At 42.7% G+C, this 144,179-nt stretch overlaps 4 protein-coding genes and 2 non-coding genes across 6 annotated transcripts; 4 read left to right on the top strand and 2 right to left on the bottom strand.

Annotated features, from left to right (window-relative positions):
• Positions 1 to 3,834: 3,834 nt before the first annotated feature.
• LOC132578219 (CX3C chemokine receptor 1-like) lies at positions 3,835 to 5,105 on the bottom strand. Its single transcript, XM_060248114.1, has one exon. The coding sequence runs from the start codon at positions 5,097 to 5,099 to the stop codon at positions 4,044 to 4,046; it is 1,056 nt and encodes a 351-aa protein (XP_060104097.1). The 5' UTR covers positions 5,100 to 5,105; the 3' UTR covers positions 3,835 to 4,043.
• Positions 5,106 to 35,460: 30,355 nt separating this feature from the next.
• SLC25A38 (solute carrier family 25 member 38) lies at positions 35,461 to 43,288 on the top strand. Its single transcript, XM_060247529.1, has 7 exons — positions 35,461 to 35,623; positions 36,958 to 37,079; positions 37,255 to 37,339; positions 37,847 to 38,026; positions 38,126 to 38,294; positions 39,469 to 39,635; positions 40,776 to 43,288. Exons 1-7 carry the CDS (start codon positions 35,537 to 35,539, stop codon positions 40,896 to 40,898), a joined length of 933 nt encoding a protein of 310 aa, XP_060103512.1. The 5' UTR covers positions 35,461 to 35,536; the 3' UTR covers positions 40,899 to 43,288.
• A 6,528-nt stretch (positions 43,289 to 49,816) lies between these two features.
• Positions 49,817 to 59,111, top strand: RPSA (ribosomal protein SA). Its single transcript, XM_060247528.1, has 7 exons — positions 49,817 to 50,025; positions 52,483 to 52,650; positions 55,599 to 55,717; positions 55,963 to 56,208; positions 57,587 to 57,715; positions 58,552 to 58,720; positions 58,949 to 59,111. The coding sequence occupies exons 2-7, from the start codon at positions 52,518 to 52,520 to the stop codon at positions 59,041 to 59,043; spliced, it is 891 nt and encodes a 296-aa protein (XP_060103511.1). The 5' UTR covers positions 49,817 to 50,025; positions 52,483 to 52,517; the 3' UTR covers positions 59,044 to 59,111.
• Positions 54,718 to 54,873, top strand: LOC132578695 (small nucleolar RNA SNORA62/SNORA6 family). Its single transcript, XR_009555904.1, has one exon. It is a non-coding gene; the product is annotated as a small nucleolar RNA SNORA62/SNORA6 family (small nucleolar RNA).
• Positions 56,363 to 56,522, top strand: LOC132578696 (small nucleolar RNA SNORA62/SNORA6 family). Its single transcript, XR_009555905.1, has one exon. It is a non-coding gene; the product is annotated as a small nucleolar RNA SNORA62/SNORA6 family (small nucleolar RNA).
• Positions 59,112 to 61,925: 2,814 nt separating the features above from the next.
• On the bottom strand, positions 61,926 to 124,619 carry TMC2 (transmembrane channel like 2). The gene is made up of 20 exons (XM_060247720.1): positions 124,577 to 124,619; positions 124,207 to 124,254; positions 121,553 to 121,886; positions 114,366 to 114,518; positions 113,086 to 113,176; positions 110,500 to 110,581; positions 108,281 to 108,387; positions 102,671 to 102,769; positions 94,138 to 94,283; positions 87,724 to 87,871; positions 83,590 to 83,778; positions 82,088 to 82,267; positions 80,118 to 80,270; positions 72,637 to 72,765; positions 70,754 to 70,821; positions 68,118 to 68,357; positions 64,852 to 64,977; positions 64,433 to 64,511; positions 63,196 to 63,316; positions 61,926 to 62,342 (listed from the first exon to the last, which is right to left on the bottom strand). The coding sequence occupies exons 1-20, from the start codon at positions 124,617 to 124,619 to the stop codon at positions 62,158 to 62,160; spliced, it is 2,721 nt and encodes a 906-aa protein (XP_060103703.1). The 3' UTR covers positions 61,926 to 62,157.
• Between the last annotated feature and the right edge of the window lie 19,560 nt (positions 124,620 to 144,179).

Below are 144,179 nucleotides of genomic sequence, written 5' to 3'. Positions count from 1 at the left end.
AGACATCCAATACTATCACACTCTTTTCTTGCAGCATGCGTGATCAGATGGTGATTTCCATTGAACATGCGCCCAACTGTTTGGAGTTGGGAAATCAAACGTTGCTTCAGAGGCAGGGGGGAAGGGGGAAAATTTCCAGAATTAACGTTGCCAATTCAAACCAAGGAACTGCCAGGAATTACTTTCCTAGAAATTGGCTGTGACAATGATATCTGGAAATCCTCCACATTGAAAAAAAAAGATTTTTTTCCTATTCTGAATAGTGGGATAACATTTCCCGCCCCCCCTCCGATCCTGTGTTGATTGGAGAAGCAGAAGCGTCACCTCAGATTCCCGGATGATCTGGCAATGCGCATGTCTGCTGGGTTTAAAAAAAAAAAAAAAAAGGTGGGAGGGGCGGTAAACATTCCAAGGGGCAGTATCACGCGTGAGCTGTCCAAACAGGAAAAAGCCAATCTTGTGCTGCTTTTTTGAAAAAGGGCTGGACTTTCTGCGGTGTCAAATTAATGCGGCACTGATCCGCAGCAAGTTGGAATGACCCTGGATGATGCTCGATTGCCAGATGTGTGGATGAACATATTTAATCTGTCAGTGAGACGGAGCTGTGTCGCCACTAATGGTACGTGTGACCACACCTGTGGTGTAGAAAAATAATCAGGGATAAATGGAAGGTAAATGGCCTTGAGTTGAACTCTGGGGGGAAAAAACAGGTCTCGGTCCTTGTGGGAATCACTGATAGAAAACCAAAGCCTTGCTCCATTGTTATGATTTTGGCTATCCAACTGTCCATAACAGGCAATAGGGCTATACATCATCCTCTTGATACAGTCAGTCAGCATTTTGTGGGACTGGGGCAATGTGCTTTCCACCTTCAGTATGCACAGTTGAAAACTCAGATTTTTCAGGGTTTGTGTTCGGATGTGCTGAAGCTGGAAAAATACACTGTGCACTAGTCAAACAAAATAGCAACTACATGTATTGGGAGCATCACGTGTAGCACATTTTCCCATTACGTGAGGTTGGAACATTACAATCATGACAGAACAGAGCTACTGTAATGGGAATGCTGCAATATTGCCAGGCAGAGTGTTAATCATTTCTTGGATTTAGTAAAACAGCCAAACCGTTTTCTTCAGTGAACAAACCCCATCTATCCGGATAGGGGATGTGGAACCATTTTGAGAATAGGAATTTAGTTAGCAACGTTTGAGGTTCCCAAGTCCTTCAAGGAGCAGCCTGCAAAACCTTCAAGGGCTACATGCTATTTGCTTTTGGCAGAGGAGGAAATTATTCTGATTTTTTATGTATACACACTCACACACATACAGGGCCTTTTTGTGCAGGAATGCACAGGAGCGCAGTTCCAGCTGGCTTGGCATCAGTGGTGTGGTCTAAAATGCAAATGAGTTCCTGCTGGACTTTTCCTTTTAAAAGCCCTGTGTGAAACAATGGTGATGGCAGGGGGTGTGGCCTAATATGCAAATGAGTTTCTCCTGACCTTTTTCTACAAAACAAGCCATATCCATATATATATATATATATATATATATATATATATATATATATATATATATATATATATATATATATATATATATATATATATATATATATATATATATATATATGTAGTTTTTATGGGCACTTTCTACCCCGAAGGAAAAATTTCATAGCAGCTATTTCTGGAACTTTGTATTTATTGTTTGGGGAAGCGAAAAACCACAAGACGATAGTCTGCTGAGCCAGCAATGCTTAACTTGCTTTATTTTCTGGCAACACTAGTAGACTCCAGCCAAAGAGGAAAGATCAGAATGCTGATGAAGACCTGCTTGCAAAACACCTTCTACAAGCTTAGGCTGGGTGGGTCTCTGCAATCTCAGAGCTAATGGTTGTGTTTATAAATAACCATGAGTTTATGGCACTGGATACTGTGTACATTAAAGGAGTATCAAGATCTGTGTCTTAATTTTAACCTAGATTGGTCATTTTCACGCAGTAATTAATTAAAACCCAAAAATTCTGAAACAAGGCTTCAGAATAGTGAACCTTAGTGGAAATAGTGGAAAAGACACAATTAACTTCATAAAACTCACACAAATAATATAATAGTTGCTGACACAGATTAAACAGTACTAATCCCTATAATTAACACTGTTCTGGACCATATATAAAGAATATGGTGATGTGTAACTATTTGTCTATATAATATGAACTCTTAGCTTCCATTTTGATGTATCTAAGGAAGTGTGCATACCTTTTAATAACACTCAAAGATGTTCTTAAAGTGGGACAAAATAGGATTGCCAATGATTGCTTTGGTAGGAGCCCTCTTACTGGCCACCGTTACTGCACTTGTGAACTGGAAAGAGGGATGCAATAATCTGGCACTGAACTCAACAATAGTTAACATTTAAATGTACCTGTGGAAGTGTGCATGTGCACGAAAGTTCATACCTTGAATAAATCTTTGTTGGTCTTAAAGGTGCCATTAGACTCAAACTTGGTTCTGCTGCTTCAAACCAACACAGCTGCCCACCTGGATCTAAACTCATGTTTGCACTAGCACATAATTAATTTCTATGTTGCATGCGTGTGTGTAGGGGTAAACTGTTCATCTTTCTAAAGTCTTACCTAAACACATTTTTAGATACAACGGAAGACAACCATTCATGGACCTACTACCCACAAGGGAACTTCCACATCCAAGGTAGGCAGTAAACGTCTGAATACTGGTAAGTAGGAAGCAACATCTATGCCCTGGTTAGCCATTGTGTGAAAACAGTAGCTGCTCGCCGCTGTCCACCCCCAATTCTCCCCCTTCCCTTCTCAGACTTGCACAGAAGCACAGGGGTATTACAAGTCACACTGAGATCCCATAACCTCCCCCTTTCTTTGCCCTTTTGTGCTAAGCCATTCTATCACACTGAAGAAGCATGGCTCAGCAGAGAGACAGGGGAAAGCCCTTTAAAGGGCTGGGGTGGTGGCGGCATGCAGTGCTGAGCTGCCCTACACCATTTACTGGTTGTTGGGGGAGAGGTTTCCTCATTTTTTGTATGTAATTGCTTCAGGTTCCCAGTTAGTATATCTTCCTCTGTCAAGCCAAAATAGAGCAGGGCTCACAAGAGCTAGTTGAATTGCCATCTTTGAGCTGGGAAATTCCTGGAGATTTGGGGGTGGAGACTGGGGAGGGTGGAGGTTGTGGAAGAGAGGGACTTCAGCAGGGTATAATGCCATAAAATCCACCCTCCAGAGCATGTTCTCAGGCAAATGATTTCTGTAGTATGAAGGTCAGTTGTAATTCTAGGATGTTAGGGAATTTGTTTGAAATTCTATTTCTTTATCTCAAACAGTGTGATGGATCACTCTCAGAGAGTGAGAAAAGTGGAAGAGAAAGGAGGCGGTGCCTACTTCTGTTCTGTTTATGCAGTTTACTGTTCACATTTTGGATTGTATTGCTGTTTTATTATTTGCTCTACAATTCATTATTTTCTGATTATTTCCTGCAGTTCAATTTTAGTTGTACTGTTGGTTGCTATTTCATATATGAATCTGGTAAACAGTAAAGCAGAATATACATTTTGTAAAATAAACCCTTTACAGAATGGTAGGAACTGGTGGGCAGGGAGTTACTACAGCTCTGTGCTGAACTCTCCTTCTTCTTCCTCCCGACATTTGTACTGTCTCAAGCTCTCTCTACAGTTAGAGAATCAAGCACAACATCCACCCTCCCCCAACTTCGCAATGAGAATAAAACTGGAGTACAAGTGCCAAACTGCTTTAAACAAGATTACTTTTATTAGTTATGTTAGTGATTTGTACAGCTGTACAAATAAGTAATGCAGCAATGTATAAAATTCTATTTTCCAGCGTATTAAAGTAAGCCAAATGCATTTCTGTCTTTGAAGAGAATAAGTGACATGCTACAGGCTATGTACAAATGCTGCTGCTTTGTCAGACTTAGAAAAGCAATAGATTTGGCATGTATGTGCCAAGTTATAGCCGACCACTCAAGACATCAAATATTCTCCAGCAGTCAACAATAGTCAGAGCAAGACAGAGCCATCTTGGTCACTGGTGTTCTGGGTCTGGTTGCTGGTCGGGACATTCTCTGTAAGGGAAGAAGGCACTCTGCCATGGTAATGGCTGCAAGGCCCACAAAAACAAATGAATGAGAGGCTTTTGAGAACCAGGTGGCAGAGGTACTTTCTAAATTTTTCACCGGCGAAAGCATAGATGATTGGATTAAGACAGCAGTGACTGAAAGCCAGGGTTTCCGTTGCATGCATAGCATAATACAAAAGCTTCAAGACGTCGCAGCTCTGAAGGACACTGAAAAGTTTTAACGTTTGCAGAAAAATTGATACTTGGTGTGGGGTCCAGAATAGGAAAAAAACAAGCACCACCTGTAAGATTAGCCTCACGGCTCTTTTTTTCCTGTGGTTTTTGCAGTTGTACAAGGTTTTGATGATCTGGAAGTAGCAGATGCTTATGATGCCCATTGGGAGAAGAAACCCAACAATGTTTATTTCCAGATTGCAGAAAATCGGCCAGGTATCCTCAAGATTTTGGGGATACTGAGAAGCACATCTATTATCTGACTTTTCTATGAATGCAAAGTGAGGAGCTGCGCACAAGACTGCCAGCACCCAGATGACCAGGCTAGTGAGAAATCCATGCCTGGCTGTCCTGCCTTTCATGAAAATGGTTGCATGGACAATCGCCAGATACCTGTCAATGCTTATGATGGTAATAAAAAACATGCCTCCAAAGAAGCCAATAAAATAGAAAGAGGAGACTATTTGGCAGGAAAAGCTCCCAAGGATCCATCCGTGTACAATGGAATAACCCCAAAATGGAAGAGAAATCACAAAGAGAAGATCAGAGATGGCTAAATTCAACAGAAATATGTCTGTAATGCTCTTTCGGCGCCCACCTTTCACAATGGTAAAAATCACTAGGAGATTTCCCACCAGCCCAATAATAAACACGAGGCTATAAAGTATTGGTATGTAGACTTTCCCAAATATGTAGATGTCCATTTGGTCACACTGAACAGCAGATTCATCATAGGCAAACTCTGTGGTCATCTCCTCAGCCATAGTGAATGCTTGTTTGAAAAAAGGAAAGGAAATATGGTCAGCCACACAGCAGGACAATACAGTCTTAGAATGCAAAATGGTGAGTGCTACATTAAAAAATAATTGAACAACAAATTCCTCTGAACAGTTTTAGGTAAACCGAATACAGCAGAGATATTCACTCAGTGGCTCAGGAGCCTCATGCAGATTTTTTACCTGCTACCCATGCCATGAGAACAGGTCCAGGTTTCAGGAAAGTGAGCAAAGGCCTTGCCCAATGGTTCTTGTGGTTGACAATTGTTTCCTACCTTGAAACACCTGTCCCTGGAGTGGTCAAGTTGTAAGCCTCCCTAAGGTGCATGCCTCATGCCAGGCATGGAACTAGATGTGATTCTTTTGACAGTGATTGTGAATGTGGCTCTCTGTGAGCCACAGAGTGAGTATCACTGGAATAGAGTGATTTTCTTAACCCAATTTCTGATAGGGGCTAACAAGCAAAAGATAGTGAATAGAAACTGAGGACACAGTTTGAATGCAAAGTTTAGATTCAGGGGAATTTAGAATTAACTGTGGCTGGATTGTACCCCAGATTTTAAACCCTTCCAATATTTCTTCTTATTGCAATACTTTTTTAGAAATGTGAACTCTAGAACTAATGTGTGTGTGGGGGGGGGGAGCGACAGTGGCTCAGTGGTAGAGCATCTGCTTGGGAAGCAGAAGGTCCCAGGTTCAATCCCCGGCATCTCCAAAAAAGGGTCCAGGCAAATAGGTGTGAAAAATCTCAGCTTGAGACCCTGGAGAGCCGCTGCCAGTCTGAGAAGACAATACTGACTTTGATGGACCAAAGGTCTGATTCAGTATAAGGCAGCTTCATATGTTCATATCATGTGTGTGTGTGTATGTATATACATTAAACATATTTGTGGAGAAAAATCTTTTCCTCCACTCCTCAGTTACTTCCATCCCCATTTTCACACAGATCTTTCATCCTGATCCAGAGGTTCATGGATGCACTGATGTTCACATGGAGCTCCTGTGCGTATGGCCTTTGTCTCTCATCTCACATCGACAAGTGAGCAGCACAACCTCTGCATTCACAGAGACTTCTTTGTGCATACTGAACTCTGGGTCTTCAGTCAACTGCTAGTTTATAGCCTGATGTATGCTATTCCATTTGCATGTTCTAATCTAGGAGACAAAAGAGCTGAACTGCTCATTCTGTGTGGTAATCTCTCTGCTATCTGCTATTGTTTCACCAAAAACAAATAAACAAGTAACTCTAGATTCCATGCACATAAATTGTTGAGCAATGGAATTCTTAGCCCCCCCAGCACTTAACCCTTCCTGCACTAAAAAGACTAAGAGCCAAACTTAGATGCTCTTGTTGCAGACCTTGATTGGCAATGGAAGGAGGAGGAGGAAGAGGAAGAAGTGTTTATACCCCATCCTTCACTACCCAAAGGAGTCTCAGAGTTGCTTACAATCTCCTTTCCCTTCCCCTCCCCACAACAGACATCCTGTGAGGTAAGTGGGGCTGAGACACAGCTCTGACAGAAACTGCTATTGAGAGGAACCGCTCTGCGAGAGAGCTTGTGACTGACTCAAGGTCACATCAGCAGGTGAATATGGAGGAGTGGGGAACCAAATCTAGTTCTCCCAGATAAGAGTCCATCCACTTAAGCACTACACCAAACTGGCTCTCAGACTGAACAAAGCTAGCCTGAACATTTAGGGCAGGGGTGTCAAATATGCAGCCCGGGGACCGAATCAGGCCCCTGAGCTACTGGCTGTCATCTGCTTCCTTCTCTCTCTCTCTCTTGCTTCCTTCTGTCTAACAGCTTGCTTTGCAAGGCTTGCTTAATCACACAGGAGCTACAGAGCAAAGCCTCTATTTTCTCCATTGGCTGAGGCGCCTCCCTTGAGGAGGGGGGAGGCAGAGCTTGCTTTGCCAGACTCTCTCAATCACACAGAAGAGTTATGAGCCAAGCCTCTCTTCTCTTCCTTCTGTTGACTGAGGCTCCTCCCCCTTCTGGTCCCCTGAGGAAGAAAGGAGCTTCCAGAGCTTCCTTTGCCTAGTTCCTTTGCCTAGTTCCCTGAATCCCATGGGAGAAATACAAAGAAAGCACCTTTAAGACTAATGGGTGCTAATATTTCAAGCATATTTTATTTTAAGTTTTAAAAAAATCTTTAATTGTGTTTGTCTGTGTCCTTTATAAAGTTTGTATATCTACTACCTAATCTTAAATAGGTACACACATGGCACGGCCCAACACGGCACGGCCCGACAAGGTCTGATTTATGTCCGATCCGGCCCTCATAGCAAATGAGTTTGACACCCCTGATTTGGGGGGGGGGGATTTCTCTTCCCAATTCAGCAAGCTCTCACTGATAGATGTTTGGAAAGATAACTCTGAATTTTTGAAGACTTGCACCAAAATAAATCTTGCAAAGTTAAGCAGATCTCTGGGTTGAAACACTACTATAGGAAAAATTAATTTTGAGTTGGAAATGTTGGAAGGGATCTCCAGGGTCATCTAGCCCGATCCCCTACACAATGCGGGAAATCTACAACTCCCTCCCTCCCACACCCCCAATGACCCCAGCTTCATGCCCAGAAGATGCAAAAACAAAAAACAAAACTCCAGGATCCCTGGCCAAATTGGGCTGAAGAAAATTTCTTCCTGACCTTAAAGTGTCAATTGGCATTTCCAGGAGTCATTTTGTAGAAAAATAGGTGGTGGAACTCATCCGGGGATTGTTATGCAGCTGCACATACTATTCAATAGACAAGGAGGTGGAACTCTCAAAAGGAGGAGGTGGAACTCTCAGAAAGGTGCAGGAGCTGTGCTCCTGTGAGCTCCCACTGAATCTGAGGCATTTTCCTGGGCATGTAGGAAAGGGCTTTGAGAACGAAGTACTAATGCGACCCTTTCTGCCTTTCCTCTCATGATATGCCTATGTTTACAGAATCAGCATTGCTGTCAAAAAGTCATCTGGTCTTTAATTAAAATCAAAGGAGACAAATTAATTGGTTTTGATAGTCATATGTGTTTTATGCAACTGGGCTGATATAAGATAGCCATATCCAAAACACACCTGGGTTGCATGAGACTATCTAATCTTTCTGAAAGCACTTTGCTGACAATCTCAGAAACTGTATATCTTTTAATCTTAAAATAGATATGATAAGGGATGATATGTATGTCTCAGTTTCTAAATTCATTGATACATACAGGTACTTTTGTATAGTTATTTTTTCATATTTATTTCAAGAATGGTTTGCTGTTAAATAAAAATCTTAAAAGAGAAACATGAGTGATGGCTGGGATGCAAGTTTTTCATTTGAAACCTGGAATAGCCTTCTCAATATAACTCTGTAGTTTAGTTGTTAATGTGTTGGTTTGGAAGAGCAAAGGAGACCCTTCCTTTCCATGTGTCTATTCTAAAAGGAATGTTTCCCATTACATTCCACCTGAAACAAATTCATTTTACAGAAGAGGGCTAAAAGTCCTGACCCTTTTAGGCTCAGCTAAATCAAGAATCCACTTGTTTCCATGAAATATAGATCAGCTGTCTCAGTCAGTAACATATCTTGCTTGTCTTCATCTTTCTTTTAGCATTCAATTCCAAGACATCATTTAGAGTCTACTTCTTCTAATATCTGTGGTGTTTTCAGTCTGCATTGCTCAGCACCCACATCTGGGTTAATTATAGAAGCATTTTCCCAGCATACATTCTAAGTAGGGGGGAAATCAAATTTCCTTCTTCAAATCTGTACAAAACTTTACTTCAGAGGACAGATAAACATGCAATTGCTGTCTCCCAGGTGCTTTGAAATCTGTTAACTCTTAATTCTTCATACATAATCCTAATGAAAGCCTGTTTCTTATTGAAATATTATTGAAAGGCACTGTTTAATCTACAAAGGTCACAGGGGAAAAAAATCCTGAAAAGCTTTGGGCATATTTTCATATCATGTAATTTTGTACAAAATATTGAGCACATGAAGCTGCCTTTTATATTGAGTCAGAGAGCCTTGGTCAATCAAAGTCAGTATGGTCTACTCTATTCTGTTCAGCTGCAGCTTCCTGCTTTGTGAGTCTTCAAAGTAGAGATGCCTGGGACTGAAATGGGGACTTTCTGTGCAGACCAGCCTCTCCATTCCAAAACGGCCAGATCTTCTGTGGTAATACCGTTAGAATGGGTCCATTTTTCCAGATTGTTAAGAAAAAAACAGGTATTGATATTCCTTTGTAACAGACTTGAGTAAAGTCTGTTAAGTATTTCTTGCCTTTTATAAATATCAAGGGCACACTATTTCTTTCTTACACATTAGGGATCTTGCTATATGTTTTTAATGTATACAAAAAAAAATTCTAGAAGAAACATCCACCAATAAAGATTGTTCATCCTTACCTTGAAATTATTTTTGATGAAGATTTTGAACTTGTTTTTCCGCCTCTGAGGAGGTTACATCAGTATCTGGACCAGTCCTTTCCAGCTCAGGAAATTTAATTTGAAGGCAGAATCTCAACCTTAGACAGAGAGAAGAGTTAAAAGCTTGCTAGAAATTTTCAACATGACTGATGTTATTATCAGGGCATCTATATTATGCTTTCCCTCAGGGACCCTTTAGTAGAACTCTTAGATACCATGCTTTCTTATTGATAAACTTGTTATCTGTACTGAACACTTTGCTTGGGAGCAATACTCCCTCTAAGCTGCAGAGTCTTGTGAGCAAAAATTCTACTTTATGAGCTGCTGACATTAAAATTGTGAGCTACTGCACAAATTAGTTTGATTTGGGGCCATTTTTTCTGAACGAAGACAAAAATGTGTGAGCTGAAGGCTAACAAACTGTGAACTAGCTCACACTAACTCAGCTTAGAGGGAACACTGCTTGGGAGTAAACCCCCCCCCCCCAAATTAATTATTATTGGTTGTGGAAGAAATGCCTAGAGTCACTCCCTCCTAATGAAGTTAGAAAATAAACTTTTTTAAACATTAAAATTTGTTAAAATAGAAGAACCAAAAATACAGGAGGTACAAAACATAGCAATTTGGTACATTGACAATAAAATATTCCTTTCATATAGTTCACGAAAGCACAAAGCAGTCATGATTTTACTTCTAGTTATTCTATTGCCAGATCCATTCTCTCTTTATCTCCTGACCATAATGAGTCCAGCATATTACTTTTTGGGGGTGGTGGGGGTGGTAAACCATTAATTTCACTAAGATGTGAATCTCTTTTATTTTAAATAGCCAATCTTGAAAAAAGTCTTTCTCTTCTGGCAAAATACAAATGATGGAGGGATTTTAAAAAAAAATTTACCCAAGGAGGGAGTTCCAGAGTTTTGGCTCCATCGACTCAGAAGGGCCTTCCTTGGGTTCCTGCATAGGAAAGAAGTCTGCCTTATCTACTCCACAAAACCAGCACTTACTACTCAGACAAGTAGTACACTGGAATCATAGAATCAGAGAAACCAACTTTATGACTCAATGATTCTATGGTTTTAGTGTAGAAAGTCAGTTTGGGGACAGAGTTAAACCAGGATTAAAGCTCTAGTGCGAAATTGGTCGTATAGATCTTTGCCAGCCTTAATGGAATGAAATGCCATCTATAAATAATTGCTATAAATAAATGCCATAAAATAGAGAATAATCTTTAAAATAAAGCTTGCCATGGGAACAATGCATAAACTCACAAACTGCCCAATGGAAAATCAGCTCCCTTCTCATGACTGGTGAGCAGAATGTGGGGCTGTGATGGATGAAGGCCAGATGGGTCAGGATATTTTAATGGCAGATGATCAGCTTTGCAGTGACTGGGGAAAACCTCACCTCACCAGGCTAGATAAGCTTGGTTGTTCAGCAGGCAATGTTGGCATCATTTTGATATGATATGGATTTGGCTGAGCTGATTCCAGAGGAGTTTTTGCTCCAGAATCTGAGGTCTGGACTTGTTGAGTGGAGGACACCTTCCACTTTACCCATATACCTAGAAGGTGGTGGTGTGCTAATTGAAGTAGGGTGGCCAGGTCTACGTTGGAAAATACCTGGAGGCTTTGGGGGTGAATCTGAGATAGGGCAGGGTTTGGGGAGGGGAGGGGCCTCACCATGGTACAGTGCCATAGAGCCCACCCTTCAAAGCTGCCATTTTCTCCAGGGGAGTTGATCTCTGTCAGCTGGAGACCAGTTGTAAAAGTGGGAGATCTCCAGGCCCCACCTGGAGGCTGACAATCCTAATTTACTGAAGGAAGGGTAGTGTGAGGGATTTCTCTGATATGGATAGGGCTCCTAACTGCCCCCCCCCCCCCCCGCAAATGTCTTCTCTGAGCAGGGCTGTGTCTCTGTCACTCACACGATGGTGTTTGCAGGAGTGGGGAGTACGCTATCCTGATAGGTGCTAAGCAGAAGTGTCACAGAGCCAAACCGATGTCTGCTTAAGCATCTTGAGTTAGAAAATTACTTTGCAAAATTTGACCATGCACACTTCTCTCACTTCCTTCAGTTTATTTGCAACCCCCCCCCCCCATGCTTTGGTACAAGACTATAAAGAAAATCTTGATGTCATCACATTCAGGGTCAGTTCTAGATGGAGGAGAAAGTAGCTTTGTGGGCCCATTGGCGAACTGTGCCTGCTCCCTCACGGCAACCATTATTGCTTGCCACCACCAATCACTCACCCACATCCCTCCTCCATGTGTCACCCAGCCCTGATTCAGTGAGCGAGCAAGCAGGCCTAGAGGGAGAAAGCCCCTTAGGGAGAAAGTGGCTGGCTGGTGCCACTTCCCCAGTCCCACTTGCTCGGAGGCGGGAGTTAGGAGATGGTGGCAACAGAGAGCAGCCTTCCATGTCAATGCAGAGAGGGAGGAGTGCCCTTCAGGGTAATGATTCAGCAGGCAGGGGCAGCAATAGACTGGTCTCTCTGGATGAGACAGGTAGTGGCATCTAGCAAGCCAGTAGGTTGCCAGCTGGTTGGACAGTGGTGGTGATGGATGGGGAAGAGTTGCATGATGTCAGGGGACCATCAGGGCTAGAGCTACCAAATCTGGCTTGGGAAATTCCTGGGGATTTGGGGGTGGGGCCTAGTGAGAGCAGAGTTTGGCGGGGGGGGGGGCGGATCTCAGTGGCGATGTGATGCTATAAAATCTGCCCCCTGAAGCTGTCATTATCTCCAGGGGAACTGATATCTGCAGTCTGGAGATCCTTTGTAATGCCTGGAGATCGCCAAGCCTAGTATCTGGAGAGACCCAGTCCTTCATGGGTGCCCAGTGCTTGCCATTTGCTTAAAAGAGGGTATAGATTCTTCCTGGGGGAGCCAATGCTATTGATAACTTGCTGACCATCATGCTGGGCCTTTTGAGAACTGCTGACCCTTGCCTGATCATATGAACAATCACATCCGGATTTCTTTTGCCAGTGATTTGTACTGTTGCATGCTTGCATTAGTCAAACACCTCATTAAACAAAATCTCTTATACATCATCACAGTAGAATCACTCTTTTACAATGTTTTTATTTATATTCAGGTACCCATTGGTAAAGTGGCTGGGGGTGGTAGTGGTAAGGTAATGAACTGAAGGAATTCAAAACTGATGCAAAACTAGGCAAGCAAAACAGTCTCTTCAAAGAAATTAGATCGATGGAAAGTTCTTAACTCACCAGCTCCAGTGGAAACCAGACCAAGTAATTTGGAGGGTAAATCCTTGGACAAGGACAATTTCAGACTCAAAACATGTAAAATGGTTTTATTCCAGAGAGTATTTGGCAGTGGGCAGACTGTTTTAGCAGATCCGACTGTTTTTCTCTTGTGCTTTCCTGTTTTGTTGATGGACTGTTACACTGTTTTTGCAACAGGTTCTGCTTTGTTAGCCACCTTGAGTCCAAGAAGATAAAATGGCATATAAATGTTTTAAATAAACACATGAACTCGCCTTATAATGAACCATGCCATTGCTCCATCACTACTGTGTACTCAGACTGGCAGAGGCTCTCCAGGTTTCAAGCTGGAGTCCTTCATATCACTTACCATCTGACCTTTACTGGAGATATCAGGGATTGAACCTGGGACCTTCTGCATCCCAAGTAGATACTCTACCACTGAGCCAAGACCTCTCCTCCAAATTATGATTTGAAATAACCAGGACTTGGGTAAGTTGCTGTAGATATTTCACAATGGGAAGAAGAGGGCATTAAATGTACAGTGGCTGTTGTCTATGGCAACTGGGCTTTTAGTATAATGTATGGCTGTAGCCTCAGCCATCAGAAGTTTCAGAGAAAATGATATGACATCTTCATGGAACATCATTCATGTTCTTTGAAAACTCTTCTATAAAGCATGGAAACCGCAACATTCTCATTCTATTTTTTTTCACTCTAGGCTGGTTTCACGCCAGGCCTGAACCAGCCATTGGCTGCTCTAAGATATTGAATCTTAGAAATATTATTTTCCCACCTCAGCCATACCCTTTACTTTGTGAAGCTTCTGCCTGTGACCAAAGCAAGTATGATTTCTGCCTGACACTGACAGGATGTGGCTTTTCACCCTGACTCCTCATGTGGCAACAAGGGGCAATTTCAAACAGCAGCAATGCTGCAAAAAAGGAAAAAAAAAGAAAAAAAAAGACCTGCGTGTGTTGACCCTGTGGGGCCCTTGGGGTTTTAGAGGTTGCATGAAGACACAGAGATGCTCATGTAGCTTTTATCTCGAGCGTTTCCTCTGTCTCCATTCCCACACGGCAAGCAGCACTTCTGCTTTTGGCCTATGTGTAATCTCACCACAAGGTGCAGTTGGTATTGCTATGTAATTTTTTTCCTGCTAAATTATCTCTTAGGCTCATGGGAGGGGAAGTGGACAATTGTGAGGTTGGATAAGCAAGAAAACCCACAAAACCTGACTCTAAAAGAATTTCTTTGAAATTAACTTGTTAGAGTGCACAGAACTACACAGCATCATATTTATTTAGGCTCAAGGCAGAGTTTTTCTTCCATAATATTCCTTTTCTTCACATTCCTCCACAGGAAGCTGAGACGACGAAGAAGAAGAAGACGGCAGAGTTATACCCTGCCCTTCTTTCTGAATCAGATACTCAGAGTGGCTTACAATCTCCTATATCTTCTCCCCCCAACAACAGACACCCTGTGAGGTGGGTGGGGCTGAAAGAGCTCCCACAGCAGCTGCCTTTTCAAGGACATCTCCTGTGATAGCTACGGCTAACCCAAGGCCATTCCATCAGGTGCAAGTAGAGGAGTGGGGAAACAAACCCAGTTCTCCTAGATAAGAGTCTACACACTTAACCACTACACCAAACTGGCTCTGTTATATTCTAAGAGAATATAATTTGCTCAAGGCCATTTATTACTATGGCTGTGTTGAAGACCGGGTCTTATTAAGAACTGCAACTCTCTCTCCAGGTATTAGCCAACTATGGAATAGGAAATTCCTATACATTTTTGGGGGTGGAACCTGGGGAGGAGAAGGACCTCAGTGGGGCATAATATCATATAACAGAAGAGTGCTGGACCCATAACCTGTTGGGATTAATTGCTATAGTTAGTCCAGTTCCCACTTGTTAGCAGAGTGCTTAAACAAAGCTACAGAATGCAGGAACATCACTTTACCAGGTTACGCAAGTTTACAAAGCTACACAGAGCCATGTTGCAAGTTTAAAAGAGGAATACTCCTCTCTTTACTTGAGAAGTACACTTTTGAAATGAAAGAGTAGGGACAGAATAGACTACTTACCAGCTGAGGATGGAAGTGGATGGCAAGAGAGCCATCTGCATCATGGGGTCAAGAGAAGACAACATGCTGTCCCTCTTGGTGTGTGCAAAGAGAGAGTGAGCAGAAGGAAGTTGTTCCCTGAGGACGCAGTCTACACCTCTATAATACAGTGGGTTCAATGCATGAAGATGATGTGGTTGTAGTGAACATAGCTCTCTTTATTCAGTATAGCACAGTAACGGCTGAACTTTAAGACTGCTTTACTGTGTCAATGGGGCCAACTATATACAGTCCAAGGTTCCTGCACTAGGACACCATTGAATCATTTAAACCAGCAGGGGTCATGTTGGAGCAGGGCGGCAGGGATTTGGATCCTACTGCCCATAGTTCCTGAGTCCCCAAGCTCCAACCTAAAGGCTCCAGTGAGTCATGCAGGAACGTGGTTTATAGCAACATTAGTCCACATACACAACAACCTCAAAGGGCATAGTGGCAGATGAGTAAACACAGGAAGGAAAGGTCAGTGTGACTATCTAGCTAACTACTCTGTTGCCAAGAGATCTGGAGGCTGAGACAGGAAAATACCTGGAGACTTTGGGGCTGGATCTAGGTGAGGGCAGGGTTTGGGGAGGGAAGGGCTTAAGCAAGGTACAATGCCATAGACTCCACCCTTCAAAGCAGCCATTTTATCCAGGGGAGCTCATCTCTGCCAGCTGGAGATCAGTTGTAAAAGTGGGAGATCTCCAGGCCCCACCTGGAGGCTGGCAACCCTACTATCCCAGCATATTTAAAACAAATCAGTGACGTTATCAAGCCCAAAGAGAGGGAATCAAAAAAGTCAAACAATGTAATTTAAGGATCGTGCTCCCTCCAACTAGGTTTCCCAACTGAATATTTGGGGTAGTGCCTGCAGAGGGTGGGATTTGGGGAGGGGAAAGACCTCAGCAGGGATATGGTGCCATATAGTTCACCCTACAAAGCTGTCAAAGCTATTCTGTGTAGTTTGGAGATCAGTTATAATGCTGGGAGACCTTCAGGATCCCCCTGGAGACTGGCAGCCCTGCCTCCAGTGTTCTAAGACAAAACTGCCTCAGATCTATCTGCATTTAAACACAGGCATACCTGTTCACATATAATGTGGGGTAATGATGAGTATTTATTCAGCAAAAACAACACACTGGCAAGAGGAGCTAATCCTTGCCAGCTCCCCACCACCCAATCTTCTTGTAATGTTTCATTTAGTCAGCACTTTCCCCCCAGCCTGGTTTACTTCTGCTATTGGAGCTGGACTATGTGAAAATTGTTAAAATGACAGACTACAGTGAAGTAAAGGAACAGTAAGGGTTTTGCTATACTTCCTAATTAATTTCATTTAATTAAAACAAACAATCCCACCCACTTTTGATATAAATACATGTGGGTGTTCCTGCAGTATCTAGTTTGGCCCTTAGCATTAAGACCTATAAAGATGAAGTAGAGTGGATCCCCAGCTTGTTGGGGATAAAGTGTAAATGACTGGGGAAGGCAATCGTAAACCACCCTGTAAAAAAGTCTGCCATGAAAACATGTGAAAGCAATGGGTGTTTTTACACTGGCAGTTTGCGACTCTCTGTCTCCGCATTGTAAACTCACCTTTTACATTACATAAGGTTCTCATAATTGTTTTGCATCGTTGCTTCCCAAGGCATTTACATTTGTTTCAGTGAGATGGGTTTTGACACCGCCACAAAAGCATTTTTCTCAAGACTAGTTTTGGTCTGGTCTTTTCTCTACAGGCATTTCAAACTTGTATTGTAGAAGTTTTCCTGCATTTTAAAAGACTCCTCCAAAAGCCACCACAAGGTGCAGTACTTTGCATGAGAACTTACAGCACTTGAAATTTTTACATATCATTGCTTGCCTCATCTAGTGATTTAAATATGTATTATTTTTGCAGTGTTGACATGATTTCCAAGCAATCGTATACATTTAACTAAGCACTGGTATTCCAGCTGCCCTCTGATCAGAGGCACCCCACCCCCCTAAATCGAAACGCTTGAATGTAAAAGGAAAATAATTAAAGCGGAACAGTGGCAGGTGATTTGAAGACTCTAAAACTCTGAATCAAACTGAATGTAAAAACACCCAACGTCACCCCAGAGTCAGAAACGACTGGTGCTTGCACAGGGGATTACCTTTACCTTTAGAGTGGGTCAGCTTTGGTACCACTATTGAGAATGACCAGTTTCCTTCTCACAAATCTATGAAAGGCACAGTGCTATTGTCAGGAAAGAAGGTGGCAAACTCCTAATCCTCTTCTCAGAGCTAAACTACATGTGATGGCAGTCACGGGGTCAACCTGTGGCCAATAGTGCCTTTTTGGGAGAGGAATTAGCTATTTTAAAATCATGTCAAAGGTTGGGCCTGTGGTGTGGCATCTACAGGTGATCTTGTCCCCCCCACAATGCCTTTAAAGTGCCAAAACAACTGTTTGGGTATGGAGTGTGTTTTGGCACTTTGAAAGGTATTGGCGGGGGTGGGGGGGACAAGACTGCCTATTGCCAGGTCAGCTATTCAAAAAATGGTGATCTACAAATTCTCTGTAGATCAGATTAAAATGAAGTTTTAATAGAGATAGTTTGTTTCACCTCTGGAATTATTTTCCTAGTGTCTTTCCTTGGGTTTGAGGTGATGGTGGAACATAATGTTACAGCTGGAGCAGTTAGATATAAAAAGAGGAATGAAAAGGTAGGGTTCCCCTTTTTGATCACTGTATTACACTTCCACCAAATAGTGACTTATTTGTACCTTTCTACAGTGTTTCTAGCTATAGTTTTGTGGTGTTTTTGAAGGACAGAATTCTTGTAGCTTTAAGATATTTAAAAAACTCGATGACCTTGCAGCCAAGAATATAAGTTTTTGTCATAACTGTCTGTGGGTACTGTAAGCCAAAATGCCCTCAAAAGAGGTTGGGGAATTGACAGGTGGGTACCTTTGGCTTAAAAGGACCTAGAATCTATGTATACAGGATTCCACTTCCAGAAATTATTACTAAATTTACCAAGGACACTAATTGAGTAAAACAATTAAAATTTATTACAGAAATTATAGAAAAACATACAAGATAATGGATACAACACACATACAGTCCTAATAAAAATAGAGAGAAATGCACAGAGGTAACATAAAGATGGACAATCAGGGTGATAATTACCGATCGTAGTCTTCAAGGAAGGCTCCAATGGTGACAAACGAGGACTAGGGGGAAGGGGACCCTCAACTGGCCAAGAATTGGGGATGTATCTAAACAGTGGAAATGGGGTACTACTAGATGCACACCTGTGGGGAGTTGGGACCGTGGTTATAAGGACTACCTTGAGCCCTCAGGGGGTAGGAGGTACAGGGGCAGATGACAGGTGGTCAGCTGGTACATGACCTCAGAAAAGGGGGAGGCTCCGCAGTGACCATAAGGGCTGCACTTGTGCGGTAGTCAATGGTCAGCTTATTGGGGGCACCTGATTGGATGCCCATACCTGGCCAATGAGCAGACCTGGCCCAGGTTACCTGATTGGACTTCCAGGTAACAAAGGACCAAAGGGGGAGGCTCCAGGATGACCATTAAGGGAAAGAATGGGTGAAACTATTGGGGTGGAAGAAATTAACATGCTAGCAAACTTATCTAAAAGGTGACAATAGATGGCCAAATTGCTACCTAAGGTGACACCTGATCTATACAAAGACACTTGGCTCTAGATGAAGATGTTCTTCCTCTTCTTCACTCCTCTACTGGCACCATCCTTTGTCTTGGGTTCCGTTGGACAAAGGCTTAGGCAGTCTGACAGGATCCACGCCTAAGATAAGCTTGATTGCCTTATGCATGGGTGACATCTGTTGAGTACGTGAGCCTCCTGCTTCGCTGTCATGGAGTCCTGGCACTGCAGGAAGATAGTTGCTGGTGATGTTAGCCTCCCCATACGGATTCTATGGTCAAGGCTGGAAACCGCTTGCCTGAACAGTTCCTGGTGGTGCAACTTCTTCCGCTGCAACAGCTGAGATGGTGATCGCATGGAGCGACTGGAAACCCATCTGTTCTCCTGGTTAGCACTCTTTCCGAGATACCGAGTGCTGCTGCAACATTGCAGCTGTTAGTACTCACATAAGTCCCTTACATTCTGGTAGACAAAACCCACGCTTTCCGGCAGATGTGCGCGAGCTGAATCTCCAGGTCTCCTGGCAACCAAACTGGTGACTACGATGTTCTGAAATTAGGGATCTTTTTCTCACAGTACATTTGATAAGGATTTTCCTGCATGTTTGGTTCAGCCGTTTAACACAAAACTGAAATAATGGGGAAAGGTTATTCCATGCCAAACCATGACAAAGTGGCGTGGGATGACCTTATTTTAATGTTGCCAGCTTGTAGATGTAGCGCAGGAGTAGAATGAGCTGTTTTTTGTGGTCAGTTGGCAATTCTATTCAATATTTAAAAAGAGCAGAGTCCTATAGCACCTTAAAGGTGAACAAAATTTGTGGCAGGGTATGAACTTTCGTGAGTCACTGCTCATTTCTTCAGATATCTGAAGAAGTGAGCAGTGACTCCATCTTTAAAGTGCTGCTAGACTTTTGCTCTTTTCTACTGCTACAGACAGTCTAACATGGCTACTCATCTTGAGGTTTTCAATACTGACATCTTCTCCACCGCAGAACTTCCGGAGATGGGTGTGCTGGGAGGGAAGGGCACTAGCACAGTGTTGCTTTGTAAGTATGAGAGAAACACACTAATAAGGTACTTTCAATACACTTTGCAGCTGGATTTTACTGTGTGAAATAGCAAAATCCACTTACAAACTGTCGTTGAAGTGGATTATTTAACTCATACCCTGCCACAAATTTTGTTTGTCTTTAAGGTGCTATTGGACACTGTTCTTTTAAAATATTGAATAGAATTGTGAAAATGCTACTCCTGGGAGACAAGGGACGCTGAGGACTGACATGGAGAGTTTCTGTGGTGGGAAGAGGAAATTGGTGAAAAGTACCCAGTAAGTCTGGATCTAGCCCACTTCTTGAAAAATCAGACAAATGATGACAACATAAAAGGGGAAATTCATATGCCATTTGAATATGCACAGGGTCCGATCAGGAGAAAGAGATTGAGCTGTTAATAATAATAATATATTAATAATATGGTATTAATTTATGCCATATTATATTAGATTGTGAAAATGTGAGCTAAAAAGGTAAGACTAAGAAGTTTCTAGTTGCTTACAACACAGAACATATTGGCTTTTCTTCTTCTGGTAGGAAAGATAATCCTTGCCTTGTACTAGAATTTTACTTAAAAATATTGGCAACAGCCTTTTAGCTCTCTCACTCAGATTGGTTTACAATGCTATAAATGTCTTGGTTGCAAAACGGGAATTGAAATTTGCTAATAGATAAGAAATGGAAAACTATCACATGGTAGATTTAAGAGCTATTATTGACAATGAAGTAAAATGGCTTGGAGAACTTTCAGCAATGTTAGTATTGATAGTCAGGTGTAGCTGAAGTTAACAGACAAGCTGCGTGCAGAGAGCACAAGATTTAGATGGATACTACCTGAAGGTCTTGGCTTTGAACAACATGGAAAAAGGATTACAATAAAGAGTGAACAAGAGATGCATAGCTTTTTGGAAGAGAATAAAGAGTCTGCATCATAATGGAGTACAAGTTACTATCTTGGAATATAAATGGACTAAATTCACCACAAAAAAAGAAGAACAACATTTCATTGGATTAAAAAACAAAAACGTAACATAATTTGTCTGCAGGAAGTTCATATACAACAAAAAGATCGTAAATTTTTGTGCAATAGAAATTTGGAACTGGAATTTTTTTTCACTAGCAGAACAAAAGAAAAGAGGGGTAGTCTTTTATATTAAAGAACAACTAGAACCTAAACTAATATTTAAAGATAAAGAAAGAAGATATATTGCAGTAGAAGTGACAATTGAGGCGAAAAAAACGTTACTAGGATTATATGCGCCCAATGGAGCGAAAGACAAGTTTTTCAAAGATATTAATCGGCAATTAGATGAAATGGCGTATGATCAGATTTTGATGATGGGCGATTTCAATGGGACAATACAAAATAATATAGACAGGTCAAGCCAAAAGAAGAATGACAAAGAGGGAAAACTACCAAATTCTTTCTTTGAGTTGGTCAAACAAGAAAATTTGGAAGATATCTGGAGAAAATTCAACCCTGAAGTAAGAGACTATACCTTCTTCTCAGCGAGACACAACTCTTTTTCTAGAATAGATATGCTATGGGGTTCCAAGAGTTTGGGCCTCATAACTAAAAAAGTAGAGATTCTACCAAAGGTTTGTGCAGACCATAATCCAATATGCTGGTCTACAAAATTGCAAAAGAAAACAAGAAGATGGAGAATTAATGAGGACTTGCTACAAGATAAAGATATCGTGACATTTTTAGAAAAGGAAACTGCAGCTTTTTTCCAAATAAATGAAACTGATGATATGGAATTTCAAACAGTATGGGACACTTACAAAGCAGTAATGAGAGGACTATTAATCACATTGAACAATAAAGATAAGAGGGCTAAAGAAGAACGGTTGTTAGCATTACAAAATGAGATAGTCAGGTTACCTTAACATTGGGAGACTAGATATTGATTTAAAGTAGTGGTGGTGAAAAGTGCAATTAGGTCAACACTCTTATGGCAACTTCATAGGGTTTTCAAGGAAAGAGATGTTCAGAAGTGGTTTGTCATTGTCTGCCTCTGCATAACAACCCTGGACTTCCTCAGGGGTCTCCCATCCAATTACTAATTAGGGTTTCCTATCTACAGGTGGTACCTGGAGATATCCTGCTATTACAATGGCTCTTTAGACAATCAAGATTAATTCCTTTAAAAAAAAATGGCTGCTTTGGAGGGTAGACTCCGTGGCATAATACCCTGCTGAAATCCTTCTCCAAACCCTGCCCTCCCCATGCTCCACCCCCAAAATCTCCAGGTATTTCCCAGCCCAGAGCTGGAAACTCTAAGAAGACTGCAGATTTATACCCCACCCTTCTCTCTGAATCAGAGACTCAGAGCGGCTTACAATCTCCTATATCTCCTCCTCCTTACATCCTGTGAGGTGGGTGGGGCTGAGAAGGCTCTCACAGCAGCTGCCCTTTCAAAGACAACTCCTGCCATAGCTATGGCTAACCCAAGGCCATTCCAGCAGGTGCAAGTGCAGAAGTGGGGAATCAAACCAGGTTTTCCCAGATAAGAGTCTGCACACTTAACCACTACACCAAACTGGCTCTCTAAGCAGGGTTGACCCTGCTCATCTTCTAAGATCTGACATGATCAGGTTAGCCTGGTCAAGGTAGATTTAAAGTAGGGAAAATAATATAATATACATTTTATAGGTTATAATAAACTGAGAGTCATTGACATTAAACATAAAGAAAATTTATTATATTTAAAGTATAGAAAATAAATGCATGTTATGTTTAAATGTAAACAACTCTCAGTTGCTGAAGTTACCCTTAAGTTTCTAGATAGCAGAATAAAGTTATTATAATAATTTATGAAATTACAGTTTGCATTTTAGAAAACACTGAAAAATGTTATCGCCTGAGCAAATTGGAAGGAGGAAGAGCCTTAAAATCCGAGGATTAATTGTATTTGAAGAATTCAAATCCAACTTTAAAAGTTTGTGGCTACATAACAGTGACAAATGTAACAATATGCATAAGTCCAGATTTTAGTTGTATTTTTGTGTTAAACAATGGCAATTCATATTATGTAATGTAAAAACTATAATGGAGGTGATGAGAATAGAATACAAACAGAAGTCTTGTATGTCAGGCTATACTAAAGATATTGTTAATAAGGATGGAAATACTGATAACTCTTTTCATGGGAACTAACATCAGTGTTTTATCACTGGAATAAAGAGATCTCTCCTTTTCAGGAATGTCTTTTTAGGGTGTGGCATATGTCAATGAAATATACATTATTTGTGGATGCAGGAAGGTTGACTTTAGCTTGTTCAGATATTGGCATATAAACTGAGTGCAAGTAGAAGGGAGCTAGTTCTGGCCTTGTGGTCATGTCCCTGGACATCTGCACATTCAACCAAACATCTGCAGTGAGCTCAGCACAAAAACCAATGTACCCAAGTCAGTTTTACATATATGATCAGGGCCCTACTATATTCTTCACTTGTATATACGATAGGCTCATAGCAGGCTCCCTGCAGACTTTGAATGTTCATGTGGACAGCCTGGATGAAAGGGCAAGCAGGCACTACCCCACTCAACACAGCTTGTAGTTTACATGTTTCAGTGTTACAAATTACGTTACAGTAACTGTATGTACATGTAAGAAAGAAACAATGCACATTAATTTTACAAATGAAACTGGAAACCAGTACCTGGATTACTGTAGACCTTAAATCACACCTTGAGGTGTATGTGTGCTGAACAAACATGAGAATTGCTCAATGCATGCCTGAAGAAAAACTAAGTATACAGTGTTCACAGACTTGTGATGGTTGGAAACAACACATTCCATGAGACTATCAGATTGCATACATTGTCTTCTCTTTTTGTGTGTATAATTTTGTTATGACTGAGGACTGATTTTGCTGAGTTAAATTCAAGAAGCTGATGCAAAGTGGTTTTAAAAAATATATTGTGCTAGTGACTGGAAAATTATGCATGCCAGACAAGAGAAGTTAAGAGCAGAGCCAGAGCAGGGAAAAAATCTTGAGAGAAATCTGGCAAACTGTGGGAATAGGAAAACAATACAATGTGTGAGCTAACTATGTCTAAAAAGGTAGTCCCCGGTGCAAGCACCAGTCGTTTTCAACTCTGGGGTGACGTTGCATCATGACATTTTCACGGCAGACTTTTTATGGGGTGGTTTGCCATTGCCTTCCCCAGTCATCTGCACTTCCCCCCCCCCAGCAAACTGGGTACTCATTTCACCGACCTGGGAAGGATGGAAGGCTGAGTCAACCTGGAGTCAGCTACCTGAACCAGCTTCTGCTGGGATCGAACTCCGGTCATTAGCAGAGGGCTCCAACTGCAGTACTGCAGCTTTACCACTCTGCACCACGGGTAATCATGTTTACAACAATACTATCAAAAAAATAATTTTCTAAAATGAAAATGTTAAAATATCATGTTGGATCTCACAGTACCATTTACGGAACGAGCTCTTTACCTTTCCTCAGCATCTCTGCTGGTACACCCCAACATTCCTCGGCAAAGAGTTGAGGGGAACTCAGTGGAAGAGTTTACTATGATCCTTCCCACTAAAATCATGGGTACTTTAAAGTGCTTACTTGTAGCTGAGTCTTTAATAGAAAAGCAGCACTTTACTATTTCACTGCTGTTTCTTGCAAACACAAGCACATTTTTATAGAATCTATGCATTTGACAGATGCAAAGAGGGATTCACAATTGCCCTCTTTCACACTGTAGAAAACTAAGATACGAAGAAGTATCCAATTAAACAGAGGTACACCCTTCTAAGCCCTTTGATTCAAAGAACTTTGTATTGGATTGAACTGTAGGAAACTTGTTCTGTAGTATTCAGAATATTTCTAACATTCTCCCTTAACCATTTGTACCAATCTGGTTTTTTTTTTTTTACAATACTGTATTAACACTGCCACTGATTTAAACTCTCTCTGCAGAACTGTTATGCTGGTCCAGCAATAAGCCAATTGGGTCTTCCAGAACCAGCATCTCCTATTATTTGTTATTTTATCTGAATAAACTCTAAAATGGAAGGTGGCTTTTGGATTATGAAAATGCAGTGGCCTCCCAGGTTTTAGTCTGACTGAATTATTGACATGGAGTTAAAATGCCATTTGCCTGTTGAGTTAAACTCTGGTAAGGACCACTGCTCCACTGTTTTCCAATAATAATATTGAACAATTACATATTCTCAAATTAGTGCTTCAGCTCCGTCAATAACTATTTTTATAGTAGTACCACTGCAATTTCTGTGGCTAACCATTCTACTCTGTAATGGAGATAAGCTCTTCCACTGTATATCTTAACATTTTTCCATATTTACTTTCATGACTGTGCGTTGGAACCAAGGAAATAGGAGGAGGTAGCAATGAATGAAAAAAAATGGAACCATTTTGTGCCCTCCTTTTTACAATGTGGACTTTAAAATTTGCAGGTTCTTCATCTTACCTTAATGATCCTACCTGGCTCTGTTCAAATTGGTCATAAATACTTATTTCTTCTTCTGCTTCAGACTACAAACATGATAGTTCCCGTAGGTGCTGCAGCCATTTCAACATCACAAGTTTAGTAAGGGAAATGAATTGCTTCCTCTCAGAAGATCTTGCAGAGACTGACCAGCATTACTTGGTGATGTTATTCCACTCTACATGCACATCGAGTTTTGCTGTTGTTCCATTGGCCTAAGAAGATGAAGTGGAGTTATCAAATGAGTGTCTCTCAAGCTCTCAAAAGAGTGTTGTGGGAAACGTTGAGTGCATCCTTGCATATAAATGTGAATGGAACAAATCAGGTTTTTTTCCTCCTACAATGGTTTAAGGCATACAGATTAGAAGCCCTGCTTAGAGAAATGCATGTGTAAGTCACCTGAGAAATTTTATTTTTGTTAAAATCCTTCCTTCCAATTCTACAGACATTTCTCTAGATTTGCCTAAAATTCCATCTCCATTCCCCTCTCCCAACCTGGGAAAACCACAGTTTTTCTCCACAGTTGTGGACCATTCTCTCCTTTTTATTTGCACAACAACCCTGTGAGGTAGGTTCAGTTGAAAGTATGGGACTGGTCCAAAATCACCCAGTCAGCTTCCACAGCAAGATGGGGAGCTGAACAGTGGTTTTCACAGACCCTGCTCTGAAACGCTAACCACTGCACCACACAGGCCTTCATAGAGTAGGTGCTGTTGAACGTAGCAGCCAGGCCTAGTTGAGTCATACAAGTCAAGCAGTATTAAGTCACTCCGAGGTTGATGCCAGGACTAGTTGTCAGTCCCCAGGTGGGACCTGGAGATCCCCCAGAATTACAACTGATAACAGATATCTGCCTCCCTGGAAAAAAATTACTGCTTTGAAGGGTGCATTCTGTGGCATTATATCCAGCTGCAGCCTCTCCTCTCCCCAAACCCTGCCCTCCTTAGACTCCACCACAAAATCTCTAGAAATTTCCCAGCCTGGAGCTAGCAACCCTTGTCAGGCTTGTCCCCAAGAATCCCTTCCCTCAACACCCAAAATAGATTCTGAAAGGGCTGTGCCCCCTTCCCCTGCCTTTTACTGACAGAACTAGGGTGGCCAGGTCTTGTGTGCATGGTATAATTATGTAACATAATCGGACCGGGCACGTTATGCGGGGATGCTCTAGTATTTTTGTAAAAAACTCTATGGCACCATAGTTTTCTACCAAGCATCTCCACACGACATACTCAATGCGATTACATCACTTAAAGGTGACATAATTGTGCTGGGAATGTTAGGTGCCAGTGGAGCTCCATGGGGGCAAGGCTCCCCCTGCCAGCCAATCTAATGCTGGTGGATTGGAGGTCCTGAAATCGGGGGAACCCCCGTCCTCAGTGGGAGGTTGGGAACCTTAGAACCAAGCTTGGAATGCTATGGCTGCCTAGCAACGACTGCTGAGAGAATCAATATGTTAAAGGTACAGGTGCTCCTTTCCTCATTTTCAGCTTTTTAAATCTGCCAAGTATATTTTTGTTAAGATGTCACATTTTTTTGCAAACTTAGGGCCCTTTTCAGCTTTGTAGAAAAATCTGTCTTGCCCATTCACAACTCTAGTCACTGGATTTAAGTATCCAAAGATATCCTAACTTCACTAATTGAATATAAGAGATTTGCTGTATTTGGGCAGTTCTGCTCCCAGCTGAAAGAGGTTCCCAAGGAACCATTCAAGGGTTTCTTTAGTTTTTTTTGAGGAACAATCTACTATAGGAAAATCTCTGTTAGAAACACCCTGATTTGAACTGGGCTTCGTCAGATGCTCATATAGTATATATGTATGTGTTCATCTGTCACCTGTTTACCTCCTTTATCATTGGTGAGAGACAGAAAACTTTAACATCTTTCTGCATCCCTTCTCCTCCTACCCTGCTTTTTCCAAATGGCCCTTCAACAGATATGGTTGTTTTTGCTTTGAAGGCTACCTGCTGTCATCTACAACAAGAAAGAGTAAGGCCCACCCTGATAGAACCCATCAGCAGGGCCACGATTGAATGGAGCTGATGCCCTTGAGCCAGGCGTCCTACTGGCACCCTTGGATGGCCTCAGAAGGTTCCCCTGGTGCTTCCATCTAGTGGGATTAATGGGTATCCACTGATTTATGATTTGTGGTTTTTTGGTGTGTTTATAGGATTTGGGGAAATGAGTTTGTGTGAAGTAGATGACTAGGTACTGATTGGTTGGGTGGAAATTGGTCTCTTTAATTGATGGGTAGCTCTACAGATGTACAATATTATAAAACTTATAGCCATGCAGATGTATAACATTATTAAAAAAAACCTTCCGGGGTTTTGGCAGCTTGAGATTGAAAGCGGAGCAGTTCTATAAAAAATTATATGAAGAGAAGCAAGTTCAGAAACCAGAGTTAGAAGAATATATTAGTCAAAATAATCTTAATAAATTTACAGATGAACAACAAAAAAATTTAAATGAGCCAATAACAATAAGGGAACTTGGAGAAGCAATAACATCTCAAAAGAGTGGCAAAACTCCTGGACCAGATGGTTTACCTGCAGAATTTTTTAAAGTTTATGAAGATTCTTTGCTTTTACCATTCAAACATCTCATTGAAAAGATCCAGGATGAGGGTCAGATACCAGCTTCATGGCAAGAAGCCACAATATCTTTGATTCCAAAAGAGAATAATGACTTGAAGGATATTAAAAATTATCGACCAATTTCCCTTTTAAATGTGGATTACAAAATTTTTGCTGCAATATTGGCGCAACGTCTGAAGAAAGTGTTACACTATACAATACACTATGACCAAGTGGGATTTCTTCCGAAAAGATACTTAAAAGATAATGTCAGAACAATTTGTAATGTTTTGGAATATTATGAGAAACATCCACAGAAGCGATTGGCCTTAATTTGTCTAGATGCTGAGAAAGCATTTGATAATGTACGTTGGTACTTTATGTCAGAACAACTGAAAGGTATGGAGTGCGGTGAAAACTTTTTGAGAGTAGTAGAAGCAATATACTCAACACAAAATGCAAGGGTGACAGTGAATGGCGAACTAACAGAGGTTATTAAAATTCAAAAAGGTACAAGACAAGGCTGCCCACTGTCACCTCTACTTTTTATTCTATCCTTAGAGATGTTGAACAACCAAATAAGGGAAGATCCAAACATAAAGAGAGCTGCGATAAAAGATGAACAATATAAATTGAGAGCCTTTGCTGATGATTTAGTTTTTATATTAGAACAACCAATGGACTCAATTGACTATCTTACAAATGAGATTCAACAATTTGGCCATCATGCAGGATTAAAGATTAATTATTATAAAACAAAATTTTTGACAAAGAATATGACGGAACAAATTCGATCCTTCCAGCAGAAATCAGGATTTCTTTATGAAAAAAGAATTAAATATTTAGCTGTGGTTATTTCAAACAGATCCAGCAATCTAAAAGCAGACAAGTATGATAAACTATCAAAGAAGTTAAAAAAGACTTGGAAAAATGGCATGATTTAAACTTTGCTTTAATGGGAAGATAGCCCTAATAAAGATGAATATTTTGCCAAGATTATTATTTTTATTCCAAACCATTCCAATATTTTTAAACAATGCATTCTTTCAAGAACTGAATAGCATGGTCACCAAATACGTTTGGCAAGGCAAAAAACCTAGAATCAAACTAAAGACATTGCAAGATTCTAAGTTAAGAACAGGCATGCGCCTACCAGATTGGCAGCTATATTACAAAGCATCTGTGCTTTTATGGGTAAGAGACTGGATACTTTTGAATGATAAGAGACTAATGCAACTAGAAGGATATGATTTGACTATGGGATGGCATGCATATTTGCGGTATCAAAGACTTGAAGGCCACTCCTACTTTAAGAATCGTTGGTCTCAAAAATCTTTGTACTAGAGAGATGAGACATTTGTTGGCACATTTTAACACAGCATCTAGGATCCTTTTGGCACAGAGATGGAAAACTCAGGAAACTCCCATGAAGATGGAGCTGGTGGGAAAAGTTTTGGACACAGCTGAGTTGGACTTTTTTGCTTTTTTTGGACTTTTTTGCTTTTTTCTTCTAAAGAAGAAGCAAGAAAATATTGGATGAAATTTTATGCCTGGTTAGATAATCAAGATTCTTAAGATTCTCTGATGTGAACTTATTTTCTTGTCCCCCCCCCCCATATTTTATACTATAAAACTTATCTTTATTGGAAGTGTTAAAACTATTAACAACTTTAACAAAAGGTTTATACTATAACATTTGGAAATAGATTCTCTGCAGTTGAGACAAAATAATAGGGAACAGCTTATGTAAAAATATGGTAGAATTAAGGGTTTTTTAAAAAAATATTCCTATGCAAAATAATACCGGAATGTATTGTGCTTTTTTATTTTTTCCTATCCCCTATTCCTTTTCTTATCTAAAACTAATAAAACTTTTTGAAAACTAAAAGAAACTTCCAGTAGCACATGGGGTCAGTACTATGGCTATGAGAGTTGTGTATGTGGGGAACAAAGAGGGGAGATATAATGAAAGCTGCCTTTTGTCCAATCTCTGGCCTTTCCCAAGAGGCTCAGATAACAGCCGCTGCCAAGTCCGCATTTTTTCATCTTAGGCGGGCAAGGCAGCTGGCCCCCTTCCTGGAGTGCGACAACCTAGCAACAGTGATCCATGCTACGGTCACCTCGAGGTTGGACTACTGCAATGCCCTCTACATGGGGCTGCCCCTGTCCCGGACTCGGAAACTGCAGCTAGTGCAGAATGCCGCGGCCCGGCTGTTATTGGGTCTCCCAAAGTGGGGACACATTCGGCCGGGTCTTCGGACTTTGCACTGGCTTTCAGTGATATACCGAGTCCGGTACAAGGTGCTGGTTATTACCTTTAAAGCCCTATATGGCCTGGGACCTGCCTACCTGAAGGACCATCTCTCCCCACATGTTCCCCAGAGAGCACTGAGGTCAGGAACACAAAATCTCCTCACTATCCCCGGGCCAAAAGAAGCCCGCTTGAAATCTGTAACGTACTGAGACAGGAGACGTTGGTAGGGCAACATGCTTTAATGGAGACACGTTACAAGAGAGAGAACACGCAGGCCGGGTCCTGCTTATATACAACCCCGGGGACCTCCTTCCAGACAGGCCAGTCCAATACTGGCCTGTTGAACTTCCCGCCACAGCTGGTGATTGGCTGGGAGTTTGTGCCCTGCGCAGAGCAGCCCGGGGACGGCCCAGTTGCTCCACGCAGGGGCGCGTAGGCTGGTTTTATGTTATGGCGTTGTATCGTTATCTCGATACACTACAAAATCCACCAGAGAAAGGGCTTTCTCTGTTATGGCCCCCACATGGTGGAATCAGCTGCCGGAGGAGGTGAGGGCCCTGCGGGACCTGGTTCAGTTCTGCAGGGCCTGTAAGACGACCCTCTTCCGGCTAGCTTACACCTAGCTAGGATGAAAACTTGATGTAACTTGGCCAGCCATCTGTTTTATATGTAATTGAAATGTTATTGGTTTTTAAGGTTTTAATTGCTTAAATATTTAATTGTTTTTATACTTAAAATTATTTAATTTTCATGTTTGATCAATTTTGGAAGCTGCCCTGAGCCACTTGTGGGAAGGGCGGGATATAAATCTCGAATAAATAAATAAATAAAAAGAGTTGTGGATACAGCGACTCTTATTTTCCCTTATTATTATTCTTCTTCATTACATTTGATGAATCACCCTATCCTGGCTAGTGCCAGGCTTAGGGCAATGTACAACATTATATATATATATATATATATATAAAATCAGTTACATAAAAAATTTACAAACCCTGATGGCATCTTTAAAGTGCTGTTATTCAGTCATTACATCACATCAGAGGTGGGGGAAATTTCCCACCTTTAATTTTGAAGTTGCTCTCTGCTGTGTCTGAGCAGAATAAGGTCACACTGCCTGATTTACTAGGGGAGGAGTAAACAACACCAAATGGATACACAGTCCTTCATCCACCCTAAACAAGGGGCTCAGGGTATTGGGTGGGAGTTTGGCTATAATGGTCTGTGAATCATTTTGCTTTTTCAGGTTCCCACTGCAGACTGTATCTAGTTTTGATTACTGGGTTGAGTTCCAGGGATAGGTTCTTTCTGGTGTACTATTCACCAAGGTGTATATCAAGTGCCCTGGCTGAGATGGCAGAAGTGGTCTCGGCTCTGAGGACTATCTGGATGATAACCCTGGATGACTTCCACAGCCATCCCTTCATCTGGTTAAGTGGAAAAATTGAAATTCTTCTCATGGTCTCACATTATTATCTGCTGGAATCAATTGTTTCTGGTTATTCCCTCTGCTCCATTGATTAAGATGGTCCACTCTCAAATCCAGTTGGTTTCTAGAATACTCTGTGGAATTTTGGGAGTATCATCTAAAAGGCATGGAACACTAGATTGGTAGAGGCCTTAGACAAAATCATTCTTTGGTACCCTCTTTTTCCTTGAGGAGACTTCTGGCTCCATGGTTCAGAAATGAATTGGAGGTATGACAAGGGCTAAAAAAGGGCTAAAAAAGGACTACAGCAATATTGGTGGGAAGACTCATGCCAAATCAGCCACAGCAGACCAGAGAACCCTTTTGCAAGATTTAAGACATGGTGGTGAAAGTGACAAAAATCCCCACCTCATTTTCTACTACTATTGCATTGACAGAATCTTGCACAGCAAGATTCATTATCAAAGGCAGGCATTATTTTGGGCAGGAGCTCACAGGAGTGGAGTTCTGGAACGTCTAAATTTTATTGTGCTCTTTCTATCTTACTCCCACCCCACTCCGAATACTTGCTTCTGTGCTCCGCTGTTCAACTCCCCCCCATGAGAATTTTGTTGAATTCCTAAGATTTGACAAACTTTTTAATATTTTTCCCCACAAAAAATGGAAAAATAACCCCAACATATAAAGCAGACAGCTGGAAATCTTCATCATGCCATTGTGGCCACATAGGATAAAGTAATTTAAAAAGTATGATGGGAGTAAGGCTTTATGATGACAATTCTAATTCAAGAAGTATTTTAAAGTAGATACTGCGCTGATATAATTCAGTACACCTTCCGGTGAGGTCAGGGGCATGTGGCATATGCAAATGAGTTGTGCTAATGAGCTTTGGCACCTCTTTTTCTATGAAATGACTCCTGATCAAAGGTACAGATGAACTGTGGATAACTTCACTGGTCTTCAGATACTCTGCTTCTGTGGGATGTCCCCTCACATCATCTTGCAATTGTTTTGACAAGTATAGAATGTGCTGGATATAGAGGGGACTTTAACTGTCCCTGATTTCAATTAATGTGAAAACTCTTCAAGTCATTTCTGCTTCCATAGATGTCCCCCTAAATAGATTTTCCTGAAAATCTATTACTGTGACTTTCAACCAGCAAAAAATGTTTCTGTTGATTAATCATCTGTCTCCCAATTACAGTATAAGTAATCAATTAAATGGACATCACATTTTCAAATAAAAAACTGGGGGTGCAAGGCTTAAGCATATCTCTAAGTCCCATTTTTCCCCCTCAATGGAGCCTCCTCCCAGAAAAGTGTTAATAAGATTGAAGCCATAGGTGCTGGTTTGTTTTTTTGAAAGCTTTGAAGGAAAGACATTGTTTCTCTTAAACGAATAGAGGACCTCCCATTCACTGTCTGAATACAGTCTTAACTATTTCTTTTTGCAGCACTGAAATAATCAGCAGTTCAATCATTCTGTACAATGAACTAAAATGGATTTTAAAATCCATTTCAACTTCTCTCAGGGGTACAAAACATCTGCATTTCAATATATGAAACTGTGCTTTCAATTTCACTTCTTTATTGCTGCGGGGAAATATCTGTTGCAAACTGGAAAGTTTTCAATTTCACTTCCTTATTGCTGGGAGGAAATATTTGTTGCAAACTGGAAAGCAAAATGTCTCCTATCTTCATTTCCTCCCCCCCCCCTTCCCCCACCTGGGCTTCTTTTACATGCAGTCTGGTACACAGAAGCAAGAGTTTGTATCTGAGCAGCCTGGTGGTTTATTTTTCAAATCTAGCTCTTCATGCACACTTCATACACAATTATTATGTGGTCAAGCTATTATAACAACAACCATGCACACAGATTTGCTGGCAACCCTACCACATCCTCATTGAGCAAAACACCTCAAATTTCCAAGATTTTTTAGAACTAGAGTTGGCAATTGGAAAGGGGCCTCATCTTTAGAGCCTTGTTAATTTTGCATTATGATAAGTTTCACAACTTGTTTGTATGCACACAATGTGTTGTAATTGTAAAAATTTTATTATGGGTTAGGGGCCTCAAAAGCTGAAAATGGTGCAGGCATCTCTAAGAAGGTCTGTTTGCTAATGCTCCTATTGTCTTTATGCTATAGGTTCTGAGTGAAAAATAAAACTAAACAAAACACAAAAAGAGACATTACATAGGAGATTTTCCCCCACCCAGCATTCCCCAACATTTCCAGTTTTCCCACCAAAGAAAATCCTTGTGCGCTTCTTACTGGACTCTTCCAAAGAGCTCTTGATATAATTTGTATGTGTGTGTATGTTCTTAATTCCTTTGCCCCTTTGCAAAATGTCTTCTTGTTCTCTGTTTGCTTCTAACTCTGATTCCATTTTTCACTGCTTTAACAGAAAGATCAAAATATTACTGTAATGTACAGAGTGACGAGACGTGTTGAAGGCAACATGCTTTATTAGCGAGTACATCACAAAAGCAAGGCAACGCGGGCTGGGCCCGATTATATACATACCCCAGAACAACCCTCAGTCTGGCCAGGTCCAATCCTGGCCAGTTAAACTTCCTGCCACAGATCTTGATTGGCGGAGCCTATTTGCGGAGCTACATCCGGGGACCAGTGGACTTCCACTGGTCACCTTCGTAGCGTCTGCTGTGTTGTAATTTCAGGACAGAAATGCAAGACACAACAATTACATTGCACTGCCATCTAGCTACAGAAAGAGAAAACAACTATAAGTTATGTTTAAGTCTCTGTTATCAGGATCAAATGGGGGACAGCAGAACCAGTTTAGCTGGTCAGGGTCCCCACTGGAGACAAAGGTTTAAAGGGGCTTTAAAGGGGAAAAAATGAACTAACAAAAAGGAAAAGGAATACTTTCGGGACCGTGTCTAATATATCTTTGTTGTCCTTTTTTCCTTTCCTCTCAAGCTCTGGATACACAGCAGAGAGAAATGAAGGAGGAACAGCCAGGTACCCTGCATGAACTTTTAAACACTTTTTGAGAATTTTGTTTCCACAAATTTCCGTACACCCACGTTCCCCCAGAACAAAGCGTGACTAGGACCTCAAATGTGATTCTTTAAATTCAAAATTATCTTTTCCAAATTGATTTCAGTTCCTTCATATGCCACCTGCTGGAAAGCTTTTGAGCCAGCCAAGAAGCTGGACTAGGTTTCCCGCTGCAAGGACACTGGCCTGCCGCAGCTGCTGCGGAAAGTGTTAATTTTTTTCTGGCTGGGAGGCAGGCAGAAGGAGGAGCTCAGGTTGAAGTGAGGCAGAGGCGGCTATCCTCAGGCCTATGGCCATACCACCCTGAACACGCCCGATCTTGTCTGATCTCAGAAACTAAGCAGGATTGGGCCTGGTTAGTACTGGGAATACCGGGTGCTGGGGTCGCTGTGGCGTTCCATCCTTCGCCTGCTCTTTTGCTCCTTCCATCCTGGCAGCATCCGGCAGAGTGGCTCAGCTGAAGGGAAGGAAAACTTTGGACATCCCGTGCATCCCCTAACGCTGGAGAACCACAGGAGGGCGCCGGCAAGTTTTGGAGGCACTCCTCTGGAAGCTGCACTAGGTTTCCCGCTGCAAGCCGGTGTAGAGTGTGAATTTTTTTCCTGCCGGGAGGCAGGCAGAAGGAGGGGCTCAGGTTGAAGTGAGGCACAGGCGACGGTCCCAGGGCCTAAGGCCATACCACCCTGCTTTAGTTCTTGGGAGACCGCCTGGGAATTCCGGATGCTGTAGACTTTTTGCCCCGCTGGAGTCACTGTGGCGTCCCATCCTTCGCCTGCTCTTTTGCTCCTTTCTCCCAACATCAGGCACAGCATCAGAGATGAAAAGCATTCCCCAAGCAAAGCGATGCTAAATAGACCGCTGAGCCTCCTCTACGATTAACATTAGAAATGCAAAGAGATTTTGCTGTTTGATATAGGACATTTATGGATTGGCATGATTTGCAAATACGGAGGCGAAAGCAGCATATCGGTTGTATGGGTTTTTTTAAAAATAAAATATATATATATCCTTAATCCCTTCTAAAAACCAACGATACTCGTATTCAGTCTTGCCAGTTCTTTGTTAGCGACATGCGCATTAGCGACCGGTCGCTCTATCACCGAGGCAACGGAAGAGTTAAAATGATTCCGGCCTTCCGGTCGCTGGGTCTCTCGGTCTTCTTGATTGGCCGGGGCTTGGAGGCGAGCCTCTGACGTCTTTCGAGCTGGGCCCGAATGATAAGTGCGTGTGTTGGCGATAAGGATGCGCTCGCAGGTGGAGCTGCGCGGTTGGGTTGGAAGCCCGGCGAAGAGTCCGGGGTCGCCTAGGCGAGGGGGCGAGGCTGCTCTGGTCAGTGAGGGCGCGGGCTCCTATTCCCTTTTTCCGCGCAGTAAGGGGAGGGAAACAGTTCTGTGTGTCTGTCCCTGAGCCGCCCGGGTAGGTGTGCCTAAGCCGAAAGGACTGCTGAACGGCTTCTCTTCCTGGAGAGAGCCCGAGGATAAGTATTGGGTTAGCGTTTGCTTGGACTCGATCAGGAGACGATCAGGTTGCAAGGCTAAGGCCTGGTCATCCCTTGCAACAGCATGAGGCAAGCAGAGAGCTGGGGTAGGGGATCCGGGGCTTTCAGACTGCAGGTGAGCAACCCACGTGTTTTGAACAATGATGTTGCAAGCTTGCAGATACACAACGAGAACAAGTGAAAAGCCAACAGAACGTTTCTACTTTCTGGGTTTTTTTTTTAAATGAGTAGGAACGTTCTACCTGCACCCCAGTCTGTTTTCCTGCTTTATTACCACGTGTTTGTCCTGCGTCTGTAGTCTGTACCTAATCCAAGCCCAAAGAAACTACAGTGGAAAACTTGCCCCTTCACTTGGATAGAGTGTGGGGCAAGGATGGATCTGTGTTATTCTTCCGTTGCTTAATTTCTGCAGTGAAGGGTATTTGTTGTCTTGGTCTGCAACTTAGGAACTGGGCAAGTTGTTATAATTGGAAATGTGGCTAGAAATGTCATAGCCAAAGATAATTACTTTGAAGCCCTCTTAATTTTAACAAGGGGGGAAATTGCTTAAATATCTCTTATTGAAATAGATTGGACTTGAAGTTTCTTAAACATTGACTGATTTGTAAAATGTTTAAACTAAACAGAGAATTTATTTTGTGCAGCATTAATCTATCTACTTAAAATCCTGTAAATGTTTGTTGTTTTCAAATTTGCATTTATTAGTTATCGAAGTAAAGCTGTCTCAGTCATCAAGGTTTTAGTGTGCAAAAGATGAGAAAAAACATGCAGATGTTTGTTGGGTGTATAACAAGTGCTGTTTTTCATGGAGTTTTGTATGAGAATGTTTCAGTAATTTACTGGTGTGGTGGATTCTGGAGGATATTCAGTGACATTAGCCAGTGCAGTAACTTAATGTAGTCCACAAAGCACTGAATGCATGCTTCCATAAAGCTTCGGAGATCCTGATGACATTCTCTGATGGAGGCATTGTAGAGCGTAAGAATCAGCTGCTCTTAGAGCATCATTCACTCGACCATGCTGTAGATGTAGTAGAAGCAGGACCTGAGTTGTGTATGCTTCACATTGATGGGATGCTTGTGAAGAGTAGAATGTATGGTTATTTAGACAGCTGTGTTGGGTTAGCCTGGGATTTTCTCAACACCTCTGTGTTTTCCATTTCAAGATGCACCCTGTGCTGAAAGCCTTTGTTTGTGGTTCTATCAGCGGGACCTGCTCCACCTTGCTATTCCAGCCTCTAGACCTGCTTAAAACCCGGTTACAGACCCTGCAACCAACTGTCAATGGGTAGGTACCTGAAGTTTCCACTGATGCTTAATAGGCATGGGTATTAAGAGGCTGCATTGCAGTGAGGAGGGAGAAAAGAAAATTGTGGAAATAGGACAGACAGATGTGTTTTTAAAAGTGTTCTGAGATCCAGAAGCTGAAGAAAGGCTCTCTAACCTTCTGATTTTTCTGACAGGTCAGGTCACATTGGGATGGTCACTCTGCTCTTTAAGGTTGTTCGCACGGAAAGCTTACTGGGGCTGTGGAAAGGTGTTTCTCCTGTAAGTGATTTGTGTTTCTCTTACACTGGACTCACTGAAATAAATGTATTTTGTCTGCACTGCAAATAAAACAATAACTACTATTCCGACAGTGTGATCCTATGCTGAGTTACACTCTTCCATGTTCTTTGAAGTCAGTGGACAGAGAAGGGTACAGCTCAGTTTAGGAATGCACTGTTAGTGGCTGCCACATAAATCAAATGGCTACCAGTTCAATGACAAGCATGTAGAATAGTATGGCAAGAAAAAAGAGTTTGGACAAAGTGTAGTAGGAGGCATTTGATTTGTATAGTGCCTACTATTATTAGAAGTTGGTATGTTCTTCCAATTTTAATTTTTCCTCTAAATGGTCCTTGGAACCATGGTGGAAAGTTTCTTTGATTTATAGGATTCCCTCTCCCCCATTTCTGCTCAGCAACTATGTGAACTGAACCTTTTTTAAAAATTGTAGCGTTTTCCACTGTGCTCAGTCTTTTTCATATTCTCTCTCTGGTAATATTTTCACAGTCATTTGCAAGATGCATTCCAGGAGTGGGGATCTACTTTAGCACTTTATATATGATAAAGCAGCAGTTTCTGCTGGATCGTTCCCCTACAGCTTTGGAATCGGTTCTGCTGGGTGCCACCTCACGTAGTGTTGCTGTCATTTGCATGTTGCCTGTCACTGTAGTGAAAACACGATACGAGGTAATATTTTGTGCCAGTTGTTAATTGGGTGAATTATTTCATAAAGCTTAAGGCTTGCTTGTCTGCGGTGTAAGCTGACTAGGTTGGTTTGGTTTGCAGAGTGGAAGGTATGGCTATGAGAGCGTGCATGGAGCCCTGAGAAATATCTACCGATCAGAAGGGGTCCACGGCTTGTTCAGTGGCCTGACGGCAACACTCCTGCGAGATGCACCCTTCTCTGGCATCTATCTGATGTTCTACTTGCAGACCAAGAAGATCATACCTTATGGTAAGTTTGGCTGTAACAATTGTGCAGTGGGATGATATTCCTATAGAACGCCTGTTCTTGTAACTTAGAAAGGTACCTGGGGCTTTTCCCAAAAGGATCAACATGATGGAAAAGGCCCAAATGTATATCTAAAACATATAAGCTGCATTTAGGGAGATAGATTAGGTGTTTGCTGAAAATTTGCTGAGCTCTTTTTATTTGTGGTGAGGTACATTCTTTTGAACTTTCCCCCCAGAATTTCCATACTTCTAAAAAACCGGTTCTCTTTTCAGCTTTTACAACAAAAATTTCTAGGCATGGTTATTTGGTAGCTGAAATTTCATCTTTTGTTGATGTGTCTTTGGTTTTTGAGTCTAAATCTTTTGCCTGTTATTCATACTGAACTATTTCTGTTTCAGTCTCTTGGCTTTCCTACTGATTAGGATATTCTGGAAACTTTCATTTTGTTCTTAAGTGTTTTTACTTAGAAATAAGTCTCATTGATTTTTCTCTGTGTGTAAAGGGCTACAGGTGTATTTACAGCTTTATTCTTTAGTAGAAAAGCTCCAAATGCAAACTCAAATGATGTTGAGTAATCTTTTTAGTTTGATATCTTTTAGTCAGTTTATTACTTGGCACTGAGCACCCCAGAGAGCAGCAAATGGAACATATACCCTGAGTCAGCAAGTAGCATGTCATTGGCAGCTTGCTTTAGAGAACGTCTTATCAAACTGATACACTGTAATATGTACTGTATCAAAATACAGAATCCTCTTGATGCAAGTTAAAACGCCTTTGAAATGCCAGTTTAGAACACTACATATCAAGGAAGCCATGTAAGAAAGCAGCAAGGCAGGAGGTGAAAAGTTGGAGGAATAGGATGTGATGGGCTTGGTTGGTTAAAGGGAAATTTAAGCTTTTGAATACTTGAAGTTGCCTTGATGAGGAAGCACTGTAATGTTTTTTCTTTCTCACTAAGTATTGGATAGGGGATTTAAGATGAGGCTGGGAAATAGAACAGGCTACATGAAGAAATTAGAATCTCCTTTTATGTAAGTCTCGTCTAAGAAAGTCTGGATAAGCATCTCCGCTATTAAGGTTTTAGGTAGAATTAATTTTGTTGGTACTTGAAGATTCGCCCTGTGCCTATGATGATAATGAGAATACTCCCCCCACTTTGCTTGCTCTCTCCCAGACCACTTGGATCCTGCACTCACACCTTTAGTGAACTTTGGCTGTGGAACCTTTGCTGGCATTCTGGCATCACTGGCTACACAGCCTGCTGATGTCATCAAAACCCATATGCAGCTGTCATCTGAAAAACACCACCGGACAGGAGAAGTAATTTCCTTAATTTTCAGGGTAAGGCTGAGTTTCCAGTATTGTGTGCTGGGGATTTTCTATTGAGACTGGGTCTGGGTGGGATGATTCCTTCCTTGCAACCATAACAGCTTTCTCTGTTGTGCCCCCTTCCCCAGTGGTGTGTTTCCCTTTATTCCAAAACTGACAATTCAGTCCAAAGCAGAATTTTATCTTTTGGATTAGAAAAAACCATGCTTGGTTCTGATCTGGTATAGGACATTCTGCTGTAGAATTTTGAGTGTTTCTTTGTATGCATGTGTATCTGTCCCCTGGGCTATAGGAGGAGGTACAACTCCTTCTGAAGAGAATGTGCCACAGCAGAATATAAACTGGGCAATTGTCACAATTCATGAGACAGCTAACTTGCAGGATCAAGATGCACGTAGTTGCTGCCACTTGCCATTTTAATTGCTCTGGTCACAGATTGCGAAAGCATGAGGCGGAAGTAGGGATACTGCTCTAGAATCAGCAGGTTCAGGCAGCACATGGGTTGTAAACTATATCTTTGTCCTTTGGACACAAGATTAAAAATAGGGAGCTCTCTTTCAAAAAGCTGGCCAAATATTCTTTCAGATTAGCATTTCTCCTTAGAAGCTCAGACACTCCTTGACTGGCTGGTCCTTAATCTCAGAAATAAGGCAAAGCTGGAGAATGGGGAGTAGTGTTGAAAGAGCAGCAGGTCAGAGAGACAGTAGCAATCCTTGAGAAAAGAACAGCTGTATATTTAAGGGGGGGGTTGTCAAAAAAGAAATTTATTTACTTACTTACTTTGAATTTATATCCTGCCCTCTCCGCATGTCTATTTATACATGTTATTCTGTTGTTCCTTCAAGCTGCTCAGAACATCATATATGGGTGTTCTTTTCCATTTTATCCCCACAAGAATCCTGTAAATTGGATTAGGCAGAGAGAGAGAGTGACTGGCTCATAGTCTCCCAGTCAGCTTCAAAACTAAATGGGAATTTGAACTTGGATCTCCCAAGTTTTAGTACAACCTATGCCACACACTGTTTACACAAGCGCTACTTTCATGTGTAGAAGGGGCAGACTGTCACTGCAGCCCTAACGTGTTCTCCAGCAGCTCAACAGTATGAACATTTGGGTGTAACAATAGCACTGATTTCTTCCTCCTTGTTACAGGATTACGGGTTGGCTGGTTTCTTCCGTGGTGCTGTCCCAAGAGCTTTGCGGCGCACACTAATGGCAGCAATGGCATGGACCGTGTATGAACAGATGATGTCAAAAATGGGCTTGAAATCTTGAATGACCTGTACTTTTGTTCTTCCGCTGCTCACTGTGATCTGATGGTGAGATGGGAACTCCAAACAACTTGTGCTCGTTGTGGGGAAACACTGCAGAGTTAAAAGGCCAAGAAAGCTTCTCTCATAGAAATGGGAGTGGAGGGAAACACTGCTTTGGTGAAAGCATTCCAGGGAGCCTTGTGTCATACCTGGGGTGTGAGAAGAGTGTTAGACTTTGATGTTGTGCGTGAGCTACACTCGGCTTCAGGAAAGTTCTTTTCAGCCGTTTAGGCTGAGAATCTTTGGAAAAGAACATGCTGAAGACTCTTGGGAGAGAGATGGTTGCAGCAGGGACTTCTAGACCTAAAATGTTGTTACTGTTCTTGGCAGCAGGTCCGGTCTCCTAGATTCTCTCTCCCTCTATTCAGCATGTGAAAAATGTATCTCACGTTTTGACAAATGTATGTAAAGGGCGGGGTGGGGGCGGTATTTTTGCAAGGTTTACAATGAATCCATCTCTTTTCTCAGGTGTAATTCCTGTTCTGTTGAGAGTTAATGAACACTTGCTGAAAGCAGCTGTGGGAAACAATGACTTTACCATTCCTTAAAGGATAGATTTACAGTATAATCCTAAATGGAGTTACATCCATCTAAACTCATTGCCCTGAAGGGATTTAAAAGGGTATAAGTCTGCTGAGGATTGTCTTGTTGGTTATCTGAACAATGTAGTCTTTAAGTTTCATTTACGTGTCCTCTGCTTCTGTTTCAACCAATGAACACCACTTGACCCACTTCAAGTATTCTGATTAAGTAGTCCTAAACTTAAAAGATTACTTTGGCCAGTTCTCTGTGTGCATAAAGCACAAAGGCAAAAATAGAGCTATTCAGGAAAAGTCTTTTAAGAGTCACACGCTAGCACTAATCTCTTTAAGCAAAAGCACTGTAATGTCACTTATGAAATTACACTTCCTGAACGCTGCTGCCCTAGTCTTGCTAGTATTTGGCTTTCCCCTAGTGGCGTACTGCCCAGCTGTGTTACTGTACACTCCGGTTCAAGATTAGTCGTGGTGTCTCTGCTTCCGTGTTAGTTAGCTTTTCCACCCGCACTCTTTTCTGAAAATTGTTATTCTGAAAGTTAAGTGAAGGCAAAAGCTCCCTCTGAAATGTTTGCATTGAAATCTGCAGCCTTGTGTGCAGAAACTCTATATGTTAAAAGGCTTCATTGTCATCTTCAAAGTTTTGAATCCTGGAACCCTAGCTGGAAAACATCCATTTCTCTTTGGATTTGGGTGAAACTCCGTTTCACATGTGAGCACTTTGAAAAACTGTCTTTGGCCACTTAATTTTATAAAGTGAATGTGTTTAATTCTTTACTAAAAACACTGAATTTTCATTTTTTTTAAAAAAACCTAGCAAACATTTCCCTGTGACTTTATTTTCCTGTAAGTTTGGCCCCATTTTCTCTTGATTGGTGGTTCCTCTACATCTGGAAAGAAAGCTTGATCATCTTGGACATAATACCATAGTGTTGATAATACTACTTTAGAATTAAAACAGTTTAATGTGACGTGTTTATTTGAAAGAGGCATGTCACCTGCTGAGCTGGGCAGCCTTGTAAATCATTGAAGCCTGTCTTTTGAGGGCTAGCCTAGCCTTTGCAAATGTATGCGTGCAGATCAAACCCTTAAGGCTCATGGACATATTTGGGATTTCTTTTTACAGCAATGCATTTATCATTGCCGTAAAAATAATGATAATTTATCATTATCATTCATGAATTTCAAGTCCATGTGGAATTTCTGACATCATACAGGTGCTACTCAACTCTTCATGGGTTGCAGAGATATATTTATTAAATATTTGTATGCTCACTTCTCCCAAAAGAGTGGGGGTGAGAGACTGCTTCAGTCAAGCAACTGCTGTGAGCTGGGACACTTCTTTTTACTTGTCGATCTCTTGCTTCAAGATGCATGTTTTCTGAGTATCTCTACTGAACTGCTTCCTAGAATCTTAGTTATTGCACATTTGATTTCAGTCTCTATGCCAAAAGCAAGGACAGTTTTGCACAGATTGGGCACTCAAATTTGTGTAACATAATCAGTACTGAAGGTTTCCACTTGAAGGTGATATCTCACAATAGCTTGTTGATACCCACATTCGAGGCAGATTTATATATTCATTATTAAATTATCCCTCCTAATTGAATTTCCCTACTCATGATTTCTAAATTAAGTGTGTTGACTTCCAGTATTAATATTATTTTGATAGGCAGAACTGTAACTGTTTAGTTGGAGTTCATTAAATTGCACTTACAACCTGCTGGTAGTACGAACAAAAGGTCATGACTTTATCCTGTTGAATGTGACTTCTTTTTCTGTGTGAGAGTTGAATAAATATACTTGCCCTTAGCAATATCGTCTTCCTGTCATGCTGATGTATTTCTGTCAGTTGTTAGATTGTACTGATAATGGCTGTTACAGATTTGAACAAGCATGTGGGTAACACTTTTTTAATTGTACAGTAAAGCAAACTGTAATCCTAAGTAGTGCAGACTTTAAAGCACTCTTCTCTGTGGAATTCACTGCCACAGTATATAATGATGGCCATAAGCACAGATGGCTTTAAAAGAGAACTTTCATGGAAGGTAGGTCCATCAGCAGCTACTAGCCATGGGAACCTCTGATCAGAGGCAGTAAACAGCTGTCTACCAGTGCTAGAAGGCAACATCAGGGAAGGCCTCTATGCTCTGATGTACTTTCATAATAACTAATAGGCCACTGGATGAGACAAGATGCTGGACTAGTAGGTTGATCAGGCAGGATTTTTGTTTATTTGTAGGGCTCCCAGTCCCCAGTTGGGGGAAAGGGATCCCCTGGTTTGGAGGCTCTACCCCTGCTTCAAGGTCATCAGAAAGCAGGGGGCAGGAGGGAAATGTCTGCTGGGCACTCTATTATATCCTATGGAGACCGGTTCCATGGGTATTGGGGATTCTGGGTTTTTTTAGTTAGAGGCACCAAATTTTCAGCATAGCATCTGGTGCATCTCCTCAAAATACCCCCAAGTTTCAAAAATGAGAGCTGTGTTGGGATCCAATTCTGTGAGCCCCAAAAGAAGACAACTGCAGATTTATACCCCACCCTTCTCTCTTAATCATAGTCTCAGAGCGGCTCACAATCTCCTTTACCTTCCTCCCCCACAACAGACACCCTGTGAGGTGGGTGGGGCTGAGAGGGCTCTCACAGCAGCTGCCCTTTCAAGGACAACTCCTGTGATAACTATGGCTAACCCAAGGCCATTCCAGCAGGTTCAAGTGGAGTGGGGAATCAAACCTGGTTCTCCCAGATAAGAGTCCGCACACTTAACCACTACACCAAGCTGCGAGAAAAGAAGGTGCCCTTATCCTTTATTATTTCTAAATGGAGGGAAAGGCATTTAAAAGGAGCATGGTCCCTTTAAATATGGCCAGAACTCCCTTTGGAGTTCAGTCGTGTTTGTCACACCCTTGCTCCTGGCTCCACCCCCAAAGTTTCGCGGGTGCACCCCCGAAGTCCTCAGACATTTCTTGAGTCAGACCTGGCAACCCTATTTATTTGTGACAGCATCCAAAAGACTTCAGACACTTCTGGAATGAAGCCGTTTGTTCAAAATATCATACGTCTGGCCTCTTTGACACTGTATAAACTCTGATTGCCTTGATGGCAGTTTTGAACCTGGGATGCCATTGTGAGAAATGTAGGTTTGAAATCTGTATGGCAGGAAGCTAGCATGCTAACTATCATGAGATGTTACTTAGGTTTAAAGCCTGAAGATTGTGAATGGATCCATGAGAAGTAAATGTGGCTAAGATAGCATTTTCAAAACATGGTCAGTTCTGTAAAGCAAGCATTTGAAATGGAAATGGTTGAGTTTAAGGACTTCTACCTTAACATAGGGAGCACCCAACCAGGGAGAAATTGACCAATGGTTTTTTAAGATTAAAATGACAAATGAGCTTTTAGGCAAGCCTTGCTGGTCGCCTTGGTAGATGACCTCCAGCGACATCTGGACCGAGGCGGCGTGGCGGTGCTGATGTTATTAGATCTGTCGGCCGCATTCGATACGGTCGATCATCAGCTACTGACCTGCCGCCTCGCCAACATAGGGGTTGGGAGGCTAGCCCTACAATGGCTTTCCTCCTTCCTCAAGGGTCGGGGACAAAGGGTGGCAATCGGGGGTGAGCTGTCCCAGAGGCACACACTTAATTGTGCGGTGCCGCAGGGAGCAGTTCTCTCCCCGATGCTATTTAATATCTATATGCGCCCCCTTGCCCAGAGGTATGGGCTTGGGTGTCACCAATATGCAGACGACACCCAGCTCTATCTGCTAATGGATGGCCGGCCTGACTGCGTTCCAGGGAATTTGGACCTGGCATTGCAGGCCGTGGCAACTTGGTTTAGGCTGAGTGGGCTGAAGCTGAACCCGACGAAGACAGAGGTCCTTTGTGTGGGTTGCGGCGCCCTGGGGAGGGAAATACCTCTCCCAGTTTTTGACGGTGTGCCTCTGAAAGTGGCGCACCGGGTCAATTGCTTGGGAGTCCTACTGGAGCCTTCATTATCAATGTAGGCCCAGATAGCAGCCACTGCCAAGTCGGCGTTTTTCTACCTGAAGCGGGCAAAGCAGTTGGCTCCCTTCCTGGAGCGCCGGGACCTAGCAACAGTCACCTCAAGATTGGATTACTGTAATGCCCTCTACATGGGGCTGCCTCTGTGCCGAACCTGAAGGTTGCAGCTGGTGCAGAACGCGGTGGCTAGGCTGATATTATGGCTCCCGAAGTGGGAGCACATACAGCCGGGGCTATGCGAACTGCACTGGTTGCCAGTTACCTACCGGGTTTGTTACAAAGTGCTGGTTATTACCTTTAAAGCCCTATATGGCCGAGGACCTGCCTACCTGAGGGACTGTCTCTCCCCATACGAACCCCAGAGAGCACTGAGGTCAGCAGGGAAGAACCAGCTGACTATCCCTGGACCAAAGGAGGCCAACTTCAAAACACCCGTATACAGGCCTTCTCCATCGCAGCTCCACACCTATGGAACCAGCTCCCGGAAGAAGTGCGAGCCCTGCGGTGCCTTGACCACAGGGCTTGCAAGACCACCCTTTTCAGGATGACCTTTGCTGGTTGAGAGACCGCTGTTGGGTGACTTTCGCTATTATCTTCTATAAATGGAATTAGCACCTGGAAATCTGTATAGTACTTGGTTAACTGGAATGTTTTAAAGCTAATGCAATTTTAAACTCTTTATAATTTTATGAAAATGTTGTTAGCCGCCCTGAGCCCGCTTCGGCGGGGAGGGCGGGATATAAATAAAATTTTATTATTATTATTATTATTATTATTATTATTATTATTATTATTATTATTATTATTATTACTTTCCTTAAAATTAAGGAAAAGATGGGGTTTGAGGGCAAACTGCAAGAGATAAAGATGGCATCCTGAAGGTATTGTAGGAGGCAATGCTTGGTAACATGTTCTTACACTGCTCTCATTTATTTCAAAAGGGTAAGATAATATTAGGCATGTCCTTGAGGATAGAGTGGTCTTTGCAGCACAGATGGTCTTTGCCTTCTCTAAAATCCTGTCTTCGGTGGAATATGAAGAGTACGACAATATGTGCATCAGAAAAAAGTTGGGTGGCATCACATTTTTATCAGCTCTCAACAGTTGCACAAACAAACAGTTAAAAAAAATCTTGTTGCTAGCAAGTCTGTAAAATGAGTCCTATATTGCAGCTGTGGAAAATCCAGTATTCTTGTTCTTTATAGACTAGAATGCCTGAAACAGCTCACCCAGTGTGTGTTTTCTTTTTTTTAATTTGCCACATGCTTACTTAGGGAAGGAAAACATAATAATAATATTTTTTATTTATATTCCGCCCTCCCCGCCGAAGCAGGCTCAGGGCAGCTTACAACATATAAAAATTACAATTTGCAATATAAAAACATCAGTACAATACAGCACATAGTTCATTAAATAAAACCATCATAATTAAAACCATCATTTACAATTAAAATTAACATTTGCGGTGCTACATATTAGATACTTTCCTCAGTAGGTTTGGTAGCTGGATATAGTAGATTATGTCTACAGCAGGTCTACATTAAGTCTACATTTAAGCAAAGGCCATTTGAAAAAAAGTAGCCTTGCAGGCCCTACGAAATTGGTCAAGACTCTGCAGGGCCCACACTTCATCCGGTAGTTGGTTCCACCAGTGTGGAGCTACGATTGAAAAGGCCCGTTCACGTGTGCTCTTCAATTTGGCCTCCTTCAGCTCAGGGATTGTCAACCAGTTCTTTACCCTTGATCTCAGTACTCACTGGGGCACATATGGGGAGAGACGGTCCCTAAGGTAGGCAGGCCCTCGACCATCTAGGGCTTTAAAGGTAATGACCAGCACTTTGTAATGAACCCGGTATACAACTGGCAGCCAGTTAAGCTCATGCAGCCCCGGCCATATGTGCTCCCACTTCGGGAGCCCTAATAACAGCCTAGCCGCTGCATTCTGCACCAGCTGCAGCTTCCGGGCTCAGCACAAAGGCAGCCCCATGTAGAGGGCATTATAGTAATCCAGTCTTGAGGTGACCGTTGCGTGGATCACTGTTGCTAAGTCATGACATTCCAGGAAGGGGGCCAGCTACCTCGCCCGTCTAAGGTGGAAAAACGCAGATTTGGCAGTGGCCGCTATGTTGGACCAGGCCAATGGCCCATCCAGTCCAACACTCAGTGTCACACAGTGGCCAAACAAACCAACCAGGTGCCATCAGGAGGTCCATCAGTGGAGTCAGGACACTAGAAGTCCTCCCATTGTTCCCTCCACCCCGCCCAAGCACCAAGAATAAAAACATCACTGCCCCAGACAGAGAGTTCCAATGATAAACTGTGGCTAATAGCCACTGATGGACCTCTGCTCCATATGAACATAAGAGAAGCTATGTTGGATCAGGCCAATGGCCCATCCAGTCCAACACTCTGTGTCACACAGTGGCCAAAATTTTATATATATATACACACACTGTGGCTAATAGCCACTGATGGACCTCTGCTCCATATTTTTATCTAACCCCCTCTTGAAGATATGCTTATCCAATCCCCTCTTGAAGATGTCTACGCTTGCAGCTGCCAATGCCAACGCCCCCCCACCCCCATGGCAGTGAATTCCATGTGTTAATCACCCTTTGGGTGAAAAAGTACTTTTTTCCATTCTAACCCAACTGCTCAGCAATTTCATGGAGTGCCCAAGAGTTCTTGTATTGTGAGAAAGGGAGAAAAGCACTACTTTCTCTGCCTTCTCTATCCAATGCATAATCTTGTAAACCTCCAGTCCATGTTTCTTCAAGATAAAGAGCCCCAAGTTTTTAACCTTTCTTCATAGGGAAAGTGTTCTAACCATTTAATCATTCTAGTTGCCCTTTTTCTACTGAGCTGTGGCATCGAGAAGAACACCGATTCATTACCTGGCATCTCCAGCTAAAGGACCAGGGGGCAGATGATGGCTGTAGCTGCTGGAAATTCAGGTGCTTCAAGTCCAGGATCTTCCTACCATTGAAAGGTACTCCTCTCCCAAGGTTAGTCGCTGGAAATTCAGGTGTGTCAAGCCATGCCCCCTTCCCTTTCCACTCTCATCTTGGAGAGGAGCACCCTTGGATGCTAGGAAGATCCTAGGCTTGAAGCACCAGAATTTCTAGCTGCTATAGCCACTGGAAATTCAGGCGTGTCAAGCCATGCCCCCCTCCCCTTTCCCCTCTAGGCTTGGAGAGGAGCACCCTTAAATGCTAGGAAGATCCCAGAAATTCAGGCGCTTCAAGCCGAGGATCTCCCTAGCATCCAAGGGTGCTCCTCTCCAAGATGAGAGTGGAAAGGGAAGGGGGCATGGCTTGACACACCTGAATTTCCAGCGACTATAGCTGGATTCCCGACTTGAAGCTCCTGAATTTCAGGCGCTTCAAGCCATGCCCCCCTCCCCTTTCCTCTCTAGTCTTGGATGCTAGGAAGATTCTCGGTTTGAAGCGCCTGAATTTCCAGCAGCTATAGCCGCTGGAAATTCAGGCGCGTCAAGCCATGGCCCCCCTACCTTTTCCCCTCTAAGCTTGGAGAATAACGCTCTTGGATGCTAGGAAGATCCGAGGCTTGAAGCGCCTGAATTTCCAGCGTCTATAGTTTGGAGAGATGTTTGGAGAGCAGCACTCTTGGATGCTAGGAAGATCAGAGGCGTGAAGCGCCTGACTTTCCAGTGGCTATAGCTGGAAATTCAGGCCTGTCAAGTCAAGGCCCCCCTACCCTTTCCCCTCTAAGCTTGGAGAGAAGCACTCTTGGATGCTAGGCAGATCGGAAGCTTGGATCCACAATTTCTGTGGTGCGAACTCTGCCCATGGACATGATATATGATTTGATGTTAAGCCTAGGGGCATCCAAACCAAAAATCAATAGGATCCATGCTTTGGAATCATGTTTTTCAACTTTTGTGGTGCCATGAATTTGTGGAGGCATATCTGTGTTCGTGCTTATAGTCCAAGACAGGGTCTACAGCATGATGGTGGTTTTATATCATTGCAATAAAAAAAAATCATATGAATTCATGAGGTTCCGTAGTTTGAAAGCAAGTTTTCGCCCTAGTGCGTCGCCACGAATCCGTGAAGGCGTGATTTCTGTGGTGCTACCTATCGTCTAAGAAGTGTTCTACTGCGTGATGGAGATTTGATTTTGTGTCAAAGTAAAAATATATGAATTCATTAGGGTCCGCTTAGATCTGACTTTTACCCAGACCCGTTTTTCTCCAATCGCGTTGACGTTCCCGCCTTCAGCTACCAAGATGCGGGCTCCCCGTCGCCATGATTTCTAGCAACAAAATCGGAGGGCTCACCATAGAGAGCGCATGGTAGAGCGACTCCTCCCGTCGCATCATAGTGGGCGTTCAAACGGAAACGAGAACCCGGAAAAATGTCTCTTTCGTCCATTTTCTAATGGTCCACCCGGCGGTACGGGCGTCACTAAGATGCAGGCAAAGCTTTCTCCGATTGGTCGTTGGGAAGGCTATATATAGACGTCATCCAGAGTCGCGGGCCTCTTTCTCTCCGATTCCTGAGAGGCCTCCATACGGCGTTGCTACCTTGTGAGTTCCGCGCACGCGGCTCTGCAAGGGGAAGGGGCGCTTTCGGGGAGAAAAAGCGCGGCTCTCTTGTTCTGTGATGGGGCCGGGGGGGGGGCCTTCGGTCTACCTGCCTTTCTGTTTCACCGGGGATTAAAACGTGCCTGAATGTGGATCCTTATGGATGGGGTGTTGGAAATCAGACCGAAAGTTGGTAGTGCAGTCGCATTCTCTTGCCCTTCATTTCCATTGCCCACTTAAATCCATGTTTTGATAAACTGCATGCTAGTGATGGTAAATCAGTTTGCTCAGCCAGCATCTTTACCCAGGTAGATCCTGCCGCAGTGCCTGTGAACAAAATGCACGTTAAAACGTAATTCTTAAATACCAGAATTGGTTTTTCTTTACCGGTTTTGCTGTGTAGTGACTATTAAAAGGCAGCCCAGGTAATTCATTAGTCTTTATTTAGAAGGTAATGCATACTTTGAAGCAGGGGTCATTTTGTAGAAAAATAGGTGGTGGAGCTCATCCAGGGATTGTTATGCAGCTGTACCTATTATTCAATGGGCAAGGTAGATAGGTGGGGGGGGGGAAGAGGAGGGAGAACCCTCAGAAAGGTCCTGGAGCTGTGCTCCTGCGAGCTCCCACTGAATTCAAGGCCTGCTTTGAAGTTGGCAATATACTCCCATTGTCTCCCCCACCCCATGGCAGTCAGCAAGCTTGAATGTGCCAGTTGCTATCATGGCAATGAAATGGAGAATGGGTCTAGTGTAATTTAGAAGGCTTTGAAGAAGGTCACATGTGAAGAAGGTCACATTCTATTTCAGCATAGGATAAACGTGTACTGTATGCATCCTGTGAAAAAAGGGGAAAAAACAAAACCCTGGATGAGAAAGGTAACCAAAATGGTTGGAACAAAGAAAAAGAAAGTAAAATATAACTATGCATGTAGTGCACTTGTAGAAAGTATACTTCCATAATATGTTCAGTGGTGCTAAAATAGTATTTAAAAGCAACAGTCCTGTGGTTAAGTATGTAAGTATTTAATCCCAGTAAAAAGACAAATGTCTGTTTTCAGAAATACAGGTTTAAAAGTACATATTGTTTCTAGGTGCATCAACCAATATATAGGAAACATGTTTTGGCACTTGGTGTTCCTTAGTGGTATAAGTCAAACTGAGCATTCCATTAATTTAACAAAAACATATGTAAAACTGATCATACAAAGAATGGACCTGAAATGAAGGGGGGAGGGAAGAGAAATAATTATCTGTTTGTCTGTTATGAAAATTAATTGAAATGTTTGAATTACATGGAACTAGGATAGCTACCTTACCTGCACTAAGATGTTTACCCGTGGAGTAAGTGGTGTCAAATTTTTTTGTGATACATCATGCCAAAACACATTTGGTATTGGTTCTTTCATATGGAGACAATATGTACTTTTAAACCTGTATTTGTGTAAGTGTCCATTTGTCTTTATATTGGGATTAGGAATTTATATGCTGAACCACAGGATTGTTTTTAAATTATATTTTAGCACTTCTGAATGTATTATTAAATTATATACAATATTTTCTACGTGTGCCCTACATGTTTAGTTATATTTTACTTCTTTTTTAATTGTTCCAACCTTTTTGGTTTCCTAATGCTGGCGGAAGCTGGGTTCAGGTAGCCAGCTCAAGGTTGACAGCCTTCTATTCTTCCAAGGTTGGTAAAATGAGTATCCAGCTTGCTGGGGGGAAAGTGTCGATGACTGGGGAAGGCAATGGCAAACCACCCCGTAAAAAGTCTGCCGTGAAAAACGTGAAAGCAACATCACCCCAGAGTCGGAAACAACTGGTGCTTGCACAGGGGACTACCTTTAAACCTATACTAAGGCTCTGTTTAAGATACACTGCTGGGTGGAAATATTTTTCACAAGCCAGTTTGTAGTTAAGATGAGGCTTTCCAGTTTATGCATCTAAAATACTACAGTAACTTCAAAAGACTGAGCCTTAGCAGTGATACAGTTGGCATTATTTGCGCTCTACCTCTCCATATAAAATATTTGCAAAGTGGCTTGTCACAATGAGTTCTGAACACAGTGCAACTATATTTAAAAAAAGGGAGAAATGCAGCTTAGCAGTTAAAACAATGTGTAGCAATGTCAGATATATGCTTTATGCAGTTTTAGAACTTACTCTAATTAAAGAGGTTGAGATATCCTGCATAGTTTTGTGTTCAGATATAGCCAAGGCTTTTGGTAGGAGCTCCTCTTTTTGTTTACTACTATGTGGACACCATAAAGATCTATAGTGTGCTCAATACTGTATGCTTTTGAATGGTATGAAGTTTTCAATCTCTGCAGTTTAAATTCTTGTCCTACATAATGGTTTACAATGGTATGTTTGGTTTGGCAATGACAGTAGTTCCTATTTTTATAGATGGCAGTTTATGGGTGGTAGGCAAATGTTGCTAACTTATATCACTCTATTCTAGGTTTCCTGTCGTTGCTTTTAAAGGAAACTTTCACAATGTCCGGAGGCCTTGATGTCCTGCAAATGAAGGAGGAAGATGTCCTCAAATTTCTTGCTGCAGGAACCCACTTGGGAGGCACCAATCTAGACTTCCAGATGGAACAGTACATCTATAAAAGGAAGAGTGATGGTAAGTGTATTGTAATAGGATAGAGGAGAATCTTTTAATTGTGGTCAGTTGTAACAATGTCAGTTGCTTCTGACCCCGGCATTGTTGAGAGTTTTACTGTTTTATGTTTGTAAATTGGTTTAATCCACCTTTTGCTTTTAGTTTAATTCTTACTTGTTTTATTCTATTGTTTTGATTTGCTAATTTTATTGCGTTGTTTTTAAATTTAAATGGTAGTTTTAGTGCTCAGTTCATGTTGTGATCCGCCCTGAGCCCATTATGGGAAAGGGCGGAATATAAGTCTACTAAATAAATAAATAATAAATACATTCTTTGTTAAAACTAGAAATAGAATGCTGAGTGGTGTAGTCAAGAGCGGCAGACTCTAATCTGGAGAACAGGATTTAATTTCCCCACTCCTCCACATGAAGCCTGCTTGGTGACCTTGGGCCAGATCTCAGCCTCACCTACCTCACAATGTGCTTGTTGTGGTGAGAATAATAATAATACTTTTTATTTATATCCCGCCCTCCCCGCCAGGGCAGGCTCAGGGCGGCTCACAACATACGAGTATAAAATACAATAAAACCATACATAGTAAATCACAATTTCAATAATAAAATCATCATTAAACCATTAACAACTATATTAAAATTAACATTGTGGTGCTATAACTTAGGTCTTAATAAAATTCAGTGGCTAAAACATGTCCAGCGAACCTTTCTTGGCTCGGTATTAGGTGAAGGCTAGTTTGAAGAGGTAGGTCTTACAGGCCCTGCGGAACTGATCTAAACATCGCAGGGCCCGTACCTCCTCTGGGAGTTGATTCCACAGCAGTGGGGCTGCAATGGAGAAGGCTCGATCCCGGGTGGTCTTCATTCTGGCCTCCCTTGGCCCAGGGATATTCAGCTGGTTCTTTCCAGCTGACCTCAGTGCTCTCTGGGGTTCATATGGGGAAAGACGGTCCCTCAAGTAGGCAGGTCCTCGGCCATATAGGGCTTTAAAGGTAATAACCAGCACTTTGTAACGGACTCGGTACACCACCGGCAGCCAGTGCAGCCCGCGCAGACCCGGCTGTATGTGCTGCCATCTCGGGAGCCCCAACAGCAGCCTAGCCGCTGCGTTCTGCACCAACTGCAGTCGCCGAGTTCGGCACAAGGGCAGCCCCATGTAGAGGGCGTTACACTAATCCAGTCTTGAGGTGACCGTAGCATGGATCACCGTTGCTAGGTCCCGACGCTCCAGGAAGGGGGCCAGCTGCTTCGCCCGTCGAAGATGAAAGAACGCGGACTTGGCAGTGGCCGCTATCTGTGCCTCCATTGATAATGAAGGCTCCAGAAGAACCCCCAGGCTCTTGACCCTATGGGCTGCTTTCAGCAGCACACCGTCAAAAGCCGTAGGAAGGGAAGGTGATTGTAAGCCACTTTTGAAACTCTAAGAAAAGCAGGGTATAAAACAACTTTTCCTCTATGCTGATGTGATAACACTGTTGACAGTTCTAGCTTTTGAGTTAGGAAGTCTTCAGTCCTGGTGAAGAATCTCAAACGCTTTAATAATGTGGGCATGCTTCAGCTGAAACCAGAATGATTTCAATGGAAAATAAAGCACATTCTTACTGTAATCAGTAAAATGTTAGCAGGCTTAGTTATATAGAGGTGATTCCTGTCTAAGTTGAGTAAGCTTTTCTCTCTTGCATAACTTGCTGTGCCTATTGATATCCTGACTCTTAGGGTTAGTTGGACCCCTGGGAACAGAGTGGGGAGCTTGAAGTGGAGATGTACTGTGGGAGAGGCAGTGACCTGTGATTCCCTCTTCCACAGATGAGAGTGCTTTGTGCAAGTGAGAAAGGAGGCTGGGATGTAAGGCACTGAACACAACCAATCCAATCCAAAAATAGTGAAAAGTTACAGTGATACTCAGAATTTCTGTTTTCCCATTTCCAAGGCAATCATCAGTATTTTCTTCAAGGGGAATTTTTCTAACATTTTGACACTTTTCGCTGTTATATGTAAAACATGTAGCACTGAATGCTGGGGTTGAGAGTTGATGGGATATGAGTGGGTTGGTGTACTCTGTGTTATTGTCTGATTTGCACACTGTTAAAGCTCAGAGGTGAGGCCAGTTTCTGGCCAGTGAACTCTTGAGTGTCGGAAGTGTGCTATAGCAAATGCTGGCAGGATTTTCGCTAACGCCAGGAGAGTTCTGCTCTATGACTGGAGTTTGATAGTACTCACTGCCACATGCCAACTGTAACAAAACTACGAGAACTTGGACATCTGGAGAATGTAGACCCTCCCCTTTTGAATTGATTGATCACTTTGAATGTGAAACGGGGACAAGCCCCTCCTGCACAGTGGCCTCATAAGTATCCGTGCAACCCCATTCACTGATTTGTTGGTACTGTCTGAAATAGCTAGCGAAGGAGGAGGAGATCATCTAAGTTAAATAGACTTTCCTTCTGTCTTCACATTTCATTGTCCTTGTTTTTCGTGTTACATTAATAGAAACAGAAGTGTGCAAGGAAGTGACACTTTTGCATGTGCTTCCTCATCCCTCCTAATCTTTTGGATCCATCTATTGTCCTCATTCATCCTTTTGTGTAATATTAACAAGTGTGTCGGGAAGAGGCAGGTGGGGTGGTCAACAGTAACCCTCAAGTGGCTTTTGCACTTCAGTCACCCATCCTTAACTTGTTTTAATTATCCATCCTTAATTTAAGATTTTGAAATATTTAAGGCAGTTTATATTTTATAAATTTTATGTTTCTTTGCACAATCTAATTCAGATGTTACTATTAGATAATGGGTAATAGGATCACGTTATTAGTAGCAAAAAGTTTTCCAGCAGTAATTAAACGTAAAAGGGGGAAATATAGGATTGTTTCAAGTCTGATACTGCTTGTGGTCAGTTGGCCATTAAAGCAATATCATTTAAGTTTTCAACTTAGAATCTTATGATCTGATGTTTAGGCATTTATATCATCAATCTGAAGAGAACCTGGGAAAAACTGCTTTTGGCTGCCCGTGCCATTGTTGCGATTGAGAATCCTGCTGATGTGAGCGTTATCTCCTCCAGGAATACTGGACAGGTATGGGCACAGTTGTTTGAATGATACCCAGCCAGAGTTGTCAAGAAAAATGCCCACTGTTTTTTGCTATAATGCTTGTAAAAGTCTGTAAACTGAACTTAAAGTAGGAGCTGAATGTGTTGATGCCTAGAAGTGATGTACTGACTCAAGGTCCTAGCTGAAAATACAATATAAATTGTCTTAACATTCTTTCTGCAGAGCTGCTATTTCATCATTTCTTTTTTTTTTTGCTTCCCCGCTTTTAGCGTGCTGTTCTGAAGTTTGCTGCTGCAACTGGTGCCACACCTATAGCTGGCCGTTTCACTCCTGGTACTTTCACCAATCAGATCCAGGCTGCCTTCCGTGAGCCACGCCTTTTGGTGGTCACTGATCCAAGGGCTGATCATCAGCCTCTGACAGAGGCATCTTACGTCAACATTCCCACCATTGCCTTGTGTAACACCGATTCTCCCCTGCGCTATGTGGACATTGCTATCCCATGCAACAACAAGGTAGCTTATGTTCCGTAAAACTTGCCCTCTTTTCTCTTTGAAAGGCATCTTCTAGACGTAATTTCAGGTCATCCAATCTGCAAGAGATAGCCAAATAATTACCTCGCTTTGATAGTTCACGAGGCTGGGTGTGTGTGGGTGGGCGTAGGGATGATTTGCACACTGTTAGAACTCAGAGATGAGGTCAGCTTCTGGCCTGTGATCTGCTGAGTGTAGGAAGTGTGCTACATCAATGTCGGCAAGACATTTCGCTAGCACCATAAGGGCACTTGCGGCCCAGTGAATGGCGTTTGATAGTGATTCTTGCCACAGCTATTTGGGAAACAGAAAAAGAGAGATTGGTTGCTGGGGTTGAATCAGGAATGCCTATTGTATGTTGATGTACATAAACCTCTGCTGCTAAACATAATACTTAACTGAAGCATTTTACTTCATAGGGGTTTTTTTGTGCTGTAATACTACTGTATTTTATTTATTTATTTATTTCATTTAATTTCTAACCTGATCTCCCAAAATTGGACAACAATTCATAACTGTACAATAAAACCTTCTAAAATACAATGTAAGTTAATAAATAGCCATAAAATTAACAGAACAGTAAATTTATAATTTAAGATGGCCGCCCTGACCCACTTGTGGGAAGGGCGGGATACAAATTATAAATAAATAAATAAAAAGAAATACTCAAATGGAGGGGCAATATAAAACATCTGGAGAAGGGAAGTGAGGGGGGGAAGCCAAAACTTGCTAAGTGCCCGATACTGCCCTTCAACATAAGTCTGATGGGGCAACTCTGTTTTGCAGGTCCTGCAGAATTGTATAAGATCCCACAGGGCCCTGATCTCTCCTGGATGAGTGTTCCCCCAAGCCTGCAGCCAGGGCTGAGAAAGCCCTGCCCCTGGTTAAGGACAGTCGGATGCTCTTTCTGCTGGGGGCCACCAGCAGAATTTGGTCACTTGAGTAAAGTGCACTACCGGGGATGTACCAGGAAAGGTGGTCCCAAAGGTATACTGGTCCATGACTGTTAAAGGCCTTAATGGTCAAGACTTGAATTTGATGTGGTTCTCAATCTAGAGCCAGTGCAACTGATAGAGCACCAGTTGGATATGTGTGCTGAAAGGTGTCCTTGTGAGGACCCTTGCAGCTGCATTCTGAATCAGTTGCATTTTCCCTATCATCCTCTAGGGAAGCCATGTGTAAAGCAAGTTACAGAAATCTAGCCTATTATAAAGGATATATGTATCATGAGTAGATATCCTTTGTCAAAACTTGTGTTTATTGACTGTCAATAGCTTTGCTTATTAGCTGTCATCCTGTCTCCATTATCTTTTCAGATTAGTGTTTGATCCTAAAAGTTCTGTGCCACTGTGTCTTTCAGGGGGCTCACTCAGTTGGTCTGATGTGGTGGATGTTGGCTCGGGAGGTCCTGCGCATGCGTGGCACTATTTCCCGTGAACACCCGTGGGAGGTTATGCCTGATCTCTATTTCTACCGGGACCCTGAAGAGGTAAAAACTGTTGGATTGATAAAGAATTGTTGTGTTCTTAGGATAACAAAGTTTGCAGAGCACTTGAGGATATGTTAATACAAAATAAAACATAGCTTGCTTACATCAGAGTCCAAGAGCAGATGCCATTCCTGTATTGAAATCAGTGGTTATACATTGGTGGTCTATCTTGGTTGGAGGCATGCTTAAAATAGAAAACCGGGATAGTGTTCCCAAGAGGCAACAGCTGTGGCAGCAGCAAAACTCTCTGAAGGATGAGAACTCATTAGATTGACTACTCTTCCATTACTCTGATGCTAGTGCAGAGGGAAAAAGTGACTTGTGCGGATAGCACCCCAGTTTTATTTTAATTTATTAGGTGGCTTGCTTTTATTTCTTTTTACTGAACTATTTGATAAAGCATTGAATGCTAGAGAGCCAGTTTGGTGTAGTGGTTAAGTGCGCGGACTCTTACCTGGGAGAACCAGGTTTGATTCACTGCTCCTCCATGTGCAGCTGCTGGAATGGCCTTGAATCAGCCATAGCTCTCACAGAGGGCAGCTTCTTTGAGAACTCTTTCAGCCTCACCTACCTCACAGGGTGTTTGTTGTGGGGGAGGAAGGTAAAGAAGATCGTGAGCTGCTCTGAGACTGAGATTCAGAGTGTAGGGCAGGGTATAAATCCAATATGTTCTGTCTTCTAACACTGCTAGAAAGGTAGCATCTGAATAATGCTGAAATTATCACCACAGATAGCAACATTCACTGTGTCATGTGATAGGCACGTGCACAAACTGCTGTCACTTCCCAAATGCAAAGTTGGTGGTGTTTCAATGTACATGCTCTCTTCTCTTTCAGATTGAAAAGGAAGAGCAGGCTGCAGCTGAGAAAGCTGTTACAAAGGAGGAATTCCAAGGTGAATGGACCGCTCCTGCACCTGAGTTCACTGCTCCTCCGCAACCTGAGGTGGCTGATTGGTCTGAGGGGGTACAGGTGCCCTCTGTGCCAATACAGCCATTCCCAGCTGGTAAGTACCTGAGAATTGGAACTGTAAACATCGTGAAACAGGAAAGGCTACAGTTTAGATGACTGCTTCCTTTGAGCTGTTTTCCAAGATGTGAGGTTTCAGGGCATATTGTGGACAGCTTGCCATGATAAATCTCTTACAACAAGTATTGATCTGAAGCTGGGCTGGGGGCAGGGTGTGGTCTTATTTTTAAAATTCCTGATGGTCATTTTATGTTTGCTTTTTCAGAGGATTGGAGTGCCCAGCCAGCCACTGAGGATTGGTCCGCAGCTCCTACCGCTCAGGCAACTGAGTGGGTGGGGACTACCACAGAGTGGTCATAATATAATCAGCAGGAACAGTTCATAAATACAGCTAAAAGACAAAAATAAAGCTCTTTCTTATGATGAAATATGGCTTCCTTTTTTTGTAGTGATGTATACTGCCATTCAGGTTTCCGCTTGTCTCCCCCCCCCCCCCAATTTTTTTTTAAAAAGGTAGCTGACAAGAGACTCAGAAAAGAATCCTAGAAAGTGATTTTTACTCTTAATTTATTATTTATTACTTTCCATTTATATCCCGCCCTCTCCGCAAGTGGACTCAGGGCGGCTTACAACATCATAAAAACAATCCAATAAAACATATAAAACCTTAATTTACATATATCAACTTTAAAACCATTCTATATCGCTATTTCAGTCCAGTATAGGTGGTATTGGCTTCTCGACTATGATCGCCAGCATTCTGTAGGATGTCTGGTGGCAGCCCTTTTTCAATCAAACCGCAAAAGCCTGTTTAAACAATTCGGTCTTACAGGCCCTGCGAAACGCAGACAAATCCCGCAGGGCCCTTATAGCTTCTGGGAGGGTGTTCCAAAGTTCTAGTGCTGCCACCGAAAAAGCCCTGGATCTTGTTATACATAGCCTGGCTTCTTTTGGGCCAGGGGCAGGCAACAGATTTTTTGTCCCTGATCACAGTGCTCTCTGGGGGATATATGGGGAAAGGCAGTCCCGTAGATAGGCAGGTCCCTGACCATAGAGGGCTTTAAAGGTTAATACTAACACCTTGAAGCGAGCTCGGAACACAACAGGCAACCAGTGCAGCTCTCTCAGCACTGGCTGAATGTGCTCCCGTCACGGCAGCCCCATTAACAGCCGTGCCGCAGCGTTTGCACTAGTTGTAGTCTCCGGGTTAGCGTCAAGGGTAGCCCCATGTAGAGAGCATTACAGTGATCTATTCTTGAGGTGACCGTAGCATGGATTACCGTCGCTAAGTCGTTGCGCTCCAGGTAAGGGGCCAGCTGCCACGCTTGCCGAAGATTAAAAAAGGCAGATCTAACAGTGGCTGCCACCTGAGCCTCCATTGTAAGGGAGGACTCAAGAAGCACGCCTAAGCTCTTGACCTTAGGGACCGGTATTGAGTAAAATATAAATGCCGAGCAGATTCGTTGTCGGGGCACAATGTCTTGTGTGCAATTAATTTAATAGATCCAACCTTTTATATACAAATATTGCCTGAACCTGACCAGCATCAGCAACTGAGATGTGCTGTCTGATCTTCTCTGGGTTACTTTGAGAGCCAGTTTGGTGTAGTGGTTAAGTGTGCGGACTCTTATCTGGGAGAACCGGGTTTGATTCCCCACTCCTCCACTTGCACCTGCTGGCATGGCCTTGGGTCAGCCATAGCTCTGGCAGAGGTTGTCCTTGAAAGGGCAGCTGCTGTGAGACCCCTCTCCAGCCCCACCCACCTCACAGGGTGTCTGTTGTGGGGGAGGAAGGTAAAGGAGATTGTGAGCGGCTCTGAGACTCTCTGGAGTGGAGGGCGGGATATAAATCCAGTATCTTCTTCTGCTGACTTTAGTGGGGGAAAACCATACCTGCCCATGCTTACTCAGATCTGGCCAGTTGGAGCTGTGGTTCAAGCAGTGGTTAAATTATAGTGATAACATGGAGAAATGCCAGGTTAGGACTGGATAGATAAATACATGCCATAGTCATATGCAAACCACACAGGTACAGAAAATGAGTTGAGAGTTCTTAGCAATGGATAGCATACGGTGGCAAATGTTAGATCACCAACAGTTCTTCCAGATTATTTCTGGAGAGTAATAGACAAGGTTAAAGAGGTTCCATTTGAATATGCTGTTTTCCCCATTTCTTGCAATAATCACAGAACAAAGTTGGAGTCCTGAGGCACACAAAACCTTATATGCAGAATTAAATTTTGTTGGTCTTAAAGGTGCCAATGGACTCAAATGTTCTGCTTCAGACCAACACTGCTACCTGCCTGAATCAATATCAAAATATTTATCTTTCCTGATCCCTTTGAAATAAGTGGTTGGAATGGGATAACTTTTGAGCCGCCTGATTGTGTAACAGTCATTTAGACCAAGTTAATTAGTCCGCTCAGTCAAAAAATGCTAAATTTAAGCCAAAGGACCATATATAAAAAGTTTATTCTAGGGGAGGGATTTCCCTTATTTGGTGAAATTTAAAGTTGTTAAATTTGCCTTCTAAGAAGAAATACTTCATTATGTTATTTTTTTAATCTTTTCCTTTCCCTGTAACAGCCTACAAGCCATACATTGAAACATTTTATAAATGCTTTGTAACTACCTAGATAGATATGGCTAAGTCATGTGCATTTTAAAAATCTTGCCTGACAATAATTGTTCTGAAAAATTTTGTAGACAATGAGTCCAGGGAGTGATAAGTTAGTTACAAAGTAAAATATAACTGGGGCAGCCAAAAAGGATATGGCAATTAAGTCAACTTGACCCTTACAAGAAGTACAAAGTAGAAACTTTTAAAAGTTTATTTCTTCAAGCTAGTTAGTATTTCTCTATCACAGATTAAAGGTGATCAGACAACACTGACGCATAAAAGGCCATTTAGTGTTTATACATAACATGAGATTTGAACTAAGAATTTTGTTTCATATCAGCTCACTCTTAGCCACAATGGCCTCTGATGGTGAAATTTATTTGTAAATCTTCCTTTTAACTAAAGAAACTACCTTTTGGGATCCTCACAAAAGGCACCTTAACATTTCCATGAAGTGTAAGTGAATTTAAATTAATTAACTTGAAAGCTACAAAGTGGACTGAAAGCATCTTTAATTGGTTAGCACTAGTCTTGGATTTCTTTTGGATATTGATTGCATTGTGTCAGTCAGGAATAGGTTATGTCAATATTCTGGGCTACACACACAGGCCAAAAGAGCTGCCTTTCTGTTTGTTCAAGAGTGTTTATTTCTAGGAAGAAAAAAATGGAGAAACTGAATGGGAGAATGATCTCGAAAGGTAAGTTCTTATCACAAATGTAAGGGAGATGTGTGAAACTTTCCGAAATGCCCTTATTATAATGTGATGAGTGTTTGCATATTTTCAATTAGTACCCAAATCCTCTTTTCAGTGTTTATTACTCAGTGTTCTCACTTCCCATTCCAAGGTCTGGTCCCTATGGATGGAGTCCAGATTTTGGTTGGTTAGTATGAGGCTCTCCAGGTCTTGGAGTAGGTGGCTGAATTGGTGTTGCATGAAGTGAGGGTACCGGCAGGCCTCCTTTTCGAGCGTCAGGATTGTTACTGATTATGCTTGCCTCTGCTGCAGGATTATTCTTATTGTTAGGCTCTGGGTTGCTACCTTAAAGAGAATAATTAAAACAAATTAACTTCCAAGATTTACAGCAAAATGGTCAAGAATGCACACATGGAACCCCTGGTCCCCCCCTGCTAAAAGGAAAGTGTAAGCAACATGCTTGCTTCTATCCTGGAAGAGGGGGAGAAAGGTAGAGTTGGGGTATCCTCACTGTTTCCTATCCCTTGCAGGTTTGCTACCATGCCTCTTGTATTGCAATGGGTAGGAATGTAATGCGGCTAGCCTCTGCTTCTTTGCCCCCCAGTAGGTGAAGCCCCAGAGAACAAAGTAGCTCATGCAAATAGGAATGATGTATTAAAACAATTGGCAAGCTGTGCCAAAGTTTGAGACAATACAGTGAATGGCAGAAACAATGCTAAGTATAGAAGCTTCAGTCATAATATTGGATGGTAGAAATGCCGTGAGATTATTCTGGAAGGGCTACATCCCTGTCAAATACACATCTAATGAGACAGATGTGACGTTGTACTGGCCTTCCTGCCATGTAAGGACCTGGAAACTGAAATCAGGCACAGGATGCTGGATTATCAGATTGGAAGGTTTCTAACTGTTTCTAAATGTCAGAAATAACTTCTGTTTAGATTCACATCAATTACAGTGCTGAAAGAATGGGTGCTTCAGGTGCTCATCTTGATAAAGGATGTGCAGTTATAGCTTACTGAGCAGCTTGCCATTTTTTCTTTGATTTTGGGGGCTGGATTTGGACAAGAGTAGGTTCTTGTTGAACTGGTAGCCCACCCTATATTTGTTGGCTGAAGGAGAAATAATCCTAACTTGTTCCCATACCATAGCCGTATTGAACAATGTTCATTGAAAGCACCCTGTTGGCCTTGTTTACCTTCTGTTGTTTTGGACTCATCAGTTGTCTTTGCACTTGGAACAAACAAGTCTTCTAGATCTTGTATGACAGGATTGGTGGAAGCTTTGTTAGTTTTCTTATTTTTTGCTTCCTCACGTTGCTGTGGAGATAAAACAGTAGGCATGTAATTTGTTTAAAATATGTAGATTTCTGTTTTGAAAAAAGTCATACATTGAAGATTAATTTTAATTAATGAATATCTACTTTGGATGCTTTTTCAAAATCAGGAAACAATCTGAAATGTGGCTGTATTAGAACTTAATGTTTGCTATTTTTAGTGTTTTGTTTGGACTTTATAAAATTGTGTCATTATGACGCTTGGTTTTGTAAATACCTAACAAAAAGTAGCCAGAAAGTGATGGACAAATAAATCTGCCAGTCAATTTGAAAGTACTAATTGAGTGCCTGTGAAACATCTTGCAAAGCTTGCCAGTTGTTGGACCCGTTGGATGCAGTTTGTAGAAATGGCCATTTGTCAATCTTCAACTTCAATCACTTCGCAGAAATTGTGGTTACAAAAAAAGATGCTATATCTTGATAAGAACATAAAGAGAAGCCATGTTGGATCAGGCCAGTGGCCCATCCAGTCCAACACTGTGTGTCACATAGTGGCCAAAAAACCCAGGTGCCATCAGAAGGTCCATCAGTGGGGCCAGAACACTAGAAGCCCTCCCAAATTCATTTAATATGAATACCTTTGTACAAATCAGTTCATGAAAGTCCAAGCCCCTCCCCCCCCCCCAATAAGATGTCAGATACACTCACTTGTATTTGGGCTCCTGAATTTTTATTTTCTATTTCCAGTAAGGAATGCATACCACTCAAATATGCCAAACATGGAATTAATTTCATATGCTTCAGCTGTAATTCTGTACACTTAAAGTGATACCAGCTCAGGTAATTAGTCTCTCACATAAATTGTTTTGGTGGTAAAAGTTAATATTTGTGTATAAGAGTTTGTGATATTAAAATATGCCATCTGCAGAGAAAGTTATATAAACTTCAAGCAAGAGCAAATAGGAATTGCTTAAACTCCTCTGAGCAGGAGTCTGAAAAGGCAGCATATTCTAAATAAATATTGCAAGCATTTGTAATTATAACCTGAATCAGTACTTGTGTTTTTCAGTTAAAACACTTTACATGTAATACTTATAGCGAAAAATACAAAACTCTGAGTTGTTCGTTTGAAAGCCAGTATGATAAAACACAAACATACCATTTGCATTTTCTTCTTCAGTTCTGCATTTGCTTGTTGATACGCTTCAGCCACTGCATTCAGGTAATATATGGCAAGACTAGAACATTAAACATTGGTCAGTTTTTAAAAAAAATCTCTGATGCTTTTCAGCGGCTTAAAGTGAGTAATACTCAGTTATTTTAAGTGCATTGCTTGATTTAAGAGCCTTGCACTGCAATCTGCCAAAGACATTTTCAGTAATTTCCGGCTATAATTTTGGAAGATTTATGACAACCAATTTATGAAGGATCTTTTACATAAAAGTTACATATAGCATACTCAGGATTAGCCTTAAATCACAGTTAGTTTGAAGTGGCAACTTGGAAAGCTGTACCTATATTTTGCTAAAGCCTTCTAAATGTTTAACACCTCAGCCTTGTTGTATTGGCAGAACTTACATCATAAGCAGAATTGCAGGTATAATCAGTCCTGGGTTTGCCACATAGCCAAAAAGCTTGGCCACAAAGGGTGGGAAATCATATTTGATGGTCTCTTGGATGACATCATACATTTTCTTTTTTCCACTACAAAAAGAGGAACGAGTCACTAATTCAATAAGCATACTGTTGAATAATTTTATAGATTTTACTGCAGAGTGTTGCTTATGTTCAGAAAGAAGCTTTTTGGAGGTACTCACCTGTGTACTTCCTTGATGTACCCGAAGGCCCAAAATTCTAATAACAGACCTTTTGTCTTGGAGTTCTTATATTGTATTTCAACACGAAACTATTGTAATGCACTGTGTGAGAGTCTCCCCTTAAAGATAATTTAGATACTCTAGTTCAGGGGTGTTAAACATGCAGCCTGGGGGCTGAATTGAGTCCATGGAGGGCTCCTATCAGGCCCCCAAGCAACTGGCTGTCATCTGCTTCCTTCTCCCTCTCTCTTGCTTCCTTCTCCATCACAGCTTGCTTTGCCAGGTTTGCTCAGTTGCACAGGAGCTACAGAGGAGGGGGGGGCAGGCCTTGCTTTGCCAAGGTCTCAATCACACAGCAGACCTGCTGAGCTAAGCCTCTTTTCCTTTTATTGGCTGACATTCCTCCCCCTCCTTATCCCTGGGGAAGGAAGGAAAGAGCCAGAGCTTCCTTTCCCTGGATCCCATGGGAGAAATATAAAGAAAGCAGTTTTAAGACCAATAAGTGCTAATGTTTTAAGCATGTTTATTTTTAAGTTTTTTAAAAAAATCTTTGTGTTTGTGTCCTTTATAAAGTTTGTATCTCTGCTACCTAATCTACAATAGGAACACACATGGCCTGGCCCAACATGGCCTGGCCCAACATGGCCTGGCCTAACAAGGTCTCATTTATGTCAGATCTAGCCCTCATAACAAATGAGTTTTGACACCCTTGCTCTAGTTCGTACAGAATGCTGTAGCTAAACATGAAATGAAACATGCATGTCCATTCTTCAGATACTCCATTGGTTAGCAATCTGTTATTTAGGGTTCAGTTCAAGACTCTGCAAAGTCCACAGTGGCCTTGAACCCACATGCCCCACCATAACTTTGCAAAGGCTTCTGACGATGTCCCCCTGCAAATGGGTAAAATCAGCAACTGCCCATCCATTCACATTTTCTGTGGCTGGGAAAACTGCCCCCCCCCCACACATTTCTATTACTTCATGGAATATGCACAACAGAGCTGTTCAGCAGGGCATTTTTACAGAGAGATTGGAATGATAGCATAACGACAGCACAGGAGATTGATTCAGTAAAGGATAGTGTTGAGGTCTATTGTGTTTATTGTACATAACACCACCTTTTTTTTACTGCAATGGCCTCAGCCTTTGTAATTTCTACATTATGGTATATCGTGCCTTAGGCAGCGTTTAGTTTTCCAGTTCTGTAATCCCAGCCCTACTGCATTGTGTGTTGGGGGGCTTTGCTGTCTGATTAAATTGCTTTCACATTTTGTAATCTGCCCCTGGGTGAGAAAGGCCAGCTATAAATGAAATTAATGAGAACACATCTGCACATACCAATATAAACCACTTAAGGGCAAGGGAACAGTTGGTTACAGCCACTAATCTGGGTTTTTTTTAGCAGGAACAGACAGGAATACAGTTTCAGCTGGTTTGGTGTCGGGGTGTGGCCTGATATGCAAATGAATCCCTGCTGGGATTTTTCTGCAAAAAAACCTCATGCCAAACAATAGTGATGCCAGGGGTGTGGTCTAATATGCAAATGAGTTTCTGCTGGGCTTTTTCCTACAAATAAATCCCTGCTAATAACTCACCCCGACCTAAGGTAAGAGTTCCGTTGCTGTCCTTTGTCTCCCAAAAGCCAGAGCCCTCTGGGATGCAGTTTTAAAGGGAAAGATAACTGCATGTAAATGGGTGGGCTGTTTCTCTTTTCTCAAAATTATGTGAGGAGATTGCTCCTGACAACGCTCATGACCAGAAGAAAGATCCAAGACTATGAAGCTAAAGGAACAGTTTGTTCTGAACTGGCTCCACACTGAGTCAGAGTCAGCAGTACAGCCAGAAACAGTTCCTAAATCAAATTATGGCTTATTGACATGATAATCCAGGCCACAGAACAATTTGTGCAAGGGTGATTCAGGCTGTCGGGAAGAAATGCTTGTTAATACAGTGATTGCTGAGCATATTCTGAACAAGTCAGTAGTTATTATCCCTCTGCCTTCCAAAGTTACGATGGCTGTAGCTACTGAACTGGAAGAAATGAAAACATTGCTCCAGAAAGCAGGACTTTGCTTTTTCTAAGCTGGGCTGACATTCTGCAGTAACCTCACCTAGGCAGTATTGATTGATCTGTTCAGTTTTTACCTTCCAGGTTAAATGTATGTTCCTCTTCTGGTTTCTTGGGGATGCTTGGTGAGTTCATTATCTAGTGAAAATATCCCAAGACAGATGTGTGCTTTGAGGTGTAAAATCTGTCTAGGCAAGAGGTTTTCTTACCAGCATAGTTAAACATATGAAGTAATGTCAAGGGCAAAAGCAGTGCCTGGAGATGGCCTATATATAGTCTAGATATATAGGTGCTGATTAAGGCTATTGGAAGAGAATATGCTAAGCTTTGACAAGGAAAATAGGTTCTAAAGCTATTCTCTAATGAGAGTTGTCTTAGCTTCAGCCCCTTTCTGAGGTGTTTATAACTCATGGCCATTTGAATATGTCTTATAACATTGTTTTGATGTTAATGAGTTCTCCCTCTCGCTTGCCCATGCCACAATGGGCACCAAAATGGGCTATTCCTGGTGTGAATTGCAGGTGGACAGAACTTCCTTTCCCTTCACAATGCTCATGATTAGGGGTCATTTTGTAAAAAAATAGGTGGTGCAGCTCATCCAGGGATTGTTATGCAGTTGCACATACTATTCAGTGGACAAGGAGGTGGAACTCTCAGAAAGGTTCAGGAGCTGTGCTCCTGTGAGCTCCCACTGAATCTGAGGCCTGCTCATGACCAGATAGTGAGATAGGAGGGAGGCGGTAACTATCATTTTGTTTGTTACTCAGGAGAAAGCTGCATAGAACTCAGCAGGGCTAAGTTCTGAGCAAACACACATCGGCTTGAACTTCTAGAGATGCAGTAGATTGTATCAGGCAGTGCACTACCCAATTAAGGAGATCAGTCACAAGCAAAGTAGACATTTGTTACCTTTTCTAAAAACACATGCCTTTCTTTCTCCTCACCCCTCCCCACTACCTGAATGGCCCGCAGTCAAAAGAAGGAGGAAGGGACATAATGGTGTAAGCCACAGGCAGCAGGCTTAGGAATAAGATCAGTAGCAGGAGTCCCATATAGAAATTGTTGGACTTGGAGGCCTTGAACACTCGCTCGTGGGGAACGTTGCTGCTCATAACAGCCCAGCTCTGGAAATACATGGATGTCAGTAAACGGAGCACATTGATACCAACTAGTCCTGGCGCATAAAAGGATCCCATCCTGCAACCAAAACAGCAAGGAAGAGGGAGGGGACAAAGAAATAGACCGCATTTTATTAAAGACTGAAACAGTATGTTTCAAAAGCAGCAAATCTGGGAAAATATTAAGGATGGACTCAGTTTTTCCACTGGGAAGATAAGACTGAATGAGCATGTGGTGCTATTAATAATGTGACCTTTGGTTAAAATAAAGTTTTCAGGTTTGCCAGCTCAGACAGTGCTTGGTACAGAATTTTTGGAGCCTGTGGGAAGTAGAGTCAGTTTGATTTAGTGGTTAAGTGCGCAGACTGTTATCTGGAAGAACTGGGTTTGATTCCTTATCCTTCCACTTGCAGCTGCTGGAATGGCCTTGGGTCAGCCATAGCTCTCACAGAGCTGTCCTTGAAACAGCAGCTTCTGTGAGAGCTCTCTCAACCCCACCTACCGCACAAGGTATCTGTTGAGGAGGAATGTAAAGGCCACTCTGAGATTCAGAGCGAAGGACAGTATAAATCCAATATCTATCTCTAGAAGCATGTTTGATGATTGGTAGTAAATGGTATTCCATAGTACAAGGCAAAAGTTTTAGTCTTGTTTATCGTAGGAAATCAATCATATGATATCTTTATCTTGCATGGCCACGGCAGAAGCCATGAAGCCCAATGTCAAAGCTAGCATCTAGAAACACAACTTGGAGAGCTGGCTAGTTGAATGTGATACTGCTTATGGTAAGTGTATATAATTTTTAATACATCAGATTCTGCTTATGAAAGAAATATATTCACATACACAAAATAGCATGTTGGATGTAATTGAAAGATCTTGAGTTGCTCTCTTCTACCCTGTTCTCCTAATCTTTTTACCTTGTGCTCTCGCTGCGTTGAGTTCTTCCTGGTAGGATCAAACTAGCAGGCATATCCTTCTACTCCCTTCTCTACCTTTGTGAAAGGTAGTCCATGGAAGGAAGAGAAAGTTTCTTATAAAGCTGGACCCACTGCATCGGTGAATTTTGCAAAGGCCATCTTTCCCTTATAAGCTTTGCCCACCTCTTTATATCCTGCACCCTTAGTGTCCTCTCTACCACTATAGTGTTTGCCAAAAATAATTCATGGGGTTGAAAGAAATGTCAGCCTGATTTATGTGAAATGCATTTTGCATACAGAGTTTGGATTTTTCATACAGTGTGTATGTGGCACTGCTAGTTTATCTGCTCATTAGTTGAAGCTGTATTATTCATCTAATAGGTCTTTTTATGATTATGAATTCCTCCTCCGCAGATTGCTTTCCTTAAAAGAAAAGAATGGGAATATTTTAGATAAACTGAGACTAGAAACTATAATTCTGTTCTACCTTGTTTGGCCATAATACAGCAGTCATAGTATCTAGTCTCTGTTATCTGAAGTATTCCCATTGTTTTCTTTGTCCCATTCTTTTCTTCTGCTGCTGGAATGTGCCTCTCTTGTCCCAGACCAAAATTCCTTGCAGCAATGGAAGGCTCCCATCAGCAGACTGTTATTAGTGGAAAAGAGTTGGGTTCCAACCCACAAGCTACGCAGGTCACATTCTTTAATTCTGTTGTTCACAAACTATGTTCAGGGGTTCCTCAGAGATAAAAGCAAAGACAACAGATGAAACTTCCTGAATGACAGCTTGTCAACCACTATGGAACTTCATTTCTGTCATGGAGCTGCAGAGGAATGCTAGGTATTATAATGCACAAATGGGGGGGGGGACTTCTTTTTTGGGGGGTGGGGTTAGTAGTGTGTCTCTGTGTGTATGTTCCTGCACCTGGAAGTCATAGCAACTTCTGGTGACTGTCCCCTACTGGGAGCCTGGAGAATATTCAGAGTTGGTTGAAAAAAGCCTGCCCCTGTCTTCCCGACCACTCGTATTCTAAGGAGGTCTCCCATCCAAGTACTTGCCAGAGTTGACCCTGCTTAGCTTCCAAGATCAGGCTTGCATGGGCTATCCAGGTCAGGGCACAAATGGGGGACCCTTGAGGTCTTGGAGAAGAGGGAACATCCTTTGCTGGTCTCTGTGGCACTATATATATAAAAATAGGTAGATACTATAGGTAGATACCCAGCTTGCATGGGTTCATAGCTAAATCAAGTTGGCCTGACAAGCAGCACCTAAGCTAAGGGGGGAGGCCCTGATTAGTGCTTTGATGGGAGACCACCAGGGAAGTCCAGGCAGGCAACAGCAAACCACCTCTGTTCATCTCTTGCTTGAAAACCCTGCGGGGTTGCTATAAGTTGGCTGCTGCTTGATAGCGCCTTCTACCACCGCTATGGCACATCGATACATTGATAAATGAACATGCCACATTAAAAAAAATTCTGCTCAAACCTTGATGCCAAACGTGTGCGATTTAGAACTTTCCCAACAAAATAGCTGTTAGACAAAAATATATCTTACCAAATCATTCCTTGATTAAAGACCAAACCAAGCACATTCCCGCTAATGTCAAACTCTGCGTAAGAAGGCTATGGGGAGGAAAGAGAACATGGTTGAAAACTGGCTCTTGTGAATGAGTGCAAAGAATTCAGGGAAGAATTGAGCGCAATCCTCAGTTCATATATCACAGCAAATTCATTTCTGTTCACTCTCTTCATTTTGGATACTTTGAATGAGACTGCGCTGAGGTTATAGTGATAGGTGAACACAAAACTTAAAAGTTTACTATACTGCTCAATAGTATTTGTGTAGATTGTTGAGATAACTAGTTTTAGAAGTGGCACACAAATGGTATCTAAGATCTGCTTTGTGATACTTTTTCATTCTTGAGTGATTTATGGAACGTTACAGTACCAAACTACTGTGAACTATTCTCCCACTGGGATATATTCTTGAATCTGATTACCAGAATGCTCAGTGACAGTGGCAAGAGTGTCTTGCAGCCCTTCATTAAAGGACACATGAGGTGTACTGGTTGGATCACTGCATGCAGTGGGGGGAGGGGGGAGGACGGAGGACAGATGTATCTTGGCTGCAGGAGCAACGGCTGCCTGAGCAACAACTGCATGTTGAAGGTGAGGCAAAGGGGCTCTAGTGCCTAAAATCCACACCACACTGATAAAAACTGATCTCATTTCAGGTTAAAGTGGGTGAAACCTGGCTACTATTTGAATGGGATTCCACCCCAGAATACTAATTTTGGTCTCAGAGAATGGAGGTTCAGAATGGTCCCACTGGTACTCAACATGCCCGTGCATTTGTGGCCTTTCTCCATTGGACTGGTGGCTTGGATTAGGGTGGGGGAGATAATCGTCCACACGTGTGCATAGTCAGCAGAGCCAGGGAAAGGGTGATGTGTGATTGCAACTGCTGCAGATGATGCCCAAAGGAGGAATGGTGAGCAGAAGTAGGCATGACCGCCTGGCATTCCTGCCTGCCTTGGTTGTTTTGCATCCCTCCATCAGGGGGCACTGTGAAGAGGAGTGCTGGATCACTTTGCGCAAGGAGGGAATGGTTACATCAGGGCTGCATGGGCAGCTGTGTGTTGCTGTGACACAAAGTAGGCTGTCTCTGTGCCTGTGGCCATACCCAGAAGACATAGCATCAAAGCTTAAGCAGGGTTGGGCCTGATTAGAACTTGGATGGGAGACTGCCTGGGAATACTGGGCATTATAGGCTTTTTGCCCCCTTATTATTTTTTCCCACCCTGGCCTTCTGACCTGTCCCCTTGATGTCTCCAGAGAGCCAGTTTGGTGTAGTGGTTAAGTGCACAGACTCTAATCTGGGAGAACCAGGTTTGATTCCCCACTCCTCTGCTTGTACCTGCTGGAATAGCCTTACCTTGCAAAGCCATAGCTCTTGTAGGAGTTGTCCTTGAAAGGGCAGCTGCTGCAAGAGCTCTCTCAGCCTCACCCACCTCACAGGGTGTCTGTTGTGGGGGGAGGAGGTAAGCGAGATTGTGACCACTCTGAGGGAAGGGCAGTGATATCTTCTCCAGCCAGAGTGCTGGCATTTGGCCCTGGTGTGGACTTCCTGGGCTGAGGTGTACAAGCGGGCTCAAGCTCTGGCACCTGTTTTGTCAATCTGCCCTCTTCACTGCTATCTGTCCCAGTGCTTTGAACAGTTTCTGGTGTGGGCCATGGCTGGCTGATTATCCCCACTGGTGCTCAGCATATATAACTATAATAATCCCAAACTTCTTCACCCTTCTGTAGTCAGGGTAACCTTTCTTATATTGCAGAGGCACATTTCAATGGGGGAAAAAGCCAAACAGAATTAAAATGTGGCTTCAAGTATTTGTTAAAAGAAAAATATAGTTGTTCAAGTAGAAATTATTTACTTACAAATCCAGCCTCTAGGTCCCAGCACCAGCAATAATTTACAAATCTGACAAAGCAAGCCCGGACAAAATCTCCCACTAGTATAGTCACATATGTCACAAGTATATCGGACACTGTGAGCCTCACAAACTCCTGCAATAGGAACAACAATTGAGAAGTGTTAGCTGTGGTGTCACTTATGCCGTGTTTTCTGAGAGCATCCTCAGTATGTTTTGTTTTATGATATGACAAACACGGAAATAAATGTTTAGGAATCATAGCTGTACCACTAAAGCAAAGTTGTCTGGCTTTTTTTGAGTCTGCTGTAGAATGACTATTGCTGGGACTTTGGACACAAGAGTGGGTATCTTGCCACTGAAACTAACCTCACTTTTTTGAGGGGTGAAGCCATATTATTACCTTTTGCCTTTCGTGGAAATTAAAGCACATCTGAATGGCTCCTTAAATTCTCAGTGGTTATTTGGGAGAATATTTAAAAGAAAGTTTTTGGGGCCACCTCATTAGTGGTACATCTTTGTTCCTTACATACTACAACTTGCTTTTTAAATTATCCATTTCTGTTGTAAAACAAAAATACCAAAAGCAGTGTCTCAGAATGCAAACTGTAACATGGCCTTCAATAGAGTGCAGTGCAGAAATATTTTTGATTGAGGATGATATTGCCATCTTGGTACCTGCCAGTTGCCCATAAGGCATAAAAGTCAAGGAAGCTGTAAAAAGTAAAGAGGCTTGTTTTAAAAAGTGGAAAGTCTGTCCCAATTAATTGAACAGGAGGGGCAAAAGAAATGTAAGTCAATAATTAGGCATGCAGAGTTTGAGGAGTGGGTTGCTAAAAGCAGAAAGACAAACAATAAACTTTTAAAGAAAATATGTGGAGCAGGAAACCAGCCAAAGAAGCAGTGGGGGCTTTGGATGACAAAGGAATAAAAAGAAGCTAAAGGAAGATGGGGAGATAGTAGAGAAGCTCAATGGATTCCCTCCCCCCCCTTCCCGGGTTCATTGTGGAAAACGTGGGACCCGTATCCATGCCACAGGCCCCTATTTTCAGGAAGGGAATCTGAAGAACTGTACCAAGTTGAGGTGACTACTAAAGATGAAGTTCTAGACCTATAAGGGAAATTAAAGACTAGTAAATCTCCTCTCTCAAAATATTAGAATTTGAGGGCATCCAATGAAGCTGATGGGCAGTAGGTTCAGGATGGACAAAAGGAAATATTACTATACACAGATAGTGATGAAAATGTGGATACACCCAATCATTCTTAAGGAATTTAGATGTGAGATAGTTGATCTACTAACCCATATATGTAACATCACCAAATTTAGCCACCAGAGGACTGGAGAGTAGCCAATGTGATCCCTGTTTTTTAATTAGGGGGACCAGTTGGCCTAACGTTTGTCCCAGGCAAATTAGTAGAAACTGAAATCAAAGAGAGATTTGTTAGGAACATAGAAGAACATAGCCTGCTGAGGGAAAATCAGCAGAGCTTCTGCAAAGGGAAGTCCTGCCTCACTAACTGTTTGCAGTTCTTTGAGAAAGTGAGGAAGCATGTACTCAGTAGTGATCCAGTAGACATTATATACCTGGATTTTCAACAAAGTAAAGCTTTTGACAAAGTAACTCACCAAAGACTCCTGAGTAAACTTAGCAGTCATTGGATAAGAGGATGGGTTTTCTTATGGATTAAAAACTGGTTAAATGACAGGAAGCAAAAAGTAGGAATCAATGGACAGTTCTCACAATGGAGGGAAGCAAGAAGTCGGGTCCTACAAGGACTGGCATTGGGGCTGGTACTATCTAATTTATTCATAAATGAGAAGTGTCTAAGGGTGAGTAGTGTAGTGACCAAGTTTGCAGATGACACAAAATTCAGGATGGTGAAAACCAAGGCTGACTGTGAAGAGCTTAAAGAGGACCTCGACAAACTGGAAGAGTGGGCAACAATGTGGCAAATGAAGTTCAGTGTTGATAAGTGTAGGGTGGTGCACATTGGGAAAAAAAATCCCAACTTCAAGTATAGGCTAAGGGGGTCTGAACTTGTTGAGACTGAGCAGGGAAAAGATCTTGGGGTCATAGTGGATAGCTCAATGAAAGTGCCAACCCAGTGTGCTGCAGCAGTGAAAAAGGTAAACTCTGTTAGGGATTATTAGGAAAGGGACTATGACCCCAAGATAAGAACATAAGAGAAGCCATGCTGGATGAGGCCGATGGCCCATCCAGTCCAACACTCTGTGCCAAAAACCAGGTGCCATCAGGAGGTTCATTAGCGGAGCCAGGACACTAGAAGTCCTCACACTGTTGCCCCTCCCAAGCACCAAAAATACAAAGCATCACTTGCCCCAGACAGAGAGTTCCAAAAATATGCTGTGGCTAATAACCACTGATGGACCTCTGCTTCATATGTTTATCCATTCCCCTCTTGAAGCTGGCTATGCTTGTAGCCGCCACCTCCTGTGACAGTGAATTCCACGTGTTAATCACCCTTTGGGTGAAGAAGTACTGCCTTTTGTCTGCTCTAACCTGACTGCTCAGCAATTTCATTGAGTGCCCACGAGTTCTTGTATTGTAAGAAAGGGAGAAAAGTACTTCTTTCTCTACCTTCTGTATCCCGTACATAATCTTGTAAACCTCTATCATGTCATCCCTGAGTCAACGTTTCTCCAAGATCTTTTCCCCCCTCAGTCTCAGCAACTTCAGACTCCATTAGCCTATACTTGAAGGTGTGGGATTTTTTCTCCCAATTTGCATCAGCTTACACTTACCAAGACTGAATTTCATTTGCCATATTTTTGCCTGCTAAAACGGCTGATATTGTAATGCCCCTATATAGATCTATGGTGCAGACTCATTTGAAATACCGTGTACAGTTCTGGTCACTGCATCTAAAAGGACATTGCAGAGTTGGAATAAGCTCAAAGGAGAGCAATCAAGATGATTAGGGGGGTTGGAGAAACAGGCCTATGAGGAAAGTCTGAAAAGTCTGGGGCTTTTCATTTTGAAAAGATGACAAAGAAGGGGCATGATAGAGGTTTATAAAATATGCATGAGGTGGATAGAACTGACAAAGAGAAATTATTCTCCCTCTCCCAAAATATTAGAATTTGAGGGCATCCAATGAAGCTGATGGGCAGTAGGTTCAGGATGGACAAAAGGAAATACTACTTTACACAGAGAGTGATGAAAATGTGGAATTTGCTGCCAGAGGATGTAGTGATGGCTCCAGGAATAAACAGCTTTAAACAGGGATTAGATGGTTTCATGGAGGATAGGTCTATCAGTGGCTACTAGCCATGGTGACTGAGGGGAGCCTCCACATTCAGAGGCATTAAGCCTCTGAATCCCAGAGCCAGGAGGCAACATCAGGAGAAGGCCTTGGCCTCTATACCCTGTTGCTGGCTGTCTAGAGGAACTGTCTGGCCTCTGTGTGAGACAGGATGCTACACTAGAGGGATCCAGTAGGGCTCTTCTTACTTTCATAACAAGTAGTTCCTTAACCTTCATGGTTTTTCCTCTCTCCAACTATTCTTTTCATGATTTTCAAAGCTCCTTTTTCTCAAGTTTATTCTCCAATCAGACAGGAAAAGGATCCATTACCCTTACCTGCCTTCCCTTTATTCTGTGACCACTAGATGTCTCCTGTGGTTGTTTAATAATGATTTCTGCATTGTGACTCCAGCTGTTCCTATCATCTCCTTGATAGGCATATCTAAGGTTGCACTGCAGCATATTTTGGGAGAACTGGCTGCATTATTTCATTTGCTTTTTGTTTCCTGTTTCTACATTTAATTTTGCTCCATCAATATGCATTGTGTTATTCTATGAAATAGTAACTGGGCGTTTCCTCCAGCTAAGTGGGAAGAGTTCTTTTGTCTCTTCCTGTTCTAGCAAAAAAAATGTGCATATATTGCTCTCTCTCTCACACACACGCCCCTTTTGCAAGAACTGCATTATTACAGCATGCAGATAAGGTAATCCTGTGTCAAGGAAGTAAAGGAGAGGAAGGGTAAGAACCAAACAGTAACAACTGTCTTTATTCAACACTATGTACTATGGTCAATTCCAAGAGTTAGTACAAAGGATTCTACACAATTGGTTGTATTGCACATTTATATAGGGTATTTGTTTACCATTTTTCTACTCAAAGCAGGACTAAACTCTTGCAGTGGCAATTTCAGCTCTTGAAAACAGCATGGGTAGGGTAGAAGCCCTTCCTTGCCCCTGTACTGTGCTCCTTAGCAGGATCAGGCCCCAATAGCATTTTGATAAGTTAAAGTCTAAAATGGCACCGCATCCCTGTGGCAGATTGGATATTGGCTAGCTTGTTCAGTTTACAGGAAGAAGAGATGCTTCCCTAGTATCTGATCAACATTTATGAACTGATTTTGAATGTATCGTTCAGGGGGTGGCCAAACTTGCTTTAGAGCCGCAAAGAATAAACATCAGATGTTTGAGAGCTGCAAGGCAAGAAGGAAGGCAAATAGATGGGGGAGGGAGAAAGGTGGAAAGAAAGCAACCTTAAATGCATTCTCCAAGCCACCATCTGGCTTGGCTTGGAGAAGTGATTTAAAGAGAGACATACCTTCTCCAAGCTGGCTGATGGGGCGGTGGGGGCTTCAAGAGCTACACAATGTGTGTAAAAGAGCCACATGTGACTTCTGAGCCACAGTTTAGCCACTCCTGGTATAGTTGTTACCAGTGGTAGTATGGTACAGTGGAGACAAAACCTCAGAGAGCTGTGGCAACTTAGAAACCAACTTTCTAATAATGGCCTAAGTTTACTTTCTTGCTATAACCCCCAGTAGAGGCAGGAGTTCCCAGCCACCAGACCTCACTGCCTCGCCACGGAGCAGCTGACTGGCATGGGGAACACCCTGAAAAAGACAGAGATCCCGCCAACATGCAGCAGTGTGCTTACTTCACTGTCCACATGACCTGGAAGTGACATCACATCAAGGACACTGAGGCAACATTCTGGTATTTGGGCAAAAACTATGGTAGAAATCAAATTTACCACAGAGTTTTGCCCAAGAACCAGAGTGCTGACCTAATGTCCTGACATGATGATGTCACTTCTGGGTCACATGGGAAGTGATGTAGGCATGTCACTGAATGTCAGCTGGACCTCCTCCTTGCTCCCAGTAAGTCCCCCCGATCCTCTGCTGGTTGGCAACCCTACCTAAATGGATGAAGTAGTCTGGGAAAAGAGTGGCTGAGGTATGGTGCAAAAGACTGGCAAGAGAACACACACATAGCAGCACACATGAGCTGAGGTGTATTAACCAAGTTTTCTAGGTAGCAGAAAACATGGGAATGTCCAGAGCATTTCCTGGTAAATATGAATGTAATGTCTAACCTAAACACTTACTAGAGCATCCTTCATCACAAGCTTCTAGTGCGTTTTCAAGCAAATTTTAAAGTGCTAATGTTTAAAGCTCTAAATGGCCTAGAGACTGGGTGTGAACCTGCCCAGTAGTAAAGGTATTCACCTGAAGCTCTTCTCTCTGTTTTCAGAGGTGCTGCAAGGCCATTTCTGTGACAGAGTCAAAACCTAGGAATTCTCTCCTGAGGTGTGTTCACCAGGCACCATCTCTACTAACATTAAGTGTCAGGTGAAATCTTTTAAATCTGGTTTTGTTGCTGTCTTATTTATTTCCCTGCCATTGCTAGTGTTTATTTTGGGGTGAATTTTGTCTTGTGCAAATGAAACTGCTCACGATGAAGTGGAACTCTCTTGCCTTCCACTGCAGCATCCTGTGCTCTCTGCAGTTGTTCCCAAGAGCATGGCAGGAATGAAGCGGAGATGTCCTTCCATAAGCAGAAGTGCTTCAGCTAACAGAAAAGGTGTGTAGGATCTAAGCCTCTGTATGCTCTGTATGGAGCTGCCCTATAGTGAATCAGACCATCAGTCCATCATGGTCAGTATTGTCTACTCTGACTGGCAGTGGCTGCCCAAGGTCTCAGGAAGAAGGGATTGAAACTGGGACTTTCTGCATGCCAAGCAGAGGTTCTTCTTTTAACTGGAGATACCATGGAATGATCCTGGGACTTTCTGCATGCCAAGCAGAGGCTCTTCCACTTAGCCGCAACCCATCCCTACATATTACTGACGATTAAATTAACTGATATCTTAAAGCAACCCAAGCCAATAGCCATCTGTGGAACACTTCTATAAAAGGGCATGTTTTCAAGTGGGGGTTATGCAGAAAGGAATGCAAAAGCATCAGCCTTGTTTGAGTATGATGATTTGCCATTCCATTGATCTTGGTTAGGATAAAAAACCCTCTTTACCAGACCGAGGCAGGCAGAAATCCAATGGTGACTTGCTATTAAGAACATATCAAGATCCCTTACTGAACTATAGATTTGGTTTTTGATGGAAAAGTCCTAATGATAAGTTATTTCCACTGAAGAGCACTTAATTCTTCCTACTGCTTCTGTAAAGGATAAATGCTAAGGTCAATGGAAAGAAATAGCTGTTTGATCTAGCAGCCTCAAGGCACATGGGATAACAATACTTGCTTTATAGTTGTCTTCAGAACCATTGCCCAGATTGTCTTGTTTCCAAGCGCTGCCATATGTGAGCCACTTTGATGCCATGAAAAAGAATTACTGAAAGTCACATAAATTACTGGGGGGAGGGGAGGGGTTACCTGAAGATATCCCAGGTAATGTGCTTCACTATATTGAGGGAATCCTAGAATTTGGTTTTGCTTTGCTGCTTTATATTAGTTAGATTATTTATATTGAAAGACATGGTTTGTGCACTGGACAGTTTGGTTTGTATCCAGCATTCCGTAAGTGGAAAATATAAACAGACTTAGCACACTTCTGCTTGTGCAAGATCTTCAACACCTGGCACTTTTCTCCCTCGTAATGTCCAGAAATCGCTTGCATATCTTACATAAGTCAGAAATGCGTCAGGATATGCTGTTTGTCTAAGTGCAAGGGACCAACACAAGGCTTTTTTAAATACTTCTGCAAAGACCTTCGTGCACCTCTTGGTGGATCCAAACTTTTTACCTGGTAAATAAATTTAAAAAACCACTCCAGGCAACTGCTGAGATGCCTATGGTCTTTAAAAAGTGATAGCCCTGAACAAGTGATGGATCCATAATCTGGCTAGCTAGATGGCAGTGTTTGCCAGAGGTACATTTCCATTGAATTTCTCTCCTGGAATAATATATAAATGCAACAAGAGGTGGGTGGGGAGGAATGCTTGATTTGTAGCTACACATTTGGAGCTTTTGTTTTCTCAACAAGTTGAAGGAAGTACTGAGTAATTGATGAGATCCAACTACAGAATGATCAAAAACACAGAAACCACATAGTACGGGCCAAACAAAAACATGTTCATGCAACTGAGAGCATCTCTGATCTTCTTGAAATGAGATGTACCACTAGGGAAGGAAGGAAGGAAGGAAGGAAGGAAGGAAGGAAGGAAGGAAGGAAGGAAGGAAGGAAGTTCTCTCCCATAAGCACTTACTATTCCCACACTTGTTTCCCAGCAAGGTCCTCGAGGCACATCTGCTGTGTCCATATGAAGTGGAGTAACAACACTTGAATTGCCTGCAGATGAGTTATGGTATGTTAAGATGGTCCACTGTGTTGCATTCCTGATCACACCTTCTTCCTTTAGCTAGAATAAAAGAGACATTTTCATTATAATTTGTTGTGATTTTTCTTGCATGTATGCCAGAATCCTTTGCATGCATACACAAAATATTAGTATGAACATTTTTGAAAACTGGGGACTTCGTAGGACAGACTGAGAAAGGAGACCCACGGGCAAGAATGCTGATCAGTTAGCTCTCCTCTCTGTGGAAATGTTGAACTCATGATTTTAGATAGTGTGGCTGACTGTGGAGGTGAAGAGGGGGATGGAATGTTAGGCTAGGTGCCATTAGCTTATGTATTCTGGAGACCACTGAAAACTTTGTCCTTCCTCCCATCATTGATAAAATGGCCCTGCAATGTTTAAAAATCCATTCACTGTAAGGCTTTTTTTTTTGTAGAAAAGGCCCAGGAGGAACTCATTTGCATATCAGGCAACACCCCCTGACAACATTTTTTCACACAGGACTTTTTTGTAGAAAAAGCCCAGCAGGGAACTCATTTGCATATTAGGCCACACCTGGATGCCAAGCCAGCTGGAACTGTGTTCCTGCTCAAAAAGAGCCCTGTTAATATTTATTTTCAGCTATATAGAAGGCTTTTCCCAGTATTGCTATTGTGGCTCCAACCCTTCTCAGCCTACCTCACTATCCACCTTCTTTGGTTAACTATCTTAAATTTTAAAACCTGTCATAGTTACATGTAAATATGTTACATGATTGACCAAATGACCGGAATAAAGAATGAATGAATGACTTAAACCTGTCATATGTACATTTATGCAATTGTCCTTCAATTTGTTGCCTTCATTAAAAAAACACCCCTCAAATATTTTTTAAGTGCACAACTGCTCTGAGGATTGGGGGAGCTTTTTGGTGTCATCACAGGCATCAGCCAGTTGGCACTTCTCACCGCTTGCTTCTGCTGCAAACATGAAGAAAAAATCTTTTCAAAGCACCAAAGAGGAAAGAGATGTTTAGACCATGAATGTAGTGAGTGTGAATTTGAAGTAGCTGTACTTCTATAATAATATCAATATCTGCCGTTACTGCTTATCAGTCAGCATTGTCAGTGCTTTAGCAGCATCATGATGAATGTAGTGCTAGGTAGGGAGCCTAGGATGGTATTGCGGGAGTATATTAGTTTACACCGACAACAAGACTTACAAATGACCCCAGTGAATAATAAATGTGTGGCTGTGATTCCAGGCTTAAATGACTGAGATGCAACTGATTTAAACAACCCCTCTCTGGACAGAAGGGTATTAACTAGTACAGCTTCGGAACCTGTGCATTATATGCAGCTAGCTAAGTGGTCAACCGCAAATCACTATGAAATAGCTGTGCTGTTTATTTCTTACATCTATATGCCCTCGTTAATTCTTTACCTATTGCTTTCAAGTTTGCTATGGGAGCCTTGGCACCTTTTTCTTAGCGTGAGATGTGTTGGTTGCTAAGGAATTGTAATAGAATGATATGAGGATGGAAACTAATGTTGCTGATATTGCAAAGTAATTGATATTGCTGTAAAATGGGGCAGCAGCGATACTCCCCAGGTTAGATCCTGGATTGAAGAATCATTTCGGAGGGCTGGAACGTATCCCCAGTTAAATGTTACAGGTGTAGCAAACAACATCTGTTACCAGTTCAAGAGGAGGAAGCAAAAGACAAGGTTTGAAATGTAGGAGATCATCACAGGAATAGTAAGACTTTTGCAGTACAATCTGATGCAGTGACAAACCTTCCTAAGTCCACTAAATCAATAGGCTTAGAAGGGTGTAACTCTTGTTTAGGGTTGCAGCTCTAAACTGGGGTACACCCTTTTTGTTTAGTGTCTCCTTACCTTTTCTTTGACATCATCCATTAAAGCCAATAAGAAAGTATATAGATTCCCAAGGAAGAGTGCAAAGATACGTCCCAGTTGCCACTTCAGCCCAATGCGAGGGTGATAGTCCTCTAAGGCTGCAATGGTTTCAAACAGAGGGGGGCAAAACATTCCAAGCAGGGACATGACAATCTCAACCTGCCAAAATAGGACAAGAGAATATTTGTCACAATTATGCTTGTAAGAACATACTTGCTAGATTTTAAGACAACACCGGATCGTAAGACTAATTCAGATCTGATTACCACAATGGTATGAAGGCTAAGCAGATGTGTATACACATGAGAAGTGAAAGTCATCTGTCTAGGGTTGCCAGATCCAATTCAAGAAATATCTGGTGACTTTGGGGGTGGAGCCAGGAGCAAGGCTGTGACAAGCATAACTGAACTTCAAAGGGAGTTCTGGCCATCACATTTAAAGGAACCGCACACCTTTAAATGCCTTCCCTCTATTGGAAATAATAAAGGATAGGGGCACCTTCTTTGGGGTCTCATAGAATTGGACCCCCTGGTCCAATCTTTTTGAAACTAGGAGGGTATTTTGAGGAGAGGCCATGGATGCGACGATGCCAATTTGGTGCCTCTACCTCAAAAAACAGTCCCCCCAGTGCCCCAGATACCCACAAATTAATTCTCCATTATCCCCTATGGGAATCAGTCTCTAGGGAATAATGGAGTGCCCAGCAGATATTTCCCTCCCCCCCCGGCTTTCGTATGACACTGAATTGGGGGGCAGGGTCTCCAAACAAGGGGATCTCCTGCCCCCACCTGGGGATTGGCAACCCTGTCCCATGTGCACAGCTGTACCTTTTCCCGCAGGATGCCCTTGCATTTGCAGTGGGAAGCCTTTTGTAAGCAAGAAACCAACAACTCCCCTGCAACTTTTAAACTGCCTTTCTCTCTACCTCTTCATGATTGTTTTGCCTCACTGTGGATGCTAACTGAATGACAAAATCAATTCTGAGGGCCCAATCCCAGAAGAAAGAAAGTACAGCTGAGAGAGTCAGTCCACACATCCGCAAGTGTGACTTTATTATTTCTGTCCTCCAGGGCTTTTTGTTGTAGCAGGAACTCTTTTGCATATTAGGCCACACCCCCTGATGTAGCCAATCCTCCAAGAGCTTACAGGGTTCTTAGTGCAGGGCTACTGTAAGCTCCAGGAGGACTGGCTACATCAGGGGAGTGTGGCCTAATATGCAAAGGAGTTCCTGCTACAAAAAAAGCCCTGCTGCCCTCCAACGCTCTGGTTGAGGAGTTGGCAAATTCATGTGAAAGGTTGTTAGTCAGGATAGCAGCTTTCACATTCACTGGCATACCTGAAGCTGGATATAAATCAAAGGGGGGAGGAACCCTCTTCCTGCTTGTGAGAGCTCAGAGGAATTAAGAACCAAATGCCAGAATAGCAGGGCAATTCTTACTTCTCTAAATGTCAATGTTATGAATGAAAAGCATTCCTCTTACCTCGTTTCTTTCATACCAGCCAACGTTTTGCATTTTGGAAAAGGTCTGAGACCGTTTTACGACAAAATAAATGAGATAACCACTTCCGCACAAGCAGCATGTAATTAGGACATTGGCCAGAACTCTCAGAAATCTTCTCAGATGGATGTTCTCATCTTTATTGCTTTCCTGCTCATCCACAATGGATTCCTTAAACAATGCAAGAAACAACGGGAACAGGTGATGCACTGTGGCAGGAGGGATCTAGAAAGCTTTTGTGGAACAAACACATCTGTGCTTTTCTAAAGAAAATGTCCTCCATTCTATGCACCGCTTAATGAGCATTGCTTTAAAATAAATTGTCCATAACTAAGGTCATGGGTTATGCGTTCACCACCTTCTTAGCATTGATTCATCTGTAATTGTTATGTTGTTTTTGCCATTGTTTATGAAGTAGATTAGCATTGCCAATGGTCTACAGACAGAGAAATGCATCTTGTCTTAATTAGCCTGATTATGAGGATTTCATGGTGATAGGAACTTGGTAAGGAGTAGCTATTTAAAACTAAGAGATTTAGGGGTGTACATTTATAAGCATAAGCACAAAGAAGGAGATATCTGGCTGCGGCTATGTTTGTTTTGGGGAATGGAGGATTTCATTGCATCAGCAAAGTATTAGTCACAACAAGGGGATCTGACACATTCAGAGGGAGGAAAAATCTGATTTTCTCATTTCACAACACTTGCTGTTATCTGTGGCTCCCATTTTCCCCATCACTGGCTCCTGACTTGCCTCTTCCGTAGTGGCCTTGGCTCCTCCCACCTCCTCACTGCTTTTTGATTCTGCTTCTTCAACAGATGCCATTTTGGGTTGCAACCAGGGGTCGCTTTGTACAAAAATAGGTAGTGGAGGTCATCCAGGGATTGTTATGCAGCTGCACCTACTATTCAATGGATAGGGTGGGGAGGAGGAGAGGGAACCCTCAGAAAGGTTCAGCAGCTGTGCTTCTGTAAGCTGCTGAATCCGAGGCCTGGTTGCAACCCAACATGGCACATCAATGCCAAGGAATTTTTGGGGTGATTTTATGTATGCCGACATCACTGTTGACTACTTTTATTATTATTTTATTATTATTATTACTTTAAATTTCTATCCTGCCCTCTCCGCAAGCAGACTCAGGGCGGCTAACAACATACATTTTTACAATTTAACCCATAAAAACTACAATTTAAAATTATTTAAAACACTTAAACATTAAAACATTCCATTGCATTTTTGGTGCTGTATCACTATGATATAATTTAACACAAATATAAATGTAAATGGTGATCATGGTGCTCTGTAATGGTGTAGAGTGGCAGTTCTCTCCCAAATTAGGTTAGATCTCAAAGGCCTGTCGAAACAGTTCGGTCTTACAGGCCCTGCAGAAAGTGGAAAGATCCAGCAGGGCCCTTATGGCCTCTGGGAGAGTATTCCACAATTCTGGCGCTGCCACCGAGAAGGCCCTAGCTTGTGTCTACCACAACCTAAGCTCCCTTGGTCCAGGGATGGACAACAAATTTTTTGTCCCTGAATGCAGTGCTCTCCGGGGAACATGTGGGGAAAGGCGGTCCCGCAGATAGACAGGCCCCTGGCCATAGAGGGCTTTAAAGGTCAATGCCAACACCTTGAAACGGACTCGGAACACAATAGGTAGCCAGTGCAGCTCTCTCAGCACTGGCCGAATGTGCTCCCACCGGGGGAGCCCCATTAGCAGCTGTGCTGCAGCGTTCTGCACTAGCTGTAGTTTCCGGGTCAGCGCAAGGGTAGCCCCATGTAGAGAGCGTTACAGTGATCTATTCTTGAGGTGACCGTAGCATGGATCATCAGTGCTAAGTCATTGCGCTCCAGGAAGGGGGCGAACTGCCGCATCCGCCGAAGATGAAAAAAGGTGGATCTAGTAGTGGCTGCTACCTGGGCCTCCATTGTAAGAGAGGACTCCAGGAGCACACCCAAGCTCTTGACCTTGGGGGCCGGGATTAGTGACACCCCATCAAGAGCCTCTTGCTTTTGACTTCCAAATTTGTGTGTTTACAAATTAGATTTTCCTGTAAAGCTGTCATTTCCCCTGGATTGCACAGAACTCTCTATTGTAACCATGGCTGGTCCTATTCTGAGGATTTGCCTATCTGTATGGGGGTCAGCTCTCAGATGCTAGACGTAAGCAGTGCTTTTTTTGATCAGGAACACACAGGAACACAGTTCCACCTGGCTTGGCATCAGGGTGTGTGGCTGAATATGCAAATATATTCCTGCTCGGCTTTTTCTAAAAAAAAACCCTTATGTGAAACAATGGTGACATCAGGAGATGTGGCCTAATATGCAAATGAGTTCCTGCTGGGCTTTTCATATAAAACCCCCCTGGACATAAGGATGTTTATACCCAGGTTTTTTGTTGTTGTTCAGTTGCATATTTGACTCTGACTCTTTGCAACCCCATGGACCCTTCTGCCTCCACCATTCTCCAAAGTCTGCTCCAATTCATGTTAGTTATATCAGTAATGCTATGCAGCCATCTCATCTTTTGCCATCCCCTTCTACTTTTGCCTTCTGTCTTTCCCAGCATCAGGGGTTTCTCCATTGAGTGCTCCCTTCTCATTTGGTGGCCAAAGTATTTGAGCTTCAGCTTCAACATCTGACCTTCCAGGAAACATGGTTGATTTCCCTTAGAACTACTAAATTCTGTCACAAAGGTACAAGGAGATGTGTACACAGTTTCTTTTTGATCCCTGGTAATTTATGACACAGTCTAGATTCTGCTCTCCTCCAGAAAAAGCTGCAGGCAACCTCTAATGGTGGATGAAGCTAAAGGTGTCAACCTTTCCACTGATCTATAGAGCCTTCTGGCCCCTAACGACACAATTCAGTTCATAGCTTTTTCTTCTAGATGTATGGGCAGAATGTCTTGCCAGTAGACTGAACTTCTGGCTGATTGTAAACATGGCAAGCCACAGAAACAGCACCCCCCCCCTATTGATCTCGAAACCCAACATTTGATAGTTTCTAAGTTATAGATTTTACTTGACTTTATTAACAATGAAATGGGCAGGCTAACTTTGCAGGATTATCCCTTTTTTGTGGTTCATCTTGTTTTCTTTTAATTGGGTTAGCCCCTTGGTGTCCTTCACGTATGTACTTCCACAAATGTATGCTCTTTGCGTTTTGTAATCAACAACTATCAATGGGCAGGCAAATAACGTCTCATAAAAAAAATAAGATAAATATTGCCTGAAAGCTAAAAAGCAAGAAAAAGTAACTTTTAGAAAAATAGTAAACATGTTTTGGTTTTATATTGGGCTGCAACTTCCCCCAGCATTTCACCGTTATGGTGTTATGTTATGCTACTAGGCATCAGCCACATGCTGCTTACTACCTATGCCTGTAAGACTGTTTACTGTGCTGCTCCTGTTTTGTAATGTCTGTTTTTATGGTATTGTTTTAACTGTTGTTTTATTGTTATGAGCCACCCTGAGCCCACTTGCGGAATAGGGTGGGGGTATAAATCTAAAAATTAAATTAAACTACTTATTTCAATTATTTCTGATTAAATTGTTACTTTTATGTTGTTGTTGTTGTTTTTTAAAAAGCCCCACATCTTATAAGGCACTCCATTATTCCTCAGATTTGGAAGGGAAAGCATCTATGCCATAGACAAGGAAAGGCAAGATACATGAGTAATTTGCATTTTCCAGGGTAAAACTGATCGTGGGATTCAACTAGAATCAACACAGTCACCCCACTGAAGATATGGCTTGTTTTTGTTCAAGAACCATACGCTGGATTTTTTAAAAAATGAGAAGTCTTTATGTGTGTTGTGGGTTTTCAGCCTGCAACAATACTGTTCAACTTTTCTTTTTTGTAACTGGCACAACTAGAAAGCCAGGCAGAAGAGATTGATGATGCCAGCATCTGGGATATTAAGAAAATGCCACAGGCCTTCTGATAAAATCACAAGTAAGTATCAGCATGATTGCCTAGCTATCGAAAACGTATATGCTTCCCCCTTTGAAACTCTGCCAAAGGTGCATTGCAGCAACATCACGGGAGGCAAGGATCTTGCTGCAGAGAGAGAAAAGTTAATTGGGTGGGACTTTGGGGCCAGCCGTGGAGGTTACCTTGAAGCTAGTGGTGATGGATGCATACTTGTTGTCTGCTGTCTCCGGATTTCCTATAAGGTAGTCCCAACTAGTGAACATTTTCCAGCTAAAAATGAAGCTCTCATCATCCCCATCTCCTGTGCTTTCATGTGCATTTCGGGCCATCCTGCAGAGAACAAATTCACATGGTTGCTTGCAGTATATTATCCAGCCACTAGATGGCTCTCTTTTGTATGCAGAATTCTGGTCAGAGATTCTCCCTAAAACAGGGCCTGGCTGTTTCGGTGTTAATAAAACAGGATTGCTAAAGGGAGCACTGGGATTACGGCAGTGTTTCTGGCAGTAAATGCATGAAGTGTGCAACTAGTAGATGAGGATTTTTATCCATGCACACTTTTTTCCATGCATACGAATCTGGAAAATTAGTTCAAAGCAGTTCTCCAGATATACACGTGAATATGACTGGATTACCAATGCAACACTGGGTGTGTCCCACAGCAATCAAAACATGTAGTGCTTGCCTAAGAGAATCAAAGGACATTTCAAATCAGGTAGGGGCTCATGCATGTTGCTTCATACTATAAAGTTCTAGCATGCCTGATGACAGCAACATGATATTTCAGTGTGGTTTAATTAGGCATAGTTTAGCAAGAACCAGTTTAGGATACATCAGCAGGAATCAATACTCTAAGCTGTGGAGTATTGTGAGCAAAGATTCTACTTCGTGAGCTGCTGGGATTAAAGTTGTGAGCTACTGCATAAACTAGTTTGCTCTGGGGCCATCCTTGCTGAACTAAGACAAAATGTGTGAGCTGCAGGCTAAAAAACTAAGCTAGCTCACACTAACTCAGCTTAGAGTAGGTTTGCCAATCCCCAGGTCCCGGTGGGGGTTCTCCCGCTTTTCCAGGCTCCTTCCCACTCCCAGTCAGCTGGCTGACGGAAAGCCCCGCCCCCAGAGGACCATGTGCCTTTCCCCCTCCGGAGGCTTCAGTCTCCGATTGAAAGGCTTCCTCTTGGGATGGTGTGTCTGTGTTACTTTGAAGAAGTTGGCAGCAACTCGTGAGTAAAGAGGCCAATCCCTCGCTTCAGAGTCGCCAGAAATGGGGGGGAGGGAAATGTCTGCTGGGCACTTCATTTCCCCCTATGTGGAGATCGATTCTCATAGGGCAGGGGTGACCAACGGTAGCTCTCCAGATGTTTTTTGCCTACAACTCCCATCAGCCCTAGCCATTGGCCATGCTGGCTGGGGCTGATGGGAGTTTAGGCAAAAAACATCTGGAGAGCTACCGTTGGCCGCCCCTGTCATAGGGTATAATGGGAAATTGATCTGGAGGTATCGGGGGCTCTGGGGGGGCTGTATTTTGAGGTAGAGGCAACAAATTTTCAGTATAGCATCTAGTGCCTCTCCCCAAAATACCCCCAAGTTCCAAAATGATTGGCCCAGGGGGTCCAATTCTATGAGCCCCAAAAGAAGGTGCCCCTATCCTTTATTATTTCCTATGGAAGGAAGGTATTTAAAAAGGTGTGTTGTCCCTTTAAATGTGATGGCCAGAACTCCCTTGGAGTTCAATTATGCTTGTCACACCCTTGCTCCTGGCTGCACCCCCAATGTCACCTGGCTACACCCCCAAAGTCTCCTGACTCCGTCCCCAAAATCCCCAGATATTTCTTGAATTGGACTTGGCAACCCTAGCTTAGAGGGAACACAGGAAGATGCACTGATGCTGGCATTCTCTCTCCGCACCCCCTCCATTAAGCTGCAGCAGACTAAAGTCTACCCATGGAGTTTTCAAGGCAAGTGACATTTAGAGGTGGTTGGCCATTGTGTGCCTTTGAGTCACAACCCTGATATTTCACCACCATCCCCCATCTGAATACTAGCCAGAGCCAATCCTGCTTATCTTCCAAGATTTGTTAAAATCGAGCTATCTAATGCACAAATGGAAGCATGGGCAGTATCCAAAAGTAATGACATGACCTGAGCACTGTGACAGCTGTAGAGAACCAGCCATGCAAACTGCTTAGTTCTTACTAGTTCTCCAATTCCCATCAACCAGATTGGCAGAGTGTATCCTGCTTGTGGACTGAGCACATCAGAATAGAATAGAATGATAGCTTTGCCAGATGTGTTTATGTTTTTATGCTGGGCTGGGTTTTAATTAATGTATTTATTGTTTTCATTTTGTAAGCCACTTCAGGCAGGTTCCTGGAGAAGCAGCACAGACTTTTCCTAAACAAATAATGAGACCAGTGGGCCCTTCCAGTCCATCATCCTGTTTCTGACAGAGGACAGCAGAATTTCTTTGGGAAACCTATATGCATGTTAATGCTAGCTTTTTTGTTTGTTTGCCCATAGCATAGCTCTGTCAGGATCCATCTTGTACCTGAAGTATTCTAGGGGGCGGGGGGTAGCATTCCGGCAAAAACAACATATTTGGGCCCAGCTTTATGTGACATAGAAGATCATTATCCCTCTGTTTTTTTAAAGCCAAAAAGCTGCTCTGTGGAATGAGATTTGCATTAGTATTTTTTTGGGGAGGGGGGCGGGAACTCACCCTCCCTCATCATGTACAATTTCCCTACTTAGAATTGCCCTATACCCTGTTCTTTAAAAAAACAGAGCAGGAGGCCCTGGATATGACTAGTGTGTGACCAGATTTTCCACTCAGTCTCACCCAATTCCCTACCATAGCTTTCATGGCTTTTGTACATGGAAATCCTATGATCACCAGCATAGCCTTTTTTGGTGATGAAAAGGGACCCCCCCCCCCACTTCCTTTCTCACCAATAGAAGAGTTGGTTGAAGCTAACTTTGTGGATTTCCTCTGTCCAGTGCAGTTCAGCCTGTTAAAACTAGCAAATATATTATTGTCTTATTGTTGTTAAATCAGGATCTGTACTCAGGAGAGTACAGATTACACTGTGCCTTATAGATTACTTGCCTCAGCTTCATACATAAACACATTCCACAAAATATTTGTTACTCTTTGAGATGCCCCAGAAATCTATTTCATTTTCACTTTTCAAAACAGGTTCCGTTTCTGGCTGCTGCTGCTACACACACTTTGTCTAATCCTTTTTGAAGCTATCACCACATATGCGAGCTATTCGTTCTGTGAAGAAGTACTTCAACCTGGATGTACTGGCCGTTTATAGAAAAAAAATCACTTCATATACCTGGAGTGTTTTCTGGTGAAGCAGGTTGCAATGCTGTCTCCAGTTTGTTTCCTTTCTGCCTTTAATTTGATGATTGAAATACATTATGTAGTTGATATATTGCTAGTTTATAGCATAAATTCATCATTGGTCTTCTGTACGGTCCCACATGGGGGACTGTGCGTGAGCAGGCCTGCCCTTGAATAGGTTTTTACAGTTAAAAGCCTCCAGGAGGCACCAGGGTTTTTTTTTTTAGCAGGAACACAGTTCCAGCTGGCTTGGCATCAGGGGGTGTGGCCCAATATGCAAATGAGTCCCTGCCAGGCTTTTTCTACAAAAAAAGTCCCGGGAGGCACTATGTGCCAGACTCAGAAGCTTCTTCCTGCCCCACAGACCATGTGCCCTTGCATAGCTCCTGCTTAGCTTCAGTTTCTCTTTTGCCCCCGAAGAAGGAGGTAGGGGCTTTTTTTGAACAGGAACGCAGTTGCGGCTGGCTTGGCAGTGTAGCCTAATATGCAAATGAGTTCCTGCTGGGCTTTTTCTACAAAAAAAGCCCCGTGTGGAACAATGGTGATGCCAGGGGGTGTGCCTTATACACAAATGAGTACCCAAATGTCTCTGGGTTGCTAATCGCACACGCTGTCTTTTCTCCAGCATTTCATGATCGACCCTCCTTTGGCTGCGTTCCAGCAGTTCTGGAGACTAGGTGGATGGGGGGGGGGCACTATTTGCCTTTGAGTCCTGGGCCTGAACAGCTGGGATGCTACTTTCAGGACTGTCACTTGGTTGGGTAGCAGTAGTTTCCTGTAGCAGGTTGTCAGTAACTGACTGAGAGCTGGGACTTCCTTTGCCTGCCTGTTCCTCTTCCCCAGAGTCCTCTGCCTCCCCAGGGTTGGCAGAATCTGGCTGATCCGAATCCCATGGCACCTGACTCCCGAACAGTCCCCCATGTGTGGCTGCCCAGAAGATACTCAGTTGGTGAACAATAGTCACAAGTAAGTGCAACTTTGTTATCTCTTGAATTGAGGCCACTAATGCATGGTTTTACAACAATGCCTGTCAGGGTCTTGGTGATCTCTATGTTTGTCCATCTTCTCTAGCCCAAATCTGAAGGAGCTGCAATTGTGCGCAAAGAATACAGGGGAAAGCCTCTGCCCACAAATGAAACAACCCAGCTGGCCTATCTGTATTCCTAAAATAATGGCTCTGTGCGATTAAGGAAAGAGAGCTGAAGATAAGGGATCCATTTCTGGCTTTGCAGAAGCTACTTATATTAACCTAGACAGGTATGGCTTCAATACCTGATATTCCTTTTTACCCTTGTGATAAAATAATTCAAAGCTCCACCTGTATAAACTGGGTGTGTGTGTGTGTGTGATAATCCAGAGTGTTCATGGATTAGAAAAGCTGGGTCAGCACCCAGGATATTGCAGTGAAGCACCAGAAAAGGATATGTGAAGGACACATTAAGCTATCCTACACTGACCCAGACTTTTTATTTATCAGGGAATACTGTCCACTCAAACTGACAGTGGCTATACAGGGCCTGTTTTTTCCATTTCACCTCCTACCTGATCCCTCAAACAGAACTGAATTTGGGGACCTTCTGTATGAGAAGCAGAGGCTCAGCCAACTGAGCCACAGTCCTGCCATGTATAATACACTTCCTGTTCCGTATTCCAAGAGTAATGTACGAAGGTACAACCTCTGCATTGTCAGCACAGTGAGATGGATGAATTTATACTTGCAGCTTGCACCTTACTATGGGAAAGATGCCCAAGGTCCCTCTTCTACACAGGGTGCACAAGTGATCTTCTGTACGTCCTATTTCAGAGATTCAGGATGGAACTAGATGTTATCCTGCCAAACCTGTGAGTTTAAAGGGCATTTGCAAGGGGTGGTGACAGGGCTGGATTAACAATTAGGCCAAATAGGCACTGGCCTATGGGCCCCATGCCTTTAGGGGTCCCAGGCTGGCTTTTCCCCCTGGTTCCCCCCACCTCCTCGCTTGCGGCCCTCCCAGCCTGCATGTGCAGCCAGCAACTGAGTTGCTTTTTGCCCAACTTGCCTGGCGTTGCTGCCAAGTTTGCCTCTTTCTGCTTCTCCCCTGCAGCTTTGTCAAAGGGGCTTTTGAGACGGTGACTGCAGGCTGCAGCAGGGGCCATGGGTGGAGGGATGGGTGCTCGGACTCTGAGATAATTTACAAGGGGCCTCCCAAAATTTCAATTGCCTAGGGGCTTCCACAGGGTGTAATCGGGCACTGGGTGATGATGGGTGGTTGAGGTGCAGCATAACCTACTGTTGCCTGCCAGTTTCCTGCAATCTGTCTCACACAGTAGGGTTACCAGCTCTGAGTTGGGAAATACCTGAGCATTTTTTGGGAGGTGGAGCCTAGGGAAGGTAGGGTTTAGGGGAGAGGGGGACCTCAGCAGGGTATAATATAGTCCAACCTCCGAAGCAGCCATTTTCTCCAGGGGAACGGATCTTGGTCATCTGGAAATGAACCGTAATAGCAGAAGATCTCCAGGTGCCACCTGGAGGTTGGCTACCTTACTCACAAGGCTTCTCTTCCCCCACCCCAAGCTTGGCTTATTACCAGTCTTCTAGACAGCTGAAGAGAAACTATAAAAAAATAACAGCTGGGGGAAGAAGCTGTGGGGCCCAACCAACGGTCAGGAAAAGAGTTAAGCACCTCTCCTGATTAGCAGTTCTCCCATGTAAATGCCCCTGACCTTCACATTAGCATTAGGAAAACACACAGTTAGGAATATATCACATTTGCCTTAGTAGTTCAGTCCTCCATAATAGTGGCTTTGAGAGGGAGGGCTAGTTTACATTGTTTGAGGCCACTGATTTGCCTTTCAGTAGCTGCTTGTCTAAACCATAAGCTCCATTTCATAACATTATCAGAAACAATGGTGGCAGCCCCTTGTTCAGTACCTATGTAGATTTTCCTAATTGTAATTCCTAAAGAAGAAGTAGAGCCACCAGTATCTCTATGGTTTGGTTTCTGCATAGACACAAATAACTTAAACTTAATTCTCCACCATTATGTGATTGGGTAGCTGCCTTTGGATAGTATAGGCCCTTATACTGATCTGTTCTGCTCTTTGCTTAAAAGGGGTTCACTTACTACTCAGTGTATTGATTTTTAGTAAATTGCAAATTGTATTTAAAGTTCTAATAGGTTTTTTTAAAAGTCATAACAATTGAAAAGGGACAATGCATAAAGCAGCATCTGTTGTAAAGCCGCATTGAAGAAACAGCTGAACTTACGATCTTATTACGACCATCAAGCTGTATCCATACACACCCACGACACCAACCATGAAATATGCCATCGGCAACCTGTACTTTAGCCATCCAATTGTCCTCTGGTTATTGTAGTAGCCATAGAAGACAGCAGAATACTTAATGTAGCCCTATAAAGAGGGAATGATAGTCAAGTTCAATGAAAGCTCATCAGTTTTATTCTTCTAAATATAAACCTTCTTTTTAAACATACTAAAGGTCACAAACATATTAAAAACATTAGATAATTATGAATTATAACAGGGGAGAACAATCACATATATCTAACATCAGCCCAAATTTCTGTTCCCAGAAGTCAAAGAAAGGATTCCTGTAGTTTGCAAAGACAGATGGCACCTTCTGTCTCCCATTTCTCAGACAAACTACTTCTCTTCAATTAGATGTTGTCAGCTTCCAAACTTTGCATACCCATAGGATGATATTTCATTTCTTAAGATGGTACAGCAATCACCATTAGAGTTGTTAGTTCTCTGCTGGCAACCCTGGGAGGTTTTGGGGGCAGAGCAGGGTAATTGACATGGCACAAAATGCTGTAACGTAACTTCTGGTTACATACCCTGAAGTGGTGTGTCTGCACCAAGAAGATTTTCTGGGAATTTCCCAAATCTCTATAGTCAATCACAGAGATATGGGAAATTCATAGAGCACTACTAAGATGCCACTTCTGGGTACGTAACCTGAAGTGGTGTTGCTGCAATGCCACTTTTCCCATCACATGTTGCTCTCAGTGCTCCATAGAATAGCAGCAGGAGACTGGAGGCCGGAGCTCTAACAAGAGATCTGGCTGCCCCAATCACCATTTGGGTTACTCTATCCAAGATACTTGTTTAAAAGACCCTGTAAAAGACTTGTTTAAAAGAACCTTCAGCTCTTTAGAAAGTTTAAAGCTCAACGTATGATGATTTGGATAATAATTTTGTTCCCAAAAATGTGGTATAACCAAACATGACCGCCACATAGTCTTGCATTTCTTACACATTTTTGATCAACATTATGAATTTTATGAAAGAGAGTGGGAAAGACAGCTCAACAGTGAAAGAGGGTCAGGCTTCTAGCCTGTGCTCCTACTATCGAGCTCTATTGCATGTAGTTTTTGCAGGACTGGGTCTCAACCACGGCCTAAGGAGCAGGTGTGGCTCTTCTCCTTTTCAGGGTGTTTCTGGGCAGCAAATAATTTGCTGCTTCAACCAGTTCCCCGGGGCTAGTGTGTCTCTGTTAAATTTGTGAACTCAGTCCTAGCATGCCCTGGACCTTCAGGACCTTGAGGCAGAAACAGTTGTGCATTTCTTCTCATTTCTATTTTTAAAAAGGGGTAAGTATTGGAACTGATTCTAACAAACATTGATAGAAATTTAACAGAATTTGTTTTTTTGCTTTTTACAAGCTAAATCTTCAGAATTTCTCAAATGTAACGGATTGTTCTCCTATATGTGAAATCTAGTGACATTCTGCAATCCACAGCAGCCATAATTTTGGAGCTACAAAAAGACATAGTCTGTCCACTCATTTGCTGCCTTATTATTGAAGTTTATCAGGTATGTGCTGTATCCAAGATGCCTGCTAAGTGACTTCAGTAGCATACCCATTAGTGTCTGTAATGGCAACTGATGTTTTTGGCTAGATACAAGAAACAGTATAAACTGAACCTTTAGTCACTCATCCTCATGGATAATGCTAAGCAATTTATATCTGGTAAGCAGCTGTTCTTTCAGAAACATGTGGAGTGCCTTCCATTGCCTGCATTCCAGCTCCAATTCCACCCTCACAGGGTGTTTGTTGTGGGGGAGGGAGATAAAGGAGATTGTGAGCCGCTCTGAGACTCTTCGGAGTGGAGGGCGGGATATAAATCCAATATCTTCTTCTTCTTCTTCTTCAATTCTGCAGCATACTTTTGATTTTGGGGACCCAGAGCAGGACCAATTCCACACTAGACCTTTAATCCTAGTTCAGCCCTGTCCCCAAACTGATTTTCTACACTAGAATCATAGGCCGTTTTCCCACTCACGTTTTACTGGCGCCACGACCATCCTGACGCCGGCGAATCTGCCTGGATTTCGCATCAGAAGCTCCGGCGCTCCCAGAAGCGCCGGCTACTTCCGTCACTAAGCCAGCGCAAACGGAAATCGCAAAGATGCAGGAAAACGTTTGCGCTGGCTTAGCGACGGAAAGCGCCGGCGCTTCTGGGAGCGCCGGCGCTTCTGTTGCGAAATCCAGGCAGATTCGCCGGCGTCAGGGTGGTCGTGGCGCCAGTAAAACGTGAGTGGGAAAACGGCCATAGAATCAAACTGGTTTCTATGCTTCCATGATTCAAATGTAGAATGTCAGTTTGGGGACATGGTTGAACCAAGATTAAAGGTCTAGTGCAGAACTGGCCCATATCTTCTCCCTAGTCCTGGTAAATATAACTTCCTTTAACAGACATTGTGTTTATCTGATACCAGTTAGGATTAAGCAACATGTTAAAGTGTAGTGCATGCACTGTTAGCCTGGCAGCCTTTCCACTTTGCTACAAAGTTTTCTGAGGAGGTGGTGATCTGCAGAAAAAAAATGGTGTGAGAGTTTGTATGTGTGCATGGCCCTGTGCTGAAACCTTAATTCTTCCCTTGCCTCCTCCCCCTGGCCTTGAAATTTCTACTCCTCCAGCTGCTCCTCCTCCCTTGGGGGGCACTATTTTCCATTTAACTTGAGTCTGGAACCTGTCTGGGGTGAGGAAAATTTTGTGGGAAGAGTTTATAGGGGAAAGCAGCAGGTGGCAGAGATGATAGGGTTGCCAATCTCCAGGTGGGCCTGGAAATCTCTCGCTTTTACAACTCATCTCCAGCTGGCTGCCACAGAAGGTGGAGCAAAATACAAAATGTCAGGGTTATGTGGGGATTTGTGGTCTGATATGTCTTGAAACTCTTAAAGTATGTTGGAGGGGGGTGTTGAAAACAAACCAAAGGGTCTGTTTTTCACTACTTAGATGCAACTTCAATAAAACTATCATGCATCTTTGGAAATGGGTAATGAGGGCCATTTTAGGCTGCTTCTGCTCAGGGGTAGTTCTCCATTTTTTTTTTAATTGCATTTGCAATGGGAATTAGGGTTGGTCTGTGTTGGAAAATACCTGGAGCAGTGGGGGAAGGAAAATGGTAAGTCTATGAGGAAGTAGCACCAGCTGTGAACAAGATAGAGTTGGCATTATACCCTGTTGGGGTATAGTCTGAACAATCTTGCCAAAGTGGGGTTGCGGAGGAAGACCTCAGCTCAGTAGAACTGGGAAAAACCAAGGAAGTGGGCGAAGGCACAACAATATTGTGTGGAAGACCAAATTAAACCTGCTGCCAATGGAGGGGGCAGGGGAGTGGACAACAAGAGCTTCACAAGGAAGCAGTCTTAGAAGTCACCAGTGCACTGTCTCTCTTTTCTATCTCTGTATCTCTGTCTGTCTCTGTATGAAGATGAATGAAGGAAAGAAATCCCCTGGCAGGGATTGCAAGATGCTGTCTTCAGTAAATTATACTGTTGGGCAGAATTCTTGGAGGAGAGGCAGAAATTACATCTTCTAGATAGATTTCCCTTCTCAAATTATCTTCACCTTAAGCTATGAGTGTGCCGCCTCTAAAAGTAATATAGGGAGAGGCTACAATTATCCTCCACTATCTCCATTCAAATATGTGATTCGGGTAGGTCACTGCTCTGGAAGTGCTGTTATTTCAGCATCTCTAATAGGCAGTGTTAGTTCTCCTCCTCATGCTGGATAATGCCACAAATACAAAAGGATCTTGGCCCTTCCCTGCCATAGCAAAATTGCTGCTGAGACCGAAGCAGTGAGAACAGTGGCAAACAAGGGCAACCAGCAATGCAACCCTTTCGATTCTGGGTCAGGAGCTATTGTGTGTGGCTGGGAGAGCCAGAGACGGAAAGCACTGTAAAAAGTCAAACACAAAAGAGCTCTCTTTTGTAGTTTGTTAGCAAAATAATGTTCAGCTTGGGGGCCTTGCAGGGCACTTACGCATATGTCTCTTTTTCTTCCTGTTGCATGAAAAAGCAAAATTATAGCCTCTAGAACACTGTGTCAAAAATGGTGTCCTGAACCAAAATTAAGTCAATTCTTTTCTGCTGTCATCTGTTATGCAATCCATTTTAGGGGGGAGGGGAGGAAATGTTTGTTTTAATTCTGTCTCTCTCACCTATGCATTTTCTAAAGCAGGGTCTGCTGGGTTATGCATTGGAAATTGTTCATTGTCTACTTCCATTTTTAAAATTTAATCTTATCCTTTCCTGGTATGTCTCTGATGCATATTTTACAAAGCTTCAGTGCACTCGCAAGCCGGGAGGCTTCGTGACACAGCAGCTCAGATCACTACAAAGGAAAAGGCTGATGCTTAAATAATTGAGTCTACTTATGTTTATGATGGGTGGTGCAGGATTCTCAGGGCTGTTTCACACACACACATGTCACCACTTCAGCCGCCAACAGTGAATACCTTGCAGCATACGACCTGATACTATTGAAAACATTAGGCCTGCCTGAGGACCTGTTTGCAGAGGTTTGCTTAGCCCAGGATGCTGCCTGCCACCAATACTCGCTCTAAGCTGTGGAGTCTTGTGAGCAAAAATTCTACTCCATTAGCTACTGGCATTAAAGCTGTGAGTGAGTGATTTGGTTACTGCATAAATTAGTCTGCTCTGGGGCCACCCTTCCTGAGCTAAGACAAAAATGTGTGAGCTGGAGGCTAAAAAACTATGAGCCAGCTCCCAGCTTAGAAGGAACATTGTCTGCCATCCCAAGTGATGATTTGAATGGGTGAACAAGCTGCAGGCTTTCATAAGCCATTGGAACACAGATGCTTTCACTGCCCCCTCCCCCCGCAACTCACAGACATGGCATCAAGTTCTGTAGCAGTGGTGAACTGAGTGATGTGGTGTGCTGCCCCTGTCATTTAAGTGGTGTAGGTGCTATTCCCATGTAGTGGGAAAGCTGTGCTGGTGTGATGGGATGAATCCCGTGGCCGTTTTTGCTGCCTGCCTTCCTTCCTTCGGGCTGTTCCAGGGGGCAGGGATCACCCTGTCCCTCAGAAGTAGCATTTAGCATGAGGCATTTTAGGCTACAGTGGAGATATAAAAATCATTGTCTGAAATAGGGAAGCTATGTGAAAAAAGCAAATGATGGTGCCACTTCCGGGACCAAAATTAGTGGCTGGATTCCAGGAAGGTGTGGTGGCAGTACGGACAGCAGCGACGTTATCGGCTTGTTGCATGTGACCTCCCTAATAGAAATGTTAGCTGAACATAATGAACTCACAGAAACTGCAATTATACTGCATATTAACTGAAGAGCTGTCTGAGACTCTGGGAAGAATGTTGAATGACAATGGAGTCAGTTGCGATATGCACTCAGGGGATTTTGGATTGGACTTTAGCTCCTTTCCATTGTATAGATGGGAATGTATTGCTTCTAATATGATCTGCAGTGGGGGGTTGGGGTGGATACACAGGGCTGGCGTATCCCAGTAAGTCAGGTAGGTGGATGCCTAGGGTGCTACCTGGTCTCAGGGTGACTGGTGGGTACCCCTCCCCCTACCTGCACATGCCCTGCCACTCCCAGTTCCCCTTCCCCACCACTGGTGCACTCACCCTTGTCGTCTGCCTCTCCACCTCCCTCCTCTGCCTACCTGCGGCCGGGTGGGCAGCAGTGAGGAAGGGGCATCGGGGGTGGTGGGTGCACTCAAAGGAACTTGGTGCCATGCCGCCTGCTACCACTGTGCTTACCCTTACTGCTGCGGGCACCGGGGGTGCGAGATGTCATCTGGATATAGTTGCATACTCTGGCTTGGGAAATTCCTGGAAATTTGGGGGTAGAGCTAGGGAGAGTGGAGCTTAGGGAAAAGAAGGAGCTCAGCAGTGATGTGATGCCATTGGATCCACCCTCCAAAACTGCCATTTTTTTCCCCTCTGGGGATCTGTAGTCTTCTGATAAGTTATAATTCCAGGAGAACCCCAGGTCTCACCTGGAGATTGGCAACCTCAGGGGTGGGACTGAGCTTCTGCCTCAGGCCTTGATGGCTTCACTGGTCAGTTTTTGTTCTATATCTGAATCTAAAACTTATTTTTTTAAAGCTTTTATATGCTGCTTTTTTACACAAATAGGGTCTCCAGTGGTTTCATTGGTTGTCACGGCCCCCTCCTTTATTAGCTGAAGTTTCAGCATTCTCAACAGTTGTCTCACTCCGTTTTATCCAAACGTCTCACTTTCTCTTTGTAAAAAAAAAATGTTCATGGCATTTGAATATGAAATTGTCTTTGTCTAGCACCTTGTGACCAGGCTTTAAGCTCTTTCCTGGTACAAATGGACTGCTAATTATCTGAATAAAAACAAAAAAGCAGCCTTGTGGCACCTTAAAAACTATGCTTGATGATAATTCCTGGTGGGTAGCTGTGTTAGTCTTTAGCAGCAAAATACAACAGGAGTATGAAGTGAAGTAAAGTGAGCTCTGATTCACAAACGTTTATGTTAGGATAATTTTTTTCGTCTTTAAGGTGTCACCGAACTCCTGTTTAAGAAGAGAAGAGGAAGAGTTGGTTTTATATCCTACCCATCACTACCTGAAGGAGTTTTGGAGTGGCCTACAATCCTCTTCCCTTTCTCTCCCCAAACAGACACCCTGTGAGGTAGGGCTGGGAGATCTCAGAGAACTGTGACTGGCCCAAGGTAGGGTTGCAGGTCTGACTCAAGAAATATCTGGGGTTGGAGGAAACTTTGGGGGTGGAGCCAGGAGCAAAGTTGTGACAGGCACAATTGAACCCCAAAGAGAGTTCTGGCCATCACATTTAAAGGGACCACTCACCTTTTAAATAATGGAGGATAGGGGCACCATCTTTTGGAGCTTATAAAATTGGACCCCTGGTCTAATCTTTTTTAAATTTGGAGGTTTTTAAGGAGGCGTTCCCATTCTCCATTATTTCCCATGGAGGGAAGTTATTTTTCTACTTAAAAAAAAAGCTCCCTGCCCAGATACCCATGGATCTATTCTCCATTATACCCTATGGGGATTGATTTCTACAGGGTATAATGGAATGCCTAGTGGACATTCCCACCCACCCCCACCTTTCTGATAACCCTGAAGCATGGGGAGGGGAATCAAACCCAGTTCTCCAGATTAGAGTACATTGCTCTTAACGACTATACCATTCTGGTTTAAGATTGATAACAATTCAATAGGTTTTTAAAATTATTGATAGGCTTGATTGTGTGAACCAGGACTTTAATATCTGCAACAACTTAACTACTATATGTGTTAAATTAATCAAGGTTACTAGTGAAGCAGCTCTGTCAATAAGTTACAGGGAAAGAAAAAGGAGTCTCAGGCACCTTAAAGGCTAACAAATCACAGCATACACTTGGGATAAGTCCTGTGCTCCTTGCTAATACCTTTGTTCTCATTAATAGGTACCTGCCTCCATTTTGAACAATGACATGAATAAAGAAATACTGAAATGTAAGTATGTTTTGAACAATCTTGCCCTGCTGAATGTTCTAATTAGACATTTGTGGGGAATGCTTATGATCATCTCTATATTTTGGACATTTATCTATTTGCTAGCACCAGATGACGTCCAGTTTTCCTTGTATAAAAGTTGTTTCAAAGCTTTTCAGTTATAATACCATGCCTTTGGGATCTTTCATTCTTGCCTATCCATTTCATGTTTTGGTTATTCTGCTTGGATAAAGCCCTAGTACTGAGAGCTCCTGAGCCTTTTAACAAAAGAATTAACAACTGTCTTAGTGAAAATAGGGTTGCCAATCCCCTACTGGAGGCCCTCCCCTGCTTTAGGATTACCAGAAAGTGAGGGGGGGCGGGGTTTGAATGGTCACCATAGGGTATACTGGAGAATCTATTTGTGGGTATCTGGGGCCCTGAAGGGGCCCCTGCTTTTTGAGGTAGAGGCACCAGATTTTAAGTATAGCATCCGGTGCCTCTCCTCAAAACTCCTTCAAGTTTAAAAAAACCAGGGGGTCCAATTTTATGTGCCTCAAAAGAAGGTGCTCCCATTCTCCATTATTTCCCATGGAGGGAAGTTATTTAAAAGGAGCACGGTCCCCTTAAATGTGATGGCCAGAACCCCTTCAGAGTTCTATTGTGCTTGTCACAACCTTGGTCCTGGCTCCACCCCCAAAGTCCCCAGATATTTCCTGAGTTGGACCTGGCAACCCTAAGTGAAAACATGAATTGGCTAAAGTACTACTAAGTTTCTGAAGGTTTTCTAGACCCTTGGCTTGGGTCCTGAATTGGGTCTGGAGTGCAGGAATGTAGGCTAGAAGGAACTCTTCATTTCTCAGAGGTGCACCACACTGGAATGACTAAACCTAGAGAGTAGCTTTACTTCTTATGGCAAGACTTCAGGTTTTGACTAAGAATTGGTAAGACATTCGCTAGCCTCCCCCACTCCAACTCACAAAAGGCTATGTGAGTCTTCTAATGGGAAGACTCAGCATACATCTGAAGGTACCTACCTCAAAATCCCAGAGAACGGAGAAATCCATAGCTTTTGGTTGCTCAGCCCTGGGTACTGTTTTTCTAGGAATGCTTCCATATGCTGTTCCCATTAAAATCTAGTACAAAGTTAATCCAAATGTTATGATGTGCAAAATATTACAAATATTTTTCCATTTATTCTCATCCTCTCCCTCCCCCCATCAATGACAGAGCATGGTCATTTTGCCTTCCTCTTGTTAGGGTGTCAATGACTTACGTGATCTGATTTCTGTGAGCAGGTTGGATCATAATACTAAAATAGCAAGTTAAAAGTAGTGGGGTAGATCCTACTACTTGATGGACTAAAGTGTGAAGCTTTCCTCCAGTCTAAGGAGTACTCCCACACCCATGAAATAATCACTCATGTTGGTGGAAAAGATGGTTGGCTCTATCCCAGTTGTATTGCAGTGCAATCTTAAACAGTTATGCCCTTGTAAGTCCATTTTGATTGCAATAGAGTTAGAAGGGTAGCCCTGTTTAAGATTGCACTGTCGGTCCATTTAAAACAAACAAAATAACAGCATTAACACCTTTTTATTTGGACCAATCAGAATAATGAACAAACTTTCAAGTTCTCTGAACTCTTCATTAGACTGGATGTTCAGTGCTAAGAACAAGGAGGGAGGAGAGAAAGAGGCATTTCAGAACTTGATCATCCTACCCTGAAGTATCTTTTTGTTTCTCCTACCTACCCCTTTTTCTCTACTGAGAGCCAGTTTGGTATAGTGGTTAAGTGAACAGTCTTATCTGGGAGAACCAGTTTTGATTCCACACTCCTCACATGCAACTGCTGGTGTGATCTTGGGTCAGTCACAACTCTCTCAGAACTGTTCTGGAAAGAGCAGTTCCTTTTAGAGCTCTCAGCCCCACCTACCTGACAGGGTGCTTGTTGTGGGGAGGGGAAAGGAAATAAGATTTAAACCACTCTGAGATTCCTTCAGGTAGTGAAGGGTAGGATATAAATCCAATCTCCTTCTCTTCCTCTTCTACTAAACATCCAGCCTCATGAAAGAGATGAGAAGAACTCAAAATTTTGTGCACTGGATTGGACCTTGTTATTTGTGCTAAAGGAAGGAGCAGAACTTCCTGACCTCTCTCCCATCCAGCTGCAGCCCAAACTATTCCTTGTAATGCTGCTCTTTGGAGAAAGGGGAACTGGAAGCTGGTAGCCAGAGGGGGGGAAGCAGCAAAAATCCCTCCCTAGCTTTCTGTTAGTGTAAATTCACTGCTGCTGGGTGCAGCCTTGATTACTTTGTGACATTTAGTGGAACCAGCATAAATCCCAGTAATAGAGTTTTGTTCCACTAACTGACTTTTGCTTAAAATCCAAGGACATAATTCTGTTCTGAATTACATACAGACAAAGGTTACATCCAGATGGCAACGATTCTCCATTGGTCAATCATTGCTGTTGCGAATGCTGAAGCATTTGCAGCAACAATGTAGCATCTGTATAGGGTTATTCTCTGTACTCATCTGATGAAGAGAGCTGTGTTTCTCGAAAGCTTATGCTACAATAAAATTTGTTAGTCTTAAAGGTGCTACTGTACTCCTTACTATTCTCTGTACTTTCATTTGTGGTCTCCTCAAACCTATCTTTATCCTGTGCTGCCAGATGGCTTTTAGCCATTTCTTTTAATTGGTAGTTTTAAACTTAATATTGATTTCTATAGCAATTACAGTTTTTTTTAAATGCCTGCAAATTATTTCTAATTGTGCAGGGGTGGGGTATGAGAGATGCCAGCAGGAAAACAGTGTCAACATGGATGGAAGTTTTGAAAATGTGCCCCTTAACCATCCACATAGCAGCTAGTTTTGGCTGTGATCTTTGCAGGGTGGGGGGAGGGATCATAGCAAATAAGGCTTACAAAAAATTGGGGGAAAGCCCAGAAAGCGGATGACTGGAGAATGTCATCACGTGGATTTGGGTGAAAATACCTCTCTGGTTGGAAGCGAAAGCAGAGTAAAACAGCTGCATGGATGCTGCCTTATATATTCTTTACTGTCTAGACATTTGAAATGACGGATCCCTTGAGTGCTCCTAGCATATATTTGTGTTCTAGCTGTTACACTTTTCATTTCAGTTGAGGTCAGAGAAGTCTTTACAAATGTCCTAAGACATTATGAAGGTCTTGTCTTCTGAATTAATTTACACCCCCCCACACACACACACCTTGCCTTGAGCTTAACTTGAAAACATTCTCAATGCCAAAACAATGTGGACATAAAAGATGCACATGGTAAGAGTTTTGGATGTATAAATGAAACTGATAAAAAATGTTTGAAGAAGAATTGGTTTTCAACTGTCACCGGGGAAAAGTTTTGAAAGTCAAAGTGAGAGAAATCTAATATTCCTTCTATAAAGATGGTCACCTTGTATGAGGCATATTGTTGGCAAGTTCAAATGAACAAATTCTGTTTGAGCTGAGGAAGGGTAAATGATCAAGGGAAAGTTGCAAAGTCTTTGGAATCCTTTGCAAGATCAGAACAGGAAATAGAGAATGATAATAGTGGTGACTATGTGTTCTGTTCTTTGAGAAGTTTGCAATATGTTTCTCTCTCTTTATAGCAGGCTCTTCTTTTATATTGTTATAGAGAACATTAACTTGAATGTTTTGTATCGATAGTCTTCCTGGAGATTAATATTAGCACAAAGAGAATGCACAATAAAATCCTAATCCACCATACATTTAAGTACAGTTTTTAATGCTAGCCATTATTTGTGAAGAGGTAGTTAAAGAACCCATTTCACACTGCAGCAATGTGAATTCAACTTGTCTGGGGCAGATGGCAGAGTTCTTGCTATCATGAACAGGGTGGATTATTTCCCCCTTGAATGCAGTAAAAGGATTAGGTTTATATCTCTCTGCAGCACTCATCCCAGTACAAAAATCGGACTCGGCTCAGGGACATTTGTTCATGGCTTTGTAGTTACTGTGATCTCAGAGTCTGTGAAATAATCATTCTCCTGTGTGTGCAAGGATTCAGGAGGGTGGAATCAATAGACAATAGCCACAAGAGAGCACAAGAAAATGGGGATTTTTTTAAAAAAGAAGGTTGGGACTGTGCAAAGGAACAGTTTTGGTGGTCCCATGGTATATTATGAAGAAATAATGGGATGGAAGGATGATCTTAACCAATTCCCCTCCTCACTTCCTCTCCCATCCTACATGGCTTTTTGTCCATGTGGGTTCTTCTAAGGGGTCAAAAACATCATTCTCTCCCACTTCCACCAATTGATAAATGGTTAGGATCCAAACCATAGCTTACAAGGCATGAGTTGTCAGGACACAATAATGCATTATGTGCTTCTGTTATACTGGATGCTTGGTGTCTGTCTATTTTGGTCTATAAGATATAGGCAATATATACATTGACTTAAGGGCTGACAAGGGCAAGTACATAATTCACTCAGCTCTTGAGGGCATGTAGATGAACCTCCATTGTGTCTTGGACAAAGTATTGCAACTGGTGATATGAAAACCCTTTCTGTAATGTTTGAGCAGTTTCAAACACCTAATCGCTGAATGGCTGCAACACCAACAGGATCATTAGGTGTGTGTCCACTTGAGTAGTAAAGGCGAATTGGTGAACCTGCTCTTAATTATTACCATCAGTGAGAAGGGAATGTTTTTGTTATTCAAGCGACTGTCCATTCTTGAGAGAGACAGTGGATTTATAAGTGGTTATTGGGGGTTATACTACGAAATTCAAAAGTGCTGTAACTTTTTTACAATGCTGTTAAATACAGAATTGCCTGTTTAATGGTAGTCATTTAATATCTGGCCTACTTAGAGCACCATAACTGTGAAGCTCAATGGGGTAGAAAAGGAAGCTAACAAATCAACCTTTCTGCATTTAAATATTTGTCGTTTTTTAAGAATTGCACATGTCTAGGTTTGTTCTACAGTAGACAGTGTCTCCAGAAGTTTTCGTACAAGTTTTATTTTAAAGTGCTCAGTGGTATGGGATGTGTCAGCAATGACCCACATGGGCATTGTTAGAGCCTTTATTTGCATGCAGAAAGTCCCAAGCTAAATCCTTATTAAAAGGCTATCAAGTAACAAAGTTGGGACTTTACTTACAACCTTGGAGAACTACGCAGGACAGTATTAGTCCAGATGACAATATGAACTAATTCAGTATCAGTACCTTTCTTATATCATTATTCTGATGAACAGTAATGTCACGCTAATGTGCACTTGAGCCAGTTTGGTGTAGTGGTTAAGTGTGTGGACTCTGGGAGAACCAGGTTTGATTCCCCACTACTCCACTTACAGCTGCTGGAATGGCCTTGGGTCAGCCATAGCTCTCGTAGGAGTTGTCCTTGAAAGGGCAGCTGCTGCAAGAACTCTCTCAGCCCCACCTACTTCACAGGGTGTCTGTTGTGTGTGTGTGTGGAAGGTAAAGGAGATTGTGATCTCTCTGAGATTCAGAGTATAGGGTGGGATATAAATCCAATATCCAATATTGTCTTGAGTGATTAGACAGCACTGCAAGCAGAGCAGTGTAATTCTACATAGGCTTGCCAGGTCTCTGTTGGAAAATACCAGGAGACTTTGGCGGTGGAGCCCGGAGAAGGTGGTTTGGGGAGGGGAGGGGTCTCAGCATAGTACAATGCCATAGAGTCCACTCTTCTAAGCAGCCACTTTCTCCAGGGGAGCTGATCTCTGTCAGCTGGAGATCAGTTGTAAAAGTGAGAGATCTCCAGGCCCCACCTGGCAACCCTAATGCTGCAGTAGCTACCCTCTCATCTATACCAATTAAAGCTTAATGCTGCAATCTGCATTGATTAAACAAGCATTTGTACAAACGAATATTGCTGTCATAGGGATGGGAGAGGGAGCTGCAGGGCACAGAAACCTTGCACTGTGGCTAGTAGCAATATTGCAAAAAAAAAAAAAAAACTCCGAAGGCATCAAAATCACATGGTACACTTTCCTGGAATTGATACCATTCAGGTCGCAGATAAGGATACTAAATTAGAAATTGTTTTCTAGGGGGAATATGAACCAAGCCTGGGAATCAGCATTATCCCTTTCCAAACTCTTTTGTGATTGAAGCCCCTAGGCCATCTCTTGGCTGCACTGCCAGTCTCAAGGAAAAATGGAAAAATGAAAAGTACCAGGGCTTTTTTTGAGCAGGAACACAGTTCTGGCAGGCTTGGCATCAGAGGATGTGGCCTAATATGCAAATAAGTTCCTGCTGGGCTTTTTCTCCCAAAAAAGCCCTGTGTGAAACAATGGCGATGTCAGGGGGTATGCAAATTTGTTCCTGCTGGGCTTTTTCTACAAAAAAAGCCTTGAAAAGGACAGTGCACTTCCATCCCAGCCACCCTGAGGTTATTCCTTGTTAAGGAAGACTTCCATCCTAGTGAAAAACTGCATTGAGACTTTACACTTAGCATGGGGAGAGAACATCTGATACAGGGAAAAGGCTGTAGGTTAGCCTTCTCCGGAAACACTGGTGTATTGTATGCTGCTTTTTCACATAGGTGACATTGCATATATTATATAAACACATGCAACTATTAAGTATTAACCCCCTGTGTTCATATTGATAAGCAGCTAGGATCATTGCTTACATACTTCTGGAATTATAACTAGTCCAAATATTAAGCCAAACAGGACCAAGTTTACACCGTACATCCACCGCAGAAATATGAAATAGGAAGCCACTGAAGAACCAAAGTGACCTTAAACAAAGAAAGGATGGCATTAGAATGGTGCTGAATTCACACAACTTGCCAGAGTATAGCACTATTTAACTTTCTGCTCACAAATCTAGCCCAGTTTTTTATTCTGAGACATTACTTTTCATTGACCTTTGATGTTTAAACGAACACAAGTTGGCTCCAACCCAAGTTTACAGCATCCTCAGTGCCAGCTTTACTTTTTCACTGTTCGCAGCATTGTTGGCTTTTTTCTGAATTGAACTGTCCCTTCTCCTCAGCCCAAACACCTAGCTGGTATTCCTCTGACAGTTGCCAGAGGGGTAGGGAAGATGGGTATGCATATTGCATGTGGGTCTCCTAGATTTAGGTCAGTGTTATCATCTAAGGTAGCACTAAAATTGTTGCATGTTCTTATCCCACCTTTCTTCTGAGGAGTTCAGGATGGTGGATGGGGATCTTCCCCACTTTGTTCTCACAAAAATGTAAATTAGGCTGAGACAAAGTGATTGGTCTAGTCTTTGTCCAGACATTGTCCTTTTAAAGCTAGTCTAGTGTAATTTCTCTTGGAAACTAGAATGTCCACACCAAACACCATATCTGCCACCTCCCTAGCCTCATGGTAGAGCTGTCAGTGGCCTACCTTAACTTGCTGATTTCTCTAAATGATCACAAATGCTGTAGCAGGCCTTCTTTATAAACCTTGTTAGAACTTTGTCTTCATTCTGGTCTCTTAAGTGTGATTGTTGAGTCCATTGCACAATGTCCATAAGGTTTTAGCGTCAGACTCAAGCTACAAGACAAAGATCTCTTACAAGGATGGATGGTTTCAGTAGGAGCTGAAACCATTGGTGAACATATAATCCATGGACTATAGGGATTGGACATCCTGGACTTTCTTCACTCTCGGAAATAACCCCTATGCAAATAAGTCCTTTGATCCACAGGCTTTCTTTTGTGTAGTGGGACAGGCTGAAAGGTTGCAGTTGTTCTGATGTGCATGTGGAGCTCCTGGGGAGAACAAGCTCCCTTCTTTGTTGGAGGAGTTGCATGACAATAGAGTTGATCTCAATGACAATAGAGTTGATCTCAGCCCAATGGTGATGGGAGTAGGGATGGGCATGTACCAAGAAAATGCTGTTTGGTTCATGGCCCAATCATGAAACAAACCACAAAGTGAACCAGGAGGCTGGTTCATGAACTGAGCTGGTTCATGGCCTTGCAAACCCTGCTGAAAGGGAATATAGTCCCTTTAAATGGGGTTTTCAGAAAGCTGGAAAAGCAGTTGTTTTTTGCAGGCTGTCTTCTGCAGTCCCTTTAATATTTAAACAAACTGCAGAAAGCCTGAAACAGTGAAGCAGCAGGGAATGCCTCCCCACCTCTCAGATATTTTTTTGCAATTTTTGTGGGGAACAGAAAAAAAGGGGGTTAAATGGACTCAGAGTCCCTTTAAACTCCTGGCTTTCTACTCTATCCACAAACTGCTTTAAAAGTTCATGGAAGTTTGTGAGGGTAGACCTGTCACAAACTTCTGTTTGTGAACTATGAGTAGGGCAAATTCATAATGAATTTTGTTTTGTGGTTCCATTTATGCCCTTCCCTAGATGAAAGAGAAGTCTTTATGTGTAAAATATTTCTGTGTACATCCCATGCAATCAGCCTTCAGATTGGATTGAAAGACTGCAATATTCACCATGCACTGGAGTAGTAGTGGTACAAGAAGTAGTAGTTATTGTTGTCTGAATGCACCTCAGGACCCAGGTGTGAATCCTTATTCTGCCATGGAAGCTCACTGGGTGATGATGGGCAGTCACACACTCTCAGCCTAACCTGCCTCACAGAATAATTCCTAGGAAAAAGATGTTGTAAGTCACTTTGTCTCCACTGGGGATAATAGTGGGCAATGGTAATACATAAATAAATGGGAAATAGTAGCATTTCTCTTCCACACATGGAATATAAAGGGATTAACACTGCCAAGTGTAAATTTCTAAAAGAAGGAATAGGATGTTTTAGGGAGGCTTGCTTAGCAAGCACGGACTGTTCTGAGAGGATCCTTATTCCTTTGAATGTTTAAAATAGTGTTAATTGTTTTTAAAGATACTTTTGTAACAATAGACAGAAGCATTCACTTACTTTCCACCTCTTTTATCTTCATTTCCCAAGGTATGCACTGTGTCTTAAAATTGTCAAAATCTCTCTTAAATTTGACCCATTTCTGGAAAGAAAAACAGGAACAAGTAATTTCCTCCCCCCTCCCTTGGGAAGCCAAGGCTTCTGGAACCCTTAAAATGATTCACTAGTGGCCTGAAACCTGAAGATGAGCCTGAACTCAAAGGACTGAATTTCTATTGAAACTGTGACATTCTGAGCACTTGAGTTATGAGAGAAAAGACAAGGGGACTTCCCCTTGATTCTTCCTTATAAAAAAGAAAAAGAGGCATGAGGAGACAATGAACTTTTATAAAGAAATCTTTCTCAGTTCTGCAAACCCTAACTGCTGAAGAATAATTGTCTTCCTCCCCACCCCCACTTATCTGAATGCTAGCGATATCTATGTTTTATATAAGATTTCTTATTTCAAGTGTCTATCCGACCTACTGAGCTTCATAGCTCTAGACAATTCACATTAAATATGTCTGAAAAAGCTGGACTTTTAAAGCCCAGGAGTTGGCCTAAGGTTGCCATGCTCAAGTTTGGGATTCGTTTTCTGACTTTGCAAGCCTTTGTGGATATTGCCTCCCCCCAAAGTAGAAGATATAGTTCACATTTTGAATAGCTGAAATGTTTCAGATAGCTGATTTCAGCAGCCCTGTAGTGCAGGCCAGCAATAAAGTCAGACTAGATGAGATGCAGATCTCCTGACCTGAAGCGCTGATAAACAGAAGTCTTGTGACTGGGGTTAGGAGGAGTGTAGAGGTATTTGGTCCCCCAAGGAAACCATACATTTCTCCTTTGGTAGTCAATAGTGGCTTGTAAAAGGTCAGTTTATATCAGGAAAAGGATGCATGGTTTATCCTCCTTGACCGCCACTTCCATCCTGATCCATATCCTCCCACAATAGCTTTACAGCAAAGCTCAAAACATATGAGATCTGATCACAGATCTTTAATGTGTCATTTGGGTGGGCCTTTAAAAGTGGAGAGGGAGCTGAACCTGGGAAAGGATTGATACCCTGTGAGTTCCTGGCTCAGGTAGGACCTTCCCATTGGACACTCTGAGCTGCTCCATTCTATATGTGGAGGGAACAGAACAGAGCTGAATGTTTTAACTCTTAAGTTTTGCTTAGGAAGCAATTCTAGAGGGCCTTCTCCATTTCTTCTCAAAGTGATCTTTGTAGAAATATTACATTTCCCCAACATTGAAGGGCAAGAATGTGTTAATGGGAAAGTGCAATTCTCCCATGGCCCCATCCCCAACTAATGCATCCACAGCAGTGCAGAATGTGGGGGAATCAGAGCTGTTGATTAAACAATGTCTGTTATATTACTAGGGCAAACTAATACCCTGTACCCTTGCTTCAAATGTTCTGTTGGTTTTTTAAAATTAAAAACATGTTTAGATACTAAATATGTCCTATTTTGCACTGGAGTGCATATGCACTCTGTTTTTATTTTTAGAACTACATTTTGATGTTTCAATTACATTTTCAAAGTGTATAGAAAACTGAAATATTTGATGGAGCAATACATCTAGGCAGGGGTCGTTTTGTAGAAAAATAGGTGGTGGAGCTCATCCAGGGATAGTTATGCAGCTGCACCTACTATTCAATGGACAAGGAGGTGGAACTCTCAGAAGGAGAAGGTGGAACGCTCAGAAAGGTTCAGGAGCTGTGCTCCTGTGAACGGCCACTGAATCCGATGCCTGCATCTAGGTACTGACATGGGCCTAACCTGATCTTGGAAGCAAGGTTGAGTTAGCCCTGGTTAGTACTTGAATGGGAGACAACCAATCAAGTCCAGGGTTGCTATGGGAGACTACCAGTCAAGTCTGGAGTTGCTATGCAGAGGCAGGCAATAGAAAACCACCTCTGTGTGTCTCTTGCTTGAAAACTCTGTAGGGTTGCATAAAGTGGCTGTGACTTGATAACGCTTTCCACCAGCACCATGGGAGTGAGGCTCAAAAATGTGCCCCCCCCCATGACATGTGAACTGGCAAACTGGAAAATGGGCAACTGGAGAATTAAAGGAGAGTTACTTCTGAGTAAACACACCTGAATCTAGTGAGGATGCAGAGCAAAACATCTAGTGTGGGTGCAGTTTACTAGTATTATATTTCATTGTGGCATATTGAACTTAACTAGGGCTGCAAACTCCAGCTTGGAAAATTGTTGAACATTTGGGAACAGTGTCTGGGGAGTGGAGAGGGCGTGATGTGGTGTCATGTAGTCCACCCACTCAAGCTGCAATTTTATCCAGTGGGGATTTGTTGCTGTAGTGAAGTGACTGATTAAATTGAAATAGTAGTAGTAGTAGTAATATAGTGTATAGGTCAGTTGTAATTCTAGGAGAGCTCCAGGCTCCACCTGGAGGTTGGTAACTCTACACTGAGGTTCAGTCTAAAAAAATATGGTTTCCATAATACTGAACATTTTTGTCATCTTCAACCCCAGCATTTGCATGCTTAACCTAAGAGATACAGGCTTTTAACTTTCTGTATTGAAAAATAAACCACAGAAGCACAGAACTTCCTCCTTTTATCAGAAACTCCTGCAGGGCTTACCTTTGCCATCATCATTTTATATGCATATAGTTTTCGTCCTTTCCCCTTTCCTAAGGCACCTTCAAACTTCTCTACAAAAGCTTGAGCCTCCCTAATTTAAAAATTAAAAGGCGGTTATACTTAAAAAAAAAATTGATGTAAAAGATTTAACATTTATTATTGTGCAGCTCAGAAATGAAATATGAACCTTGCAGTCCCAAGAGACTTCTGAGCAACAGAAACTCAATTTCACGGTCTTAATCATACAGTAATTTACAGTCACTTGTTCAGTACTACACAAATAAGTTCTTAACTGGGATTTTCTCCTCCAAGGGCATATCTATGGAATGGCTCCAATGACCTCCTTACCATGTCCTCCATCAGACAGACATCATGTTTACTCAGAAACTAGCTCAATTGTACCCAATGAGGATCCACGTAAGGATCCTCATCTTGAAATTGTGCAACCACAAAATGGCCACCATGGGAGCCAGAGTTGCACACTCACACACAAAAGGACAATTTTTAAAAATATGCTGGGATAAGACAAGTGAGTGAGAGAACAGAACCAACAGTGTAGTGTCGGCTGCCACCAAAACAACATTCTTGTAATCTGCACGATCTTTGATGTCCAATCAGATGCCCCATATGGTCCCCATTTTCTTAAAATACTTTGTGGTTACCAGGAAAGATGTTGGTGAGTGCCATGGCACCCACGGATATAATGTTGGGGATCTCTGACTTAGATGAAGGGGGACATTTTATCATTCTCATGGATGAGCTTGGTAGAGTACTCTAAATTAGCAACCAATATAATCAGTTCCCCCTTTAACTACTCACAAATGTTAATACTTCTGAGTATGAAGAATCTTGGGAAAGAATCCTGTTGATTACTCATGCCTATAACAAAAGGCATGAATAATCAAAGAAGAGCAGAGAGCTTATTTCAACAAGGCTTGTAAAAGCCAGGCTTTTAGACTTGTCTTTAAATAAAGCAATAAAGTAAGCCAGGCTTGGGTATCAGCTGAGGAGAATTTTGCTCATTAGCTTCTCTCCAGTAACCACAAATGATAAGACTTCTGCCTTCGAAGCTTTAATGGCTCAAACCACACAGCAAAATTCTACTGGTTGCTCTCCCAAGACCAGGAGCCTGAAAGTGGCAATAATTACTAACAAAACATATGTCTTGTGAAACGATGTTACAGTCTGCAGGTTGCTGAACACACACCCACACACACACAGTCTCTTCCTCTCTCTCTGATGTGTCAGTTGTGAAAACTGAAACCACTGAGGTACCATACCTGAGCACTTTTAATTTCTTTGCCATCCGCCAGGGTTTGTTTCTCATGATAGATATCAGTTTCTTCTTTTCCTCTACCTGTTCCTTTAGCTTGGACAGTTCTTCCTCATTCAGAGACTCATCATCTGAGGAGTTGGATGCAGAGGAGGAACCACTGGGAACAAAAACAAAATGCACAACAGGAAAATAATTGCTTGAGGGAGTTCTTGTATGATATAAGTCATAATAGGAGTTTGAAGATCTTTCACATATCTCAGCTGTATTTGTGTACACAGCTGTTGCAAGCAGAGGCTTAAATTTCTTGCTTTTCGTTGCAAAAACAGCTTTTTGAGTATTTACAAATTAACAGTGAAAATTGCTCTGCATTTGTAGATGCTCAGCTGAACACAGATCAATAGGTAACACATCAATTATTAAGTAGCTATCAGGCATCCTGTGGTCATGTGAATTAGTTTCAAACAAGATTTCTGCAATACTGTACACACTTGAGGGAGAGCAACTGCCCTTTGTCAAGTTCTTCTCTAACGTTCTCTTGTAATATTTAGTAAGCAATGCAGAAAATTGATAGGTTGTATTGGAACTTTGGATGGTTCCTGGGGATTCTTTCTCTAGATGGCAAACTGAACCATGGCCAGCAAAAGAAAAATGGATGTCAATATTTACATCTGTTGTTTGTGGCTTTGGCTTTAAGAGTAGTCCCTTTTCAAAACTTTGCAGCTCTGCAGCCCATCCAGTCTTTTATTATTTTGATTATACAGAATGGTCCATTGATGTTTCCCAGTGCTAGCTGCTAAGAAGTAATCCCTTGGTTATTGAGATAGTACCAATTTCGCACTACGTTTGTGGAGAGCCCTTTTGCTAGTGGGGCTTCTCTCTGTTTTTGCACAAGTTGCCCCGGAGCTGCAAGTTGGTGCGCTGCTATTCTGCAGCAAGTGGAAACCGCTTGTCAGAGGATCTTGCTTGCTGCAGAATAGTGGTGTGCCAACTCACAGCTCTGGGGCAACTTGTGCAAAAACGGAGAGAAGCCCCGGTAGCAAAAGGACTCTCCACCCAGAACAAGCGTAGTGCGAGATCTGTCTAGGGTTGCTGTTACTTTGGAAAGGCATCAGGAAGGAAAATAATTCGGCCTTCCGCTTCAAATGCCCTCTCTGCCTACATATAATTTCTTGTTATTTGCAAATGTTGCAGTTCTATCTGACTCCAGATCATTTATGAAAAATTCCACTGGTATGGCTCCTGGTAGAAGGACTGGATGTTGCCCTGATTTTGTTCTCTCTACTGGGAAAGCTGTATATGTCTCCTCCTTTACTTTTGCTGCCTGAATTTGTTGTTATATGTACTGTATTGTTTTTATTGTGGTGTAAATATTTATTGGTTTAAAATGTTTTAATTGTGATCAGGTATAAGTGGCCTTGAAAAGGCAGACTATATTGTGTAAAACTTATCTGATGAAGATGGAGGTTCTCTACCTGAGCCAGGGTGGTCCGGGGGGGCGGGGGCGGATCCGTCTGCCGGCTCTTCAGGTTAAAACAATTTTATTGGTAACATATGGTAATATATTTCTTACATCTTAATAACTTCTTTTATCTATCCCATATATTACTTTCTACCCACTCCTCCCTCCGTTACTTGACCCCCGCTGGTGTTATTTACTTAAAATGCTAATATTTAAAGGTACCCTTAACTATTAAAACAAAAATTTATATTCTTCTTCTTTCTAAAACTTAGTCATTATCAAAAATTGTCCAATGTCCTTTTATTTTCCACTCTTTTTCTACATATCTTTTGAACTTTTTCCACTCCATCTTAAAAACTTCTAAATCATAGTCTCTTAATATTCTTGTTAATTTGTCCATTTCACAACTTTTATAATCCAATCCCATTTCTCTGGTATTTTTTCTTGCGTCCACAACTGCGCATATAATGTCCTAGCAGCTGAAAGCAAGTACCAAATTACAGTTCTATCTTCTTTTGGAAATTTTTCCATTTGTAATCCCAACAGCCGGCTCTTGACGGGTTATCACTAATACCGGCCTCTTAAGGTCAAGAGGTTGGGTGTGCTCCTTGAGTCCTCTCTTACAATGGAGGCCCAGGTAGCATCCACTACTAGATCCACCTTTTTTCATCTTCGGCAGGTGCAGCAGTTGGCCCCTTTCCTGGAGCATGATGACTTAGCAATGGTGATCCATGCCATGGTCACCTCAAGAATAGATCACTGTAATGCTCTCTACATGGGGCTACCCTTGACGCTGACTCAGAAACTACAGCTGTGCAGAACGCTGCGGCACGGCTGTTAATGGAATGCTGTGGCACGGCTGTTAATGGGGCTCCCCCGATGGGAGCACATTCGGCCAGTGCTGAAAGAGCTGCACTGACTACCTATTGTGTTCCGAGTCCATTTCAAGGTGTTGGTATTGACCTTTAAAGCCCTTTATGGTCAGGGGCCTGTCTATCTGCAGGACCGCCTTTCTCCACATGTTCCCCAGAGAGCACTGCATTCAGGGGCAAAAAATCTATTGTCCATCCCTGGACCAAAGGAGGCTAGGTTATGTTCGACGCGAGCTAGGGCCTTCTTGGTAACAGCACCAGAATTGTGGAATGCTCTCCTGGAGGCCATAAGGACCCTGCAGGATCTTTCCACCTTTCACAGGGCCTGTTCTGATAGGCCTTTGATATCTAACCAGGAGAGAACTGCCATCCGACATCATATAGAGTACTAGGTGATCACCGTCAGAAAAGAAGAACTTGCTTATGTTGTAGTGATACAGCACCATGAAATGTTTTTAAAATCTTAAATTGTAATTATGTTTTATTGGTTTTAACTTGTGAATATGAATGTTGTCAGCTGCCCTGAGTCCACTTGCGGAGAGGGCGGAATAGAAATTTGAAGTAATAAATAAATAAATAATATATTTGCCATTAGGGTTTGTAGAATCTTTCGGGATCAAGTGCCGTGTTCTACTGGAGAAAGTTTTCCTTCCAGATGTTTCGTTCTCAGCTGTGGAGAACATCCTCAGTGGCGTTGCAGCCGGAGCAGGCGTTCAGACCTTCTTGGCTGCTGTGCATTGAGTGGAGCCAGGGCGTCTGGAAGGAAAACTTTCTCCAGTAGAACACAGCACTTGATCCCGAAAGATTCTACAAACCCTAATGATGTTACCAGCCGTGAAAACCTGAAATCTTTAATATATTTGCCAGCCTCCTGTTTTCATGAGGCATTATCTTCTTATCCTACAGTTGCTACAGCTTGGTCTACAATGTGCAGCTATGGCTGTAGGATGGGCTGTGCCACTTCAGAGCAGAGAGGGCATTTTCAAAGGACTCCTTACATAAATACTTGTGAAAAGCTAGTATAACATGTGTTAACATGTGCCCTTGATGTGCAATCTTTTATTTGTAGGGGGAAGGATAAAAAGTGACCACCCCCACCTGTACCCTAAAATGCTGTAGCCCATTTTACCATCTCAGGCAATCCACTTCTGGAGAACAGGCAATAATTTTCTAAGGTGCTTTTGATAAAGTGAATGTTGGCCTCACTGTTCTTTTAGACGCTTTTGTTCAGTCAGCAAACATGCCTATTGTTCAGACTTTGAGGGTTAAAAAAATTGTCCACTCTGAGTTGGGAAACCTCTAGGGATTTGGGGGGGGAGGTAAGGTGGCCAGGTCCCTCCTGGCAATCGGCAGGAGGTGGGAGGGGACTTAACCAGGAGTGGGTGGAAGGCCCAGGCTATGGCACTGGCAATGTGGCAATATCATTTCCAGCATGTACAGAAAGTGATGTCTCACATAGTTCCATCAGGACAATGCTCTGGTATTGGAGCAACATCACTTCCAGTGTATACACATAGTGCCATCATAGCAACGCTCTGATATTTGGGCAAAAATTCTATTATAAAAATGGCTTCTACTATAGAGGATTTTGTGGAGTATTTTTTGCATTTTGTGTGTGCACATTTGTGTGTATGCCCATGCCTGGAAGTCATGACAACCTCGCGAGACTCCTGTTGGGGTGTGGAGTACATTCAGAGAAGTGGCTTGATAGCCTGTCTCTGCCTCCGCCTCCTGGTATTCTTTGGAGGTCTCCCAAATACTTGCGAGGGTCAGCTCTGCTTAACTTTCAAGATCTGACAAGATTAGACTTGCCTGGGCTATCCAGATCAGGGCCTACCATAAAGTTTTTGACCCAATACCAGAGCGTCACTGTCCCATTGCCAATGTGATGCCATCACTTCCACTACACTACAGAAGTGACGTGGTCACATCACCAGTGATGTAGCCTGGGCCACCCTACTGGTCCTGGTAAGTTCCTCTGCTGGTCAGCTGATCAGGGCTGGGGCATGGTAGTGAGAGATCCCGATGGGGATGGCAGGGTTTGGAGAGGGAAGGGATTTCATTGGGGTATAATGCCTTAGTGTCCACTTCCCAAAGAGGTCATTTCCTCCAGGGGAACTGATCTCTGTAGCCCCACGTGGAGGCTGGCAACCCTAGCCTGAGGTGGCTCTAGGGGTTTGGCAAACATGTAGCTTGCCCTGCTTCTTGGGTGAAATACAAAAATACATATTGTGCTGCCGCTGTTCTTTTGCACTGCTTCTTGGGTGGGCAGGCCAGGGGGAGGGACCCTTTTCCAGGGCAATTCCTCCCCCCGCCGCCTCTCTCACAGACCTGAAAATTTAGTGTTTTACATATCTGTTTTAGTTCAGTTTGCTTTGTGTATTGATGTAATTGTGCTGTGTGTTTTTGTGAATGGCAGATAGGGAAATGCTCTGTGTCATGATATCAGGACACAGACAGACAAGCTACACTTAGAATGAGAGATGTGGGAACATGAGAGAGAGTGTCGTTTTGGGTAGGCTATCCTGTGTTTTCTGTAAACGTTCCTCTACAGAGACTTTCTGTCTGTAGGGAAACTTAATGTGTAATGCTACCCAAAGTGCTGGTTATGATGTAACCTTATCCAAACAGGTAGCAATTCCCTAAGTGCTTCCTGAAGCCAGATACTCCTGCAAGTATTTGTTTGCTTCCTACCATTCTTCTATCATAGGAATCTCAGGGCAGATTATGTGAGGTTCCCAGTAGGCCTCTTAGGAATTGACTGGACCTGTTTGCTTAGAAAATTTATATGCACCAGAAACTTTCTTGAGGCAGCTCACAAACTACAAATGATACATCAAAATGATAAAGCATATGAATAAAAACATTCCACAGCAAAAAGTGATATTAAAAAAACCCTCTGGAATTCAGGCTAGAAGCAGACCATAAAAGCAGCTTTAAAAGATGGAACTTTTTATAATCCTGGGTTAAAAAAAAATGTTTTGGATTTGGCAATCCTACCCGGCACCTATAGGGTAGTAAGGCAGACACCGTGTGTGCTCAAGATGGATGGGCATTCCGAAGAGAAGGTGCCACGATTGGAAAAGCCCTGTCTGTGGTTACCAACTCATTTCTGCAGGTGGGAGAACAGAGAGGAGTCCTATACCCACAGCTAAGGTTCCTTAGTTACTTAAAATGTGTATATTTCTCCAGGGCCTTTTTTTTTTTTTGGCAGAAAAAGCCCAGCAGGAATCATTTGCATGTTAGGCCACACCCCTGAGGCCAAGCCAGACGGAACTGTGTTCCTGGGCATTCCTGCACAAAAAAGCCCTTTGTGTCTCACTTTTTCTCAATGCACAAGGCAGCTTACAAAATATAAACATTTATAGTTTAAAAACATACAAATCACATTAAAAATGTATTTTCTGCAACAAATATCACCACTTGGTACCTCCAAACAAACAAATCAGATGTACCTCTGGGCTCCTGTATGCTGTGAGCAGAATAGGTTGCACTTTTTAAAAATGTTTTTTGTTACAACATTTATATGCTACTTTTCTACAGAAATATTCTCAAAGCAGTTTGCATTAAAAACTTTTAAAACATTAAAACATAACAGATGTTCACATTGTTTCTCAGGGATGCTGGAAGCTACTGGAGTAGGAAAGTCCATTATTGGTTGTTACAAGGTGCTCAATGACAGGTCCTTCACGGGAGAGAGACAGACAAAAGAGGAAGATTCAGCACGATCCAGAGAAGTAGCTGTGTTAGCCTGTTTTTGCAAAATAGTGCTACTGGATTTTTTACAGGGGTGTCAAACATGTGGTCTGGGGGCTGAATCAGGCCCCCAGAAGGCTCCTATCAGCCCACTGAGCAACTGGATGTTGTCTGCTTCCTTCTCCCTCTCTCTTGCTTCCTTCTGCATCACAGCTTGCTCTGCCAGGCTCTCTCAATCACACGCAGAGCTACTGAGCCAAGCCTGTCTTCCTTCTGTTGACTTAGGCCTCTCCCCCTCCTGGTCCCCTGGAAAAGGAAGGAAAGAGCTAGAGCTTCCTTTGCCCAGTTCTCTTGATCAGATGGCAGAGATACAAAGAAAGCACCTTTAAGGCCAACAAGTGCTAATGTTTTAAACATGTTTCATTTTAAGTTTTTTTAAAAAATCTTTAATTGTGTTTGTGTCCTTTATAAAGTTTATATCTCTGCTACCTGGCATTGCATTTTATGACACACATGGCCCAGCCCAACAAGGTTTCATTTATGTTAGATCCGGCCCTCATAACAAATGAGTTTGACACCCCTGCTTTGCTAGATTTAACAAGGAATTTCTAGGTAACATACAAGGGCTCTGAAGAGCTACAGAGAATTAACAAAGTTTTTACTGGTTTTTCAGCTCTTCTGCTTTTTATTCCCTTTCACTTTTCACAAATTGCTCAGATCTAGATTGGGAAAATTTAAAAGTAGCTGGGTTTTTTTTTTTTAACAAGAAGAACAAATTACTGCCTATGTCAAACTACATTTGTGCATCTGGGGACTTAAAACACCCCATGAGCCTTCCCTTACCTGTAAAACCTTTGCCCTAAACACATGACATGGAATGCATGGTTATGTTACAGGACCTTTCAGAAACTTGGTCCCTTAGTAAAAATTGACACTCCTTTTATCCCTCATGAAGGGCATGTGTGCATTTAAATTACTGTTTCTGTCAGCAATGTGGTGCCCAAGAAAGGATCTGATGATTTTGTTGAGGTCATTGAAAATGTGTGGATGGCATTCAGGACTGACAGAAGAATATATTTTGCTGATGATAGCTATTGGGACCTGATTACCAAATGTATCTTGGCAGGTCATTGTGCCTGGAGCCTGCTAAAAAAAATCCCTTACCCCTCTCCAGTGTGTGTCTTCTTTTTCTTATCCTTCCTTGTTGCCTTTGTGGTTGATTGCTTGTCCTTGTTTTCAGCATCCTTTTGGTCTTTGCTGGAACATCTCCTGCCTCCCCTTCGCTTGCCTCTCGCTCCTTCCTCAGCATCACTGTCTCCAATGGGATCATCTGTTTTCTGAACATTCTTTCTATTGGCCCTTGTCCACCTGGTACTCTCTTCATCCTCTTCTTCACTTTCATTATTGACTTCTTTTTCATTGTTTTGTTTTTTCTTTGCCCTGGTTGTTTCCTTTCTATTCCTCCTTTTGGCTGGCTTTTCTTCCTTCTCTTCCTCATCTGTCCTCGAGGGAAACCATTTTTGTTTTAAATAAAACACGACATTGATTTCATTGTAATAAACAATTGTCTGTCATCAGACAAATACAACTGATTTTTGGACATCTATGTGAGTACTTCCAATTATTGTAATGAAGATCAGATGTTAACTGAGTAGTACAAAAGTATATCTGTGAGACCTGGGCATGTGTCATAACAGTTGTCTTGAAGAAGAAGAAAAGTTGGTTTTTATACCCCCCCCTTTCCTCTACCTTAAAGAGTCTCAAAGTGGTTTGCCGCCTTCTTCCCTTCTTTTCTCCTAGCAGACTCCTTGAGAGGTAGGCGGGGCCAAGAGAATTCTGAAAGATCTGTGACTGGCCCTAGGTCGCCCAGCAGGCTTCATATGGAGGAGGAGTGGGGAATCTAACCTGGCTCTCCAGATGAGAGTCCACTGCTCTTAACCACTACACCATGCTGGCTCTCAGGATTAAACTAGATAAGGGAACTCAAAGCATAAAAGCCTCAAAACAGGATGTTTCAGCTGAAGATACACCATCAGAAATTTCATAAATATAATAGCAGACAATTTAATAATGATTATTGAATTAATCTAAGGATGCTTCTCATGGGGATTAATGTGCAGACTACAGCTTCTTGTGCAAGGTTTTTTGCTGCTGCCTGTAAAGTTCGTACAGATTTTTTTTTATACTCTAGTTTCTTAACTGTTTTAATTTGTTTTTATATCTCATTTAACTGATGGACCACTTTTAAAACTCTGAGCGGTGTGTATAATGATCTTTGCTGGTCGTAGATTGTAAGAAATAAATTGAATTGATATTGAATTAGTCAATTATAATACAAAATCTCTCTTAAGAACCAGTGATATCAACTCCCAACACTGAGAAACACACACAGGCACAAAACTTTCAAAGATGCACAACAAAACTTTCAAAGATGTATTTATGAAATTTCTGACAGTGTATCCTCAGCTGAAACATTCTGTTTTGAGGCTCTCAGAGCCATTCAGGTACTCCAGAAGAGCAATATAGTTTTTGCTTGGTAGTTAAGATGCTGGACAGTAGATTTTAATGTAAATACATGAATTTAGCATTTTTGAACATTTCCCCTGAAATGTTGACCTTCAAAGTGAGGTGTAAGCAACCATCCACAGGCTTTTTGTGTAGTGGGAGTTTCATGCTTAGCTCTACCACTGTGGCTCATGGACCCCCCCCCCCCCACACACAATTCTGGTCTTGGGGGTGAACAGGCCCTCAGGATCTGCATCCGGGCAAAGTGGGAGTCTGCAGTTGGTGGAGGAAATGATGGAAATTGCCATTCATCCTTTGAAACTGTGCAGTTGGATGTAACCCACTGTGCAGTTCTATTTCCATAGTTACCCATTAGTATGAATTTAACAGTTTACAGATACTATAGCAAATAGATGTTAAATCCTTCTTAAATGCCAGAGGAATTAATTGGAATTAGTTACCTTGTTTGGTTCATCTTTAGAGTAACATCAGGCTGAACAGATATCTAGCAGGATTGCATTAGGTTTCAGGACATACTTTTTCAGGTCTGGTGGCTGAATTAAAGGATCTGCTAGGTCCTTGCCACCCCTGTGATTCTTACAGTCACTATCCTAAGCAGAGCCACATGGTCCTAAACTCATTGATAGTCAATACCACTTGCCTTATCCCATACCAAAGTATTCCACAAATCAGCTGGACAAAGGTTGACCTCTATATGAAAGTCAAACTTTTTCTTAAACCAAGTACCCCAAACTCTGCCAGTTGTTGAATAACTGCTTAGATTGCTTAACAAAGTTTGAGTCCAGTGGTACCTTTTGGACCAACAAATTCTGGGTATAAGCTTTCGTGTGCATGCACACTTCTTCAAATCTGAAGAAGTGTGCATGCACACAAAAGCTTATACTCAACATTTATTTATTGATTTTATCAAATTTATTCCACCCTCCCCTTATGGGCTCAGGGTGGCTAACAACAGTTAAAAACCACTTAAAATATTTAAAAAACAGAATATACAATAAAAACAATTCATACATTTTCCAACCATAAAAATCTAAGATGCACGTCTGATTATCTGTATTTATCCAATGAGATTGTCAGTGCTGTGGGGCATTAGTTTGTTAGTCCTAAAGGTGCCACTGGACTCAGACTTTATTCTGTTGCTTTGTACCGACAAGGCTACCCACCTGAATCTATTTGCTTAGTTTGCTGCCAGCATGTATTCATTTATATGCACTGCATGTAATTCTCAAGAAAAATAAATTCTTCTTTAACAGTGTCTTTCCAAAGACAGCGGCTGTTAATCTTTCCTTTACCTTCGCTGGCTGAGTCACTTTGAACTTGTCCATCAATCTCCATCCCAACTGCAAGACAAAAGCAAACGGAGTGATCACATTTATTGTCGGTACTTTAACATACAACAGATTACTCTTAGAGGGGAAAGAATACAGCTTCCTTTTCATGACTTCAGCTAGAGAGAGCTAAATACTTTTTTTAAAAGTGCGTACATCTCTATTTTGTATTGCTTTGACATCTGTAGCAGTGGGTAAACTAACAGTGTTCTCTGTACAAAGTCATACCAAGTACATACAATTTGAACATTGTATCTGTATCAGAGGCATTTTATTGCCCCCAAGATGCAAAATATAAGGAACAGCAGCTAAATATCAGTAAATCTATACGAACCATTTTCCATGATGACCTGCAGTTCACATTTCTTCTTCTTCATGGTGGCTATTTTCTCCTCTTTTCTATTTGCAATCTGTACTCTTGATCAAGGACTTTATCCACCAATTATAGTACATTACCCACCAATTATATGTGGACCACACATCTTTCCTTGTGTTTTCCTTGGCTACATACTGGTATATACATAGCAAGCCATTAATGAACCTACACTGACTAGTTTTCTCTGACACAGTTCTTGTGTTACACAGGCACTTCAGTTTATGGGCTTGATGCTTAGAGGAGATTCGCAGTACCAATCCAATCCAGCCACTTTCTACTCTGATCCTTTTTCAGCGCGGAAAGCACCTGTGGCATTACGTTGCATGACATTATTTAAACATGAAGGAAAGCCCATTGGAGAGTGCTTGGTAGTATAATCTGAAAGGAAGATGCAAGTACTTTCCATTCCAGGTAGAGCCACTTGCTTTATTTCTAGCTAGGATAACTAGTTAGGGCAAACACCATTGCCCTCTCTCTCGTCTTTACATATTGGGAAGTTTGTTCTCAGTCCTTTTTTGACTTTAGAAGGTTTCAGTTGTTAGCTGTCAGACTCAGCTTTGGTTTCTTTCACATCTGCCTTTCTACAAGGGCAGGTGCAGGATCATTAATGAAGGTTGGCCGCTAGGGATGGGCATGAACCAAAAAATGAACCATGGTTTGAGCATGATCCAAGCCAGTTCATGGTTCATTTTGAACTGGTCCATTTAATCATGTCATTCCCAAATCCAAAAACAAACCTTTCGGGTGGTACATTTTTGCGGTTTATTCTCCAAATAGCCTGGCACCGATTCAGTCAATTCATAGGCAATACTGGGGGTGGACTTGCGAAGAGCCCTAGAAACACCCAAAGCAGTTGTCCATAGCTTGATTGGCAGCTCTGGGAGCCAAACACAGGGGCCAAACCTGAAATGGAGCTTTCCTGGGGGCACCTGCTTTGGGTGGGGGCTATAACTTAGACTTCTCAAATCCAGTAGGTGGAGTAGAGCCTCCTGAAGACTCTCTGTAAGTTTGGTGTCTCTCTCACAGGGGGGCTGTTCTTCCACCTCCCAAACCAAATGAACCATGAACCAGTTCCAGAAAATGGTGGTTCATGTAAGTTCATGGTTAATTTGGCTCATGCAATCAAAACAATGAACCACCATTTCCCAGTTCATGCCCATTCCTATTGGCAGCCCATGGAGCTTAGGGTTTCTCATGGAGTCTGCAAAGCGGTCACATCCTGTGACTGCAGACCATACCAAATGGTTTCATGTTCCAAAAGCGTGCTTGTGCCCCACGAGAATTCTGACAAGATCCAGATATATGCAAATGAAAAATGCTTAACTGAATCTGTTCAGGCTGGTCAAGAGGGAAGATAGGAGGCGGGAGGCGTAAGCAAGGGGAGAGCGAATGGGGCACTGTGTAGCATGGGTTATTCAGCTGGTCAATAATATTTTAAGTACATAGAAGGTTAAGTGTTGCTCAATTAAAATTTAGTAAGCAGATGAAGGGAAGTTATTCCCCCATCTCCATTTCTCCCTGTTACCCCTTCAAGCATTTTACTGGGTTGGATCAAGCCAACTTTTTCTCTCAATCTCACCCAATTTCCCTCCATTCTACAGCCTCCATCCCATAGTGTTTGTATATACAAGCCTTATGATTCTCAGCATAGCCTTTTTGGATGATCAAAGACAGGGACACAGGACCAGCTCTAGACTGGCACCCTAGACAAGGCTAACTTCTCCCCCCCCACACTGATAACCAATTTTCAAAAACAGATGAATTGGGAAAATGAAAAACACAATACTTGAAACTGCTCCCTGAGCTGGGTAGCCCAGGCAACAAATGTACACTTTTATGACTTTCAGGTATGATAAAATCTACACAAGCAATGTATGCTTTTATGTACATATGTTTATAGTCCACCTTTCTCATGAAAGCAGATTCCATCTACATTATACACATATAGATTTGCTGACTATGACATCTGCCCAGTTTTGTTTTCAGAAAAGAAATACCAGAATTTAGATGGTGAACCCCAATAGTGCGCATTCATACAAAGCTAGGTTGGGTTGTTGTCGTTCTCCTTATTCACCTTCTGCCATTCCAGAGTCATTACATCTCTGAGATCGAGATTAAAAAGTCAAGGGGAGTTGCTGTTTTTATGGCCTGCTGTGAGCTTTCCAGAAACATCAGATGATTGGCCTGACATAAGTGGGTCTCATCCCAAAACCCATGGGTCCCCTCATCAGAACCTCCCACACCTCAGACAAGTCCCCTAGCCTCCCCCTGCAGTTCCCATTTCCAAAATAAGGCACCCATCAGCCTACTGCCTCCAGTGAGCCCCCCATAACTACCCTCACTGCTCACTCATCTACTGACTTAGCAGCCACTTATATTCCCCCAGTCCTCCCCAACATGGCCTTGTACCACAATACAACTAGTCTGCTACCACTTCCCCCCTTCCACAACTCCAAGGATTCTCTGGATCTACATTTCTCATGCAACACAAAGCACAGAAGAGCTTGCACCAATGCTTAACTTGGTCCTCCCAGCCCCAATGCAAAAGTAGTGCCTTCTGGCCAAGGCAGTGGGCCTCTTTTTCGTGCTCCCTCTCCGCCCCTGGCAACTGATGCTGCTGTTAGCCAGAGTTGGACTTGGACCAGTGTACCTCGTGGGCTGCACTGTTGGCAAAGATTGTGCGGCATTGTTCAGTTTCAGTTTGTGACCTCCTCCTCACAGCCTGCTCAGCTGCCCTTCCTCCTTTGAACTTCGGCCTTGTGCTCACCAGTGAGTTGCCTTCTGCCCACCGGCTAAGGAGGCTAAGCAAGATAGTCCAGGGCAAAAGGCCAGCCCTGGGATCCCCCAAAGTCCCCTGTTTCCCTTGGCCTTCCTTGCTTCCCAAATGGGCATGCTTTGGCTAAGATGTGATCACTCAAAGCCAACATGGGGATGGCCTAACTGCAGTACCAGCCCCCTTCCCTCTGATTCCCACTGTTCTTTTCTCATTCCTGCTTTGCAACTCCTTTCAAAGGCCTGGCCATTCTGGAACCAGCTGTTCCCAAAACCAAACTCTAACCATTGCCACCACCCTAGACACACACACACACACGGCTTCTCCATTTGCCTTCTCCAGTGCAATGCATGACCCCACAGTGATCTCTCCTGCTCCTTGTGTGCTCTTACTCCCTGTTCCTCCCCATCTCCACTAACTGCACCAAGATGTTCCCTTTACTAACCTCCCCATGTCTGGGCCAAGTCCTGGTGTTACAGGGCCCTCCTCTCCTCCAAGTGGAAACAAGCTGCATCACCTGCCAAGCTGGTCTGCCGCTGCCACATCAGCACGCAAGTGCCATCCCTTCCTTGCTGCCACGGCTCTTCATGTCCCTGTGCACATGCTTGCCACAGCTCTGGCAACCATGTGTGCTGCTGCTGCTGGCTCTCTCTGCTGCTTTTGCACAGGTGCAGCCCAGTACTGCATTGAGCAGCTTAGGTGGAAGCCCAGGAGGGAAGTGGGTCATGTGGAAGGTGTTCATTTTGGCATCCACTGAAGGCCTCTGCCCTAGGCAGTCACCTATCTTGCCTAGTGGTAGGGCCAGTCCTACAGGGACACCAGGTCTCCTGATACAGTGAGAGACCTCCTGACTGAACTCTGCCTTCTCTGTCCACTGCTGTTTGGTGAGGAAGTGGAGGGGGAAATGGGCATGAGATTTGGAATTGCACTGATGGCACAAAGTCACTTCTGATTAATAACTGGAAGTGACATCACTGCATTGGCATGGAGCTCTAGGATTCTTCTCTGAACTCTATGGACCCCTCCTATCCCCATTCCTTCTATTCTCCATTGATGATGTCTCCTTCCTTCTTTGCCTGCAGAAAAGTTGGTTGGGTCCAACCCACCAAGTTATTTCAAGGTTATACACAATTTTTTTTTAAGTATGGGTACAGAGTGTTGGTGGTATACCAGAAAGTTTTCTGCTGCATTTTGCCTCACAAACAATAGGGATGTGTAGTTTTATAGGAATTGGTGCTGGTGTCCACTTTTATTGACTTGGCTGAGCCAATTAGAGATAGCTTTGAGGTTTGAGGTAAAATGTGAAAATGAGCATAGCGAAACAGTAGTATAAGTATAGACCCCTGATTGCTGGTTTGATCTGAGATATCAGAAGGGCCCCCACAAAGGCATGAGGTAGTGGGTAAGAGCTGTGGGTGCCTGCAGTAAACTTGGTAGTGCAAAGGCAGTTCTGTGGCTGTGGGATTGTTAAAGTGCAATTGCCTGATTTGTTTAGAAGCTACACCTTCTGCCCAGAAGCCCAACCTCCTAAATTGCAAATATGCACAAGCATAACTCTGAGGAAGGAAGCAAACACACAAGACATTTTATCCTCCCAGGAAAGCCTATCCCATGTGTTCAGTGGGGGGGAAAAAGCCAGAAAATTAAAATGCTTACCGCTTAACAAAGTGGGAAAGTAAATGATAAGTCACACCAAGACCCTAAATCTGTAACACCAATGCTTTATGCAAGATTTGCATCTGACCCAGAGAGTAACAGAACTACTTTCCAGTGTTAGTGTTCTGCTTGGGATTGTGCAAAATAATAAGATTAGATCCCCTAAATTTGCACAGCATCCCTCCAGTTCCTCCCACTATGGGCTGAGAACTTAACAGATTGCTTTTTGCCTCCTGAGCTTGCTCTGTGCAAGGTATAAATTAATAATGTGCAACTGTGAACCTAAACAATTACTTATGTAAATGTCAGGCTAGCCTGGGGAGCAGGAACGATGCAGATCCTTGTAGCAATTTTTTGATAGACTTAGAAAGTGTGTGGGGGATTCTCTTTCTCTCTCTCCTTTTTTGTGAATACAACTTTGTAACTTGTCTTGAGACTTTTAAAATAAATTGCTGGACATACCGTAACTAGGTGTGTTGCCTTTTGGACCAGTTTTGTAGCTTCCTTTTTCAACCAGTATTATTACAGAAACGGTAACTGAATCCTAGAAACACATGCAGCAGATGCCTTAATATTTAACCAGATGGGAGTTGCCTTTCTTTCTTCGTTTTTGGTTAACATACAGCTTTAGCTAATTAATACTTGGGTTACATTTATTCAACGTTCAGTTCATCCATAAGTAATCCCTGCTTAGCAGGTTGCTGAGAACCAAGACTTGATTCCTGCATGCTTGTGCCAATAATTCCTTTTTAAAGGCATATTAAATGTTCTTTTATTTTATATCCAAGTTCTTTTCTGGTTTTGGATGATGTTTTCCACATTGGTGCAAATGGCACTTTGAGGGGGGTTTATATCAGGAGAAGGACATCACCCTCCTCATGCTGCAGTCTCATCCAAATTGTCTCCCTTCCACCAGATGCTGTTTATAGAACTTTAAAGAAGTGACAGACTCAGTCATGTATCACCAACATCTTTCCGCTGTGAACCTCAGGTCCCAGCCCCACATCTGACTCTGTGCAGCTTTTAAGAGTAACTCTGTCTGTATGTTTACAATATGCTTCATTTTAAAAAGATTAGTGTGCTGAGGCTGAAGCTTGCTTGGTGGCCATACCCTTGAGTAAGGGTGGAATTCTAGTAGGAGCTAATTTACGTATTAGGCCACACACCCCTGATGTAGCCAATCCTCCAAGAGCTTACAAAAGAGAGCCTTGTAAACTCTTGGAGGATTGGCTACATCAGGGGTATGTGGCCTAATATGCAAAGGAGTTCCTGCTAGAATTCCACCCCTGTTCTTGAGTCTTGGAAGACTTTATCACCCCGGCTGCTTTCACATAGAGATTTTTCTCTATGTTAGCTTCCAAACTAACATAGGGGGGAGGGGGAGTGGGCTCCCTCTTGGGTATCCTGCCCCCCCAGGGAAAGTGTATGCGCAATACATAGCCTCTCCTTTCCCGGTGTAGTGAACGGCGCGTGGTCACTGTCCGGCTATGCCTGGCAGATGGTCACTGCAATGGCCTCTCCTGCATTACTGCATCCATGGCAACACCTTCCCGCTGGTCCCCCCTGTTTCTCACAGAGTTTGCCACATCATGGTGCGACCGAATGTCCGGCGGTATAACCGGATGGGCAGGCTGGGCTCACCAACCTCGTCAGCCAAGAGAAGGAAAACTCTAACATCAAACCCGGGCAGATAGAGCTCGTTAATGTAACACCTACCACCTGGAGGACTCGCTGACGGCGTTCCGGCTTACTGGGCCATGGCAGATGACCCCAAGGTGAAAGGGTGGAGCCAGTACCGCGCACACTGTGCTTCACCTAAAAATTCCTCTGCACAGGCCTGAAGGGCATATCCACATCCACAACCCACAACACACCAAGTCCTGCAGCGATGGGCAAGGGGCGAAATGGCAGGTGGAAGATGCCACTGGAAGCCGCAGTCCCGATCCTGCATGTAGGCGGTTCAGGGTATTGGTCGCCTGATGCTGACCCAGAGACGAAAGCATTTTTCGGCAGCACCCTGAATGACCAAGCAGCCTTATCTAGGGACAGCACTGCTTGCTCCGTATGGAGAGGGGCCTAGAAAAGGTGGCCTAAACAAAGCTCATCTCCCCCCCCCCCCCAGTTGGCTAGCCACGGTCAACGAGCATCCTTTCTTGCGGTCAAAAAATAACAACAAAGAAAAGGCATGCACCTGCCTCACAAAGTGTGCAAAGACTAAAGCTTGCGTGTTGGAACATCAGAACCATGCTTGACACAGTAGACAGTGGTCGCCCTGAACGACGCTGTGCTCTAGTTGCCCACGAACTTCTCAGGTTGAATATCGACATAGCAGCTCTCAGTGAGGTCCGTTTCCCTGAGAAAGGTAGTCTTCGAGAACACGGTGCTGGCTATACCCTCTACTGGTCGGGTAAGTCAAAGGCTGAGAGCCGCCTTTCTGGCATTGGCTTCATGGTCAGGAACTCCATTGCCTCCAAACTCGAAAACCTGCCAACAGGTCACTCAGATCGCATCATGTCCATGCACCTCCCACTTCAAAACAAGCAGCATGCAACACTCTTCAGTGTGTATGCCCCAACCCTTCAAGCAGATCCTGCAGAAAAGAACAAGTTCTATGCTGATCTACGCAACCTCGTACGGAAGATCCCTACAGAGGACAAGGTGATCATCCTTGGCGACTTTAATGCCAGAGTAGTTAAAGACTCGGAAGCCTGGAAAGGAGTACTTGGCAAACACGGCATTGGCAACTGCAATGATAACGGGTGCCTCCTGCTAGAATTCTGCATGGAGCACCAGCTCACCATCACCAACACTATCTTTCAGCAGAAGAACAGCCTGAAGACAACCTGAATGCACCCACGGTCCAAGCACTGCCACCTTATCGACTACATTCTGGTGTGCCAGAGAGACCTTCGAGATGTCTTACACACATTGAGTAATGCCCAGTGCGGAATGTCATACGGATCATCGTCTTGTACGCTGCAATCTCCGTCTTCACTTTAAACCCACACCCAGGAGAGGAGGTATCCCTCGGAGGAAGCTTCAGGTTGGCAGCCTTCAGTCAGCCGAAGTTAAAGCTGCCTTCCAGGCAAAACTCCAGTCAAGAATTGAGGACCCCAGTTGCCCCACAGACCCTTCTCCAGAAGCACTCTGGGAACACCTAAAAACTACCATCCTGATGATCTCTGAAGATCTGCAGTAGGTGTATGGGGATTTTATCTGGGATAGCCTTCTCTGATATTATGTTGTCACTTTTCTGTGTTTCATGTGCTGCCAAATCACTTCTGACTAACAGGCCAGTGTTCCCTCTAAGGTGAGTTAGTGTGAGCTAGATCACAGATTTTTAGCCTCAAGCTCACACATTTTTGTCTTAGCTCAGGAAAAATGACCCCAGAGCAAACTAATGTATGCAGCAGCTCACAACTTTAATGCCAGTAGCTCACAACTTATATACCAGTAGCTCACAAAGTTGAGTTTTGCTCACAAGACTCTGCAGCTTAGAGGGAACATTGTGCAACCCTATGAATTAGTGATTTCAGGTCTTGTTTAATTGTTGCATTTGGTATGGTGATTTATTGACTGTGTTGTGATTTGTCAAGAGGAGCTCTGAAGAGTTTGTACAATCATGTCATGGGGCACTGCCATCACAAACAAAGATTGCAAAACAAATATGAGGAGTCATCGTTCAGGGGAGAAGCATGTGCTTGGCATGTAGAAAGTTTCAGATTTACAGTGCGGTCCTATGCAGAATGACTTCAGTCTGAACCTATTTGTTTCAATGGACTTTGATGGAATAACTCTGCATAGGGTTGCACTATCAGTCACTGGCATTTTCACTTAAAAGAATTTTAAATTGCAGATTTGGGAAAGACTTTGGAGACCTACGCAAAATGGACCAATGGTCTACAATATACACTATGTCTCATCTTGAAGTTTTGATTAGTGATGTTTGGTAGGATCTAAATCCTACCCAATATGGTGTCATGCAGTAAATGTGAACAGAAATAACTGTGCAATGGTTAGGGCAGAGAACAGTGTAATAAAGAAATAAGAGCACCCTCTTGTGATAGTAAAGATACATAGCAAATCACCCCACTTGCCAAGAGTGCTATGAGACTGATCACCTGCCTTTGTCCTTTCTTCCTGCAAAGAAAAACTATTTCTTCTGTGTTTTTAGCCTTACCTATTACAGAGATGGACTATTTCCTTAATATGAGATAGAGGCTGGAAAGAAAATGCAGCAGCAGATGTTCTTGGTCCTTTCTTTCAGTGGGTTTTCTGTTTCAGGATCCAGGCTTACAATAATATTGTATTGTCCAGGGTGGATTGGGACCTTAAAACTGCCCCCTGGGTGAGATGAGTTGAGTGGTCCCTGCAGCAAGCTCAGCTTGTTTCTGACCACTAGTGGCCATCCAGGGCAGAGCAGCCCACCAGGAATTCTGCCAGTCAATTGAGTGGTCCAATAAGTTGGTTCACTCCTGAATCTGGTGTTTGCAATGTTTCAGAATTGTATAGAGCTTCACAACAAAGAACTTCCAAATTTTGACTGTGTATCTGTGAAAAGGGTGGTTTCTAAATCTCCCAACAGGGACAGAAAAAGAAAATTGCTCCTTCAGGCTGTTTCTTCAAGAACAAAGTGATGTCTAGAAGAACTTAAAGGCTCTAAACCTTTGTTAATGGTAACAAAATTCCAATCCTCTTATAAAAATGACTGCCATTCCCTAAGGCATGCACACTGTTGCTTTTGTTAAAAATCTTATGAGGCTGGAATAGGGTTGTCAGGTCTGGGTTGGGAAATACCTGGAGGTTTTGGGGGTAGAGTCTGAGGAGTGGGGGGTTGGGGAAGGAAGGGACTTCAGTGGATTATAATGCCATAGAGTCCACCTTCTAGAGCAGCCATTTTCTCCAGGTGAAATGATCCCTTTTGCCAGAAGATCAGTTGTAATAGAGATCTCCAGCCACCAGCTGGAAGTTGGCAACTCTTGGCTGGAAGGTGACCAGCAAGCAACTAGGAAGGTGATTTTTTTTTAAAGTGACATAGACTGAGGAACACAAATCTAGATGCAAAAATTCAGGAGGATAATAATGACATGTGGAACTTGAGAGCATGGAGCTCAGGTTATCATCAGTGGGCTGTTGCCCTAGAGAAGGGTACTCCCTCTATGGCTTGTGAAGAGCCTCATTCTCAAATGACCATCAATCAGAAGAGCCACAGGACTGTTGTATTGCCTGTGTGCCACCCTGCCAAGTACATCTCCTATAAGATATTTGCATTGATATTAAATGTATGATTATTTTTTTAAAATTACCAGAGTATCTCAGTGTGTAGGCTTGTTTCTGTTGAACCTTCGCCAGCCCTGGGGTATCTGGAGTGAGGGGAAGGACTTGCAAGTCAGACTTCCAACACAAAGCAGTGTGCAAGCTTTCAGGTTCTCCAGAACTCTTTATCAAGGTGGGTAATGAAACATAAATGCTTCCCTCTGTTAAAAAATCCCCTTCAAACTGAACTAGAGTGCTGCAAGAGACAGGGTGGTTAGAGTTTCTCTCTGTGCTAAGCAGGGATCACCTGCCAGCCACAAGCCCCACTGGGCAATAGCCTTGCCCCCTTTCCTAAAAAATGGGCCATTGCCATGTTGGGGGACATTGTACTGTGCCAGAGGGCTGCTGATGGCCAGGAACAAGCCAGGATCTGCTCAGCTCAGACCCAGCCAGCAGTGATCGTGAAATTCATTGGTTCACCCTCCCCTTCCTCCTATGCTGCTGCCTGCCAGTGCTGCAGGAGGAGGCAGCGGGTGAGCTGCCAGGTTGCTGCTGCCAACTGGATCCATGCTGTATGGGCCCTGGGGCACTGCCAGCACCATACAGGCTGCTTGGCCTGTCATTTTTGGTGCCTTCTCTGCCCCTGCATGTTATGTTATTGCAGAAGAAACTGTTTGATTATTCTCCTAACTGAAGTGCTTGAGGGAAAGCATTAGGCCAGCTGTCATACTTTTCTTCTGATATAAATAGAAACGTCAAGAGCAGGAAATCTTGGATTTAGTAGGACAGGGAATCTTGGAGCTGTTGCAGACTCAGGCAGATATCACTCTATTGGCAATTTGGTAGAAATATTTGGTACATATCTTCAAACATTATATTAGTTATATAATGAATTATCTGGGCTACAGTTTCTACCTGCAGAATGGCACTTCCCTGCCTCCCCCTTCTCTTGCTAGTCCACTGATCTTCATGAAATGCTGCTCCTGGGGAAGGAAACCCCAAGGATCGGTACGAGGAGGGTCTACAGCAGAAAGGGGGAATTCGCGCAGACTGCCAATTTACCCTGGCTCCAACCCGTCGAAAGGAGAAAATTTAACCTCAAATGAAAACTATGACACTGGTGTTCTTCCATTTCTCTGAATGCTGGGGCACAAAACGTGAATCTATATTTATATCTATTCTAATGTTTAAACTTAATTGAAATTTTGAAAAGGAGAGTCTAATGAATCAGAATCTCATTAATAACTAATTACAAATTGCTATAACTAATACAAATTAATTGGGAGTTTTTGTTTTGTGCTCTTGGCCATAATATAGCGATCAGCTAGATTCCACGCTGTGCATGGAGTATACTTTTTTGACACTTCCTCAGGTATTGCAGTGTGGAACTGTCAGTCCAGCATATTAACAAGAAGTAGGATGTACTGTTTCCTGAGCAGATTCTTTCTTTGATTTACTGAGTCACCTAGAAACAGATTTGTAACTATGCTGGGTTCACCTGTTGAAAATAGAAGTTAATTATCATACACAGGAATTGGAAGGTAAGAACATAAGAACATAAGAGAAGCCATGGTGGATCAGGCCAATGGCCCATCAAGTCCAACCCTCTGTGTCACACAGTGGCAAAAAATGTTATATACACACATACACTGTGGCTAATAGCCACTGATGGACCTGTGCTCCATATTTTTATCTAAACCCCTCTTGAAGGTGGCTATACTTGTGGCCGCCACCACCTCCTGTGGCAGTGAATTCCACATGTTAATCACCCTTTGGGTGAAGAAGTACTTCCTTTTATCCGTTTTAACCTGTCTGCTCAGCAATTTCATCGAATGCCCACGAGTTCTTGTATTGTGAGAAAGGGAGAAAAGTACTTCTTTCTCTACTTTCTCCATTCCATGCATTATCTTGTAAACCTCTATCATGTCACCCCGCAGTCGACGTTTCTCCAAGCTAAAGAGTCCCAAGCGTTTCAACCTTTCTTCATAGGGAAAGTGCTCCAGCCCTTTAATCATTCTAGTTGCCCTTCTCTGCACCTTCTCTAATGCTATAATATCCTTTTTGAGGTGCGGCGACCAGAACTGCACACAGTACTCCAAATGAGACCACACCATCGATTTATACAGGGGCATTATGATACTGGCTGATTTGTTTTCAATTCCCTTCCTAATAATTCCCAGCATGGCGTTGGCCTTTTTTATTGCAAACGCACACTGTCTTGACACTTTCAGTGAGTTATCTATCATGACCCCAAGATCTCTCTCTTGGTCAGTCTCTGCCAGTTCACACCCCATCAACTTGTATTTGTAGCTGGGATTCTTAGCCCCAATGTGCATTACTTTGCACTTGGCCACATTGAACCACATCTGCCACGTTGACGCCCACTCACCCAGCCTCAACAGATCCCTTTGGAGTTCCTCACAATCCTCTCTGGTTCTCACCACCCTGAACAATTTAGTGTCATCTGCAAACTTGGCCACTTCACTGCTCACTCCCAACTCTAAATCATTTATGAACAAGTTAAAGAGCATGGGACCCAGTACCGAGCCCTGCGGCACCCCACTGCTTACCGTCCTCCACTGCGAAGACTGCCCATTTATACTCACTCTCTGCTTCCTATTACTCAGCCAGTTTTTGATCCACAAGAGGACCTGTCCTTTTACTCCATGATTCTCAAGCTTTCTAAGGAGCCTTTGATGAGGAACTTTATCAAAAGCTTTCTGGAAGTCAAGGTAAACAACATCTATCGGGTCTCCTTTGTCCACATGTTTGTTCACCCCCTCAAAGAAATGCAACAGGTTAGTGAGGCAAGATCTTCCCTTGCAGAACCCATGCTGAGTCTTCCTCAATAACCCGTGTTCATCAATGTGCCTACTCATTCTGTCCTTGATAATGGTTTCTACCAACTTTCCCGGTATTGAAGTCGGACTGACTGGCCTGTAATTTCCCGGATCTCCTCTGGAACCTTTTTTAAAGATGGGGGTGACATTTGCTACCTTCCAGTCCTCAGGAACGGAGGCAGATTTCAATGAAAGATTACAGATTTTTGTTAGAAGATCCACAAGTTCAACTTTGAGTTCTTTCAGAATTCTCGGATGTATGCCATCCGGACCCGGTGACTTATTATTTTTAATTTGTCTATCAGTTGTAGGACCTCCTCATTTGTCACCTCAATCTGACTCAGGTCTTTCAACACCCCTTCCAAAATTAGTGGTTCTGGGGCGGGCAAAAAGTTCTCGTCTTCCACAGTGAAGACGGAGGCAAAAAATTCATTTAGCTTCTCAGCCATTTCCCTATCCTCCTTCAGTAATCCTTTTACCCCATGGTCATCCAAGGGCCCCACTGCCTCCCTGGCTGGTTTCCTACTTCTAATATATTTGAAGAAAGTTTTATTGTTGGTCTTTATGTTTTTTGCAATATGCTCCTCATAGTCCCTTTTTGCCTGCCTGATCACAGTCTTGCATTTGATTTGCCACAGCCTGTGTTCCCTTTTACTAATCTCACTTGGACTGGTTTTCCACCGCTTAAAGGAGTCCTTCTTACCTTTTACAGCTTCCATTACTTTGTTTGTTAACCACGCAGGCCTTTTCTTATGCCTGTTTGTGCCTTTCCTAACTTGTGGTATGTATTTTATCTGAGCTTCTAGGATTATAGTTTTAAATAGCATCCAAGCTTCCCCAAGGGTTTTGACCGTAGGTACCTTTCCTTTCAGTTTCCTCCTCACATGCCCTCTCATCTCAGTGTATTTACCCCTTTTATATATATGATCTATATATCTTAGGTATTCTGTTAATGTGCAAATGAGATGACTCTTAGTAAGCAAACTTAACTCTGACTTTATGAATTTTTTTCAGAACATTAACAAAGTGTTTTCTCATGGAATTCCAACAAGGAATGTAATTCAGAGCACTTACAAATGGGAATGTAGATATTTTCTTCTGAAATGCATTTCCTCCACTTTTTTTCTTGTAGTATGTTGCTTTTATTAGCTCTGGAGTTCTTATATTAAAACATTAGCATAAATGAGTACTTTTATTACAATCTCTTTTATAAAAGCATTTATTATTTAATTTGTTTACACATTGCACTTCTACAATAAAATGATAGTAGATGTATACATAGACACACATATGTACACACACATACATATACACGGGGGGGGGGGGGGTTGTAGCAGGAACTCCCTTTGCATATTAGGCCACACACCCCTGATGTAGCCAATCGTCCAATAGCCAACCGCCCCCCCCCCCGAATATACACATAAACAGCCACCAGCAGCATAAAAATCATATATTAAAAAAATAGTGCTTGAGCAGCAAAAAAGCTCTGCTGCTTTCTGGAAAACTGCATTCCTTGAGCTGCATATTGCATTATTTTTACCAGTGGATCAAGAACACATGAAGTGGCAGAATGAGAAAATGTGTCCTACCAGGTAAAATCTGCTTCTGCTTTTTGAGAAGACCTTTCATTTTGCACCAAAAATGCTTTGAGAGATGTTGTGATATGAACAGTGTGAGTTTTGCATGACCTGTGGGATGGTGTTGATGTGACTGGATTATAAAAATCCTTTTTCTGTCTCTTCCTATACAAAAGCTGAATTATCTTCAGTTATGCTCATTATCCTTCCTTCCATCTTTTTTAAAACCCGAAGAATAGATTGGTACTGTTAATAATACCTCTGTATTATCACCTTCTGTTTAAGAATTTCAAAATCCCAAACACAGATTTACTGAGGTTTATGTGGACAAGAAGCTGCTCAGCAAATTCCCCCAATTACAGATGAAATTAGCAGAGGGATTCAGGCTTTCAAAGTTGTAGGATACCATTTTTTTGCATTCAATTGCCAGGATGCGAGAAATAGTTGGATATGACTATACATTAGTGTCACTGAATATGAAAATCTTTCTCATTTGCATATTGCCTTTAGCACAGTGGTGACAGGCATACTGTTATTAATTTTGTCTATCACCTGGAAACTGAGGGATGATCTGGGACCTAACAAAGCAGCTGGTGTTCTTCCATTTACAGTGCAATTCTAAGTGGAGTCACACCTTTCTAAACCCACTGACTTCAATAGATTTGGAAAGATATGACTGTTTAGGATTCCTCTGCCACTGGAGATCCAGGAGTGTGAAACAGGGCATCAAAGTAAACGTGTATTGAAAAAAAAAGGGGGGGGGGAATCAGGATATTCAAGAGTAGAAAATCCATTTTTGTGTGTGTGTGACAACTGGATTATTTGCATGGTGATTTGCATGATTTCTTGTCCTACCAATTTTCAGGAAAAAACCACACAATTAGGATACTATAATTAATGAAACACAGCACAAAATGTTGCAAAATTCAGCATAACTGTAATTGAGAACAAATGCTACACTAGCCTAAAGAAAGATATTACAGTGTCTGCTGAACATCTGCAGAATTTGCCTAAAGCTTTATGTTAGGTTCTGACATAGTCCAGATGGATATCTAGAGGCAGAATTTTGTGTTGCAGCCAAGCTCCAGAGAAACCATTAACCAGGAATCTGAGAGCTGTAATAAAGTAGACCATAGTCATGTGAAATGGCATCTAGAAGGGGAAACTGAGCTTCTTGTACTCCCTTACTTGGGGTATTAAAATGGTTGGTGAAAGAAGAAATCTTCAACAGAAATCAGGAAATGGAGGCAATGATTTCATTTACAATCTGGAAAGAGGAGTCTGGAATGCTATCTCAAGAAGGACTAGAAGTACAGCTTGGGCCTATCTCAGGGAATAACTGGCCCCACTGGGGTTGTCAACCCCCAGGTCCCAGCATGGTATCCTTCTGGATCAGCTTTCAGGACTGGGACTGGAAGGAACTATTCTGCAGTGGTTCTGGTCCTATCTTGAGGGTATATTTTAGAGTGTGGTGCTTGGGGACTACTGCTTTACTCTGGCTCACAGAATTCTCCAGGGCTCCATCTTGTCCCACCAAGCATGGTATCTTGTGCTACCAGCAGATCCCAGGGAAGCTGCGGAAACTATGAAGAGGTGCCTGAAGGCAGTTTTAGAATGGATGAAAGTTAACCAGCTGAATCTTAGTCCTGATAAATTGGAGGTGCTACTGGTAGGGGGAAGGTCTGACCCAAGAAATGGATTATCCCTTGTTCTGGATAGTGTTCCACTTCCCTTAAAGGAGCATATTTGTAGCTTAGCAGTTCTTCTAGTATTATTTATGTGTTTTTAATCTGGAATTTTATACTTTTAACCGTATTTTTAATTGTATAAATGTTTTAATGCTTGCCATCTTGTGGACTCTAACTGGGTGGAAAGATGGCATAAAAATGTTTTAAATAAATATAGTCTAATAAGACACCCCATTGGCAGGCAAATGCCCTAAGAGTGAGCCCTGTGACACACTGTTTTGTTCTCTATACTTCTCCAAACCTGTTTCCTGCTGAGGGTGGAGTCATGGTACCTTTTAAAATCAACCTGTTTACAAATGTACGGGTTGAATAGATGGGCAGCAAGCCAGCAAGCATCTGTGCATGCGGGCTGAACTAATCCTGAAGCACCCTCAGTTCAGTACTTCAATATCCCGGCAAGCTGTCTCTGCAAGCCAAGAACCTCTTTAGTGACCTTTTCCAGCCAGTTCCAGACTACAAGCTGTTTTTCTCTTCTCCCCATATTCAAAACTGCAAAACCTGTTCTTAACTCTTACTCACGTAACTGGGGTATGATACAGAGTCCAGCAATTTGGAGTTGCTAATAGCCATCTGAGCCCATTAACAAAGTCCTTGCTGTCCACCATTGTGTGCTATGCTATATAAGAATGAAATGAAAGGGGCTGCTTTACGTTGTGTGACAATATTGTTACTGGGTTTGGTGTTTGGAGAAGGATACAAAACATGTATCCCAGTGTTGTTATGCTTCAGACTCCAGTACATTAATAAAAACTAATCCCCATTGCTAGCAATCTAATCACATCTTCTTTGTACCCATTCAGAGCTTCTGGAAATTGGGTTACACTGAATTAAAAGATAAAATACTGAGATGCAAACTGGAGGGGGAGGGAAGGGAGGGAAAGCTTTGTTGTTGCAGACAAAAAACCAAAATGACATGTTAGCAATCAGATTCAAGTCAATCACCATACAAAGAAATCACATTTGATACTCTGCCAAGCTGTACTAGGATGAGCCTTTTAGTGTTTCAGTTACAAAAATAGGCAGCTCAGTATCTGCCTACACGTAATCAAATGCAGCAAGCCAAGCAGCTGGTAATTGGCTTCCGTGATCTCAGAGCATCTTTGCCACTTCGTAGCCTGGGCCTCTCTCACTCTTAATACCTGTAACCATCCCTCCCAGGGAACATTTGCATCTACCTCTAGACAAGAATAATTCCTTACCATAAAACTTCCTGGGTGTCATTGTAATTTTCCTTCTGTTCAATGTGGATTTGTTGCAGAGGATTTGGCATGAGTAGGCAGGAATCTCGATGTTTACTCAGCCACATAACTCTTTAGGTAGCACTGGACAAGTGATTTTGGTGCCCCCGTTTCCTACCTGTAAAATGGAGACTTTAATGACTGAGGTTGAGGGGCTTATTTAGTGTCTTGACAAAGTGGTGAAGTAACATTTGTTCTAGCCCAACAGAAATCCAAATGAGATGGAAGATTGTTCAGACACCAGTGGAATGATGCATCTGCCTTTCCCTTTCCCAAAATGCTATGGAATGCTGAGGTAGTAGAATGAATTGCAGCACTTTAGAGTGCAGATGAAGAATCATGGAGGTCACATTTGTAATGCTTTACCATGCAAAAAACCCAAACATCTCCTTTCAAGTAGAAATCCAGCACAGCATAAAGAAAAGGGGAGATCCTTTTTTCCTTTCTATGCCAGAATCCTCTGTCTGTAGACAGAAGTGGTGATTTTTAATGTGTTGCAGCATATTTTATCACTTGTTGGCTGCCCAGTATAATTGAGTCACCACTACCTGCTCTCTCCATATTTCAGAGGAATTCCAAATGTGGTAAACAGTCATTCTGCTTGATGCAGTTTTTGGTGGGACTCAAAAGCTTGCATATCCCTACATCTGCTGATATAGGACCTACTTTGTATTTCTTACCCTTTGATACTAATACGGCAGCTGCAATCTACAGTTGTAATAACTTTCCACGAAGGGGCAGACCAAATGTCTGTTCTGTATTTATCATGCATTGGGACAACAGCCTGATTGTGGTGATAGGAAGGAAGTAATTTAGAGTTCCAACAATCATCTGAAGGGGAAGAGCAGCTGCTGTGCTGCAAACTGATGTTTAGAGAATACTAGGAATCATTCCATGTAATCATTTCCTATTCATAGCCATTCCGATGAGTGATCCACATTCCATTGAAGTCAAATGGTAAATAAAATCTTCCGTTGATTGAAATAGAGATGGATTGTCTCTCTGTTATGAGCTTGTGCTCTTTCACGTAGAGTGTGCTAGAGAGGCACCATCCAGATGGATTGACACATTTCCCATTTGGAGGCCCAATAGTAATTGATATGAATTTAATAAGAATCTGAGAAGATGCTAGTTTATTGGGACTCATCTTTTTTTCCTTAGTTCCATGCACATATCTCATCTGTTTTTGTTTAAGCAAAACTCCTTACTTTTAGAAAACAAAAACATTTTCTCTGCCATTTTGATAAGACAGATGACTCTGGGTATGTTTTGAGCAGACTTTTTTCTTTTTCAGTTTCAATCAATTTCATTAATTACTGAGCCCTTTTTTGCTCTGGAGACTAAAGAAGAATGTTTTGGGTGCTTCTGTGTCCTGCCATTATCTTCAAGCAGGGAGTATGCATCTCCTGTGAGATACAGAAGTCTGAGAGCAAAGACAGACATTAATTAGTGGAAATATAGCCATGTGTGCTTTGATGTTGTCATGCCCGCTCCTGACCCAGCCCCTGCTAGCTCAGAGCAGGCGCCTTTAACAGCTCTGGACGTAAGTCCTGAGGAGGCAAGTCGGCAGCAGGAGCCACCTGGAATTGATCAGGCCACGCCGGGCCCCAGCTCATCCCCTCCTGAATCTCCACCACCTGTTAGCCGGCTCCGTGAAAGGAGATGGCAGGAGATAAGAAACAGGAGAAGCGAAGCACGCATGAGGGGGAGGAGAGATCTAAGCCCGGCATACTAATGGGTTAACAAGCCAGCACAGTATATCTGCAACCCTGGCCTTTTGGCAAACTGTGCTGGCAACAAACGATCCTCCTGGAATGTGACCGCGCTCTGCACCCTCGTGACTTCTGTGAGAACCCGCGTATTTCTGACCCGGCTTGGACCTTGGACTTCGGAACTCTGGACTGTGACTCTGCTCTGTGGACTTGTTTTGGTATTTCGGCTTCGTTCGTATCTATTCTCTCCGGTTACCAGACCCTCAGCATTCCTGTGTTTACGCTCCTGCTTTATCCCTCGGCTCGGACTGATTTATGGTTTTGACTAATTGGACTGTTTGAGATAACTTCTGTGCTGCTACTTGAAAACCTCAGCCGGCTGCAAAAGTTCTGGCTGACTGCCGGGATGCTAGCAGCCGCCGTTTCCTACCCCAGGCTCGAGTCACGACAGATGTGAGCATCCCCAATGTCAAAGTACACACAGATAAACTTGAAAGACTAGATCCATGCAGCCAAATATACCCACAAACCTGATCCAATAAAAGTTTCATTTTTCAAGACTGAAAATGCTACGTAAGTTTCCTTGGAAATGAAACTCTTTGAGGTCAACAAGACTTTACTTCCAAGTATATCTGCATTGCAGCTTTGCTTATCTGGAACTCTGTACTACTAGGGAAATTTAAATGTTGAATGAACATAGAGTAGAATGAGTCTCATCAATAATGATCACCAGTTAGAAGCAGAATTCCTACCTAGCTTTG

Source organism: Heteronotia binoei, chromosome 10 (assembly GCF_032191835.1).
Source record: "Heteronotia binoei isolate CCM8104 ecotype False Entrance Well chromosome 10, APGP_CSIRO_Hbin_v1, whole genome shotgun sequence".
In the NCBI taxonomy this organism is placed as follows: domain Eukaryota; kingdom Metazoa; phylum Chordata; class Lepidosauria; order Squamata; family Gekkonidae; genus Heteronotia; species Heteronotia binoei.
This window is presented reverse-complemented; position numbering and strand designations above follow the sequence as displayed.

Excerpts from the sequence above, each read along its gene's own strand:
- LOC132578219 (XM_060248114.1), bottom strand. The coding sequence starts at position 5,099 with ATGGCTGAGGAGATGACCACAGAGTTTGCCTATGATGAATCTGCTGTT.
- SLC25A38 (XM_060247529.1), top strand. The coding sequence starts at position 35,537 with ATGCGCTCGCAGGTGGAGCTGCGCGGTTGGGTTGGAAGCCCGGCGAAG. Across the intron at positions 38,027-38,125 it reads TAGTGAAAACACGATACGAG|AGTGGAAGGTATGGCTATGA; the intron begins GTAATATTTTGT and ends TTTGGTTTGCAG. Across the intron at positions 38,295-39,468 it reads CAAGAAGATCATACCTTATG|ACCACTTGGATCCTGCACTC; the intron begins GTAAGTTTGGCT and ends GCTCTCTCCCAG.
- RPSA (XM_060247528.1), top strand. The coding sequence starts at position 52,518 with ATGTCCGGAGGCCTTGATGTCCTGCAAATGAAGGAGGAAGATGTCCTC. Across the intron at positions 52,651-55,598 it reads CTATAAAAGGAAGAGTGATG|GCATTTATATCATCAATCTG; the intron begins GTAAGTGTATTG and ends TCTGATGTTTAG. Across the intron at positions 55,718-55,962 it reads CCTCCAGGAATACTGGACAG|CGTGCTGTTCTGAAGTTTGC; the intron begins GTATGGGCACAG and ends CCCCGCTTTTAG.
- TMC2 (XM_060247720.1), bottom strand. The coding sequence starts at position 124,619 with ATGAAGAAGAAGAAATGTGAACTGCAGGTCATCATGGAAAATG. Across the intron at positions 108,388-110,499 it reads GAAGATAAAAGAGGTGGAAA|GTCACTTTGGTTCTTCAGTG; the intron begins GTAAGTGAATGC and ends TCTTTGTTTAAG. Across the intron at positions 82,268-83,589 it reads GCTGGTATGAAAGAAACGAG|GTTGAGATTGTCATGTCCCT; the intron begins GTAAGAGGAATG and ends CTATTTTGGCAG.